The sequence below is a fragment of the Xiphophorus maculatus genome, chromosome 11, assembly GCF_002775205.1.
Source record: "Xiphophorus maculatus strain JP 163 A chromosome 11, X_maculatus-5.0-male, whole genome shotgun sequence".
In the NCBI taxonomy this organism is placed as follows: domain Eukaryota; kingdom Metazoa; phylum Chordata; class Actinopteri; order Cyprinodontiformes; family Poeciliidae; genus Xiphophorus; species Xiphophorus maculatus.
Genome location: NC_036453.1, coordinates 6,689,434 through 6,826,532, shown reverse-complemented (window position 1 = coordinate 6,826,532; position 137,099 = coordinate 6,689,434). Strand labels below are relative to the sequence as shown.

The 137,099-nt window shown below is 36.3% G+C and overlaps 8 protein-coding genes and 2 long non-coding RNA genes across 14 annotated transcripts; 4 read left to right on the top strand and 6 right to left on the bottom strand.

Annotated features, from left to right (window-relative positions):
• Positions 1-33,691: 33,691 nt before the first annotated feature.
• LOC102222898 (solute carrier family 22 member 4-like) lies at positions 33,692-43,139 on the bottom strand. 4 transcript variants are annotated; one of them, XM_023342745.1, is made up of 10 exons: positions 43,061-43,139; positions 38,957-39,389; positions 37,664-37,767; positions 37,419-37,573; positions 37,039-37,210; positions 36,211-36,337; positions 35,675-36,059; positions 34,472-34,654; positions 34,139-34,274; positions 33,692-33,956 (listed from the first exon to the last, which is right to left on the bottom strand). In XM_023342745.1, exons 2-10 carry the CDS (start codon positions 39,362-39,364, stop codon positions 33,902-33,904), a joined length of 1,725 nt encoding a protein of 574 aa, XP_023198513.1. In that variant the 5' UTR covers positions 39,365-39,389; positions 43,061-43,139; the 3' UTR covers positions 33,692-33,901. The 4 variants fall into 4 exon arrangements, with proteins under 4 accessions (XP_023198513.1, XP_005808833.2, XP_023198514.1 ...); XM_005808776.2 differs by lacking the exon at positions 43,061-43,139 and having other exon boundaries at positions 35,675-35,889; positions 35,959-36,059; positions 38,957-40,445; XM_023342746.1 differs by lacking the exon at positions 43,061-43,139 and adding an exon at positions 40,260-40,445.
• LOC102219842 (solute carrier family 22 member 4-like) lies at positions 42,261-50,162 on the bottom strand. The gene is made up of 10 exons (XM_023342748.1): positions 49,583-50,162; positions 48,809-48,912; positions 48,556-48,710; positions 47,901-48,072; positions 46,992-47,118; positions 46,711-46,811; positions 46,372-46,586; positions 45,954-46,136; positions 44,778-44,913; positions 42,261-44,553 (listed from the first exon to the last, which is right to left on the bottom strand). The coding sequence occupies exons 1-10, from the start codon at positions 50,009-50,011 to the stop codon at positions 44,481-44,483; spliced, it is 1,695 nt and encodes a 564-aa protein (XP_023198516.1). The 5' UTR covers positions 50,012-50,162; the 3' UTR covers positions 42,261-44,480.
• A 1,433-nt stretch (positions 50,163-51,595) lies between these two features.
• Positions 51,596-58,763, bottom strand: LOC102223152 (solute carrier family 22 member 5-like). Its single transcript, XM_014472418.2, has 10 exons — positions 58,374-58,763; positions 58,185-58,288; positions 55,662-55,816; positions 55,419-55,590; positions 55,216-55,342; positions 54,320-54,414; positions 53,956-54,170; positions 52,998-53,180; positions 52,746-52,881; positions 51,596-51,901 (listed from the first exon to the last, which is right to left on the bottom strand). The coding sequence occupies exons 1-10, from the start codon at positions 58,761-58,763 to the stop codon at positions 51,799-51,801; spliced, it is 1,680 nt and encodes a 559-aa protein (XP_014327904.1). The 3' UTR covers positions 51,596-51,798.
• A 5,735-nt stretch (positions 58,764-64,498) lies between these two features.
• LOC102223412 (solute carrier family 22 member 4-like) lies at positions 64,499-75,104 on the top strand. The gene is made up of 10 exons (XM_023342711.1): positions 64,499-65,087; positions 65,431-65,534; positions 66,963-67,117; positions 67,213-67,384; positions 69,356-69,482; positions 70,506-70,603; positions 71,282-71,496; positions 71,574-71,756; positions 73,669-73,804; positions 74,616-75,104. Exons 1-10 carry the CDS (start codon positions 64,659-64,661, stop codon positions 74,713-74,715), a joined length of 1,719 nt encoding a protein of 572 aa, XP_023198479.1. The 5' UTR covers positions 64,499-64,658; the 3' UTR covers positions 74,716-75,104.
• Positions 75,105-77,951: 2,847 nt separating this feature from the next.
• On the top strand, positions 77,952-88,532 carry LOC102223663 (solute carrier family 22 member 5-like). Of its 2 annotated transcripts, none has more exons than XR_002753430.1 (10): positions 77,952-78,712; positions 79,288-79,391; positions 79,880-80,034; positions 80,109-80,280; positions 81,480-81,606; positions 82,737-82,834; positions 84,632-84,846; positions 84,939-85,125; positions 86,549-86,684; positions 87,651-87,739. XR_002753430.1 is itself a non-coding variant. In XM_014472415.2 (10 exons), the coding sequence occupies exons 1-10, from the start codon at positions 78,281-78,283 to the stop codon at positions 87,736-87,738; spliced, it is 1,710 nt and encodes a 569-aa protein (XP_014327901.1). In that variant the 5' UTR covers positions 77,953-78,280; the 3' UTR covers positions 87,739-88,532. The 2 variants fall into 2 exon arrangements, 1 of the variants encoding a protein (XP_014327901.1); XM_014472415.2 differs by having other exon boundaries at positions 77,953-78,712; positions 84,939-85,121; positions 87,651-88,532.
• LOC102223927 (solute carrier family 22 member 5-like) lies at positions 88,141-96,849 on the bottom strand. Its single transcript, XM_014472420.2, has 11 exons — positions 96,643-96,849; positions 94,997-95,179; positions 93,376-93,479; positions 92,046-92,200; positions 91,795-91,966; positions 91,545-91,671; positions 90,665-90,762; positions 89,623-89,837; positions 89,291-89,473; positions 89,070-89,205; positions 88,141-88,214 (listed from the first exon to the last, which is right to left on the bottom strand). The coding sequence occupies exons 1-11, from the start codon at positions 96,847-96,849 to the stop codon at positions 88,145-88,147; spliced, it is 1,650 nt and encodes a 549-aa protein (XP_014327906.1). The 3' UTR covers positions 88,141-88,144.
• A 2,661-nt stretch (positions 96,850-99,510) lies between these two features.
• LOC102224186 (sodium-dependent phosphate transport protein 2A-like) lies at positions 99,511-105,010 on the top strand. The gene is made up of 13 exons (XM_023341904.1): positions 99,511-99,522; positions 100,241-100,394; positions 100,496-100,639; positions 100,768-100,879; positions 101,932-102,127; positions 102,552-102,647; positions 102,824-102,875; positions 103,062-103,229; positions 103,394-103,510; positions 103,683-103,807; positions 104,152-104,264; positions 104,366-104,649; positions 104,731-105,010. The coding sequence occupies exons 2-13, from the start codon at positions 100,259-100,261 to the stop codon at positions 104,973-104,975; spliced, it is 1,788 nt and encodes a 595-aa protein (XP_023197672.1). The 5' UTR covers positions 99,511-99,522; positions 100,241-100,258; the 3' UTR covers positions 104,976-105,010.
• Positions 105,011-110,610: 5,600 nt separating this feature from the next.
• LOC111610143 lies at positions 110,611-113,627 on the top strand. Its single transcript, XM_023342824.1, has 6 exons — positions 110,611-110,685; positions 110,943-111,002; positions 111,627-111,950; positions 112,560-112,838; positions 113,132-113,248; positions 113,342-113,627. Exons 2-6 carry the CDS (start codon positions 110,948-110,950, stop codon positions 113,428-113,430), a joined length of 864 nt encoding a protein of 287 aa, XP_023198592.1. The 5' UTR covers positions 110,611-110,685; positions 110,943-110,947; the 3' UTR covers positions 113,431-113,627.
• A 2,411-nt stretch (positions 113,628-116,038) lies between these two features.
• LOC111610131 lies at positions 116,039-117,383 on the bottom strand. Its single transcript, XR_002753507.1, has 3 exons — positions 117,193-117,383; positions 116,521-117,070; positions 116,039-116,125 (listed from the first exon to the last, which is right to left on the bottom strand). It is a non-coding gene; the product is annotated as an uncharacterized LOC111610131 (long non-coding RNA).
• Positions 117,384-121,065: 3,682 nt separating this feature from the next.
• On the bottom strand, positions 121,066-122,326 carry LOC111609982. The gene is made up of 3 exons (XR_002753432.1): positions 122,241-122,326; positions 121,808-122,065; positions 121,066-121,124 (listed from the first exon to the last, which is right to left on the bottom strand). It is a non-coding gene; the product is annotated as an uncharacterized LOC111609982 (long non-coding RNA).
• Positions 122,327-137,099: the final 14,773 nt, after the last annotated feature.

Here is a 137,099-nt window from a genome sequence, read left to right as displayed (position 1 = left end):
GCTAGCAGTAAATCTGAGGTTCTTCTGCAAAACGCTGCCTGTCCTGAGACCTACAGCCATGACTGGTCTGTAGAATAGTTGATTACACTGAAATTCATGTTTACCTATGATCTAAAATGCAGATACAACCTCAAGGTAAGAAACTACAACATAGAAAGAAAGGAAGGAAGAAAAGAAAGAAAGATTTTCTTTTTGTTTTTTAACATCACATTTATTTTCAAAAATACATGTTGACAGCATTTAGTTCATTATTTCACACAAACATTGAATTGAAAACTAGCTTTCTATCAACCACAGAACATATGACATTATTAAAACACCACAAAGAGAAAAAATCCATTAAGTTATTCATCAATGAAAAGAACATAAATTCTGCTTTTACTCTATGTTTTACCATCAGAATAAACATCCTGTCGACATTTTCCCCCGAAACCCCATTTATTTTATTTCTTCTACTAATATAAATGCAAAATTTCGCCTGTCCAATAAGAAAATTTAATTAATTCCACTTACTAGATTCCTTTTTTGTATAACCTGCACCGAATATAAACGCTACTTCAGACCAATAGACACCACATTTTTTAAAATCAACTTCCAACAAGAAAAACAATGGTGAAAGTCTTTTACACTCAAGAAACATGTGAAAAATAGTTTCTACTTCTTCACAAAAAGGACATAATTCATTTAAATCTTTTCTAAATTTAACTATAAAACTGTTAACACTTACAGCACCGTGCAAAATCCTCCACTGAAGGTCACTTACCCTCTTACTCAAAGGGGGCTTATAAAAAACTCTCCATATTGGTTTCTGATTATCCCCGACTTTAAACCCGTCTCTCCAAACAGTATCAGTTCTTCCACTTAATTGTTTCTTATTCAATCCTTGAACAACCAGTTTATACAAACATTTTCCAATCAACATACAAAAAATAAAATCTTTTTGAGCGATCAAGAGATGGCCCGTCAATTCTGAGAAATCAATGTTCAGTCCCATTTCTGGAAACGGATCCGTAGAATCAGGGAGTTCTTCTCCATTACAAAAGTCCACCAGCATCTGCTTTTCATCCAAAGTCAATTTTCCAAGCCAGAGATCTAAAATAGTCCTCATGACTTGAATTGATTTCAATCCAAGCAAAGAAGCCGTCGCTTCTGTGTTTTGAAGTCCTGATCCAGCCGTCTCCACAATGTGTCTTAATTTCAGAACTTTTTTCCGCAGCAGTCTTCTGGACAATCCGACTCTATCTTCTAATACCAAACGTGCTTCAAAAATTAAAGGTTCCTCTAGAAGCCAAAACAAAGATACAGTTGGTTCCAGTCTTTTCCACTCAAAAATCGTCCATGCTCTAAACAAACTTTTATAAAACATTGGCATTTCATACAACAATAACATTTTACAGTTTAACAAAAACAAAGAAACATCTAAACCAAGACCTCCTACTCTTTTCAAAATAATACTTGTTACTGGCTTCCACAAAATATCCTCCTCCCTCCCCATGAGATATTTCTGAATAAACTGTAACCTGAACGCAGCAGTTCTGCTCTCTAGATGGACCAATCCTTGTCCACCCTCCTCTTTAGGTAAGAAAAGCACAGCCTGGGAGACCCAATGTCTGTCATCCCAAAAAAACTTCATCATACAAGATTCAATTCTAGTTAGTAAACCAACAGTTGGCCACAATAAAGAAGCAATTAAATTATTTATAATGAGCACTCTCCCTCTATAAGACATCTGCGGTAGCAACCAACTCCATTTCGCTAATCTTCCCTCCACCTTCTCCATCACTCCCTCCCAGTTCTTTTTTTCTGTGTCCTCATCTCCCAAATATACCGCAAGATATTTCAAACCCCCTCTTTTCCATTTTAAACCTCCTGGAAGTTGAGGAAGCCCACTAAACCAGCTTCCTATTGCCAGAGCTTCACTTTTAGCCCAGTTGACACGAGCAGCTGACAATTTACAAAACAACTCAACAATTCTACCTAAATTATTCACTTCTTCTTGATTTTTAACAATAATAATGACATCATCAGCATACGCTGATAAAGTAAAAGACACATTACAACTTGGAAAAACCAGTCCCTCAATATTTGACCTGATTTTCTTTAACAGTGGTTCAATAGACAGAGCATATAACATTCCAGACAAAGAACAACCTTGTCGAACATCTCTTGTGACTTTAAAAGGTTTACATAAACAGCCATTAATTTTCAGTACACTCTCAATGTTCTCATATAGAACCATAATCTTGGCAATAAAACTAGAGTCGAGACCAAACCTTTCCAACACTCTCCACAGGTACCGGTGCTAGACTCTGTCAAAAGCCTTTTCCTGGTCCAAAGAAACTAAACCAGCGTTACATCCCAATGATCTGGAGACGTCCAAAATATCTCTAATAAGAGAAATATTATCAATCATCGACCTGCCAGGGACACAGTAGGTTTGCGTTTGATGAACAACCTGCTCCATCACCTTTTTCAGTCTGTTTGCCAGCACCTTTGACAACAGTTTATAGTCTGTACACAACAGTGAAACAGGTCGCCAGTTCTTAATCTCCTGGAGATCACCTTTCTTTGGTAGCAATGTGAGAACTGCTCTCCTGCAGCTCTGTGGTAGAAATCCTTCAGCAAAACTCTCCTCAAAAACCTCCAAGAGGTCAACGCAGAGGTCAGACCAGAACGCCCTGTAAAATTCACTGGGAAGTCCATCAATGCCAGGAGCTTTCCTACCTTCCATACTTTGCAGAGCAGCATGAATCTCCTCCAGAGTCATGGGCTCTCCCAACTCCTTGGCAAAATCCAGAGAGACTCTTGGAAGATCACTGCAGAAGTCGTTGAAACTGTCTTCATCCTCGCTGCATTCAGAGCTGTATAGATCTGCATAGAAATCCGCTGCTCTCCGCCTGATGTCACTGTCTGCAGTCAAAAGAACATCTGCATTTGATTTCAAACCATGCATAAACTTGCTCTGTCCTTGCTTCTTTTCCAAAGAGAAGAAAAACTTTGTCGGCGCATCCATAAAAGCAACTTTCTGAAATCGGCATCGAACCAGCGCTCCCTGTGTTCTTGAGCCCAGCAAATCAGCTAAAGCAGCTTTTTTCGACTTGAGGTTCTCAAACTGACCTCAATCTCCTGTGGATTGTGCAGAAATCTGCAACTCCACTATTTCAACCTCCAGATCTCTAATAGACTTGGTTAAACTAGATGAAACATTGACAGTATACTGTTGACAAAGTTCTTTAATTTCAATTTTCCCCCGATCCCACCACTGCCCTACAGATGCAAAATCCTCTTTTCTAGTTTTGTGCATCCTCCAGAATGCAATAAACGTTTCTTTAAAATTAGTATCCAATAACAAAGCAGTGTTAAAATGCCAATAAGCAGATTTATGTTTGATATTTGCAATAAACGCACTACAAGAAACCAAAGCATGATCTGAAAAACTTACAGGATGGATACTACAGTTTTGAAAAATTCCAAAATTATGTCTAAAACTATATATTCTATCCAACCTAGCCGCAGAAAAAGAATTATCTGTGTTTCTAGCCCATGTATATTGTATTTTATGAGTGTGCATTTCTCTCCCTATATCAACCAATGAAAATAAATCAATCAAATGTTTGTCGAAGCTGGATGAGGTTCAAAATGATTCCTATCTAACTGATCATTTTCTGTACAATTAAAATCTCCCCCCAAAAAAAGAAAATCATCCGTGTCACACTTACACAAAACATCTTCAAGTTCATGTAACAAACCAATCCTCCCTACTCTTGTATTGGGAGCATAAATATTTACAAACACGATATTAAAACTCTCATATTTTGCTTTCGCCACCATTAATCTACCCTTGATTACTTCCTCAAACTGATAAGATACAAGTAGAAAATTTTTCAAAAACAGAATTGCAACTCCCCCACTGGCCTGGTTTAAATGACTCAAAATAATTTCTCCTCCCCATCCCCTCCTCCAATCTATCTCATTTAAACAATCACTGTGTGTTTCTTGTACCATTAACACATTTATATGTTTTAAATTCATTCATTCAAACTCACTGAGTCTCTTCTTCGCATCTCTGGCTCCATTCAGATTTAAAGTAGAAACTCTGAAGTGGCTCATTATCAAAGATGGGAGAAAAAAACACTAAAAGAAAAAACAGACATTTAAACTTCAAACTCATCGTTGTTGTTGAATTCTTGCTTAAGCTTTCCGATCAATTTTTTTAACCGGTAAACTTCTTTATCATTGTTTCCCCCTTTTCTTTTATTGTTCAACTGAGATCTCACATGCATAAAAAAAAGTTTCTTGTCAGGAAAAAAATCTTCCACTTTTACATTTTTCATATTCTGAGTAACTTTTAGAAAATGTTTTACATTTATCACACCATAACCTTTCCTCTGTTGACTCTGAACAAGGGATTTACAAGATGAGGCCAAACTATCTTCAGTCCAACCTTCATCTTCACCTTCCTCTTCCTCATCTATATTACTTTCAGACTCTAGAACTTTTCCAGAACATTCTAATTCCGTTTCTCTTTCATCATTTTCCGTTTGAGAACCAATAATACTTTCAGACAATTTCCTTTTTTGAGAAAATTCCAAGGCATCTTCCTCTGGTGTCTGACTGCAGCCCTCATCCTCCATTTCCTCAGGATCTGTTTCCCCCTGAAGAGACTTTAGTAAACTCGGACTCTGTCCCTCCTCACTGGTACCTTCCTGCCTTTCCTGTGAATCGTCCACCGTTTGACTTTTCAGGATTTGTTCTCCGTCCTCTAACGCACACATCTCTTGTACTTCTCTTTCCCTGTGATTATTTTTTTCAGACGTTTGCCCTTCCGTTTCTACAGTCACTGCGCTCCTTGAGTCTGAAACCTCAACTTGATCTGTCAATTTTTCACTTTCTTTATTTCGAGTTTGCGCTGAATTATCAGGAGGGAGATTTTTTCCAGGACACACCCGAACCAAGTGGCCAACTTCCCCGCAACCAAAACACACCAAAGTGCCCGAGTTTAAATAAATGGCATAATCAAACTTTAAGAACTAAGTTAAGTTCTTCATTCTTTTTATTCAGGATCATGAGGACCTGTCTTCTGTGTGAAACAACGTGCTTCAACTGCGGTGATTTACAACCCGACGGCATTTTCCTAATCGCGGAAACAATTTTCCCACCAACAATTCATCACTGATAAACGGCGGTATGTTCGCAATCGTGACTTCTTTAGCTGGAGTACTAATGGGGAAACGGACAAAAACACATCGTTCACAACAATGCCTTTTTAATGACTTTGTTTACCTTCTCCACGCTGTCAACAAAAATGACCACCATTTAATGCTGCTACAGCCTACAACTTCTCCCACCGCCAAACTACATTCCTCCACCGTCAGAGTAGGACTACTGGGTATGATCTTCAAACCATGTTGCCAAGTAAGTTTTGTCAAGTCCATTTCTGGCATTTTGCGCCAAAAGGCCAAAATGCCGATATGACACACAGAAATGTAACCAAAAACACGTAAACTAACTCCACAACCACAATATTTAAAGAACAATATCCAAACCCCCCCCCAATAAAGATAGGGAAAACAAAGTTAGAAAATCCTCAATCTCTCAGCCCACTCACCACACGCTCCTCCACCAACCCCCAGCATGCAGTGCGAAAGAAAGAAGCATTTTTAGCTCATTTTGAAGACTTAAACTGCCAAGTCTTACCAAATATTTTTTTGGTTTAGTTTGTTGTGCAAATATCTTAGTACACTTGAAAGCTAACTTAAAAACAACTTTTCAGCTAGATATAGAGGCTTGTTTTAAGTAAATAATTCCTTAATATTGATGAAAATGTACTAGATTCATTGGCAGATAAATTAACTTAAAACATGTTGAGCATATTTGCACTAGAAACCAGACCAAAAATACTTAAATAAGGTTTTGTGTTTTTGCAGTGTAATTGAATGCATGGCGTGAAATATAACCTTCCCAAAGTGGATCCATAAAATGCTGATATCACAAAAAACTGACATTACAACAACTAAAAGACAAAAACAAAAATTGAAAGAAGTGCCAGATGAAATACAAGTGAAAAGCTAATTTCAATGAATTGTTAGCGCAGATCCAAAGTGCATTAAACAATCTGGTCAGCAGAGAGGATCATCAGGCATAACATTCCCTCTATCCATTTGCCCAAGGCTGGGGTCAGAAAAAGGGTAGATAACATCTCTGCAGACGCCACACATTCTAGACACAAACCATACAGACTTTTCCTTTCAGATCAACGCTATCTATAACAATTTTTGAGACAATTTCTCCCCCCAGGCTGAATCTCTGAAGGACACCATGAGCCTCATATGCACACTGTCACAACCTGCCTTCCTGTTTTCCTTTATATGAAGTGGCTGCATTCAGGCATACATGAACACACTGTTCCTGTTAGTCTATATTTTATTTCCTCTGAAGTTTAGTTAAATATAGCACAATACAGGAGAAGGCCTGAGAAATGAATACCTTATTCTTTCAGTAAATCTAAGTTAGACCCTCTTTCAGCATGGACCATGGAATGACCTTTGACCTTCCGAGAGGCAGTGAATTATGGATCTCCCAAGCAGACTCTCTTGGTCATAAAGCCACAAATCCAAAATATTCACACTTCTAAGGAAGCTGAAGAATAAAACACCTTTGTATCTCAGATTTGAAGCTGTGCAGGTCCAGAGTGTGAAATCAGAACGACTCTCCCGGGTCGTAACTCACAGCAAGGTGGAAGAAATGGAGATAAGAGTCCCACATGGAAGAACCGCTGATGAACTCTACCTGATCCTGGCTGTCATGGACTAAAACTGTGTAGATTTCTAGTTTCTGAACTAATTGTGTGAACTAAGCCATGCTCAAATATGTAGAACTAGTATTAATTTTGAGTTAATAAATCATATTCAATCTTTTCACATATTTTGAAGCCAAACAAAAACAAAAAAAACAAAAACATTTTAATTCAGAGACCCTAAAAAATTTCAGTTTATATGAACGGATACCAAAGTGTTATTGCACCCGCAGACGTTTGTTTGATACATAAACTTCTGTTTTGGACCTGCATTGCTTTCATTTTGCAAATAATTCCTTTTTTATCAGCGTGCTCACCTGATTGTGGTTCAAAGTCATAAAACTTAACCAATGCAAAGTAGATTTTACACCACTGTTCAGGATGACTTTGATTCAAAATTAGGACACCCAGTAAAAGTCGCTGTTTTTTCAACATATTTGGAGATAAGATTGTTTAATTTCAGTTTAAACAGTAAAATTCAACCATTCAGAAATATTGAGCATGTTAAATGTTTTACAAAACTGCAGGTAATGAATAGAATGGGGCAAGCCCCATTTTTATTATATTTTTAAAATCATACAAAGGTGTCTCACATTGAGTATTCATAATAAGAACGTTCCCATTTGGCATTTTAAATCAGAATCAACATTTTGTCACTGTAAAATGTTATTTATACAGTGAATTAAAAAAGCAGGTTTTAAGATGTCACATATTGGCACCACTGTGTGAAAAAGCAGTTTTTTAGTTTATTTTTGTTTTTAATTCTGTTCCCTGATGTGAGCAGTTCAAACACTGTAAAACATTTAAAACTGTTTTAACTTGAAAATGAAAGTCCGCCTGCTGCCACAGGAATGTAATTTTAGTCGACAAGAAAATGTTATTGTTTTTAACTCAGAAATTAAAGCTCATGAAGTTGATTTAACAAGAGATAAAAAAATGTTTAAACAATCTAAGTTTGTTAATCTTGAATTGTGAGTTTTAACTTAATGCTGCAATTTAAACCAAATAATTATTTCATGATACATTTCACTATTATTTTCACTCATAATATCAAATTAAAATAATTATTTTATTTAGAATAATTTAAATTCTTGTTTCAAATTGCATGAACAAAACTTCTGATATGATAATAATTTTATTAAACATCTCAATGAATTCTGCTCAGAAACATTCAGTGTTAACAGAACATTATGCATTAAAATAAACATTTTCCTTAATAACACAGAAGACTCAGATCAATGAAATGTACTTCCGTCTGAGGATATACAAACACGCCGCTAAGCATTCTGGGAAAGATTTCCCACTCCTGTTTTTTCTTGTTTTCAGTTTTTTAAGTGCTAACCTAAAAAACTAGTTGAATAAAAACTAGTTTATTCAACTCTTGGAGGTTTGACAAAATTAATAAAAAGTTAACACAACTTACTACTGTAAGTTTATCTTTCACAAACTCATATTTAGGTTCAAAATCTAAAACTTGCTAAATTTATTTGACTTAAAGAGTAAAAGATAGTAGAGACAACTCAAAGCGGTTTTACAGTGAAGAGTTGGAAATGTCCTTTATGATTGGTTCCACCGTCTACAACATGTGTCAAACTCAAGGCCCGGGGGCCAAATCTGGCCCACCGTAGCTTTTTATGTGGCCCCCTAGACTCCGAATGACATCAACAAGTCCCTCCATTTTTTCACAAATCTGCAAAATTCACACAGAATCAACAGATTTCCTCTTGTTTTCTGATTTTACTGCAAAATGTTTCTCAAAATGGGTGAAAAACATTGGGTTTAATTGACTGCTGCCTCAGCCTTACTTGATGTCAAGTTATAGTCCGTGATCAATACGGCTAGTAATAAAAAGTCACATTTAACATCATACATTAGCTTATCATAAAAATTTCTTACAAATTTTTCTAAATTAGCATCACAAAATCTACAAAAAACACAAAAACAATCACAAAATCCAATCACAGCAATTTATTAATATTTTAACAGTTAAATGGGTTTTATCAACCGGCCCTTTAAGTACATTCAGATTTTTAATAATGAAAATGAGTTTGACATCCCTACAGGAAGAGCCACCATTGTCCTTCTGTGCAGTTTCCTCTGGCTGTCGTTGAGCTGCTGTGTCACTCAGGTCAGACGCTCTGAATGCAGCGCCGATCAAAAGACACCGTCTCACTCCAGGAGACGTTTTTCCTCAGAAGCCACAGAAAGCGGACGATCCAGAGGCTTTGGTGCAACACACACCTCGTTCTCCAGATGAGTTCCCAGGAAGGGGAAGCCTAACACACTCCACACCATTCCCACTGATGTGTAAGGAAATGATATCATTTCATTAGGATAAGACAAAAGAAAAGCATACAAGCCTCAGACTAACCGAAAGAAAAACATCATACAGGGCACTGCAAAAACACAAAATCTCACTAAGTATTTTTGTCTATTATTTAGCACAAATATCTTAATACACTTAAAATAAGACAAAATTAACTTAAAAGGAGTTTTTCAGTAAGATATAAAAGCTTTTTTATTGGCCCAGTTTTCTAGAATTGTGTTTTTATTAAATGGATTATAATAAACAGAAATAAAATTAAAACAAACACATTAATAGTGCAACATTTTCAGCAGAAATTCTCATTTTGACAAAGCAAATGTTTTAACATCTTTTATTTGCTATACATATTTTAAGATAAAGAAAAACTTTATCTTAAATGTGTTGCTGTGACAGCTTGACAAACATTTAATGAAAAATTATTAACTGCTGCAGTAGCCATTGTGTAAGAAATAAATGGCGGTACGTGACGTAGATCACACTTTGAATTTTGCACCTTCATAAAAGTCAGAAGCATTTTATTTGTAGTAGAGTAAATGAGTAATCAGTTCAATCATTTACCAATTAAAGAGCAAGGGTGAAGCTTGACATGAATCAGTTCCAATGAGGGTGAAGTCCTTTATTAAAATACCAGGTCAACTTACATAACATAGAATTAGATCTATTGATAGATACAGAACTGTGAACGGAACGGAAAGCAGGACACAAAGGAACAAAAGCTGGCCACACCTGGCTGAGAACAGAATGGGCTATTTGAACATAAATCAAATTGTTGGCATTTAATTGAGGCCTGATACTGTCACCTTTCTGTTCTGATCTTTTATCTTTGGTTTACTTATTACTCTTATTTTATTTATTTTTTCTCTCTTTTCATTAACTTATTCTATTGTGTTATTGTTTTTGTACAGCACTTTGGTGCAGTTTTAAACCTGTTTCTAAAAATGCAATAAATAAATAACTAAATAAATTTGACACTGACATTTAAGTGAGAACAACAACAACAAAAAATCAAAACAATGAACTATATTCCTTCCCTTTCACAATTATGAGGCATTTTATGCTACAATCTGTGCAGAGACACAATGTGGAAAAAGTTTAAAATACATGAATACTTGGGCTAAATAATCGTGACACAAAAATCCACAATGAACAACAAGAACCACAAAAAAACATGTGAAACTTTCTATATGTCTAAAAGATCTGTTATTTCTGCTGATTGTGCATAATTCCAGATACAAGATGCCCACAATCCGTCTCCGTCTCCTCTTCTTCCTTTTTTCTCCCAGCGATCTGATGCTTTACAGACGGCCGTCCTTTGAAAAGAGAAGAAAATAAGTCATGACTAAAGATGTGGATTTCATTCCTGCCTAGTCACCCTGTGGGCCAAATGAATTTCACAACAAGAAACAACAAGTATGCATTCCTTCCCTCCTCCTTCACTTCTATACGATGTTATAGTAAACAATATGTTATATAAAAGCACCCTGTTATCTGACAAAAACAAAACTGGTTTAGAATCGTAATTGATGTATATCAGGATAATAAAGAGAAATCAAACTTAAGTTAATATGATATAAAATTATTTTCAGTTTGTTGCAGGTATCAAATAGTGTCATCTGATCAACCACAATGCAACTTTCTTTGTCTCACAACAAGCAGATTATAAAAGCAGTTGCTTGAAATGTGAAAAAACTTGATTACTTTACATGTACAGATACAGATCTTACACGTTTTGTTTTTCAGTATGAAACATTATTGGTGTAAATATCACTGGTTTCTGTGTAAAAAGTAAAAATTCTGTAAATGTTTATAAGAATAAATTGAATAACTTGTTGAAATTTTGAGTTGAAGAGATTCTATAATTAATGTATTTTTCTGAAACCAAACTAAGGTGGACAAAAGGTCATATATTCAGTTATAACACTCACTACTTAGAAACTAGGAGTGCTACTGTTAGCTTTATGCCATTATTTCTAAAAGTAAATTGGCTAAATACATGACCTCGTATGACTGAGCTGCAAAAACTGTCAACTGACATGTCAATTTAAAAACAACTGAAAAAATGACTTTATGAGCTTTATATAAAGAAAACAAATATTTCAGTAGGAAGTATTTTTTTAAATTCTGCTTGTCTTGGTTTTCTTTTTTATTTTGTTTAAAGTGCGTCTGCCATAGTAACACGCTCTGTTACATGATGGGAGATGGAGACAGGAGAAACTGAAGCTCTTAGGAGGTTTTGTAACTGCCACGGCTCATTTTCCTATCAACAAGTTGATGCATATCTCAGCACATTAGAGACGGAGAACAGCAGTTAATGCAAGTGAATGTTTGTAGCTGCACAGCTTCCCGTTCTCTCTACTCATGAGTTTATACTTTGATAACCATGTGGAGTTGATTCTGGAGCACAACATTAATCACTGAGAAGTTTATAAAAGTTATTCATGGTGTTTAATAAGAATAAAACAAGTTAGAGTAAGATAGCTCAGCAATTTAAAACAGGAAACCACCTGGTGTGAAATCTCCTGGTGAGCTGCTGATGTGACATCCTCTAAACTTTAATACACATCACTAAAAGTTTCACTGCTTGGGCAGGAACAGTTTTTCACTAAAGAGGAAATTAATGAAAGCCAAATATTCCACCATTTGTTTGAGTTGTATAAATATGGTTTTGGTGAAGGTTTAATAATAAATAAAACTAAACAAAGTGTTGTCAGAAGAAGCCTTAAAATAATATCCAAATCACATGAAAGATAAAACAGTTGTTAAGAAGTGCAGTTGATGCATTTTACATTTATGAAAAATATGCATCTAAAAAGGACGAAGTTACACTCGTTCAACTCCTGTCAGACAGAAAGCAGTGTATGTGTGAACACTACAGGAAAGGTTGCAAAACTCGTGTGAAAAGACAAGATCTGGTGGCAGAAAGTAACAGCTCCACTTGTAACAACCTAAAGAGAAAACAGTTAAAGGAGACGGAAAATTAAATGGGTTTTGTTGGTAGCATGTTTGAGGACAAAAATGCAAATGAAGGCAGAACAATCTGGTGCTTTCCAATTCACAAACGTAAACCTTTTTCACAATCTGTTCTAGTTTTAATAAAGCTTCTCTGAATTACTTTAGAGTGCAGCAAAGTTTTGTGTTCAGTGGCATGAAAGAAAAGCACATGCAACGTTATTTCCCTTTCAGCCTCAAAGATGCACAATAAAGCCATTAACCAACAGGGTAAAATTAACGTGGGTTGGTATTTCCCCAGGTTTTTCACTCGTGACTCTGAAACTGTATCACCCATTGCTTACTAATTAGGTAAAAGTTCAGATTTTTGGAAATTGTTATGAGCAGTAAACTATGTCATATCAGTTTTCTTAATATTCTGAAGCATGCTTTTTGAAAATTAGAGTGAAAACAGATTTGCAGCAATCCGTTTTATTCAAGCGACAGGTTTAAGTTAGACATCAATAAACGAATAAAAAAAATAAACAGCGTCGCATGAAAATCTTGTCAGGGTCAAAAATAAGGTCAGCTAAATGAGGGTGCAAACCATAAACAATCAGAGGGACAATGTGCTGTTTATGGCACATTATCTGTTATATCAGCAATGCCAGTCAGAGTGTTTGTGTTTCCGAGCGTTTCTGTTGCATTCATCTGTTTACAAAGCTTACGAAATGCTGGATTGAACTTTTTCCAAAATTCTGGAAAAAGTCCAATCCAGAAAAGGATTGAACCTTTTCAAAGTTTTAAATGTAAAGAAAAGGCAGTGTAACTTTGAAATCTTACATTTTTTATTTCCAGCTGAGTATTTGTGGCCCTAACCTATGTGATGGAGCATGTAAAAAAAAATAAAATCTACATACTTTAGTGCCTTTTGTCTTCTACAATCAAACCATGAAAAGGCATTTTGCGGTCCTCAATAATGAGGAATTACACATAATAAACGACTTTATGCTAAATAACTGCAGTTCCTCTGTATGTTTGTCTTTGTCCTTCCAGTTTGGGAGCTTCTTTTTGCTGCACATGATGCATGTCTATTTATCAGCTGTCAGCATCTTTAGAAACGTTCCTGAGTTTGTTTAATTTGGCACAACGGTCTGGTAGAGGAAACCTGAGGAGCAGAACATAATCCCAACGAGTCTGCGTTTTCAGATGCTTTTTTATGCTCTTTCATTTGACTCAGAAACAAAATTGACTTGGGAATTAACAGACTGTAAGTAAAATATTGGCACTGTAACACAACACCTGGCCTTTCCCCCCATTCCTTGATTACAACCTCAGCCCTTCACAATAAGTTTACCTAAACTGGAGAACTCATTTTGCTTCCTGACAAACACCTTTTATATTAAACAAATGAAGCCCCTCCCTGCTGCCGTTTTCAGTCGGGGCGACAGGAAGGGGGGGCAGGGGCAAAAACAGGGGTAAATACAGCTTCTGACTGTAGACGTTATAAATTACAGCCATGTGATAACTGTTCACTGGTTTCAAAGCTACAACTATGACTGAGCTTTTTATGATTAGGAAGAGCTTTAAAAATGTGACGGCATTAAATTCTGAGTTACTTTATTACCTTTCTTTGTTCACTTCACATTTTTGGTTTAATTGAAGTAAACATTTACAGAATGTCAGGAAATCGTCTGTATCTGCAGCAAGCGACGGCATCAGAGCGTCTCAAACTCAAAAACCGTTTAATCTGAAGTAAGGAACGGCGCTTTTATTTAAAATCTATATGAAGCAACTTATTTCTACATTTTATACAATAATTACATTAAATTTTCCAATTTTTAATGTGCATTTTGACAAAGATACATAGATATGTTGTGTAAACTGTATAGCTATGAATTAGCTAAAAGAAGAACACATTAATAGAAAGTGTGGAAAACTTACGTTTTGTAAAGAAAAAAGCTAAATATTAAAAAAAAATTTATCTGTATGTTTTTATCTTAAATTAGATTAAATAAGCACAATTTAAAAGTAGGGTTTTGTTTCCTGTAGGGCATACGAGTGCAAAGGTGACAACATATATTTTTCCAGACCATTGGTTTTAGAAACATGAATAAAATAGTTTGTGTCACAAACGTCCCTGTTCTTCTTAAAGACGTTCCAAGTAAAGCTGAACTCCTGCAGCAAATGGAGGCAAATGTGAGGAAATTCTATGCAAATTAAAAAGGCAAATTTTGGTGTCATAGTAGAGCTTGGCCTACATTGCAGAGGAATAGTCTATACCAGTTGGGCCCAAAGCCGGTCCTGGAGGGCCGGGATCCTGCATGTTTTAGTTCTGTTCCTGGTTTAACGCAGCTGGATCACATAACGGCTCATTAAGAGGCTCTAATAAGATCAATGAGCTGCTGAAAAAGTTCTTCTCACCAGCAGGGAGAGAAAAACTAAAACATGCAGGATGCCCTGGAGGACCAACTTTGGCCACACTGTATTTCACCCAACTTAAAGTTTTTTATTAAATTACACAGATTAAAATACAATTTTGATAAAAAAAACTTTACACTTAATTCACAACAAAATTTTTGCAGTCAATTAAAAAAAAAGTATTGCAATAGAAAAACTTTGTCTTGTCAAGTGTTATTTGATTAAAAGTTATTTTAGTTGTGATTGATTACAAAACCTGATTTTAATTCCATTTTTAATCACAATCATGTCACTATAGTCGAGCGCCTGCCAGGTTTTAGACTTTTAGTGAAATAAAAAGATTTGGCACGTCTGCAAAAAAGCTTTTATTGGGCTTCCTGAAAGTCATGTCAATAATTCAAATACTTAACGGTTACTGATGTTTTCTTTTAAGGTTTGCATTCGTTCAACGAACGCACTGTAAAATTTGTTTGTCTGAATGAAGTTATGTTGTTAAATCAATTTACGTTTTTTTTAAAATGACTTTTTTTTACATTTTTACTAATAGATCTGAAATAAAGATTCTCTCAAAAGGATCAATTTGCTTAATCCCTCAATCTCAAGATTTAGGCTCTAATTTGTAATAATTGGGGATGTCTGGCTTTTATTAGCTTTCTGGTTGTATCTGAGGTCTAAAGTCCCAATTCTCTCTCATTAAATGAAATTAACTTTTCACCTGATTGAGAAAAATGGACAATTTCGATCACCGACAAAAACTGTACAGAAACTAGGATGCAATATTACACTGTACATGTTGGGTTAATTAACGACAACCAAGCTAAAATAATCCTTTTTTTTGAGATGGAAATAATGAATGAAAACTTTTTACCAGGCACTTGGCAGAAAACTAAATATCTAAGGTTGATGTTTGCTTTAAACTCATGCAGAAAAAAACACGTCGGTATTTATTTATTACAGATCAAACCGCTATCGATCATTCATCAATATCACCGCATATTTTCATAATCAGTGCAGCCCTAAAACAGTCACAATCTTACTCACTGACGAAAACAAATTGATAAGTTATGCTCTAAAAAGATATAATACATGTGACTCATCAGGTAGTATGTGAGGTTGCACTTGTTAAGTATTTTGTAAAAATGCAATAGAAATTGCAAGAAATATTGTAATTTATTTTGCTTGCAACAAATGTATCTACTGATATATTTTCATTTTGACATTTTTTAACCCATAATGTCCCATAACCATGATTAGTTTATGGAAATCTTTGAAAATTTTCCCTCACAGCAATAAATAGCATTAATTATTATTATTATTTTTAATTTAGTTTGCATTACATCCTTGCTTGGAAACTAAATTGCTCATTTGAAATTCTGTGGTGATTATTTTCTACATCAGATTTTGTTTTGTGCATATAATAGTTTTGTATTTATTCAGCACTTTGAAAATATGTCATCAGGTTTAATGTAAACTAATGTTTTTACAGCTGATTTAATATTTCAGTAATAGTCTCCTAGGACTCTAAACAGAGGGTTTTTATTTATGTTAGCCCTTTGGAGTCTTGGGTCTAAATGGCCGTTTTGGTCTAATTTTGAATATACCCTTATATTTTCACCATAAAAACTATTTACCTTACCTTGTTTGGTATCATTATTTTCAGAACATCCTAAACTTTGTGATTTTACAGTGTTTGTTTCATTTTGACAAAATTTATTATCACATTGGAGCAAAAAACACACACAGAAACATGACCTCATGCCCGCCACAGGGCGGGCGTCGACCTTAAAAGGTTAAATATTAAGAAAACAATTATAGTTTTAGCAATGCTTGTAGAAAATAGAACAAAATCCACAAAATCATCACTTGTCAATTATCAGATACTGTATATGAATTATATTTTAACTTTCAATAGTTTCAATCGTAATGAATCTTCAGCAATCCAACCAGTTATTTAGACTTCCTATATCTCTTGTGAAAGTGTTTTTTTTATTTTGCCACAAATAAATAGAGATTATATGCCTATAAAAACTTTTTTTCAAGAAGGTTTAAGTTGTTTCTTATGCTGCTGCCCACATAAATAAATGTAAAAAAGTTAGAACTGAATGAGAATGTCCTGATCCGGAACAGACTGCTTAAACAATTCCTGTTTGCAGAATAAAACTCCATCCATTCGTGTTTTAGGTTGCAGTCAACCGAGCATAAAACTGACACATTTAATCTGGTTTAACTTTCATTGACACACAAGCTTTAGTCTGCTTACTAAAATCTAATTTACAGCTTATTCCTGTAGTATTAAACAGACAGTAGAACTAAAAACCAGTCATGCATGCTTATCACTCTTGTAAAATATTGAATAGTAAGCCAACGCAAACATGGGTGTAGACGACGTTAGTCTGTGCCACAAGTACATCAAGAGTACGTTTGGATTAAACGGTAGAAGTTCAGGTGAGCAGAAGAGCCAGAGGAAAAAAAACAAAGAAAGATGAGTGATGGGTAGAGTTTCAGGTTTGAAATGTCAGCTTGTGATTTAAAGTATCTTCACCTGTCATAGTTATTACTTAGCACATACCAACCTTTCATGCTCACGAAAGACATGTATGGGTGGTGGCGGACGGTTGTGTGGCTCGGCTCCTTGGCAACACAGGCGGTTATGAGTGATGTTTTACTGAGTGGGTAATTAAAACATCAATGCCAAGGAATCCAAGGACGTTTTCAATATGTTCACAGTTCAGTTCATTCCTGAACTGAGCCATCGACGGCTGAGGAAATTTAAAACAGATTCTCAAACTTTTTAATCTCAGGGCATAAATAATCACACTGCACAGCTTGACCTGCTGATTTAAATGTTAATGATAACTACTCTATATGTGCTTTTTTAAAGAGAAGCACAAAAAAGTGAAGGGAAACAATACACAATTTTTAATAATAAAAATCTGAAAAGTGTGGCGTACATTTCTATTTAGTCTGCCTAAGCCGGTTCTTTATAGAACCACCTATTGGAGTTTGTGATTTGGGGAAAGGCTTGTAGCATCTAGAGTCAGATTTATATGGTCTTATTTGCAAAAAGCCAATGTTCAGTCAGCATGGAGAGTTTCATCAGTATTATTTTTAACTTCTACATATTCTCAGTCTGATCTGGACTGTTAGATATTCAAGCACATCTGAACTTTAATTTTCCTGCTGGAAGGTGAACCTGTATATTTTTATGTCCAACATGTTTTCTACAGTATTGAACATCATCTATTAACATTTTTCCCAACATGAATGTTGAGTTCAGTCACATTTCTCAGCCAGGATGCAGAAAGAATTCCTCGTTTGTCGTTTACCCAACACTTCTTACACCTTTCATTCAAAGACTTTCTTTTTTAAACACTTCTATAAATGTCAGATTTATAGAGAGCCTGATCAAGTTTTCCAACAGATCTCTGCAGCTCCTCCAAAGTCACAAATCGCCTCTTCACTGCTTCTCACATTTAACCTGTCCTCATCCTGCCTGACAGATGAAGTGAACTGTTCATTCTTGGTGTGCCATACTTCTAGATTCAGAAGATGACTGAACTTTTAACCAATCCACAGCTTCATCTCTGACCTGTCTGGTTCTAGTTTGGTCTTTATGTTGCTGTTTGGTCAGCAATTATAAGACTTTAATTGCTGCAATATCAATAAAGATCTTTATTGATTGATATTTATCATGAAGGGTATAAGTCGTGTGACATACCAATTCTAACAAATTAATTTGCAAACAAAAATGAATTACTCCGTATGCTTTTATATTTCTTTCATTTAAGAAATGCATTTCTCATTTTTACCAGAAAAAAGCTTCTTGGTTTGATGAGAAACATTTTAAATCTTAATCTGGGTATGAATAAACAACTTTATATTACTTTGAGAAACTAATATTCATAGATCTTATTGCAGACATAAAACTCCACTTTTATGAAGCAGATATGGGTCAGAAAACAGGAAAAAAAACCTTCAAGAGCTGCAGAGCAAATGTTTTAACACCTCTAACCACACTGACTATGCAGCTGAATTCTGCTTTGCTTCACCTGCAAAAAACTGAGAGTTGTGTACAGGAGCCTTAACAGTGAAAATGTTTAAATTCTTCTTATTGTGCTACTTTTCCTTATAAAACAATATTCCAGAGAAGATGGTTGCAAGGGGAAGACTCTCTGTGACAACATGCAGTTATTTTAACAATGGATGGTAGAGCTAAAAACCGTTTATTTAAAAAAAAAAAACCCTGGTAGGGAAGGAAGTCCCAGTTAAACCAGCTTTCAATTAATCTGGTTAGTTTCGCTAGGGAGACGCTGAACCTTCTGCCAGAAACTCTACAAGTTCTGACTCAACCGATTATGACTGGAGGGTCCAAACAAACCACTGAAAACACATCAACTGTCAGACACATTATGCCCAAGTTTCATAGTGACTCATTAAAACACATGCACGGATTCCTGCAGCAATTAGAATCACATCCTGAAAGTCCAAACAGTTTGCCTGAGTCATTCCTGAGACAAAAATAGGTCAGGATCATTTTAAGCCAACATATCAAAGATAAACTGCAAAATTTCAGAACTTTTTGGATGCATTTTTTTATTCCTCTCAAAGCATGCGTGACTATAACATGTTGCAAACGGTAATCTGGAGGAACCACAGCCTCACGTTCACTGAAGTTTTATGTCTGTAAGCTGGTTTGGCAGAAGTTGTAACTTTCATTACAAGATAGCTGAAAACAATAGCAGGAAGCAGAACAGAGCAGCTGGCCAACTGGGAACCTTATCTCTGCACCTCAGAAAATGAATGCAACCTCCACTTTAAAAAAAGGCTTTTTAAGGAGTTGTTGACAATGTTTAATATCTTTTCACTAGTAAGTGACAAAGCTGTACCAGTTTGTCACGATCAACTTCTGCAAACTGATGTTGCTTCGGAGACTCTGTGCCAATGCAAACCAAGCAGCAGCTGCTGCAGCAGGAGGCCTGTTGTCATGTCTCAAATAAGAAACACAACTGCCAAGTAGGACGAATGACTTCCACTCCCTCCCCACATGGCAAAGCACTTCCTGACCCTCAGACCACTGATCTCATATCATTCATACAATCCAGTCGTTTCGCCGTGTTACTCCATAAGTAACATGCAGTGTTCAGTGTTCGCTGTAACCTGTGCAGCGTACAGATGTAGACCAATTTGTACAAAATTTCCACCATCAAGGTAACTTTTTAACCGAATCTTCCCATACAGACTCATCTTTGATAAAAACTTTGTCAAACTTGTTCTCCAGACACTATAAGCATGAGTGCCTCCCTGGGCAATACCCTCATTGTGTAAACAAGATATTCAGTCTTTTTTTTTTAGGAGGAAACTAAATTTCACCAACACAAATGGTTGCCAATAAAAGACTAAATATTTACTGAATCTCTTTGCAGTGAAAGAGTAAACTGTATATGATCAAATTTAGTCCAGAGTCTTTAGCTAAAGCCTCTCTAATTTACACTTAAATGTCTTTCACTTTTCAACCACATTTACATGAGGTGAAGGAGAAAGGGTTTAGTGTGTGGTCAAACTTTAGGTTAGTTTAAAAGAAAGAAAACCAACTTGGTAAAAATCTTATTTATAGTCAGGCAAAAAAAATAAATTTTACATAAGTCTGGGTACATTTATTTTTAGAAGTCTGTGAACGCATTCATTAATCTCTAAATCATCAGGGATTTCAAAGTGTTAGTACAGGCTCCTCAGATGTCACAAGAATAAGACAAAGTAGTCACAAGCACACCCCCACACACGCCCACGCGTACACACACACGCCCACGCGTACACACACACACACACACACACACACACACACACACACACACACACACACACGCACACACGCACACACACACACACACACACACACGCATCTTGTTGGTAATGTGGTTCATAACATTTTTCTTGTGGTTAAAACTTAAATTTGAGAAAAGGTGCAGAAACATTTAAATGCAGGAAGTTTCTTAAAAACGTCGCTTACTGTGTAACGTTTGGGGAAACGAGGGCAGCGACAGTTTCATCCAAATAAAAGGACGACCATGAGCAGCCAACGTCGTCAGTGATGATCACAATGAGATGGATTACTTTTTAAACGTGCTGAATAGGCAGACCCAATGACTGATGGGGTGTAAACAACCGAGCAGTGCAGAACTCACACCGGAGTGATAGATGGTTGTTGATGATCAAGCAGCCAACAGCAGAGGTGGAGACACGAGTCACATGACTTGGACTCTAGCCATTAATATTAAAACTTTAGACTTTACTTGAAAAAATGTTCAGAGACTCAAACTTTTACACTTTTACACCAATAACTTGGGACTTGAATCAACCCGTTTACTTGAAAAGACTTGATATTTTACCCAAAATCTGAAGTTTAAAACATATTTATACGGTGGGTCCCGTTAATTCACTTCACTCATTCTGTACTAACAGGCGCAGACCGTCCGCCTGGTTTCCCACACTTGGTAAGTATGTGTGCGTAAGCGGCAGCTCAACCAATCAAATTAACAAGATATATATACATATAAAAAAAGAGACAAAAAACAACAGCAGATGTGCTCCCACTAGTAATTTCTTTTGAGTACATCAATTATGAAGTATCCAACAAAAAGCTGAGTGCAACATGCAAAACCTGCAGCAGAGGATCTCAGATGGAGATGCAACAACTTCCAACTTTGTTCGACATTTGAAGTTGCACAAAGGGCAACTTGTGCAACTTTTGCTGCGGGATAGCTAACTTTAGCTAACTTTGTGTTATTAGCAGGTGTCCTCCAGGCTACGCTGATGATACCACTTAGCTTTCATTTGTATGCTATGTTTAGTTATGCTGTATAGATCTGGCCCTCCAAACGCCTCCACACACAATGTGCAGTGTCTTTGCACAGGATTGCTGGTGGATAGTGAGCAGAGGTCCAGATCAGAAAGCCGGTTCTGGACCTGAACTCAGGGGAAAGAACTTCTCGCTGTCCCATCATAAAGCTGAACCGGGTCCAGTTCCATCGGAGGACGGTTGGTGTATTTGAAGACATTTACATCCTTTATACTAACAACAAGATTGTTTACTGCAGTCAGTGCATTAGATATGCTGTTTTTTATACTTTGTGTTCAGTTACACATGTTTTATCACGAGATAAATTGAATTAAAAAACAACACAAGGTCTATTATTTACATTTAACATATAATTGCAATGTTGTTAAAAAAATAAAAACTCAAAATGACTTGAAATTCCAAGTGTCAGACTTGGGACTTGACTTGACTTTTGCCTATCTTGACTTTAGACTCGACTTGGGACTTGAGGATAAAGACTTGAGACTTATAAAACACTGACTTGGTTCCACCTCTGGCCAACAGTCTGCACAATGTTTCAGGATTTTCATCCAAAGGTTCCCTATAGCAGTGTAACTGCTTTATATTTCACCGGCTGTCACCCATACGACAGACGTTTTGTGATGTTTTTACAGGGATCTTGATGTTGCACTTCAACACTAAAGGCAACATCAATATGAAGTAATGTGAAATCCAAAGAGTTTACATAAAATGCCTCTGGAGTCGGGAACTCCAGCCGTCACAACCACTTCCACATCTCTGGTTTCTATGAAACTCCACTGACCACGGCACATGCAAGGTCTTCATAAACAAAATCACCACAGCAAAGTTTGGTTTTCAATGCAACGGCTGAACACAGACTCAGGAATATTTAAGACTGGCTTACATGAAAAGGTGTGTCTCTTTAATGAATTCAAAGGAATTTATTCTGCATACACTAAAGAATTTGACAGGTTGCCAAAGCCTACAGTGATGAAAACAAACAAGTACACAAGGTTGAAAACTAATGAAAAAACAACTTCTTGAACTCAGAAATTACATTTACCAAATGCCCTTCCAATGTACGACAAATCTCTTTATCCTCATGTCCGCTTGATTGTTTATACTAGAGACCAGAGATGGTAGTGTTTTTAAGTCCAGGCGTCAGGGCTTGTTCAAGTCTTTGTGAGGTTGTGTGAAGTAGACATATTTGGTGTTGAGTGCATATCACAGATAGAGGGAGAGTAGAAGACATTAGTATGAGTCTGCTGACTTCCAGGAAACACCAGAGTGGACTGGAGGAGTTCACATCAAAACGAGATGATGTAATGTTACAGTGGACCACATCCTGCATCCCCTCTGTGTGTTTCCTCCAAACCAAATCTAACTTATGGATAAAAATGAAGTTTCTCTCGTACCCTGTTACGTCCTTAAACACTACATTTTATGTAGCCCCTGGCATTTACTGGATTTTAAAAAATAAAACATATAGGGCTTTGTACTTTGTTTTTTTTTGTATATGTCTCATCAATATCCAGGTAAAAATAGTTCCAGATACCAAATAAAACATTTGCCTGAGTCACCCTGCAGGTTACAGCCACACCTGTGAAACCGTTTTACACCGTTTTCTAGATAGTTTTATTTCTTCAACAATACTTCTTTTAGTAAGTGGATGCAACTGTATGACTTTCCTTTGAATGCTAAACTTCATTTTAGGAATATCAAGCAAGAACAAGCCTACACATTGTGTGCAATAAGTTTGCTTTTAATTATAGCAGGATTCCGTTTTATCACCAACACTCCCACCTGAACATATCTTAACCCATCTGTGACAACATAAGCCACACAATCTTAAATCCTGCTGCTGCTTGTTCTGAGGCTGGAAGTTCAGAGTCTATAAGATTGTTTTTCTCTTGTGCTGCTGCTGCAGTAGAAATAACTTAGTGCCACTTCTTTTTAAAAACAAACTCTTCTTTAAAGTTTTTCGCAATAAAAACGATTTAAATATGGTTCATGTTTCTCGCTAATGAAGAATAGTAAAGCAGGTGAGCCCATTAATTTAAAACAATCAGTAGTTTTTGGTTATTTGCTAAGATGTATTTGTAAACAAACCAAAGATTAAACTTATAGCATCATCAGATTACAACTATGAAGATTATTCTTTGAAACACTTTTAGAAAGTAAACTTTCAAACATCATCAAAAATGTAAATGTTAAAATAAAATATTTTAATCTAGATCTATATCCCAAGCATTTATCCAGGCGGCCCTGAAGGTCTGGGAGCCTAAGTCGCTGCTTAGTTCACTTATATCTTGGGCCGGCTATTTCTTTGGGTCCCCAATATGCGAAGTAATAACTTGCTGTTTGGACGAGCGTTTTAAACCTGGAAGCATCTGATTGTGTTGCAGAGAAATAGTGAGATTTGGAGTGAATGGGAGGAAAGAAAATAAATAGAGCCGCCTTGGAATCGGAAGATTTTAGGTTCGATTTCTTTCTTCCTCATGCTTTGCATGTAAAGAAAAAGAAACCAAACAATTAAGAAAGTTCATTTAATAGAAAGATCTGAACTTTGCCGTTTTGTTTCTGGGATTATAAAACCAGCATCCTAAATCCTCCCATAGCACATCTCCAGTTAGAACATTTTCCGAAATCTTTTATCTTGGCTTTGAAAAACAATTAGAAGGTCAGAGTTATATTTGTGTTTTCTGATTTGAAGGTTTTTGCAAATAAAAAACAAACAAAAAAAAACTGATGAGTTTATCTCTGCAGGTCGGTCTAATTAGATCCACTGGAGACCAGTCGTGATTTTGCAGCTGTATTATTCTCTAAGTGGCTTTTGTTTTGCCAGTTAACATTCGTGATCCTGCATTATGTTTTGAGTTGTTACCATCAGATATCTGTGATTCCATCGTTTCCTTGACAAACATGGACAACCTGTTTGTGTGAATATATTCACTTGTGCATGCTGATGAGGGATAATGCAGTGCATGCTGGAGGTTACAGAAAGGTGTGTGAGGAGAAAGGGGCCGATAAGGAGAGGCAATAAATTAAATTGCTGTAATGAAACGATTCTGAATGCCTTCAGAGAACCAAGATGCAAATCAGCAAAGAGGCTTTGCTTGTGATTTCTCCGTCTATTTTCTGATTTGTTTTTTACTTAAACAATGGTTGGTCATCCAGCCAGTACCATCAGACACAATGGAAATCAGCCTCCATAGAATTGGCTGCATTTACATGAGCTGTGGAGGTTCCTCCATCGTTTCCCCAGTGTTGGTATTTATTTAAATGTTTTCACACATTATATTTATAATTTCACTCTTTTGGTGTTTATTGCATTAGGTTGTTTACTGTTATGGGTGCACACATTTAGTAAAAACCTTTTGTTTATTTGAATCATTTACTACTTTGTTTTGCTGAGTTTGAAGGCCTGGCTGGGGGACTTGATGTTAAATAATCTGTCTCTCTCTCTACTAATAGCATAACTGCTAAAATATATTTGGTGTTGGGTTGTTTTTACAGTTGTGTTGTAGTCAAAATGTTTCGGTTTGAATTAATTATTTATGTTTATGCATTGTGTGTCTGTTTTCTCTCCCGCCCCTCCTGGTTGGTGCAGGCCAGCCTTTCTGTATGAATTCCCCTGTGTTCATTGCGTGAGGTCAGTTTTTGTTTGTTATCCTGAGTTAGGTACGTCTTAGTTGATATCTTTGGGGCCCATTTTGCTATATTTTTGAGATTTGTTGTTGAAAGTCTTTTGTTAAGATTTTTTTGAACAATAAGTAGGTGATTTTATATAAATACACCTTTGTCCTTGTGCCTTACTGGTCAGACCGTAACATGTGTATTGTTCTAAATGTTAATTAAACAAGAGAAACTGTGGCTCAGTAGAGCCGTTTTACAATCAGGAGGTTTTAGGTTCTATTTCCTCCGTCTCCTGTCACACGTTGTTTTGTCTCCGGGCAAGAAACACCGAGGTCTATGCATCGGTGTAAAAATATGAGTCAACATGGTTCAAGTGCAAAGTGCTTTGACCGCTATATAAGTTCAGTCCATTAAACAAAGAAATGAAATGTGTGTTATGCTTCGTTTTCTTCTTGTTCATGTGCAAACAAATAAGAAAGCTCATTTAGAGGAGAGATCTGAACTTTGCCGTTTTGTTTCTAGGATTATAAAACCGGCATGTATAAAGCAGGGCGGATCTGCATGGGTCAGAGAATGTCTATAGAGTAAATGTAGGTCAAATCAGCTATTATCTAACCAGGCAACTTCAGGTACAAGTGATCCGTAAAGGTAAATAAAAGCATGTACTCCTCTTACAAATGATGCATTGAAAATAACAGTTTAGTAAGGTCATAAGTCAAACAGATGATTACGAATGTCTTCTTTCTAGAATTTCCTTTGGATGAAAACAAGAGCATGTCAGTTTTAACATGTTTCAAACTTTTTTTAAGAGCAACTCTCAGGTGATTTTTATCGCCTAGTTTTCTGTAGCAGTAGCTTGGTGCTGCATGGGCATGCCGTTATCAACAATGCAGCGTGTCGTCAGTCTCACCTGAGGTATAATTTCAATGTTGTGTGAACCAGGTAAAAATGTCGGCTCATTTCCAGAGAACTTCTTTGAATACACCCGTCACATTTACAGGAACGTGAGGCATTATTTTCGTTGCCATGTAATGTAGTGAACAGACTACACAAAGAAAAACAAGTTAGAGTCAACGTGGATGTTATAAAGACATTCCTGAATATGTTTAAAATAGATGTAGTAGGTGTAAATTAGCACATGGTTAATTCACATCATCTACATGGTTATCTAACAACCCTGATAAGGACTGCAAATGTCACTCAAAATGCTTACAGTCTCTCTCCTGCCCTGAGACCGTATCACTTTCGCCTTACAGCGGACACTGTCCTTGTCCTCCAAGACAGGAAACATTAACTCCCACTCCATGCTCTGCCCCCAAATACTTATTTTCAACTGTTAATGTTCTAAGTATGTCATGTAGTGCAGCCAGGCTTTGCAACTCTATTTACAGGAAGTACAGTGGCTTGATAAAGAATTCACAATTTGTCTCTTTGTATCCCAAAAATAACTTTTTTAATAGGCTGTGATAGGTCAAAATAAAGCAGTTAATAAATGTTAGGTGGATGCACAGATTGAAAGTGATGTTTTGACCAGTCAGTTGTAGTTCTGGCTGAATGTTTAGTGTCTTTACCCAGCTGGAAAACAACTTCCACTCCAGTCTAAAATCTACTGGAGTCTCTCCCCCCCAGCTGCCTCTTTCTTTGGCCTCATCCATCTTTCCACTAATTCTGACTAATTTCTGCAAATGAAAAGCTTTTCCACAGCATGATGCTACCACCACCATGTACTACAGGTGGCATTACAATGGGTATTTCTGTTGGTAAAAAAGGTACTTTTTGTTTTTAAATAACCAAACTTATTTCCATGTGGTTGTGTCCCTTATTTGAATTGTGATAACCTTTAAGCAAGATTTATTTAGATTTTCTTTCAAACAATAGCTTTCTTCCTGCCACTTTAGTAGATTAGTGGAATGCATTCCTGATAACCATCCTATCAAAACCTGAGCTGTAAATATCTGCAGCTCCTCCAGGGTTGGCAAAGGCCTCTTGGCTGCTTTTTTAATCTGTCAGTTAAGATTAGCATTCATGTGTTGGTCAGGCCTGTTGAAATAAGCAATAAATAAAAAACAGAATGACAAAAGTCTTCAGTCTGGAGTCAAGTTGCAGTTTGAAGATGCAGATTATATTGGTAATAAAAATTCAGTTTTAAAAAGGCAGAAACTGCCCTGTATGCGTGAGAGCCTTTGTATGAGCCGAAAGGCCCCATTTACATGAAATCACCCTTCAGTGAGAGCATGTTTGCTCTGATACTGCCATCTGCAGAGGGTGTGGCCACAGGTGAGGTGGATTGAGGTCATAGCAACAGCAGCAGGAAGTAAACACGGAGCTGGAGGCTATACGGGCCGCCAACCACAAAGCTCTAAACACAGAGTAATCTGAAATTAAAGCAAACGGCACAAACTTGGAGCAACTGCAGTTTATTCAAATTATTAGTCATTAATGCATACAAATTTAAAAATATATTGGTCAAAGTCTGCGTTCTGCCAAGAGTGTCTCTTATTATATTTTATGTGATCCACAAAAATTCAACAAAAGCAGCTGACAAGATATTTCCCTTATGTGTTAACACTCTGAATGATGCTGCAGTCACATGATGCTTTACCCAAAAGCACCAGCTTGAAACTTAAACTGACGGAGCAGCTCATCTGTTACACCTGCCACATTTTACTATAAAGACATGTAAACTAAAACAAACACCTGAAGCAAACCTTTCTATAAAAATAAAAACAATGAACAAAAGAAACGGCTGAATCTGAAAAGTCTCACTGTCTGTACAACCTGACATGCTCTAAGCTGAAGCCTCGATTTCCTTTAAATCACGTGACTTGAAAGAATCAACTAATGCAGTATTATTGTGTAGCCAAAAGGTGGTGCTGTTGCTGCCAGGTGCGTGCTGAGCCATTTATAGGAAATGCCTTTGGAGTTGAGAAATACAACACTTTCATAAAGCAGGATGTTTTTTTGAAGTACCTGCTGTCTATGAAACTACAAAGACAAAAACCGATTTAACTTAAATTGCACAAGCACATTTTATTCCTCCAACATGTTGGACTTCTGGGAACCCCATCATAAAGTCCTTTACTTTGCAAAGGACTCCAAAATAAAACATTGACACTACAAGGTTAAAATACAGATAGTTGCCAAATTATGAAGATTTAAGAGTCTTGGACAACGAGGCCTGATTTACTGGATTATGCATACCTTTCCATCTATATTTTAGTTTATTTAACAGGATGAGAGAACAATGTACAATCCAAATCCATTGATGAGATTGTGACATTTTCTTATTGGTAGCCACTTAAAATGGTCATTTTGTTTCAGTTAATAGATACTTTGCACTTTCTTGTTACTGCAAAGCTTAGAAGTCATAGTTAACATAAGTATGGATCAGACGAAAGCGGTCATCTTTGTAGTTCATCTTATCCAGACTCTAACTGGGTAATGTCCACTTCTAACAGCCGGTAATTTCTTCTTGAAGGGTTTGAAGTGCACTTGAGGCGTGCCTCAGAGATAATGTGTAATGAATACTACTCAACCACATGCACTCTACAAACTTAAATTAGCTGCAAAGCAACTTAAACAAAAGCAGTTTGTGGTTTCTGTAATTGAAGTAGAATGACATTGCTGGTTTTTTTCTGTTGTTTTTCTTTCCCCAGATTTGTGGAGGTATCCGTGGCAGCCTGTTATCTACCCTTCGCCTCAACATCTCTAGATGTCAACCTCTCTGATGACCGATAAAGGAAGTATTCAGCTGCAAAGTAGATTCTGAGGAAGCCAGACACAGACATACCGCGGCTTCATGTGTTCACTCACTGTAACATAAACACTACATTCATGGCCTTTGGAGGATACGGGTTTGAAGTCTTCAGTTTGTTTTTGTTCCTGAAAGTCTCCAAAGGTTTGGTTTGAGCAGGTGGTGATACAAAGCTCGTCATCTTTCGTGTTAACATTTCTACAAAGCAGTTATGTAAAAATCAAGTCAGGCTTGTTGGGCATGAAGTAGTCACAGACTCTAGCTTCGGTCCACTTCCTGGTTCAATGGCACGCCTCCTATTTGTTCTGCAGGCTCCTTGTCATGTCAAAGGTTAACATGTTTTGGTGGTTTATTTTTATATTTCAAAACAATAAAATGGTAAGAAACCAACAAACCTGTCTGCTATTAACTCTATAAAGTATATTACTGTATTTTTCTCACGACATGAGTATAAGGCAACCGGTAGTGATTTAAAGTAATTTGGTGCCATCTAGTGGTAAATTTTAGTTTTCCATTGCAGGTGGCTAGTTAAGCAGTAAAGTGTTGGCAAGCAAAGTAAAGCAAATGCTGCAAAAAACAAATTTAACCTTATATTTAGCTGGTGCAAAATGTTACCAGCATACTTAGATTTTTTATTCATTTGTTAGTATTGAAGACATGACCAGTGTTTCAAAATATCTTCCAGTAGAGTAATGAATTTCAACTCTGCTGATGCGATATAGAATTAGTAACATTTTCCTGTCACTTTATGACTTTATTGCTGCTGCTGGTAAACCTGGATTACGACACATCTGGTAAACTGTAAATTTTACTTCAGGAATCTGTAAAGTCTTATCTCACTGGAGATAAAGCTGTTTATGGTAACAGTTACTGGTTGCCAACTTGTTATATTTTGAAATGTATTATGGTTTCTAGGATGTGAAAAGTCATTTAATGTTACGTCATTAAACTATATTTTCCCATGACCCACAAAAACATATTTATGTGAATTTATTTTGTTTATTTTTTAGAAATAAATAAATAAAATTTTAAAAAAATCACATTAATTTCCAAAAATGTAACAGAAAGCTTAATGTCCAAGTGGTTACTTGTCAAAATGAAGGCAAGGCTTGCAGATGTTATTGTCAGTGTTTAAATGCATTTTAGTGTAATCGGTCTATTACGGTCTTCAGTAACAATAGTTCCTTATATAAATAAAGTATATATGTATTTTCTGTAAGAAAATATTTACTTTAATTACTACCTATACTACTATAAACATGCACTTAAACATTTATCCATTTAGTCTTAAAGCTCTGCATCAATATATTCAGTTGTTCTAAATAGCAATAGCTTAAAATGACTTATGCATCAAAATTAGATAAACTATGTTCAATACAAAAACATGTGGTGCAGTTCACCACTGCACCACTGGGATTGTAGATTTAGAATCAGATTCCAGCATCCATTTAAATTATATCATTTGCATCAATCAGGGTAGAAGTGAAAAATATATCACAGTCCTTCACATTAAGTTAAATTCAAGCACGCAAGACCAAACAGCTCAAGACCAGTGGTGATCACAGATTGAAATTAGTATAATAATATTAAACATTTTTAATCACATAAATTTTTTTTAGTCCTAAGGCAGAAATATGTTTAAGACTTTAATGAGACTGTATAGTACAGAGTGTCAACATGATGCAGCTGCAGGAACTGACAGTCATACAGGGGAAGACGAGGCAGCTGGCATAATTCTGATTAAATTGAAAGATCAGAATGGTTCCTTTAAACAGAAATTGTGCTGGAAACCTAAATACTGTCCCTTAGAAGGACTGCACAGGTGGATTATTGTTACAAACAAGACAAAACACAGACCACCCAAAATCACAAAGGACTCCAAAGTGAAGTACAGGAGATTTCTTCAGATCTGTGAAGAGTTTGCTCAGAAACTGCAGCAGGTAGGTGTGAGGGTTTCTGGACTCAGTGAGGCCAGGACTTCTGGACATGTGCGAAGGGTCAAGAAGAGCAGCAACATGGCTGCAGTAAGGTTATTTTCTCACACCAAGCTCACTGCAGGCTGCTTAGGACAGCTGGAAAGAGCAGAATTCAATAGTATGACTAATGTCATGATGACAGAATAACATCCTGAAGCTTTTTATGAGTCGGGTTGAGTCCAGGGGAGTGGGATCACTTACAGCGCATCTACTATTAATATCAACTGAGATCAAAAATAATCCAACAGCCGCGATCCAACGCACCGTCGTAATAAACAGTTTTATGAGGAAAGGCGATAGTCACTCAGTGATCAGCCAGAAAACTCCCCCGATCGTAATCCTGTTAGCAGTTTGTTAGAGCTTGATCTATTCTTAAAAGGTTTCAAAGTTTTTGGACTGTCAAATTTCAGTATACCACCAAAACACCCAACGGAAAGAAAACAAGAGTAAAAAAAAATCAAAAGCAGTAAAGTTAGAAATTTTTTTGTGAAATAGATGCAATACAAGATCTTGTACTGGCTTATTAGGTTTGGATTGGGCAACTTTTCTGGGACAAAGTTGAGACGAAAACCAAAACACACGTTCATAATGTAAAATTATTAAAATTATGAATATTTGTCAATAATTCATGTTTTTTTATTCCAGCTTCAACCCAAGCTGCTGAATATGATTATTTATTGCTTATGCCTCACACCAGCTCAATTTAAAAAGTAAAAAATAAATCAATATCAGAAATTCACGTCACCAACAAAGTAGTTTGTCGCCATCAAGTGGTCATTTATGATATTATGCTTATAAAAGCCTTTCCTTATATGAACTAAAAATTGTTTTTAAATCCATCAAAATGAGGAATATTTATGTATTTTAAGTTTCTTACGTATTAAACTAATATTATTTTTTTACTATCCGTCATCAGAGCGATTTCGCAAAATGCAATCAGAGAACTAAACGATAAAAATGAGGATGGGTAAAAACACTGAACAGCAATGCACGTACATTATTAATCCGAAACTACATTTATGTGTAATAAAAAGAAGATGGCTTTATATATTATAAGATATCATCAAGGATGAAGCTATAACAATTTTTAAAAGCATCAGGACAGCTGAAGAAAAACTAATGATATCATCATCATCATCATCATCATCATCATCATCATCATCATCATCATCATCATCATCATCGTCGAGAGTAGCTGTAGCCAAAACAAATTCTATTAAAAACATCAAACTTACCTTAAATCCATCACATTCTTCGGTTTTAGTGAATTAAAATCCATCCAAGCCACAGAGCCTCGGCGAAACGAACAAAGATTCAGACCGTTGAAGAATCCGGATGGTTTCACTTTTACTTTGGCCCCAATTTCATCTGCAGTTGCTTTAAATTTCCAGCAGCTGTTTCGTGTCGATCAGCCCGGAGGATCCAAGCTAATTATAATCCAACACAACGAAATGACAACATCTACAGCTTAGTAGTGATGATTTTAAAAAGAAAAATAACATCCAAGGAGAGAGTATTTAAAAAGATCTTTCCACAGCCGATGTTGTGCATCGTGTTGGAGCTGAAGTGAAAGTGAAATGACGGAGGTCTTTCCACGGTAACAGGTGACGCCTTCACGGCTTCCACTGAAATACCCTGATAAATGTCACAAAGAAAATCTCTGCAAGGTTCACAGCTGAACATTGTCCCATTTTTACAGAAAAAAAGCAAAACTAAACAAAAAACACCTAAAATGTGGAATATTTCTCATCTAAAGGGGAAATATCAGACTTTTTAAATCTGTGGGGCAAAGGACAAAATATAATAGTTTATTATAAATGTAAATGTGATTTATTCATATTAAATGTATTTTTTTAATTAAATGGATAGGTAGCACAATAAAAAAATCTTTATTAAAAACCCAGTCACTTTTATATCACATCTTTATACAAAATTGATTCTGCCTGGAGTTTATGTGATAAACCAACCTATATGTGTTAAATTAACACATAGTATTGAGCCTGTTTTAAAAGATAATCCACTGGAAGTGTGGTGTTAATTTATTTTCTGTCGGTGAAAAACATCTCCATTTTTTTTGCTAAACAGATCAAGCTTGGTCACATTTAAAGGTGAACATCAGTTTTCAAGTTTTGGACGATTCGAACGTATACATCTGCTTTAATCTAATCTGTTTCAGTGTAGTTCTGATCATTAACACTGATATTCTGCTTTAAGGTGAACCTTCACCCCACTTTAAAGTCAAATGAAGCTCCTAACAGATTTTCTCCATCAAACTTCCCATCAACTCAAATTAACTTCTGGTGAGGAAAATCATCAGGATGCTGCGGCTGCTAACCTTGTGGATTCGGTTTGTTCACTTGTTGTGTTCATTTTACAGCTCCAGCTTTTGGATTAAGGTCCAAAAGTTCAGTTAAATTCAAAATTGTCCAAAGGACTTTCTCCATCTTTTCTGTGTTTTTTATTTATTCAAAGAAATGAGAATAAATGTCCAATGAGTCCCGTTTGTCAGACTAAAAATACCTTTTGAAAATAATCTTCATGCAGGTAATAAAAATACTTTTCTATTAAGCCCACATTTCATTGGTCTGATGTAATATTCAAATTTTGAATGTTGTGTTTTTATTAGCTGTTAGAAATAAAGCTGTTAAAAATCAACCTTTGTCTAAATATTCCATATAATGTGTTTCACTTGATTAGTGAAATAAATGGACTTTTCAGTAATAGTCTAAAATGATCGAATTGATCTGAACATGCTTGTTTCAAACTTTAAACTGGACTTCTTAAAGTTTTTTGTTTTTCATTCTTTCATAAAGGCCAAATGAGGAAAATGAAAAACTAATTATTGTTGCTGTCCTGGATTCTCTCAGCTCAGCTGTTGATCTTTGAGAAAACAAACAAAATTTACTTTAAACTTATATTTCATTGACTAATTAGATGACTGCTGAGGGCAATTGGTTGCACTGAATTTCATTTAGGGGCATCAAAGTAAAGATGGTGAATACAAATACACGACTAGTTGTCAGATTTTTATTTGTTAGACAATTTGTATCATTTTACTGCTTATTTCCAATGAAGTGTTGGTCTGTTCATAAAATCATAAAGAAATGGCATTAAAAAAATAAAATACCTTCTGAAAATTTAAATCAGTTATTTTCAGTCAGTCTTTAAGACAAGCCCAACAAATAGATAAAATCTTCGGCAGAAGCAGCAGATTTGTAACATTTACCCATTATATATGTGTGTTCTCTTCATTTTCTGCTTCCTTTTTCTTATTCACACAGTTCCTGTTTGAACAAAGGAACAAAATATCAGGAAAAACAATTCTGCACAAATGCTCATTGATAAAGTTAACTATAATCCTAAATAAACAGAATCAGAAAAAGCCAATCAAAGATGATTAAACAGAATGAAGAAAACCTTTTACCAAAAATAAGTATAACTTCTTAAGTAATTGCAAACAACTCACCCATATAGCTGTTGCATGTCTGATAGCGCCTCTGGTAAAGCTTTTCCATGAGTTTCTGGCAGCATGAAGCAGAAACCAGAACCACAGACGGCCATAACACCCATCACTACGTATGGAAGAGCCCTGAAGTAAAACCCTGCGACATAACCGAGCCAGCTAATTTAATATCTACTGAGAGAAACATCAAGTACTTTCTAAACCAAACAAAATGCTTGTTTGTTTAAGATAAAACATGACACTACAGTAACTCTCACTGACGTCAAATACATTTTTTTTTAAGTATTTGTATCTTAAAAGGTTGTCACAGATTTCACCAATATGTTCCACACTCACCTAGATAAATGATGAATGGGGAGATGATGGTTCCAATCCGTGCGGCTGTGGAGCAACATCCCATGGCTGTATTCCTGATTACGGTCGGGAAGAGCTCCGCCGTGAAGGCGTACAAAACACAGAAAGCTGACGTGATGCCAAATTTTCCCACCATCTCCAGCAGCAGAGACACGCCAGGAAAATCTGAGGCCACAAAATCAGACAAAAGAATCAGATCAACTGATCCAATTCAAAAATAACTGCCTGCAAACTGAAACCACCTTAATGTGCTCACTTTACAAAAATAAGTTATTTTCATCAATTTTGATTAAAAAAAAAACTGTACATAGATTGTCACGTAATGTTTAATTACAGATCAAAATAATGATTATGATAAGCTTAATGTTTAGGCACACACATTTAGATACAACTTCTGTTGCTCCAATCTTACAAAAACATCCAAAATGCAAAAGTTTTATTCAAGTAAGATTCTGATTTAAAGCAAAGTGTTGGTAACATGTGTGTCACTGCAGGAGTTTGCTTATTTAATGCATGTTTACTAAACTCATTGTTGAATTTTATGAAATGTCTGGACGATGCAGACATTGCATCAATAATCCCACCAGGAGTTATTCCCTAGATGGATGGATCTTATCCAGACACACAGTTTAAAACTGCTTGAATAAGTGAAATTCTTTCAGATTGTCCACATTTTATTTAGAATCAGCAACTTTTCTCATCTTTGTTCTTTGCTTTGCAAAATACTTTTTCTTTACAAGGAAAAAGAAAATAGCCTTAAAATAGAACAAAAATGTCCAAATGTTCAATTTGTAGCTAAAGTTAATAATAGAATAGTTTGTACTTAAAACTATTAGGTTTGTGAATATTGCATTTTTAAAATTAAAAATCGCAGACAAAAGACAATCCTCAAAATTTCACATTTATGCAAGCATAATTTAAAGCATGCATAATTTCCACTGCTTATGTTTGCATCATATTTCATACAAACTGTAACTACAAATAAATGTAAAATATTTTACTGCTTTTTGTGGTTGCTAAGTATAGTAAATTAAATTTGGCTCCTACCGCCCAACAAATGCGTATACCTGAGTCTGTTTTGAAAAAGTTTTATAATTAGGAACAATAAAACTTGACGTGTGAAAAACCCAACATGACTGTTCTGGCGGTGAACGTGGTGAATAGAGCCGACTGTCTGGATCTTACCTGTCGGAATGAGGTTTACACAAATGATCATAATGCCTCCAAGTAAGAGTGTGGCAGACTGACAGAGGCGTCTGGAGGAGTAGCGCAGCAGCAACAAGACAACGATGTAGGCTGGAACCTCTGTAGCAGCAGACAGGAAGCAGTTCAGGTACGGGTCGCCGTGCAGGTTCGAGGTGTTGAGGATTAAAGCAAAGTAGTTCATGGCGACGATCATCCTGCCAAACAATTCAGGACAAATCTTCAGTACAGGTGAGACTAATAATACAATTCTACTGCACACATACCACAAGCTTGAAGAAAGCAACGCTGTGGAGAAAATGTTGCAGCTTTTCAGAAGGACCAAAATGTTGAATTTCTTGTCTTGCATCATCAATATTTTTTCAATCTTTGACAAAAGAAATACCAAAACAAAGGCAGGTCAAACATAGAAAGAAAAAACAGTTTCCCATAAAAAAATGTTGTGGGAACTTTTGCAACTACACAAAAGATATGAAACGATATTAATACAATATTAAAGGACAGACTATCAAACGTACCTCTGGTTGTGTAAAAATGGCGTCTGGAGCTTCGACTTTATTCAGCTTCGCTGCATCTTTAAGAATGGCTTCTGCTTCGGCTGCTCTCCCCTGAGTCAGCAGCCAGCGAGGAGACTCTGGGACAAACCTGCTCGTATAAAAACATTTCAACTGCATAGTGTTTAAACTACTTTAAAAATTAACTAACTCGGCTATTACCTCATTTATGTATTCTAAACAAACACATGAACATTTTTAAACAGATACAAGCAGGTTCTAAACTTTAAGATATATATATCTTACCTTGCATGCTTAAGTAAAAGAATGGCAGTGTTATGCAGGTCAAAATGTGAGGACAGTAAACGAATCTAGTGGGACATCATGTTGACGTACGTATGTCCGTTACCGTTGGGATGTTGGGCAGTATTATATTTAATCAGAATCAGGTACATTATTTATTTTTTGCCATATTTTAGAACCGAGTGAGGATGAAAGTTCAGCATTTAATACACAATGTCCCCAAGTCATCAAATACTTATTTCTCCAAACTGAAGGTATTAATGCTCCTGTCCATAGCAGATAAATGCCGACTTAAAATTTAACATAATTAAGTTTCTAAAAATCTGTTTCTCTACCACTTGGAGCACAGCAGGTACCAGAAGTCACAATCCAGTTAATATGCAATTTCTCTTTTAAACTTGGCTAATTAATTACCTTTTAGTAGTGACAAAGAAAAAACTGTTATGACAACCTTCTGCACAAAGGTAGCCTGATTTAAGTATGAAAAATATATTTTAAATCAACATTAAAAAGCCATTGCGAACTAAAAGCATATATAAATTTTCTTACCACCACAGAGGGATGTAGATGAGGCCAGAGGCAGCCATGGCGATCAGCAGCATCCGCCATTCACGGAGAAAGAAGGCTACGACAGGCATGGCCAGGTATCCCAAAGCTGAGCTCATGAATACGCCGAGTGAGCAGAAAACCACTCTGGTTTTAGGGCTCAGAACTTCAGCTCCTGTTGGTGAATGCCATATTTTTATATGTGTTTATGGAGAATTGTTGACATTTAATAATGTCACATTCTGAAAAACTTGGGAACTTTAGTTTTACCCAATACGGCCTTGACTTAGGATGTCAGATAGGATAAAAATAATAAAAATAAACACATAATAACTATATATGTAATTAACCAATATTATCAAGTTTACTTTAAAAATGCATACCCAGAACAAATGCAATGACATAGTTGGAGTATCCCCCAGCACCAACAATAAAGAAAATTAGGAGAAAGACCTCCCAGCCTGGAGAGAAGATCTGTGCTGTTAGCCCCACAGTTTGAACAGCCATCATGACAAACAGGATGGGCTTCCTTCCAAATCTGTGGAAGAAATACATTTGATTTGACTCCATGTATTCCTTACTGAGAAATTAAACTGATTGGGAAAGTATATTGATATGCAGCTCATACCTGTCAGACAGCTGGCCTGAGAACAGAACTCCGAACAGAACTCCGATGTAATGAATGGAGGTAGTCAGTGGGTTTTTGTATTGGTTCTCACATACTAAGTTCCACTGCAAAATCAGACATCTTCTTAAAGCTCAAGTATGTAACTTTGAGAAAAAAAGTATTTATATATTAGATATTTGTTAAAATTGTCACCGTGTCGTGACAGTTTGCTATGAGGCAGATAATATGTGAAAATATTAATCTCCTGCCTGAGCTGCTATTGCAGTCTGTAGAAATGCACCAAAAACAATCAACCAGAGCCAGGAGGCGGATCTTAGCGCTGTTAATCATGCTCATGTACTCACTGCTAAATGTGCCAATGGCAAAGAAACAACTCACCATTACAGGAAATCTGCTTATCTGTCATCAATGGTGGACATGCTAACTAGCCTAGCATTGACAACAGGCTATGCTAGCTCCAGCGTAGCACAAAGCAAAGGGGAGAGGGAGGATGAGCTGCACCACACAAGATTGTGATTGACAGCACTAAGACCCGCCTCCCTGACTCTGGTTGTTCACAGATTATCTGTCTCATACCACACTATCACAACATAGTGACCGCTTCAACAAATATGTAAAAAAATATTTTTTATGAAAGTTATGCTGCAGCTTTAATAATTTATCAGTCATTTGTAACAGGCATAGCAATTCCTAAAAAAAATAGTATTTCATCATTTTCATACTTGTAGTTTACAGTCAGAACCAACAGTCACTTGGTTCTGACTATAAACTACAGTCAGAACCAACAGTCACTTGGTTCTGACTATAAACTACAGTCAGAACCAACAGTCACTTGGTTCTGACTATAAACTACAGTCAGAACCAACAGTCACTTGGCTCTGAGCCTTCACACTCTCACATAACTGTTTGCATTGCACATATTCTGTAGAAAAAAATACCGTCTGCTGTTTGGGCCTTGATAAAAATGAGAATATTTCACCTTCTTATCATTCATGATGAGACTATAAAACCAGAAACCACAATTTTGTTTTACATTATAGCCAGCTTATGTCTATGAACATTTTATTTAATAAGTTTGTAACACGGTAGAAGTTTAAATGGAATGACCTTGTTATCAAGGGCTCAGAAATAGAAATACAAAAACCTTTTTGCCCATTTCTCACTGTCGTCTGAAATGCTTGATAATCTTAAAACAAATATAGAAATATTACAAAAAACTAAAACTTTTACATTAAAGTAATCTGCTAAGATCTTTATTGCCCCTTTTGAAATAAAGATAAGCTTTTTACACACCTCTGTAACGATGGTTGACTGGTAGATTTCTTTGCTGTATGTCCATCCATCCAAACACGTCTCCAGGGGAATTTCACTGACATTCACATCCACATTTGGGATGAAGTTCTTTTGAGAGTAGTTCCTGACTGTTTCCAGGTTAAGCCTCCAGCAGGAGCTGCGCTTTGTGACGCCATGGACTGTTTCCAGTGGGACTGACACATTCCTCCACATCTCACTGATGCTGATATTCTCAGGGATGCGGCATTCATGAGGCGGGGTGGCGCCTACAAAAACAATGTAGACGCCAACAAATCCATTTGGAATTATGCTGATGGAGAGCGCTAAAAAAATCCTCATCTGAAAGCGTCCCCAGGATCCCAGGAAAGAGGTGATGGTGTCATAGTCCCTGACCTCTTGGATATCCATTCTCTCACATAAAAAACCTAACAGACTGCACAAAAACACAAGCAGATGTTTGGTTCATTCAGCTCTTAGCTTCTTAATATTTGTGAAAAATGTAAAGTGTGGGTCAAATTTAAATGTCAACTTTAGCTATTGGGAGAATCCAGCAGCATATTGATAATAATTGATATCATGGCAACGGTTGGAGGTTTGTCAGCAACTGACCAATGGTGGTCGCGATTTGGCTCGAAGTAAGCAATGTTGAACCAGCAATGTTGAACCAGTAATGTTGAACCTCCGTCAACATTGACGGTGTTTTGTAGAAAGCTACTGCGTAAGCAACCTGTGACGTAACATCAGTGTGCGCATGCGCATTGCCACATGGTAGGATGGATTGTTAGGTAGCACAGATAGTCAGAACACCAGAGTTCCTCAGTTCTAGCACACTGCAGTCAGAGGTTTCCAGGAAAATAGGAAGTCATGGTCAAGGTTTGTCAGTGGGGAACATGGCAGCCGTTACCCAGAGGGTTTAAAGGGCGAATTACAATTCATTACAAAACCTAAACGGAGTCTGGAATAATGCAAGAAATGGATCAAGGCCTGCAGCCTTCCTGTCCTGTTGGATGAAACTGATCGACGGAAACTACCACACGTCTGTCTGCACAAAGGTACCTGATAGAAAACATCTAATTTTTTCTCATAAAGACACTTATTGATAGTCAAATCAAAGATAAAAAAGTGAAGGTACTTCTGCTTGATTTTATGTGTGTAAATTTCAATGGTAGCTCTACGGCAGCATGAAAACATATGCTGCACTAACTACTGTATTTACATTTAAGCACATTTCATGCTAGTTTTTATTTTTAAGCATTTCCTGAGGACAGATTTTCAAAGCTGGTATTATTAAGTCATTACTCACAGCGTTCACACCTTGTGCTCCTCAGCCTTCCTTGGCTCAGAAAGACTTGGGCTTTAACATCGACTCTCCGTTGTTTCCTGTAAATAACCTTACAGACATGATGCAGGACCGGTTGGACATTTTTATGATGCAGGACCGGTTGGACATTTTTATGATGTAGGACCGGTTGGACATTTTTATGATGCAGGACCGGTTGGACATTTTTATGATGCAGGACCGGTTGGACATTTTTATGATGCAGGACCGGTTGGACATTTTTATGATGTAGGACCGGTTGGACATTTTTATGATGCAGGACCGGTTGGACATTTTTATGATGTAGGACCGGTTGGACATTTTTATGATGCAGGACCGGTTGGACATTTTTATGTTGCAGGACCGGTTGGACATTTTTATGATGTAGGACCGGTTGGACATTTTTATGATGCAGGACCGGTTGGACATTTTTATGATGCAGGACCGGTTGGACATTTTTATGATGTAGGACCGGTTGGACATTTTTATGATGCAGGACCGGTTGGACATTTTTATGATGCAGGACCGGTTGGACATTTTTATGATGCAGGACCGGTTGGACATTTTTATGATGCAGGACCGGTTGGACATTTTTATGTTGCAGGACCGGTTGGACATTTTTATGATGTAGGACCGGTTGGACATTTTTATGTTGCAGGACCGGTTGGACATTTTTATGATGTAGGACCGGTTGGACATTTTTATGTTGCAGGACCGGTTGGACATTTTTATGTTGCAGGACCGGTTGGACATTTTTATGATGTAGGACCGGTTGGACATTTTTATGATGTAGGACCGGTTGGACATTTTTATGATGTAGGACCGGTTGGACATTTTTATGATGCAGGACCGGTTGGACATTTTTATGATGCAGGACCGGTTGGACATTTTTATGATGCAGGACCGGTTGGACATTTTTATGATGCAGGACCGGTTGGACATTTTTATGATGCAGGACCGGTTGGACATTTTTATGATGCAGGACCGGTTGGGCATTTTTATTATGTAGGACCGGTTGGACATTTTTATTATGTAGGACCGGTTGGACATTTTTATGATGTAGGACCGGTTGGACATTTTTATGATGCAGGACCGGTTGGACATTTTTATGATGCAGGACCGGTTGGACATTTTTATGATGCAGGACCGGTTGGACATTTTTATGATGTAGGACCGGTTGGACATTTTTATGATGTAGGACCGGTTGGACATTTTTATGATGTAGGACCGGTTGGACATTTTTATGATGCAGGACCGGTTGGACATTTTTATGATGCAGGACCGGTAGGACATTTTTATGATGTAGGACCGGTTGGACATTTTTATGATGCAGGACCGGTTGGACATTTTTATGATGTAGGACCGGTTGGACATTTTTATGATGTAGGACCGGTTGGACATTTTTATGATGTAGGACCGGTTGGACATTTTTATGATGCAGGACCGGTTGGACATTTTTATGATGTAGGACCGGTTGGACATTTTTATGATGCAGGACCGGTTGGACATTTTTATGATGTAGGACCGGTTGGACATTTTTATGATGCAGGACCGGTTGGGCATTTTTATGATGCAGGACCGGTTGGACATTTTTATGATGTAGGACCGGTTGGACATTTTTATGATGTAGGACCGGTTGGACATTTTTATGATGTAGGACCGGTTGGACATGTTTATGATGCAGGACCGGTTGGACATTTTTATGATGTAGGACCGGTTGGACATGTTTATGATGTAGGACCGGTTGGACATTTTTATGATGCAGGACCGGTTGGACATTTTTATGATGCAGGACCGGTTGGACATTTTTATGATGCAGGACCGGTTGGACATTTTTATGATGTAGGACCGGTTGGACATTTTTATGATGCAGGACCGGTTGGACATTTTTCTCGCCTGCCTCAGTTTTGGCTGATAAGGCAAAAATGACTCAAAACATGTTTGAACTCACGCTTCGAGTTCTTCTTCTTCTTCTTCTTCTTCTTCTTTTTTATGGCAGTTGGCAAGAAACGTTTAGATGTGCATTACCGCCATCTACTGGAATGGAGTTTGGGTCGGGATGCTAAAGGTACATTACACAGATTAACGCATCGAGTTCCACTACCTCTGCCATTATTACACCGTTTGTTTGTCGGAGGTTTGCTCCACTTCTGCCGGCGTCCTGTCAAATAAATGCCTACACTTTTGACATGAAGTTCATGTTTAAGGAATGAATGTTAGTCTACTAGAAAATATATGTGTATATTTTAAAAGAAGAAAATCTAAGTAGATTAGTTTATCTTTTTTATTTTTTGCAAGTGTCATGAAATTAGATTGTAATATATTTAGGAAAAACCCAGTGAGATCATAAAAGTTTGTCATGCTTGTAATAAAGTCATTGGATTAGAGATAGAAATGTTGAAATGTCTATCCACAAGAATTTTCTTGGGTTCAAATGGCTGACATATAAGCCCCCAAAATAACACTTGTGTGTGTCTGTGCAGAAATGTGAGCTGCTGCAGTCAGTCATGTCACAGCAAGGATGCAAACTTCACATCAGCTCTTCAGAGGAACCAACCGCCTGTGTTTAACAGGCTCCCACAAAGCAATGCAAAAAGCAGACATTTATTCTGAATTATTTTTCACTGTTAGATAATTTACTGAATGTTTACTGACTGCATAGCATAGAGATCGGTTTAGCTGCGTCAGCCCACCTCTTTTCATTCAAACCATTTCTTAGACCGAAGGGGCTTGACTGACCAAACATGTGGTATGTAGTAAAGAAGAAAAAAAAAAACATAACTTACCAAGTTTGAGTTGCAGTGGGGCGATGTCCTGTGGATTATGTATTAGTGGAGGTAACTTTTCCGCAGTGCAGGAGAATCCTCAGGTGATATAACTGCTCAGGTGGAAAGTTGTCGGTTCTGTCCGTAACCATAAACACCGAGGCAGAACCAACGCTCTCCGTCTACAGCTGCCAGAATCATGGAGCATTTAAAGCTAAATTTACACACGTCGCTTTCCCCCAATGACCAGACCTGATGGGATGTAAATCGTCTCAGCACATCATGTTATCCGTACTTATAAACTATAAAAATACTTATAAAAATAATTAACCAGAATTTAGATTTGTTGATGTCAGTATTTTTAAAATTGATTGAATTAATGAGCCATGACTTCCATGAGGCATAAATAAGATGAGACACAAAGATTTATTTCTCTGTCACTGTTTATAATAGCACTGAGCTGTAAGGCGGCAGATCTCCATAGTTCAGGAAATGGCTTCTAAAAATTAACTACTAACCTAAACGTGTCCATATTACTGTCAAATTAAATAAATAAAAACAAGTCTAGAGGAACTTAGAACATCTGGTAGGTTTTACTAAATCTAGTGTTCAGGTTTTAGTGCTTGCCACTGTTAGCATCAAAAGCTAAGATTGGTGTTTCATTTTGCACTTCAATACCGCAGCAATAAAGCTTAAGCAAAAACATTAAAGTAATCACATTACCCTTGCAATTCAAAAGTCTGACTTCTTTTTGTAAATTATATGGAAACTTTTTTTTTTTTTTAGAAATCTGGTTTCTAGAGTACAATTATTGAAGAGTGTTTTCTTTATGCTATCTTGCCAGTGAAGTATTTCCTAGTCCATCCTTTTTACTGATGAGAAATAGACTTAGATGTTATAATATTTTCCTTGCAGATTTTAACTCTTGTAATTTTGTAGCATTAAAAAGCATGAAAATGCCAAGTATGAATCATTTTTATGTCACAGAACAAACGACTTAACGAAGAAGTTTGTGCTTTTCTTCAAGTATTAAGGCGTATAATGTTGTAAGGGGACAGGAAGATTGCAGTTTGACAGGCTTTAAATAATTTTAATGTTCAAAAGTTAGTCTTTGGATGTCCTCTGCTTCATAATTCAGACACAAACCCAACTTTCCAACCCAAAACTCGACTTTGACCTTTGAACCCTGTCACAATAGCTGGATGTGCACTCTTCATCAGGAAAATCAGGAAAATAACATTTTCCTGTCAATATGAAGCAAAACATGTTTGACATTTAAGTTACAAGGAAATAAGTAAATAAATGAATCAGCAGTTGTGAGGACAAACTTTTACTCCCCTCCTCAACTGTCATAATGATATTGCATATTAAAAATCTATAATACAACTAAGGAAGTGCAACTATGTCAAGAGAAAGACCAACGCAGTATATATATGTATAACTATAACTTGGTTTCTTTAGATTGGGGAATGTTCTCTTTCTCCATAGTTTCATCTTCCATTTCTTTTCTTCTCCTGTTTGAATAAAAACAGTAAGAGCAAATTGGAAAACATTAGCTTTCAACTTCAATAAAATCATTACGTTTTTAGCAATAAAAGTAGCAGTTTAATACATTTGGTCCCATGTTAATAGTGGAGGTAGCTCCACTATTAACATGGTGGAGTTACCACCATGTTAAAAAGCTGCTTTAACACTAAAACAGCTTTTTTTTAGACATTGTAAACAGTTGTAGACTCACCTGCAGATCTGCTGTATTTGAGGTAAAGTCTCTGGCAGCGTTTTCCCAAACGTCTCTGGCAGCATGAAGCAGATAATCCCACCACAAATGGCTAAGACACCCATCACAATGTAAGGGAGCGCCTTGTAGTATTTCCCTGTTAATTAAGATAAACATGCTGTGAGAGGGAAAGGAAAACTTTTAGTACAAATTTTATGCCGACAGTTTTTTAAAAATCTTATGGTAACTGCCCCAATTCATTCGTGATAACTGCCATGGAAACTTTTTGCTTTATGTTATTGAGTCAAAAGTTATTATTTCATAAAAAGTCATAATATATTGCAAATAACACGTTCTAAATTGGATTTTACCAGTTACTTATATAATATCTGAAATAAATATTTGAACAAGCAGAGCATGTTGAAGCTTATTGTCATTACCACAGATAACCACTAGATGGAGAAGTTTGACATAAAATTTTAGATCAATGCTGTTTTTGTGAATCTTTTTATCTGGCTATACATTTTATTTTTGTAACAATTTTTTACAGGGACTATTTTTTGGCTTCAAAAATTTATCAACATTTCTTTCAAGCATCTAAATTGTAATTATTTCCTTACAAAACATAAGTAGCCTAAAAGAAATCAAATTAAAAAATAGATTTCTTTGTTGTTAGTAATGTTGCTGTTTTGTAGCAAACTTTATCAAAACTTACATTCTGTATTAAGGATAATCTAAAAAGCAATGCACATCACACAAAATCCTCACACCTAATTGATTCTTACTTTTTTAAAATTTAGTTTTGTTTCTACACTTTGCCTTAAAGTATTGACACTTATTTGCCATATTACAACCCCAAAATTCAGTCTTTTTATTATAATATTACATATTAAACAAATGCAAAGTAGCATATAGATTAAATATAAAAATTTGTTTTAAAATAAAAGTCAAATCTAAAATGTGTTATGTGCATACATTAAGTAATTTTGCAAACTATATTCAACATACAATATTATTTATCTGCTGTGGTCTGGTCTCCATTTTATGTAATATACCTTAGACAACATATGGCAGTATGTATTTAAAACAGAGTGATTTTTGAAACCACAGAAATTACATCTATGCATTACATTTTTAAATGTTTTCCAGAAAATGGGAGATTGGCACAATGCTTTTTAGTTGATTTTGATTGTTTACCTAGATAGATGATGAAAGGAGAGATGATGGTGGCGATTCGGGCGGCCATGGAGCAGCAACCCATCGCTGTGTTTCTGATGACGGTGGGGAAGAGCTCTGTTGTGACTGAATACACCACACAGAACGCTGCAGTCACTCCAAACTTTCCTAACATCTCGAGCAGCACAGCCACAGTGGGCAGATCTGGACAATCAAAGAAGAAAAATTAAGTTTCACATTTAATGTTTAATAAAAACATGGACTTTTTTATTGCATCATTTCCTATATTTGTCCTGGTTATGCTAAATTCATTGTAGGCACACAGAATAGCAGATTAGCCTTAAAAATGCACTGATAATCTTGTTAGAGTTGCGTTGATATTCATTATTTTTTCCAGTTTTGTTAATTAACAGTGTTCCAAAAAGGCTTAGAGCATTACCTTTGGGAATGAGTTGGACACAGAGGATCATGACGCCTCCCAGGAGCAGAGTGGAGGACAGACACAGGTGCCTGGAGCAGAACCGTAGCAGCAACAAGGCTATTATATACGCTGGGACTTCTGTCACAGCAGACAGGAAGCAGTTCAAGTAGGGGTCACCATTAAGATTTGAAGTGTTGAGCAACAAAGCATAGTAGCTAAGGGTGATGATTATCCTGCAAAGAGATTCACAAAACTCCCTTTAATGGAAGACTACAAGAGCAGAAAAGCTAGACAGTTAATTAGTGCAACTGGTATAAAAGTTCAAAACTTTGTCATTTAAGGAAGTTGAATACATACCACAGACTGGCACACAACAATGTAATAGATGCTATATTGCAACTTTTCAGGATGACAAACACATTTGTTTTCTCATCCCTTTTAGACAAAGCATCTTCAATCTATGTAAAGTAAGAGGAAATAGTCACTGAAATTAACATCGACTCCAATATATCAACTGTTAAAGATGCACTAAAAGAAAACGTGGTCATATGTCTGACTTCAAGCTCAACGCAAAACCGATAAAAAGCTTTGGTGGCATCTTTGTGTCTTCATAGTGATGTAGCTCAGGGTAAACTTACCTCAGCTGGTCTAAAAATATCCTGAGGGATTTCGACTTTATTCATTTTTGCAGCATTTATAATAATTTCTTCAGCTTCTTTTATTCTCCCCTGAGAAAGCAGCCAGCGAGGAGACTCTGTGAGCAACCTGAACACAACATCATCTGCACATCAGTTTATGACAACAGTTTATGAAATTCTTATAAATGTTCCCAAATGCATCGTTGATTGTTTATGGTGTTGGTATTGGGATAAGAGATGCCAAAACTATTAAAGGTTGTTTTTGCAACTAACATAAACATATTTTTTTCTGTGGACAATAATAAAAAGATAAACTAAGATTTGACACAGAAAATTTATACTTTAAAAACCCAGTTTAACAGAAAAATTCACTCAACTTAGAGAAAACCAATGTGATGCTGAAACAAAACTTTTAAACCTGCTGAAAAAAATTCTAAGAAGCCACAAAAGAAAAATAACTTTAAAAGAAGATTTTACATTTATCATGTACAAATAATAAATAAACTAAAGTATTTTAGTTCAGCCTGAGATACTGGACAATGATTCACTTCATATCACGTAACGGTTTTACCACATGAACTGCATTCCTTTCAGGTCTTAAATTTTTAGAAATGCGTTTTCACACAAATGTTTTATCCTCCAAATATGATCAAAACATCAAATTGTAACAGCTTTTTATTTTTATTTACTTTACTTAATCCAAATATGATAAAAAAAAAACTAATTTAAAAACACATTAGCATCCAACATTCTGAGGCTATTTTTTTTAACACAAAGGCCCATATAGTCTAATTGACACAAGCAAATGTTGAAGTGCAGAGAGTGAAGACAGGAGTACAAGAAAGTTAAACAAAATATTATATAAAACAATGTAATTATTATATTTCGCTCTTCGTGTCCTTCTCTTACCACCACAGAGGGATGTAGATGAGTCCAGATGCAGCCATTGCGATCAGCAGCATTCTCCAGTCACGGATGAAGTAGGCCACAGCAGGCATTAGCATGTAGCCAACAGCTGAGCCCATAAAAACGCCCAGGGAGCAAAAAACAACCCGAGTTTTTGGGCTGAGAATTTCAGATCCTGCAGGTTTCATACAGAGAATATTTAAAAATCAGAACATTTTCTGTAAACATCCTAAAAATCTAATTTAATGTTTTACAAAGTTAAATAGCTGTGTACAAAAGTTACCAAACACATTTTACAAACTAGTTTCTTATCCCAACAGTTGATAGGACTGTATGTTTAATAAATCATTTTCCGTTATATGTTTGTATGACAGACAAGTTTGCAAAACTATCTTTGTTATAATCTTCTGGCAACGTGTTACTGGCTTCCTGTCACAAAAAGAGACTTTTCTTCTTTTCATTTTACATAAATCTATCAAACAAACCAATAACAGACAGATTTTCTTCTTACTTAGTCAAGTCTAATTGAAAACTTTGATAGCAGAAAATACTAAACTGAATCTTTTCTGTTCCAGGTCGTTGTAAATACATTTTAGTTGACTCTTAATCTAACATTGAACAATATTATTAGCTGACTTGTTTTTCTTAAACAACATACCCAGAACAAATGCTATAGTGTAGTTGGAGTATCCTCCAGCTCCCACCAGACAAAATATGAAGGTGAAGATCTCCCAGCTGGGTGAAAAGATCTGTGCTGTCGTTGCTAAAGTTTGAAGAGCCATCATGACAAAAAGAATCGGTTTCCTTCCAAACCTGTGGAACACGACTGTTTGGATCAGCAAGATGGTATTTTAGTTTCCTCTGATGGGAAAATTAGTTTGCTTAAAGAGAAATCCTGAAAAGATACATACCTGTCAGACATCTGGCCTGATGCCATGGTTCCCACAAGCACCCCAACATAATGAATAGAGGTGGTCAGTGGAGATTTATATGCATTATCACACACCAAGTCCCACTGTAAACACAGATTTTTGAAAAGGATTTTTACAAGTTTCTTTATTAATAAGTATGTAAGAGAAAACATTTATGTTTCAGTTTGGTTATTAAAACCTCCAACCAAACCAGCCAGGCACAAACAGGACATCGTTCCTGCAAGAAGCACTGGGCTTAACGTTTAAATCACTAAAATATTACAGGAACACTTGAAAACAGGAGTGCCCAATCCATTCCTCAGCAGCTTCTGTTTTTTAACTTTAAGATGCATAATTTCCCCAAAACACCAAAATAAGATGAATAGCTCATTATCAAGCCTCTGCAGAGCTGAATAACAAGCTGATTTCAACCATTTCATTTAGATCGCCTCTGAAAGCTGCAGGACAAGACTTTGCCAAAACTATTTAAAAAGATTTAATTGAAAAAAAACTTTTGGCAATTTGAATCTTAATAACATTTGAAACTTAAAGACTTCAGTGAAATTAAAGTAGTTTTGCAATATGCATGCAAGAAGTAATTTCTGCTTAAGTTTGTGTGTCAATCTAACTAACGTACAATACTCATTAACATTTAAAACTTTTAAACCAAGCTTTGTTTTTCCCGTCTCATTGATCAGATCATATAGAAAAAACCCTCAAGGAAAAAGACTGTACAATCCACTCTTTGAATATTTCAGAATAAAATAATCTTACATCTGTAACGATGGTTGACTGGTAGATTTCTTTGCTGTATGTCCATCCATCCAAACACGTCTCCAGGGGAATTTCACTGACATTCACATCCACATTTGGGATGAAGTTCTTTTGAGAGTAGTTCCTGACTGTTTCCAGGTTAAGCCTCCAGCAGGAGCTGCGCTTTGTGACGCCATGGACTGTTTCCAGTGGGACTGACACATTCCTCCACATCTCACTGATGCTGATATTCTCGGGAATCTGGCATTCATGAGGCGGGGTGGCGCCTACAAAAACGATGTAGATCCCAGTAAATCCGTTTGGGAGGATGCTGATGCCCAACGCTAAAAAAATCCTCATCTGAAAGCGTCCCCACGATCCCAGGAAAGAGGTGATGGTGTCATAGTTCCGGATTTTTTGGTCGTCTTTTTCCCGACTGATTTCCTTCATTTTTATGAAAAAAAAAATATATATATATAGTTCTTTAGGCTGATATGCACAACACGGTTTTCTGCTCAGCTCTGTGTCATGCAGAGACTTGGTTTGGACCTTAAAGCTGGGTTCACATTTTTAGATTCCTCCATCAAAATGTGGGAGGTCACACTGGGACATACAGACTATAAAACAGGATTATCTCTGGTTTATCTTAGGTTCAAATTACTTTTTATGACTAAACGCATTGTGTATTCATTATTTACACTTATCCTTTAAATAATTCCTTAAAGGATGCGAATCATTCTCATATAAATGTAAAACAGTAATAAAAACTATCTGTTTCCATGGATACTTGTTTTTTCATTGCAGCAAGTTAAACAATGATGAGATCAAGACGTTTGCACAAGGCTTTGTTGTGGTTGTTCATAAACTGGTTTAAGGTCCAAAGTCCTAAAGGATAGTAAGCCATAAAGAAGAAAGCGTGCTTCTCCGATTAAACACAACGAACCTGATGCCTTTTACTTAAGGCACAGATTTATCGTGAAAAGTATTCTGAGTTATAGCTTTGATAAATAGGATAATTTGTAATAATAATCTGGAGAATATTAGTGGAGCAAAGTCCAGGTTATTTATTGTGCTGAAATAATAATCCACATTGTACTTGAGTTCCAGGAAAACCTGGGATGCAAAAGAAGGCACCGAATTGTTTCCAATGCATAGAAGCACATATTATTCCTCATGTCTAAATGCGATTCTTTTCATCTTAATTCTCCTTCATGCTGGTTTACTGTAATGTTGGGAACGTGCCAACCCAAAAATAAATGTAACAATGTTGCTTCAATGCAGGATTTGTGCATAAACTACCATAAATTACCCTGGTGATTTATGGTAGTATATGCCATAAATCACATATGGCTTTGCACAATCTACGGCTTGTGCAAAGCCATATGTTGCCATATATATTCATTGTTGTCATTTGGTAAGACAGTTTGTTTTAGAAAGAATGTCGGTTATCAGAACTTATAATTTCCTGCAAAAATCCTGGAGAGTTTTGAGAAGTCGTGGAATTCTGTCCAAAGACTCAGTATGTATTTAAAAGGCTGAAATGTTGGGCAAAGTGTGTAATTAACAAATATATTTAAATCATTGCATCATCTGCAGAAAAGAGCAGAAAGCAAAGGAGAAATATTAAACCAAACAGGCAGGCGGCCGCTGGAATGGCTTTAAAGAAGTTAATTGGTAAATCCACTATAAAACAAAGTTAGGTTAAATATTCCTATGCTATTTAGTTATATTTGACTTGGATATAAATATCCAAGTCAAATATAACTAGTTTATATTTAGATCTATTACATGATCTAAATATAATAGATCACAATACATATTTCTAAATAAACAACATTTGAACTTAGAGGACTAAAGAAACCTCTTAGTAAAAGAAACAAAATTAACAACATTGTTCTCATAATATTCAGTCAATTTATCAGGTTGTGAGTTGAGAAAATTCATTTGTACAATATGGAAACTATACCTGAAAGACAACAATTGAGACAAAAAATGTTGACCAATCACACCTGGTGCAAGTGGATACAAAAAAATTTATTCATTTATTGTTTTGTAACATTTCTAGAAAATGTTTTCAATTCCTAAACATCAGCTAAGTGAAAATAAAACCAAACACACTACAGTATTTGCCTTTTTGATGGCTTTTTGAATCCACAGCGGACATTTTATAAGATTCATTTACAAATCTCTGTTGAGAGAACAAGGCAAATTTTATTTCCTTAAGACAAAAAATAAATCTAAAGGCTTAATGTTTGCACTTCAGGTTTTTCTTGTAGAATTGGTCGATTGCGTGAGGCTCCATTTTGAAAATATTTCTTCTTTTCAGATCGTCCACAGAACCTAAAATAAAAAATTAATAACAGTTCAACATCAAACTGAAGACTAAATACGTCCTATTTCTGATTTCTTGCCATTTGACAGAACTAAACTAAAGGTCAGTGATCTCATACAAACATTTCACATCATATTCTTATACTGGACACTGTGTACTTCCTGCATGGAATATATTTTTTAAATGTGTTTGAAAAAATGTACATCAATTTTTAGAGCTTAAAAATTGATGGGAAAATGTCTTCCAAGGTTCTGGATTTAGATAAACAAAAAAGATCATTCTAACTTATGTAAAATGACAAACTTTAAAACAATTTTATTGTCAGTGAGGAAAAAACCCTAAATTTTGGTCTTTTTATACATTTTACATGTTGCTACGGCGATATGCTGTTTTTATTTCTAAGTCTAGGTAATCAAAATGACGTGTTCTTATCACACAGCAAAACTGTTTGAAATATAATCTGAAAGTGTCTGTTTTCTATGCACACCAGCTTCAAGGTCAAGTTTTAACATAACTCATAACTTCAATCATCTTATCTAGACGTTACATAAGCTCCGAACAGAAACTTTAAAAATGAAGGTGATTTTCAAGTAAAGTGTTTTTTACAATTAAATTAACAGCTACTGATCATTTTCTATTCACTTAAGTATTCCATTTATTTCTTCTGCTTCATGTCATGTTTAATTTTCATATTATTTGTATTTAACATACTGTAGCTATATGTAATAGAAAGGCATATTTCTGCAAAGAAATTAAAAAATCCCATAAAGTATGAAACTGGTTGCAGTTTCTATTCAAACTCCAGTGAACAAATGAATGAATGAATGAATGAATGAATGAATGAATGAATACCCGTGGCATTCTTGCATCTGCTCCACTGTTTCTGGTAGATCTTTGTTGAAAGTCTCCGGAAGGAAGAAGTTAACCACAGAAGAGGCGATGGTGAGGCTTCCCATTAGAATGTAAGGTAGAACCTTGTTATATGTACCTGTAAATATGAGGATATAAGTTAGACATTGAAGAATGGCATACAGTACTTTCACTCGGTATTTTGTTTTGTGCAGATGCTTTTTGCTTTGTGAAATCAACAGAGGCAGGAAGAACCTAAGTAGATGACATAAGGAGCGGTGATGCTGCCGATGCGAGCTGCAGAGGAGCACATTCCCATGCCAACGTTCCTGAGCACAGTGGGGTAGATCTCAGCAGTGTAGATGTAAACTATGGTGAAGGCCATGGTGAAGCCAAATTTCCCAGTCATTTCCAGTGCCAGAGCAACATAATGTAGAGCTTAGGAGGGATAAGACAGTTTATAAATAGTTTAGTTTAAGGTGATGTAGTTCATGTAGCATCACAAATAATGACAGAATGAATCCAAAACATTTATAGCAGCTGAGAAAACTTTTGTGTTTTACAGTTGAAACCATGATTTACAGTTTTCACTTTTATTTTAAGTTTAGAGGCTAAATGTGTTTCTTTGCTGCCACTTTTACTTCAGCTGAAATCACCTTAAACAAAGAACGTGAGCTGCTTACATAATCAACACGGTTCTGGTCTTCTGGTAAACTTTGAGTTGCACAGTCAGCAGTCAGGTATCAGTTCTAACACAATGTCTGACTGTTTTACCTGACACAGCTGTTTACCGTGCACAGCCAGCACAACTTTATAGGTCTTCATCTTGAAACCAGTCAGCTATAATGAGCTAAACATTTCCCAGTTTAAACATGAATAAATAATCTGAAGTACATGATTGCTGCACTGATGGAAGAAAGTCATTTTTACATACTTTCTGCGTCTGACATCTTAGAGAATATGCAGTTTTCATAAAATAGTGAATAAATGTTTTTCTTTTTAATTAAAATAATAGATTTCAGAATTAAAATTGAAGATTAAATAGCTTATAAAACCAGATTATTTTCTTTTTACAAATTTAAAATTACTTTTAGACAACATTAGAACGATATCTTAGACGTTGAAAGGAAAGTTTTTTGTAACTTTACCGTCTAGCCAAAGTGTTCCTATTCCTAAAATGTGCTATAATGTAATCAGATTAAAGAAGTCTTACTGTCAGGGATGAACTGGATGAGCAGAAGAACGCCGCCTCCGATAACCAGGAACGTTGACAGAATTACTCTTCTTGGACATTTCCTCAGCAAACAAGTAGAAACTATATAGGCGGGTACTTCAGTAATCGCTGATAAAAAACAATTTAAAAAAGGGTTGCCACTCAGGTTAGAAGTGTTCAGGGATAAACCAAAATACCCAATGTTTATCGCCATCCTGAAAAGACAAAGAGAATATTACAGACAGATAGCTATTTTTATGTATATTTTTCTCATTACGTACAATTGTTCAGTCATTTATCCATAAATGATCATTTTCTGATCCCCAGAGAATCAAATGTTTAAATTAAAAACTTTTATTCTCACCACAAAAGGAGACACATCAGTGTGATGCATCTGAGTTTACTGGACTTCAGGACATCAAGCATGGTGTATTTCTTCCCAGGTGGAATTTCCTCAACCTAAAATTAAATGCATGTGCAAAGAAATATCTCCAATTTATCATGCATGTTTTTGTTTGTCCCACAGTTGAGGCAAAGATTACATCGTTTAGTTTTGAAATAATACTCTCAAAAATTAAATTAACAACAAACACAAGAGTTTTGGATATTATATTTATATATGTTTTTTAAATTAATGTAGAAAATGGTGCATATTTTTCACCCTAAATCTATATTCCCTTGCACTGCAGTTCTTTGTCTCTATATGTTTTGCTCATATTTTGTCCGATGTTCTGCAGTGACTCACACTCAGTCAGGATGTACAAAATCTGTGAAAATACATTTTCAAGTCCTGATACAAATAAATGCATCAATTGACTCTACAGTAGGAATAATAGATAAATAAACCTTAAATCACAGTCTACATGTACTGAAGTATCCAGCAATGTCATAAAAATCCTAAAACGTGACTTTAAAAATAACTTTGAAATCCATGAAAATCCTTCTTAGAGCTGGTGGACAATTGTTGAACCATTTTAATTTAGATTAACAGACAACAACACAATAAAGAAATTAATTCTATTAATTCAGCCAGACTTATCGCTCATTCAGTGATTCATATGTTTAAGTGGAATTTGCAGTAACACTTTCCTCTGTGTTTAAATCTCTTTCTGTGAAAAGCACACCAGTGATGAGATTTCATGTGAGAGCCCTTTGACCCCCAGCTAGCAGATATCGATCCTAAACATGGAAGTGAGTAAAACGCACTGCAGTTTCACAGCATCTGTAAAGAAAAAGACGCAGCGTGGAGCCGAATCCCACCTCAGATTCTCTGAAGATGACTGACGGTGCCTGCACTTTGTTTTTCCTTGCTGCGTCTCTCACTATGACCTCCGCCTCCATCACTCTTCCCTGAGTAATCAGCCACCGAGGCGACTCTGGGATGAACCTGAACAAGTAGTTTAAAACATTCAGCACATTTTGAGCATTGTTCTGGAAATCAGTGAGTTCTATGACAAACCTACCACCACAAAGGGATGTAAACCACAGAGGTTGCTGACAGAACTGCTAGCAGAGTTCTCCAGTCTCTGATGCCGAATGCAATCCAAGGAAGAGTCATGTAGCCGATGCAGTAAAAGAGGAAGGCTCCGAGAGTTGTAAAGAGAACTCGCATGGTTTTACTCAACAACTCCGTACCTATCAGAGGATTAAAGAAGAAACATAAACTGCACTTATAAATAAATAGGTTTAGGTTTATATTTACTTACCCAGTACGAATGCAGAGATATAGATGGATATCTGAGAGGCTCCAACAAACAGGAACATGACACAGAAAATTCTCCATGACTGGGAGAATGACTGAAGCAGAACAGAGAGAGACTGAGCCCCAAGAGATATGAAGACAACCTTCTTCCTTCCAAACCTGGAGAACAAAAACAGGTTCATCTCATTACCTTAGAATTAAAAACACATTTAGATTAACTACAATAGTTCAAAATAAAGAAGCTAAGTTTGCACTAAAATGGGTTTTTTGAAGTAATGTCAGCATGATGCATATTGGATTATCCTGGTGTGCCTTAGTGTACCATTAGATGGATGGGGGGTGCGGGGGAACGGACGGACGGATGGGGCGGATGGGGCGGACGGACGGATGGGGCGGACGGACGGATGGGGCAGACGGACAGACAGCGTATTGCAAGAAGGGGAAGGAGGTCTGAGTGTACGCTAAGACTGAACTCTTCAATCTTAAAAAGCATGAACCCATTAGACCAGGGGCGCCCAAACTTTTTGAGACCAAGATCTACTTTTTCTCTCACCAGCCGGCTGAGATCTACCTGATGACACGAAGACATAAAAATTGTAAATTAAACTTTATTGACTTATTTTATATGCGAATATACATGAGTTATAGCAGAAATATTAAAGTGATAGAAAAACTAATGCAATTTCTTCCTCAGTGAGATTCTGACACTGGGAGGAGGTTACTGGTTTCTCAGTCACAAGCTGGTTGTAAACCTGAGGCCAGCAGGTGTCAGTCAGTTATGGTAGATCTGAACTTTGACCTCAATATGAGAAGCTACAGGAACCAAAGAGCTCTGTAAAGGTAAAGGCAAATCTTCTGACGTTGGGATATAATTAATTTAATTTCACATGATTATCGCGGTAGAAGCCATTTGTTTGTTAAAATTTTATTTGTTCTACTTGATGTTTGTTGTGAATGACGTAAACTCACAAACGAACGAGGTAATTAGTCCAAGTTTGTCGTTTATTGAACGTTTAGAAATTATAGCGGCTGTAAAATGTAAACAATGGTAAAATAAAGACTTGTACCTTTTTACTCTCTCTCTTCATCTCTCTCTCTCTCTCTTCATCTCTCTCTCTCTCTCTCTTCATCTCTCTCTCTCTCTCTCTTCATCTCTCTCTCTCTCTCTCTTCATCTCTCTCTCTCTCTCTTCATCTCTCTCTGTCTGTAGTTTAAGCACACCCGTTGCCGTGGCAACCGCCTGCGCCCCGCAAGCCGAGCAAAGATTACGTTAAAAACATTCAGTCCGTTACGATATCAGGTTTCCAGGCTTGATATTTATTTCTGGATTATTAATCTGCCTCCCCTGAACACCGCGGCGGCTGATTGGCTCATTTAAACTCCTGCTCTGCTGGTCAGTCGCTCTTTGAGTCGCCCCCCCCCTTTTTTTTTTGTTAACGGAACTGAAAGGCACTGAATTGCGCAACACCTTGTTGAAACAATAATTACTGAGAATATTAATTTTAACACGTTTTGTCGATTTAAAAAAAATATTATTCTTTAATGAAGCTGCAAACGTTTAGGATCTTAGTGGATATTTTGATGATCTGTCAGAAGGAAGTTCTGCTCTCATCGTCACCTGCTGCTGAGATCAACTCAGAACGTATTGAGCCCCCTTCATTAGACAATGTGTGTGTTTCTGATTCTAACTGTGATGTCAACACTGGGACTTGTTATCTGGTAAATTGTCTGGAACCCTGAACCATTTTATTGCTCATAATCTACTTTTTGTATTTGCAATAGAAAGGGCATGGGTTGCTGACCTCTTGACCCTTGTAACCAGATCTCAGAGGGTTAGATAAGGTCAACCCTCTGAGACACAAATCCAAAATGAGACACAAATCCAAAACTTCAACTTTTGAAACAATCGGGGCTTCTTGGTACCTCAGCAGAGCTACAGGCTGATTATATCCAGGCCACACCAAACAGATCATTTATCAAAAAAAGGCTGATGTTTCTGGGTTGAAACATTTTAATCAGTTTTATGAAGTATTGTCTGTGAAACAGTTTCAGTTTTCATTACCTGTAAAAATTATGAAAATGAACAAAATAAAATCTCAAAATAGTATATCACTATGTGCATAGTAATAAATAAAAATGTACAAGTTTCTCAGTTATTGAAATAAATTAACTCTGCTACTTTATAGGGAGGCAGCGTATTAAAAATGAATGCCCTGTGAATATAATACCACCACATTTCATATGTTGAAAGAAAAATAGTTATCGGTCACTTATGAAGAAAACAATTGATCCAAATAACCTGACTAATAATGCATTTACTGCAACAGAAGATGGCGCTGTTGTCTTTGTTAGAAATCTTCAGCAGACTTCACTAGCTGGTTTAATCAGAACTTATTTTTTTTAAACAGCCATTAACACGTTTTTGTTGCCACAGTTCCTGGGACAAATTTATACAAATGGTACTGGACAGAAAATCATGCTCTGCAGGATTAAAAGTTGTACTGATTTCTTGAATTGGATGACATACCTGTCAGAAAGTTGTCCTGAGATTAGAGAGCCAAACAGATATCCCACAAACAGGGTGGAAGATGCAAAAGGAACTTTCCATTGGTTGTCACAAACAAGGTTCCACTGGAGAGACATAAAGATTAAAAACAAAACTAAAAAAACCAGCAGAACATGAAAAAAACAACATTAAATTGACCTTCATACTGACCTCAGTGACTATTGTGGACTGGTAGACTTCTTTGCTGTAGTTCCATCCATCTAAACATCCTTCTAGTGGCAGATTAGTGAGATTAAAATCCCTCCCAGGAATATAACCCTGGTCAGAGAGATTTTTAACCGCAGCCAGATTATATCTGCTGCACTGGCTCTGAACTGCTTCATCACCCACTGTTGTGAAGGGAATGATGGCATTTCTCCATTCCTCTGTCAGGTTGACATCTGGAACGAGACAGCTGTGTTTTGGAGCTGCTCCTGCAAAGATGATGTAAAGTCCGTTGAATCCGGTTGATACAAAAACTGTGTTCAGGAGGAAGAAAGTGAGCCAGAAGAAAGGACCGATTTGTCCAAGAAATGCAGTTTCCTCATCGTAGTCTCCCATTTCCCCCCCTTCCTTCTTCACAGTGAAGTGTGGTGTCCCTCTTCAGCTCCTCAGCTCAGTGCCAGAGTTATAGAGTTGAGCTCTCTGTGGGGTAGAGTGGACTGGGTCCCTCGGTGGGCCGGAGTCAGAATTGAAAAATTTCCATTTCCAAGTCCTGTGAGTATTAAACCAGCTGTGTGGAGCGCAAGTTTCTATCCAAAATCAAAATCTTCTGAAATGCCAGTTGACCGACTCAGAGCCTTCACTAAGTGATTTGATTGAAGTAAATTAAATCTCCACAGAAGTTATTCTACTGTATGTATCCTGCAACCCACACTACCATGGGGTATTTTCTCTAAACAGCATTCCTCACTTTTAAATACTCCAAGTAGTCCACATGACTGTACTCTAAATGTTGCTAAGTAGCACTAAGACTCTTGTTGGACTGTGTTAAAACAGACTATTGAGGCAAACCTGCCTTTATGGAAAGTCCTACTGAAACTGTATCAATTGGATGTTTGCTTTGCTATCTTAAAGATAAACTCTCAACTCACAGGGTCCCTGAGAAACCACACATATTTTGCAGACCAGCATTTGTGGAACGACACATGAATCTGTTGGGCCAGAATGTGCATTGATGTTTTTATAACTGTGTCTTTGGAAAACACAAAAAGTAGACCTACTGTATGTGCAAGTCTTCATTTCTTCAGTTAAAGATTGTAGCTCTAGAGGGAGACATTAAATTCTGTCTGGCAGAGCAGCCACTGCTAACGGATTACATAATCAGTTTTTACTGAATAAAGCTTTCTGTGTTGGTGGTTTACTCACAAAATTAGGGAACAGATGTTCCCAATGAAGTCAGGTTTTTGCTGCATGTCGTGTTTAAGATGTCCAACTGCAGGTTTTTCTGTTTTCCTCAGAAATAATTCGATCGACTTCACAGAGAAAACTTCTGTGCGTTCTGCTGGAGGACTGGACTGATAGCTGCACCGCTTCATGGACTTTAGTATTCTAGACACAAACATTTAGAAAAGAGCAAACAGATGTGAAAAACAACCTCTGAATTAAAAAAATTAATGTGTCAACATGATTTTAAGGAATTTCTACATTCCTTTAAAAATCAATTAGTTTAATCAGTGCATTGATTATTAATCATCAGGACTGTATTGTAACAATAGAGTTCAGAGTCTCCAGATTGTTTGCATTATTTCCACTTCCACTCTGATTACTAAATGTCAGATGCAGTAATGTGACATTTTGTGCTCTACAGTTTCAGGCTCTTTGTTCCTTAATAAGATTAGAGCATGCTTATTTGAGTCTTTTATTCTACATAGACAGCTAATCAAACTTTTGAATCTGATCTCAGTTGTCAGCTTGCTTTGGGTTGATGACTTCAAAACATAAAATGTTAACACTTCAGTCACAATTGGAAAGTTTAGAAATGATTTAGTTGTGAAAACATAACTCCTCTTCAGTTTTCTGGTCTTTTGAAATTATTTTTTAGATATTATGCATTCTGACTATTTAAACTACAGGGGGGAAAGTTTCTCCTGTAAAATTATAATATAAATGATATAAAACAAATATGTAGCCAAGGAAAAAGTTAGGACATCTTCTCCTATTATTGGTTAAAAATACTTCTATAAAATGCTTCTTGTAGGCATCTCCAGGTCTCCTACATTCCTCTAGAAAGCACCGATATAGAACCATTATGGGCAATAACCGATACCTAACAGTATCGTCTAGGTTATATTTTCCTACACTTTGATATTGTAAAAGGAAACACACCACCTATGTTGCTTCTTTGCTTTAGTTGAACACTTGTACAATCTTGTACCACCATCACATGAACCTACAAATACCTCATGCTAACAGTTTCCTGAAACAACAACCAAATGAAGTAAACATCGGTTTGCAATAATCGGCCCAGTTTTACATACCAGATCCATGCAGGTATGTTAAAACATGATAAATGTGATGTATTGTGCATTCTTAATAGATACAAAGAGCTTTTTGTTTATACCAAAACCTGCTTTTCCATTTTTTAGTTCTCAGCCCGTTTTTGTTAGATTTACTGGTTTGTTTTTGGTCATTGTCATGTTGTTCTTTCCAACTCTGCAAAAACAAATTTTTTTTCCTCAAACTCCCATGATGCAAAGTGGAGTTTATGGTAAAGTCCATGATGTTGCTCTGGCTGGGTTCAGCTGCAGCAAACTGACTTCCACCTCTATGCTTCACAGTTTCTCTCCTGGTATGCTGGATTAGGATTAGGTTAAAGACGACGCTTCCTCCGTTTTGATGTCCAGATGATTTGAGTTTGGTTTAATCTGTCCAGATAATATTTTAACAGGACTGCTGGACTTTATCAGACTTCTCTCTGGTAAACTTCTGGTTGCAGAAGTATGTAGTTCCACATCATCATTTGCAATAGTCTAGTTTAGGTCTCATTTTAGGGGTTTTGGGAATGTTGGGATGTGATTTTATTGTGAACTTACTTGGACAGCTAGATCTGGGAATGTTTGTTAAATTTTACTAAGAGTTTTTTTTCCTTCAGTTTTTTAGATTTCTTATGTGTATTTTGGGAAATTCTCGAGATTTATATTAAATATCCATCTGTCCAATTGCATAAAACTAAAACAAAAAATATTTTAAAAGTCTGCTATTTTGTTTTACATCTGGATGCAGAAATGCAGGCTGGCAACAAAATGTTTTTTGGATCACCCTCAAGTTTCACTTCAGATTTTAATTTGCTGACATGTTTAGGTACTTACATTTTGCCTTTAAATTCATTTCCCTCCAGTGAATTATGCATTTTTTGCCCACTGGAAAATGGGATTTTTGGTGGTAAAATTTTTCTCACTATAAAATATTTTATACAATTGATAGAGTCTGTGAGGAGCAGCATCAGTTCCTGCTGAGTTTATTTTGTGTGTGATGAAGTCTGTTGCGGTCTGTGTAATCATTAACATGTGCTTTAATACCAGATGTTACTAGTCTGATACTGAGGATCATAGTGCACACAGTCAGAGGCATGACTGCGTACACGTGACAAAACATACAAGCCAAACCAATAAGAGTCTGGTTTATTTTAGAGCTTATTTTAGCTTTAATTTCCTGCACATATGTTGCAGAAGCAAAATGTTGGTAAAATTAAACCGTTACTTTAATTATCAGACAGCTTGAGATGGGCACCAGCTGACCCTGCAAGGTTAAGCATGTTAAATAATGGATGGACTTTAATGATCAATATGATGATAATTTGGGGATAAACTGTGTATGTTTGTGTTTTAATGGACTTGGAAAAAGTATTCCAAAAATGAGGTCCTGCATAGCCAGATTGACTTCTTTGGCACTTTTTGAACTGCCTTGATGCTGAAAATGTGCTATATACATAAATTAGCTTACCTTACCTTTTAGTAACTGTATTACATCATGTGTAACATCAAATGAAAACAAAGCATATTTAAAAACTTGCCAAGTTTTATTTTTTAATTTATAACTGATTAGTTGTATTGGTTTCTTTGTGTCTACAGCACCCCCTTGTGGACGACTGGAGCCCTGCCTCCTACTGCCTTGGTAGCATGTGTTGCCCACAAATATTTTCTTTATTTAAATACAGCATCCATCTTTGAAAACTAAATGTTGTTCACCCAAGTAAAGTAAAACACAAGCAACAAAAAGCCATAAGAACATTTGTCCATATTTGTCCTGACAGCTTTAAGGTGTTTGGTGTTTTTGGAGTTTGGTTGCAAAAGGGAGTGGGAACTTGTGTATAATAATCCTACATGCAGAAAATTTCTCTTACCAAAAAGGGGATCACTTTAATATGGATTATATTACATATAAAGCTCTGGAACCACCTGAGTCACATATTGTTCAGAGGCATCAGGTTTGTGTTTGATGACTCAGACGCTGCAGGCTGAAAGCATCCGTTTTGTGCCTGAGGTTAAGAGTCACTTCGAGTTGCAGTAGGTGAAGTTATGACTTGTGTTTGCATTTTACTGCACAGTTTAAATTTAACAGATTTTTCTAGTCATTGAAAGATTGAATCAATACCTTTAAGATGCTAAGTTGTAGTTTTCCAAAGATAACTTAGCGTCCACTTACAAGAATGAGGCTCCTGGTTGGTTTTATTTAGGACAAATGACTATTTTTCTGTTTGACATTACCTCCAAACTTCACTTACTCAAACATTTAAAGAGTACGATACCTGACACAGCAGTTTTTAATGATAGTGGATTAATTGAAAACTGGAATATCGGATCTGAGTAGAGTATTGAGAATCAGTTTCCGTTGGACTCAGGGAGAAAACGCTCAGCAATCCAAAAGCAGAGAAAAAGGGCCTGTTTCAGCTTGTGCTCGACAGCTGATGACTCCAAATCTACACATAGTTTAAGACCAAACAGCAGCAGATTCTCCCTCGGGGTCGGGGATGGAGACGGGTTCTTCCCTTCGGTTGTTGTGTTTGAGGTTAGTTGTGTTTTATATCTTCAAGTGAGAGATTGTCTTCAGTGAAGAGGAGTAACCCACAAGTCTGGGATGGTGAAGAATAAACAGAATAAATAAAAGCTCATCTGATCAACTATGAAACAAGCTGTGACAAGAAAGCTGTGTTTTCTTCACAACGGTATCTGGGTTAACCTTCAGGATAAAGTGAGGAGCTGAAACAGGAGAGTGAGAATAGAAATGTTCCTATAATTTATAAAATATCTTATTTTTACTTATTTTGACATAAATATGTATTGTTCATACCCATCTTAAATATAGCTGTGCTAATTTTATAGTGGGCATTTATTACTCAGGTTTTCCTGGAATCTTGGGTTCAATAACCTTTTGCCCCTTTTGTGAACCAACAGGAGGTCACTGTTTTTATTTGTGTAACGATTACAAAATGCAAGCCTTTAAAATATCAATTTGCTGTTATTATTGACTGAATGTTAAAGTTTCTCTTAGTTGTGTCCAGTAACCTCCGAGTTAAAGACTCTGGTTCCTAGAGTCTCTGAAAAACACAACATGCTATAAAACATTTAATGTTCTTTCTGTTTTACTCTCTTTTTACATGATCTGTTTAAACCAAGTGAAGTTCAGGGGTTTCATCTGTGCTGGCTGAGCAGGCAATGTGGTTTCTTTTTTATTATAAATTTGGCAATGTTGCTAAATTTATTAGAGGGGGAGAGGAATAAACATTTTTATTTTTAAGCTATGACACGTCATCGGAATGCCACAAAAGTGAAACTGGACTTTGATGCTGATCATTAAATTCCAAACAAAAATACCAAAAAGTGTAATAATTTAGGTTTATACTGTATGAAAGCTCAGAAGAGTCGACACTTTGAGTGAATATAATTGTGCGCATTTACACTGGAGTGTTGGTGTAAGATTAGTCAATGTTATTGACAAACTTAATGGGATTTTCTGACTTTTAGAAGCAATTCCCACTGGACAGCAACTGGACATAGATAGGGGATGTTCTGCTTTCCCTTCCTGAAATTCATTTTTGGATATCTCTGAATCCTCCATCTACAATTGTCAAAAATGCAAACGTTACTTAGAAATTTTGTTTGAATTTGGTTTTTGGGACAGAATGTACATTTCTACCTTGAAAAGCACCTGCAACACAACAGCACGATGTAATATAACATGGTAGCTTTTTTTTCTACTTAAATGTTAATGAGCAAAAAACTAAAGTAAATGACTGAACAAATAACACACATTTTCTCTCCTTAAGCCTGTGAGAGATCTATATTTGTGAGGTCAGTTAATTATTGCAGGATTTACAGATTTACAGCCTACAAACAGGTTTCTTCAGAATGATAAAAAAACAAACCCTCCTGAAACCTAAGAGGGCGGGATGAGGGTCCAGAATTGAAACCCAGCAGCTTCAGTTCATTCATTCCGCCGTTTCCCGTCTCTAACATGCCACCGGATTCTTCCGCCGCCAACAAAGTCACTGATTACGAGGCGGCGACCTCCTTCCTGGGAGAATGGGGAGCTTTCCAGCGGCGGGTCTTTTTCCTCCTCAGCCTGAGCGTCGTCCCTAATGGACTCACCGCCTTCTCCATCGTGTTTCTGGCCGACACGCCGGATCACCGCTGCGCGCTGCCCGCGCACCTGAACCTCAGCGCGGCGTGGAGGAACAGCAGCATCCCGCTGGAGGAGGATGCGAGCCGCAACGGCGCTTTGGTGCCCAGCAAGTGCTCCAGATACAAAATGGAGAATTTGTTGAAATACTCGGAGAGAGGTTTGCTACCATTAGACGTTAATCTGTCTAATGTGCCCAAAGAAAGCTGCCTGGACGGATGGGAGTTTGACCACAGCGTGTATACATCTACTATTGTCTCTGAGGTGGGTTCAGCTTCTGACTCATCGGATGATGCTGCTGATGCCAGTGAAGATAACAGTCTAATAGAAAATTACCAAATTACTTAACCTTATAATGAGGTTACATATGGAAATCCAATTTTATTAGTATGGTTAAAAAATGATGATAGTTTTGTAAATAATATTCCCCAAAGTTAAAACTTTTTAGCTACATTTGACAAATATTTGTGTGTGATGCATTTTAAAACTATAATTTTTATGAAACCTACTTTTTTTTTCCTTAATGTGTATTTTATCTGTGCACGATTTCCTGATCTAATCTATGCTGCTTGTTTCCACATTTTGTGTATTTTCCTGTCCTATGCAGTGGAACCTAGTGTGTGATGAAAGTTGGAAGAGCCCACTGACGTCTTCCATCTTCTTCTGTGGTGTTTTCACTGGCTCTTTAATTTCTGGACAACTCTCTGACAGGTGGTGGACCTGTTTGTAGTTTTAGAGAAAGATGGCAGCATGAATCATTTTGTATCCTACAAGTTCTCCATGAATGCAGAAGGAATCTGATGCACTCACATAAATAATAACTAAAAAAACAATAACTCAAAACAGACAATATTTCTTTGACTGGCTCTGGTCAGTCCTGTTTGTTAAATGCACGAAATCTTAATGCCCATATTTGGTCTATAAATGCATTAACTCACTACACACAGTAAGATTTTTTTGACTTTATTAAATTACCTACAGCTTATTTTTCCCCTCTTATGTTTTAGAAAATTGTAGAAATTGTCAAAATTGGACCCATCAGGTTAGATTGTAAGGAAAAGTCCTCAGTACTCAGGAAAACCTGATCATTAGGTTTAACCTTTGACTAAGATAATCATTGTTCACAAGTTTACCCAAGACTCAAGACAATGCTGTTCTGTCAATCAGTCACAAACTTTCAACAATAAAACACCCGGGTCAAATCTTAGCCCAACATGACTAAGATCGTCTGAGTGAAGTGTTCAGGTTTCAGAACGACGTGGAAAAGACGGTTAAGCATACCTGTAGAGGTGCTTCCCTGATCATGAACAGATCAGATAAATCAAATAAGATTTCACCAAGAGCAGAGTGAACCTCCACAAGTCCAGATCTTTTGATATAAACAGCAGAAATCATTCAGTTCAGGAAATACAACAGATTAGAAATATTCCTTATTCAGAAAACAATGGGTTCCGTGTCCCAGATATGAGCATGATGGGTGTTGAAGATAAATCCCCAAACAGCAGGATTGTGAAGTAGGTGCCTGAAACTGTTAGAGTATTTTTCACAGTAAAACGAGTAACAATTTAAAGTAACTAACTCGTTTCAGAAAGCATATATCCGTCCCTGACAAATGTTGAAAGATTTAAGCGAAGTGGGAAGATCCTAGAGACATTTTGCAAATGAGTTTAATATGTGAGCAAGGCGTTGTGTACAAACCTGAGTTACACCAGTTTTGTTTTAATGAATGGAGCAAAATCCAAGCAAACTACTGCAAGAGGCTTATAACAGGATACCTAAAACATTCAACCCATCACAGTTTAAAAGTCAATCTTCTTATTGTGAGGATATTAATGGAAAGTTTATTTAGCTTCACAAAAATACACATTAGAAGAAAATCTGTTTGTGCAGTTAGTACAAATTCTACTTTATTTTCACTTAGTTTTCATGTCTACAGTTGAAAATGTGTTTTGAGAGTCAATTTATTTATGCACTTAATGTCTTCTCACATTTTAAAAATGAGCCAATTCCTCTTAACACTGCTCCAAATAGTAGGAATAATCAAGCTATTATGAACTCGAGTGACTGACTTTTTGTCATGTCCTCACTTTATACAATCCGTTTACTTTCCAATTAATTTATCCTAAATGTTAATTTCAGGTTTGGGAGGAAAATCGTGATGTTTGCCACCATAGCCCTGCAGGCGGTTTCCAGATTCATTCAAGTGTTCTCTCCAAGCTGGATGGTTTTCTGTGCTTTGTATTTTATCGTGGGGATGGGCCAAGTTTCAAATTATATTGTTGCATTTGTTTTAGGTAAATCAGCTCAAATATTTTCACATTATTCATTATTACTTAAAACCAGTTTAACGAACGTGACTTAAATTTGTCTGTTATGACTTTGCTTTAAGGAATGGAGGTTCTGGGCCCTCGTATCCGGACAGTTTTCTCCACGGCTGCGGTCAGTCTGTTCTTTGGTGTGGGCTACATGCTTCTGCCGCTGTTTGCGTTCTTCATCACTGACTGGAGGATGCTGCTGCTGGCCCTGATGCTACCCAGCGGCCTGTGTATGCCTCTCTGGTGGTAGGAGGGTGTATGTTGCCATGTCTGTGTCCAATTCTTTCCATAGTTTGAGTTTGATAATTTAATTACAATGCCTTTATTTTTTTCTGAAATGATGCTTTACTAGCACAATTAAAGATGCTTTACATAAAATCTGTAATTTCCATTCATGCGTTGATAATGATAAGCTACTGGATCAGTCCTATCTGGAGCAACAATCAATTATCTTTATTAGTTTTTTTACAATGTCTTATGTTCAACAGATTTTCCTTTTGAAATAAATTATGTAGTTAGTAAAAGAACTAATTGTGAATACTTAAACTAAAAAAATAGATTAGATTTGAACCTTTTATTCATTTACAGTGCCACACAATTGTATTTATATCTTTAATTTTTTTTCATCAAGTGTCAGTTTATTCTTTTGGGATTTTCTTTAAAAATAAAATCTGAAAATGTGGTGTGTACATGTACTCAGCCCCACTAAGAGAAAACCTTGTAGAACCAGTTTCTGCAGCTACGAGTCTCTTTGTTTTGCCTCTACTAGGTTTGAATGTCTAGTAACTGACGTCCTTCTGCATTATTCTTTGTAAAAAAGTCACTCCATTAGTCGAGCATTTGTGAATATTAGTTTTCAACTTTTGCCACATATCTTCAAATGTATTTAGGTCAGGACTTTGGGTTACTTTAACTCATAAAAATGTTTTGTTGCTCAGTTAATGCTATGTGAATATCTGCTCCAGTTTCAAGTCTTTTGCAATCCATCTTTCAATCAACTGACCAGCCTCCCCGCAGCATGACACGGCTTCCACCATGTTTCCTGATAGTGATGCTCTTTTAGTCATGTGGATTGCTGGTTTTTTTTTTTTTGAATGTTTGCCAGAAGAATTCCTTTTGGTATTATCTGACCAAAGCAACGTTTTTCATGCGTTTGCCGTGTCATCTGCATGGTTTGTTGCTGACTGCCAATTTCACTTATTTTAGCTTTCTTTGCACACTTCAAAGACATTTTTGGAAGGCATGACATTTTCTGTCAGAAGATTAATCTGCCTGAGGTACAGATCTCAGCTCAGATAAGAAATTGGTCTTGATGTGTTTGCGGTTGCATCATTCTCCGTTTCAGATCATTAGTGATCCATTTCAGCACATGGTGTTTGAACAGTACACCATATGCTGTTCAAACGTGACAGTAGGTAAGATAAGTACTGAACACATCAACGGTTTTCAGCTGGTTTGCCATTTGTGGAATAAGTAATAAATTCAATATCACTTATACTGAAATTAAATGACACACAGAGGCGCTACATCAGCTAGTTATTTCACTTCTGCACTGGATTTTATTTAGGGGTGTCAGATGAAAAGAGGTTGTATGAAAATGCACTCAACACTTTAGACTTTTACTGGAAGATGGTTTTGGTTTGAGGTTGCATCATCTAAATGCAAAAAGAGATTCTAGGCGTCAGAATACATTTGCAAAGCACTGTAAAAGTAAAGATTTTCAGGATGTTTTACAATGTTGGCTTTGTCCTTTCAAGTGTTTTTACTTGTTGGATTAAGAAAGCAAAGCATCCAATGTTATAGGTTTACAGTCTCATTTCTAAAAACGGTTAGTCTGTATGAGGGTATAAGGGTCATGAAAACATTATTTCAGTGTTTATGGAAACATTTGAGCCACGTTTGCCAAACTGACTTTGGTCAGATGATACTGCAAATATTACTAGAGTCATCTGTTGGAAAAACCTTGAAAAAAGAAAGATCAATGTGATTTGTAATGTAAAACAAACAGAACAAAAATCTCTCCATAACTGAAGTCTATGAACCTGTTTCTGTAGAGCAGTGAGTGTGTTTATGTGATCAGAACCGGTGATCAGAACCGGTCTGCTGCATCAGGCTCTGAAATACATTCTCTTGCATTTCATTATGTGCTCAGATTGATTTAGATTCATCACTATTCTCTAAAATAATTTAGCTTTTTTCTTGTTGACTTTGTTGCAGGTTCATTCCAGAGTCTCCTCGATGGTTGCTCTCTCAAGGAAGAACAGAAGAAGCCGAGGCCATACTGAGAAATGCAGCTGAAATGAACAACATTGAGCCTCCAACAGTCATCTTTAGCTCTTTACAGGTGAGAACATCCTTCATTAGAGAAATTTAAACATTTACTGCAGTTTCCTACAGCCTAAATATTTTGTAAAGACAAATTTGTCAATTTTTCAAAATGTTTTAATCAAATAATTGCTATAATTAAACTGTAAAGAAACAGCCTCTGGAGTATCATAAATGAAACTACTTAGATTAGTTGTGAGTGGATGTAAATATAGATATATTTTTCAATTTTCAGTTTTTGTGTGTTCTTGGAAGCAAAATATATTCAGGAATTAGCTTCTTATTGTTAAAGGAATATTATTATTTTGATACATATTACAACTTATTTTGCAGTTTAATTGTTCCAAGATAGGAAATAATAAAGGGATACAACTCCTTGCAGTTTTTCCCTCTACATTTGGATTCCTCTCTTGCAAATATACAGTACATGCACCATAACATTTTCAACTTGCCTTGAAAACATTATAACCACAAAAACCAGTGGATAAATGTGAAGAGTAAGAAACCTTAAAGAACACGGCTGAAGAAAACAATCTGGTCAAATGAAGAAAATCTGGAAAGCAAAGTAACGATAACCTGGAAACAAACAAAAAACATCCCCACTGGAAACATGGTAATGGCAACATCATCCTGTGGGGTTGCTTTTTTAAAATGGGTCAGATTTTATGCTTGGACAGATGAAGCTGAATAGGAGACAATTTTCCAATCCAACAAAGAAGTTTAGAGTTCTGACAATTATAGGTAGACCAACAATGTAAAGATGCTGATCACTGCATTATTTAGTAGTAAAAGGGCCCAGTCAAAGCCCAGATTAAAATGAATTGGAGAATCAGTGGCAAGGATGAAAGCATGCTTTTCACAACTGACTGCAGAAAAAAAAGGTTTCCATCTCTGGATGTACAAAGTTGGTAGAAACTACAAGTTCCCTCAGCAAGTGGGAGCAAACTCAAAAGCCTCAGTGTCATTACGGTACCTCTTGGCTGATGTCTCAGCTTGTTAATTAGACGTCTGTTGTTGTTCTTCATGCTCCGCTGCTCCGCAGAACAGAGTGAAGACTGAGGAGAGGAGGCCCTGCAACATCTGTGACCTGCTCCGTTCTCCAAACATCTGCTGGATCTCGATCACGCTGTGGGTGATCTGGTGAGTCCATGCAGTCCCAGTGGGCCTCCACATTCCACACACACACATACACACACACTACAGTTAGATACACACAAGCACACACTTTGATTAGATACAGTTCTGCACATGCAGTACACACACAGTCCTTCCATGTGTCACCTTTTGTTCATGTGTCATGTAAAGTAAATTTCAGAGCTTTTTTGTGAACATCAAAGACACGTCGAGTTCTGTGCAGCGACCGCTATGATGGAAACCAGGATTTATGCAAAAACACAGCAGGATGCACTGTGTGTCCTGAGTGGAACAACAAGTGCAGTTTGATTTTTTTAACTATTACAAGGAACAATGTTTCAAACTACAAGTTTTCTTGGAATAGTTTTTACAAATACAGGACTTTTTTACCTAAAATAAAGCATAACAAAGACTTTTTTATGTTTACGATTTGTAAAAATATGAAATGATTTAAGTAGAACTTTGTAATTATAACATAATAATGTATAAGATGTGGTTGTCTTACAACCACATCATTTGTTGGAATGAATAAATATTTCTAATGTAGAAAATAAAAAAAGCAGCTTGAGGTGGAAACTTTACAGTTAGTTTAAAATGCAATTATGCATTCAACAAATATAAAGTTAATATTCTGACTAAAATATTCTAACACAAAGATTTAATATTTTTGGATTTATGCTTCAGGAACACCATCACCATCGCCTACTTTGCCCTTTCCCTGAACACGGCGAACCTCAACGGAAACTCCTACTTCAACTGCTTCCTGTCCGCCCTGATGGAGATGCCAGCCTACGTTCTGTCCTGGGTTATGTTTCGCTGGTGCTCCAGACGAATGAGTGTTTTCTCATCACTCTCCTCAGGAGGGTTGTTTCTACTCATCATACAGCTCATACCAGCACGTATGAAATTACTGTTTACACAGTTTTATCATATTTTGTTGTATAAACTAATTAAATTCATGTTTTATTTGCTGTAGACTTAGCTGCTCTGTCCATAACGTTTGAGATGTTGGGGAAGTTTGCGGTGTCCACTGCCTTTGCCGTTGTGTACGCCTACACAGCAGAGCTGTACCCCACTGTGCTGAGGAACACGGCTGTCGGCGCCTGCTCCATGGCCTCCAGGATAGGCAGCATTATTGCTCCATTTTTCATCTATTTACGTAAGTCTGTCATCTTCTTTTGCTTCATTAGGTTAATGAGTTAAGAACTGATAAATGTATTAATATAGTGGTCAGTTCAAGTGATTGCACTTTAAGTTTTTATGATTTTTCTCCTGATCTCTCTAGTTGTCTTAGTGTTGGTTTCTTATTTTAAAACACCCGTCCAGTTTTAGGAGTATTTTCAGGTGTCAACATGTTAAAAGGCCTTTGAATAAATATGTTTTTAGCTGTAGTTTTAAGTAGCAACATTCAACTTTGTGTTCCTTGGCCATGACTATGTGGCATAAAGGCACTCTTCAAAATAGGAAAATAAAAACTTGGTATTTACGTAAACCAAATGTGTGTTTATGTTCTTCAGTCATGAAATGAGAGCAAGTGAAAACCTGGGAGTTTGAACTTTCCTACAACTGCAGTCAGAGAAATTGTTAAAACGTTTTGTAGAACAAGTGGAACAGTGATAACAAAGGTTGGATGATAACCCAAGTTTAACTACATGCAAGTCAACAACCAGGAGATAAAGAAAAAGAGTTTTAATTGAAAATACAAAAAACGTACAAAAAACTGGGAGGAGACTGCAGGGATCCAGGGAACAGGAGTGGGTGAGAGAGAGGTGGCCAAGTACTGGGAGGGAGAATGCTGGAACAATAGACCTGAGCTGATTGGCTAAAGGTTGCAGGTGTGAGGGGAGAGAGCACACTTCAAAAAAAATAATCTTACCAAATATTTTGTTCTGATTTTTTACTTCAAATATCTTAGTACATTGAAAAAAGACAAAACGAACTTACAAATAACTTAAGCTAGATTTAGGCACTAGTTTTAAGTGAATAATTCCTTAATATTAACAAAAAAGTTCTAGTTCCATTGGTAGATTATTTCACTTGTAACATAGAAAAAATGAATTTGGTGAAATAATCTGCCAATGGAACTAGAGATATTTCAATCATATTAAGGAAATATTGACTTAAAACAAGCTCTTATAACTTGCTTAAAAAGTTACTTGTAAGTAAGTTTTGTTTTATTGCAAGTGCACTAAGATATTTACACTAGAAACTAGACCAAATTACTTGGTAACGTTTTGTATTTTTGCAGTGCAGAAGGCAGGCTGGGGGGGGGAGAGGAAGGCACAAGGGGCGAGGAAGATAAACAAATGGGAACTAGAAAAACAAATCTAACTGAAACAAAGAATAACTGAGCAGAAGGAATAAATAAACTAAATCTAACTAGAAAAATGAAGACTGAAAGACTGAACTAAAGTAAAACAGACACAAGGAAAATAAAGCAAACAGATAATAATCAAAACTATAAGCCCAAAATCCAAAAACAGCCCAAGGTCCTGACACTCATCACCATTCAGTCAGCAGAAAGTCAGAGAGGTAAAACTAAATCTCCAGACCTCCTGCAGAAAGAAGGACATAAACTCAGATTGTGGTTTGGTTTCTGTGGGGAATTTGCATTTTCTTCACATTTATACTGTGGTTTTTATAGGGTGCTAACGCTTTAGCTCCACAGCCCACAAACATGTTAGGGTAATTTTGGTGTGTAAGATACCCACCCATAGGGGTGAGTGTGTGTGTCTATCCCTGGATATGGCCACCAGCTTTACTGACCCTACAGGGATAAGCAGGTGTAGATAATGGATGGAAATAAATACGGGGTCCTAGAATTGAGGACTTATCTGTGTAACGCCACCTGCTGTGCTTTAAGATCTTTGTAATCGAGGAGGAAACTACATTTTACAACCAAGTAGAGCCCAAGGCAGAAATACACCATCAACCAGTCACTTGGAGACAAAAACTCTCTGTAATTGTCTGACTTTGTTTGTCTTGTGGTTTACAGCAGCTGAGCAGTCCATTGATTGTAGACAAGGTTGTTTTTCACCATCCTTTCTCCTCCGTTTGATGTTGCGACACAGGAACCTATTCGGTCTCCCTGCCTTACATCCTAATGGGAAGCCTGACCGCTGTGGCGGGGTTGCTGAGCCTCCTGCTGCCTGAGAGCTTTGGAATGCCGCTGCCGGACACAATCAGTCACATGCAGCAGTTCCCTGGGTAAGACTGACCCTCCAGGCCTCTGGCCAAATGACATTTCATTCATTTTAAATATTTTACAAGCCTGATCTTGGAATAATATTACAAAGATTTACTTATATTTTTCAGAAAAAGGAAAATACATTTGATGGCTTGTTGAGCTGGCGCAGGATAAATGGGGTTTAATTATTCAAAGTATTTTGTCTGTATTCTAAGGTGAAACACAATGTTCAGTCATCAACCTGACACTCATCATGTTGGAGCTCTAACTGTAAAACTGGACCGAGCAGGAACAGAAACTAACTTTAGCATAATGAATAATCAAGTTGACAATCCTCAGCAAAAAGCATATTTGTGATTTTGAAAGTGTTTTTGTGCTGTAAAGTATGTTTTTCTTTCATTATTTTTGTCAATATACATATAAATTGAGCATAGCATTAGCTGGCAACATGAAGGATAGGAAGAGAACTGCAGCTGTTTAAAATGTGACATCTACAGTTAAAACCAGACATTTACACACTCTGAACATAAATGTTTGTTTTTCTCTTTTATGGAACTTGAACCTTTTCAGTTTTAGGTCAGTTAGGATCATTAAAAAACTGCTTTACCTTGGTAAACACCAGATTACTTGGTGCAGTATTTTTTTTTATTTTCTTTGATTTCGGAAATGTACAAAAGCTAATAGAATTATGCCTTCAAAAAAAGCTCAGGTAATGGAGTCGCTCCTTCAAATGCTTCATGTAGATAAATTGGCAACATGTGTATGACGGATGCAGATGTGCTGAAACTGGTCATGGGCGAGATGACCACTTACGTTTTTATGTTTCTCCAGATGTTGTCAAAAGACACCAAACACTAAAGATGAGGAAAAAGCTGCAGAAGAAACGTCTCTGGTCAGAAGGAGCAGCCATCAAATCAATCAGCAGCCATGAAGTCCAGGAGTGCAGAATGAAAAAATCCATCTGATGTGGGAAACCAAACAGAAAAACATTTTAAATGATTCTTTGTCCAACATTTCCATGAACACTATTAACATACCGTACCAATACCTGCACCGTTCTCTACTGTGCATCACTGTTACCATTTCTCTCCATTAATACTTCAGCCACAGTCGATAGTGCTGATAAACTGAAAATGATGTAGCAGAATAAACAGTTTATAAAGTAAAGTTACTCAAATACAGGTTAGTCTTTACCTTAAACTTTGGTTTTACATCCAACACTGTGAAATTGTCAGATTGTCTATATAATTTATGATTTGATAACAGAGTCTCATGAACCTGTACTTTTTAGCAGTTCTCTAATAAATCATGTTTTTCAAACTGTGATAAAATTTCATTTTTACTGCATATTTTACTGACTTGTAATGACTTTTCTTATTTTTGATGTTCGTTTGATTATGACTGTGTTTTAAAGTTGCATATTGAGCTGTTCGTATGGGTGGGAAACCATTTTGACCACTGACAGGTCAAAATGGTTAGCTGTTTGTCATTTTTTTTAAGTTAACAGGTCATCATCTTGGTCTTAAGTCCTTGTGAAAAAATGTGAAAATGTGAGAATTTGATGAGTCAAACAGTGATGACTAGGTGACTGGGTCGGCGCGTTGTTGTGGAGCATCAGAAACGGTCCAAAGAAGAAACATTGAATTGACCAGGGAGACTGAAGGCGATCCAATATCCAAGCTGCTGGATTTATGTTGAGCACTAAAATTACTCCAATAAAATTTGCATTACTCATTTTAAAACCTTTGAGTCTGCTGTTCACCAGATTTTAAAGGCAGAGGATTATTTTAAGACCGAAAGGCTTTAATCTACGTTACCGCCAGAGGGCGATGTAGGCAAGCAAATATATGTGGATGAAATGATGAAAACCAGATTTCTACTCCCTAGAGCAGGAGTGTCAAACTCATATCAAAACAGGACAGACTTTCCAAATAGCAAAACTTCCCTTTAACAGGAAGATTTTCCAAAGCAGTTCAACACTGGGCCAATTATTTTAATCGGTTTAAAGTAAAGTAAGCTTAAGCAATATATCATAGAGGATCCATGCAGTGACATTGAAAGGCAGCTCATTTTTCTTCAGCGTTAGTTTCTATGTTTAAATTTATATTCTTGTTTAACGCAAATAGTTTGAATTTCTGAATTATTAAAACATGCACATTGTTTTTGAAATATTTCGATAAAATTTCAAGTATTGAGTAGATGCAAAAATGCATGTTGAAATGTAAAAGACCCAAACATATTGATAGAAAAGATAATTATCTTAATGCCATCACTAATCCCTACTTGCAGCCTCTAAGCTACATTTGCAGACATTTTTTCTTCATAACTGACTTTCAACCATGAGCTTCAGATTCCAACAGACTTGTTACACATTTCCTAGTTACACCTCTTTAAATTGTAGTTAAAATAAGAATATCTCAGTTGTGCTGCTGGACAGTTCATTTTATTCAGAAGGATAGATGGAAATATAGAGTTGGAATTAGAAGCTAAGTCATTGTGAGCTAAGTAAATAAGAGAAACATTAGCATTACAAACTACAGTAGTTTATAACACTTTTACAGCATCAGAGTCTCCAGTTTTTTAATCTCGTCGTTCACCAGATTAGAAACATTTCCTCTAGTTTCCACCAGAGGGTGCTAAAAGCTCAAGAAACTCAAGGACAGAAATGTGCCATAGTCTGCCAACTTGTTGCTCTTGTGGCATTCAGCAACTCTTCCCACACGCTGCTACATGCTGGCCTTCAACTCGAACATCAGAAAAATCTACAAGGAGCAGAGAGGGAGACAAATAAAGTTTAAATATGTGTCTAACTATGATAAACCTTTTGGGGGTAAAATTACAGACATTTTTAAACATGAAAAAAATAAAGCAGACTTTTACTTCAGACCTATTTTGGCAGCCTGACAGTATTTCTCTCAGACTGAAAGCCTACTGTATCTTCTCTTCAGGGTCACAACATGTAACCCACGGCTCCTTGGTCTTCTTGTTTAGATCCAACTAAAAGACACTCCTCTTTGTGCAAAGGCATTAAACCCTTTACTAAATAACATTTCTATCCCATTGGCCCATTGTGTGATTGGAGGTGCAATTGAACTTTAACTTGCATGATGATGGCTGAGGTCTGTTAGGTTTAAGTTGACCTGGTAGTTGTGATGAATGTTTCTTTTCTCCTTCAGATAATTATCATGACATTAGAACAGTTGACCTTTAAGCCAGTGGCTGGTTGCTGAAACTAAATGTAATAAGAGTAACATTACTCCCACCACTAATGAAGCTCCAGTAGTGGATTTCTAGCAGAATGTCATGCTGACATTTCTTTCTGAAATAAAAGTACATGTTTATCTGTGTTTTTATTTCACTTAAAGATATTGTGAAGATTGCACTGTACAACCTGTCTGTTTGTGAATTCACTGATGTTGGGTGTGTTTCTTTTATCAGTTGCAAGTTAAAACTTGCTTGAAATAGAACAGAAATTAAATGGACAGAAATGTAACTTGAATAGAGAAAAGAAAGTGATTAAAATAGGAGCCGAGTTAAATAATTGTATTTCCAAACCTGATGGTTCTCAGATGAACCACCTCCACTTATATACTCTAAAGCAAAACATTAAGAAAAGAGAAAAGTAGCAGCACGAAGACACATTGGGACTTCGTTTAGGTCTGTTTACACAAAAATATTTATTTTGTAACCAAATCCTAAGTAAATCTTACAAACCAGGTGATCAAGACGTCACGGTCTACCGGCAGCAGTAGTTCTGTGGATGCTTCATTTTTCTAGATTATCCTAATTTAAAACAACATTGCCATGGAAGTCTCACACTGTTTTAAAGATACTATGATTAGAGAAGAAAAGCTCATTTTTGAATCGTTTGTTTTAGATTTGCTGTTGAGATATGTTGAGGAATAAACAGCCACTGCCCAGAGTAGAAACACCTGATCTGAAACAGCCTGCATTACTGGATAACCAGATTAACCCAGCCAGTTCCATAAACCATAAAATCTAATTTAATGGAATCTTCTATAGTGGAAAAAAAAACAAAAAACTCTTCCACTCAGTAGGAAGAGTTTAAAAAAAGGTCATGTTGCACCAAGGAGGAGTTATTAAAGTCACAAATTCTTTAAAAGCCATGTGGGCTGAGTCAGTGAATGATCTCTGATTAAAAGGAGATAATTTGATTTTCTGTCTCCGAAGATGAATTCTAAAAAAACTTTAGTTAGGTTAAATTTGGATGTTGATTAAAAAGCAAAACTCTAAAACTCAACAAATGAAATGCTTTTTTTGTTGTCTTCATTGGGAATTGTAGTTTATGGATCCACAGTAATCAAGGACAAATGACTCCTATCAGAATCTTAGATGTTTTCGGAGGAAAAAGAAGCACAAAACAAAAAACACTCCAAATCTTGTCACAGCGAGTTGTGGGTTGGACAGATTCACAGCAGGAAATAAACTAGAGAAATCCTCAACCTGCGCGCAGTCATCCATGCGCCGGACTCGAAATGCCCGCTGCAACTTCTGACACCAGCAAAATCACTGACTATGAGGCGGCGACATCTTTCCTCGGAGAATGGGGACCTTTCCAGCAGCGGACGTTTTTCCTCCTCTGCCTGAGCTTCATCCCTAACGGACTCACTGCGCTGTCTGTGGTGTTTCTGGCCGGCACGCCGGATCACCGCTGCGCGCTGCCCGCGCACCTGAACCTCAGCGCCGCCTGGAGGAACAGCAGCATCCCGCTGGAGGAGGATGCGACCCGGGACGGCGCTTTGGTGCCCAGCAAGTGCTCCAGATACAAAGTGGAATATTTATTAAATTACTCGGAGAGAGGCTTTTTGCCCGGATTGGACGTTAATCTGTCCAACGTGCCGAAAGAAAGCTGCCTGGACGGATGGGAGTTTGACCACAGCGTGTATACATCTACTATTGTCTCCGAGGTGTGTGGATTTAATGGATGCTGTGGGGATTTTGTCCAGGTTCACATCCAGGAAGACTTTCAGATTTTGTTTATAAAGATCCCCTGCAAAACACAACCAAATCCATTATGCAATGCTGAAAGTTTTGAGTTATTTTTATAATTTACTCAAATATACTCAAAGTTTTGAGTATATTTATAATTAAAATCAATAAATTATTATAATTTACTTTGTTTGAGAATGACTCTGTAGCATGGACACCCAAAAGTCCCATTCTGTGAAGGATAAAAATGACCAAACACGCAAAATAGAAATTGTTAATGAACATATCTGCACTCAGCTGTGACAACAAGTCAAGTTCTAAAAAATAATAAAAAGGTAAATATCCCTGATATCAAATCCAGAACCAAAAATTCCAACATTTTTGGTCCATAAATGGATAAACCAAAAGTACTTTAGGGAACTTAAAGTTGTCATAAAAATTGGGTGAAGGTTCCCGTTACCTCCATTAACTGATTTGGTGATGCTACTGTTTCTTCCTTTTTGTAAATTATTGACCAACCTGAATGTAACTTATTTGTGTTTATTTTTGACAGTGGAACCTGGTTTGTGATGAAAGCTGGAAGAAGCCTCTCACTTCTTCTTTGTTTTTTGGTGGCATTCTTGCTGGCTCCTTCGTTTCAGGACAGCTCTCCGACAGGTTGCAGACTAAATATTTTCTTACAAGAACTGAACTTAGCCCGAGGCAATCACTGTTCCAGTTTTATACATTTTAAAAAATGCAGTTTTTTAAAATGCGTAATCTAGAAGATATTTAGGTAAACTTCATGCAAGTCAGCAGTGGAGAAAGTAATTGAAGCCATTCAGTCTGGAATGTTTAAAACATTTTATGGTGAGAAAGATGTTGTTTGCCTCGGTACTACTGTGGTGTTGTCCCATTTCCAGTAAGCTTCAGATCTCCCGTCAAGCTGGCGCATTACAAATGTCACGGCTAAATGTTAGCCATCAAATAAAATCAGATCTAATCATTTAAAACTTCAACAGACTCCATTCCTACAGTAAGTGATCATTTCTCAGTAGTTAAGTGTCCAGAACAAAACGTAGAAAAGGGTTTGGCTTTCACTACATTAATGCTACAGAATGTAACTAAATCTTCACTAACTTCTCTCTGCTTTGTGTTCATTTCAGATTTGGGAGGAAAATGGTGATGTTTGGTACCATAGGACTACAAGTAGTCACAACACTGATTCAGGTTTTTTCTTCAAGCTGGATCATGTTTGTCGTCTTGTATTTTCTACTTGGAGTGGAACAAATTTCCAATTACTTGGTTGCATTTGTTCTAGGTATGTCAATTCCTGTGTGCCCAACCAATCCCCCAAACACATTTAAATTTAATGTGATATATTTTTGTGTTCAGGAGCAGAAATTTTAGGTCCGCAGGTCCGAACATTTTTCTCCACTGCTGGAGTGTGTCTTTTCTTCGCGGTGGGCTACACACTCCTACCCTTGCTCGCGTTCTTTGTGAGAGACTGGCGGATGCTTCAGGTGGGCTTCATGTTGGCAGGCTGCGTTTGTTTGCCCCTCTTCTGGTACGTATCATGTTTGCATGCCGTTTTTGAGTCGATTTTCTTTCCATGGAAGATTTGTTTCAGATTTCTTTCCATCTTGGATGTTATTTGGCAGTTGCAGCTCAGAAAAAGCAAATGAGAGGTTTTCCTAAAATGTGATTTCTAGGTTGCCTTCAGGGATTTCCCTCCAATCCAGCTCTACTGGTGGTGCAGCTGCTTGTTTAACAAAAGCTTTTTTCTGTTGTAACCTCTGAATGACAGGCCATTAAAAACCAGGTTGGCAACTTTTTTACCAAACTTTTATGGTAGAAACTATACAAGAACCTTTTTGTAGGATTTGGAGGCACAGGACAGCAACTAAAGCTAGATGTGTCATGTTTAAAAAATGTAGCAGACGGTTGGAGGAAAAGTTGGTAAAATAGATTTTTCATTAATTTGTTGTAGTGATGCCACACAATGAAGTCTAAATGGGAAGCTTCCCGTTTTCTAGTCCATCTCTGTTCATATTCATTACAAGGCTGAATTATGAATATCTTTCATGTAACTGTTTACATCCGTCTCTGCCACGATATTTAATGACTTATCACATGAACAGTCTTATTCTTCTGTGATTTTCATTTCATTTATTGATTAAATTAAACATGTTTAAACCATCAGTGATGAGCAAAAGTGCAGCATAAACATCAAATACTTTTACTGTGATGTGGAACTTCATCATTCATAAAAACCTAACAGATTAGCTCAGTCACCTCAACAAATGCAAATACAAAGGTGCAGTAATTTGAAAAATATTAAATGTATTTTCTATTATTCAAAGGTTAAAATAGCTGCTTGGAACAGAAACATGACTGGTTGTTTTCTGCTAGTGTTTGTAGATGATGCTTCATATTATAAATTCAAATGACTTTTCTGATAACTTATATGACTCGTATGCACAGAAAAAAAATGCAGAAATAATGTCATGGATTTACATTAGTATAGGTACAGAAAATGTGAAACAAAACTTTATCAGGTTTGATTCCTTTTGTAATATTTCTTCCTGATTCACAAACTTCTAATTTCCTTGTTTTGATTCTGTTTTGATAAAAATGCTTTTAATAAGAGTGTGCATTTATGACTGTGCAAAACTCAATCAGATCACCTACCATAACAGCTTTGCATCATTACTGAAGTCTTCATTTTCTCTCTCCTTCTGTCCACAACGTTGCAAAACGAGTCAGGTTCATCCCAGAGTCTCCTCGCTGGTTGCTTTCCCAGGGTAGAGTCGAGGAAGCCGAGGTCATCATCCGGAACGCTGCCAAGATGAACAGGATTGAATCTCCACCCGTCATCTTTAGACCTCTAAAGGTCAGAGCATTAAACACCCACCATCATCTTCATTATGTGAACTTCACAACCAAATAGCTTTAGAGTTGAATCCCTCTGGACCTTGCCAAATCCTGCTACATTTTGCAGGTAAGCTGTAATATTTGGCTTCTGTGCCACTTCCTTTGCATTCCCATATATACAGTGCTGCAAACATTTTGTCCAGTTACAGCCACATGTTACTTTATTCACTCAAAGTGAATAAATTGTAACCCAGGCTGGACTGGGTTACAATCTACTTCCACCTCACCAACCATCACTCTTTATCTCTCCAACTCATCAGCTCAGACTGGATATGGGTTATAATCTGTCTTAATGAAGAAGGAAGGAAAGCAAATTCAAGCTCAACTTTTCAGATAATTTATGAAAAATATATATTTAAAATTAGTTAACCAGGCCTCCTTTTTCTTCTAATTCACACATGATACTTTGTGTTTGTCTACTACATAAAATCCAATTAAAACATATGAATGTTTTGGTCGTAAAGTGAGGAAATTGGAAAAAATGAAATGTCAGATATAGGTTGCAATTTGGAATATTGCAATATTTCTATATATTTTTAAAATGTTTGCAGGTGAACCCACAGCAACAACAGTTATTTACATGTTTTAAAGCAAACCCATAGTGTGTTAGTCACTGTATGTTAAGAAGAAAATTATTTTTGTAACTGAGAAATTTTGCCTTTAGAGAATATTTCCTGTTGGGTTTCAGCATTGTGCCTAAACTTGAAAAAGGAATAATTAATGAATAATAGTTTCCTCTGTGCAGACACTGGCCCTTCATTTTCCTTCTTATAAAAATACTGCAGACCCTCAGCAGGGTTCCAAGAGTTTGTTTGATAAAAATTAGTTAATTTATATTCTAAGTACTTTTTGTTCTTAAGAAAGATGCAAAAACAAGATATTGCAGAATCACTTCTCTGGTTCTTCAAGCTGTGAGAAAAACGTTGCCACTTTCGGCAGACTTGTAAAAACTCCAACCTGCAACTACTGCAGGTGTGCCGAAAGTGGAGGTATGAAAGTTGCCCAGACTGCTAATCAGTCACGATAAGTACTTTAATTAATGTTGTCATTGATACTTTCTAAACATTTGTTGTTCCTGTTTTCTGACAGAATGAAGGCAGGACTGAAGAGACGAGGGTGCACAACATCTGTGACCTTCTTCGCTCTCCAAACATCCGATGGCTCTCTGTCACGCTGTGGCTGGTCTGGTTAGTCTGACATTTTCTCAGCTGACATGTTGCTTAGCAACTACGCACGCAGAGCTAGTACACTTTACAGCCGTCATCTCAAACTGTATTCCTTGAAGGCAGAAGTCCTGCGACTTTTATTTGTGTCCGTTGTTCTACACACTTGAATTAAATGTTTAAATGGCTTCACTAACATGCCGTCAGCCTCTGCAGAGCTGCTGATGAGCTAATAATGGAGCCAAGTGCTGAAACAGAGAAACATCTAAAAGTTGCAGGACACGGCCCTTGACTGGCGTTTGAGATGATTCCTTTAAACAGACAAAAATTAAAATGAAATTCAGTCTTGCATGCACAGAACCAGTTTGTCTCTTAAAGTGTCAAACACCTCAGTCAGTTGAACGTAAACACATTTAATTGTCTTGATGCCTGTGGCGAAGATAAAAATCTGGTTTTGACTAATAACACATTATCACACATCTGATCCTGGAATGACTCATTGTTTCATACTTTTAATAAACCGACAGTAGACTCAGTGGTGTGTTCTTCTTTCACAATATTACCTCACCATCCTGTTATCAGGTAATTCAGTCCTGCAACTTTTAGATGTTTCTCTGCTTCAGTCTAAATAAGTACAGTATACTCAAACTTTTAGAAGTTACACAACTTTCAATAGACATTAGAAAGTCCCTTAGCTTTTTTTCTGGCTGTATTAAATAAATGAACACAGTGGCGTACTTCTGGACGTTCTGCACCCATCCACCGACTCGCTGTAGGAAAGCTGCTATAGTTTTCCTTCAGTTACAGGTCAGACTAATTTGGTTGAATTATCTTTTGGTCGCAGTAAACAAAGTCATTTGTGCGATGCAACCTAAATGACCAGAACTTTCACTCTTATGAAGATAAATGTGTTCTTATCTACATTTAGTTATCGGAATGCATTTGATTGCCCGACTAATGTAGAAGGTTGTTAAAGTGTTACTTAAAAAGCAGATTGTCAAAAAGGTACGATATCCTGCACAATAACTGGAGGAAACAGCTAGACTCCCATCACCATATTGTTTCGAAACCATTTCCTCTTTCCAACCTTGAGCATAAATAACCATCAAACCTGTTGGTCTACATTTAGTCTCATGTGCACAGTTTCCCTTTTACTCTTAAAATGTGAGAATCATAAGGAAAATACATGTAGAACTTTGCTTTTGTAAGTTAATTCTTCATTTATTCATAAACTCTAGTTCTCAACACTCAGTCACTTTGTTACCCAAAGTATTGTCTCCTACAAAGACAATAAAAGTATTTAAACTAAGCTATGCGTTGCAAGTTAAAAGGAAATAAGAAAATCAGGTGCAAAAAGCAAGAAATTTATCCATATTTACAGCATAATTCACATAGTTATTACCAATTATCATCAGCTGGTTCCAATTGATTTAATGACAACTAATCCATACATGCAAAGAAATAACAAATCCCTGCAATACTAACACTTTTTAAAGACCCCAGGCCCCAAAGGGCCACAACTTTGAGATCCATTCAGAACCCAACCTTTCTTTTAAAAACAATAACTAAAATCTCACATTTCTGCAGTGTTCTTGATAATTCTTGCTAAAACACAAATCCTCATCCTCAACCATCATCTTTGATTTTTTCCAACCTTTTTTAATACTTTACTTTCCTAAACATTTTCATCCTTTGTGTCCTTCTTCACTAAATTCTTAGTTCCTGCCACATCTCACAATACTTCAAATCCCAATGTAGAGACATTTTTCATTGTTACTTTATTTTGTAGTTAAAAACCTAAATCATTTGTGGTTCCAACAGGAACACCCTCACCATCGCCTACTACGCTCTTTCCCTGAACACGGCGAACCTCCATGGAAATCCGTTCATCAACTGTTTCCTGTCTGCTGTGATCGAGATCCCAGCCTACGCTTTGTCGTGGGTTATGTTCCGCTGGTGCTCCAGACGACTCAGCCATTTCTCAGCACTTTTTGCAGGAGGATTCTTTATATTCATCATACAGTTCATACCACGACGTACGACATCACAGCTTGTACATCTACATTAAGCCTTCTGCGTCAGGATTACATATCTAACCCTGATCAGTTTCATATTTAATCTCCTGCAGACCTGGTTGCTCTGTCCATAACGTTTGAGATGTTGGGGAAGTTTGCGGTGTCCACTGCCTTTGCCGTTGTCTACGCCTACACAGCAGAGCTGTACCCCACTGTGCTGAGGAACACGGCTGTCGGCACCTGCTCCACGGCCTCCAGAATTGGCAGCATTGTTGCTCCATACTTCATTTACTTACGCAAGTACAATCATATTCCCTGAGCCTTTGAGCAAAACAAAATAACTAATCTTTGAGTTAAGATGCCTTGAACTTTGCCTTATTATGGAAGGTCAAAACTATGGGGCTTAAAAATATTTGATCACGTTTTTAAGCCTACTTCAGCCTACTTTGATCTTAAATCCTGAATAAAATCTAATAATTTACTTGATTGGAAACAGAGTTCACCTATTTATACCTCAGTATATTTCCAGCTGTCCTGTGAAGGTGTCAGAGTTTTTTTAAAGATAATATTAATGAACAAACATCATAAAGAACAAGGAACAAGCCAGAAGCAGAATTAGATTTTAGAACAGCAGCTCACTGGTTTTACTGGTTCAACCAGACTGTACCCTCCAGCAGTGACTGGAGCGGTTCCAGTTAGACTCCAGTCCTCAAGCCTCCTCATACTAATAAATCTGTTTGTTCTTGATGTCTGCAGATTTATTCCGACTGGGAATCAAAGATAAAAATATTCGGCAAAAGACCCTAAACATGCAGCCAGAACTACAACAGGATGGAATAAATCAAGGGTCAACATTTTAGATGTTTTTCAGCTTAAATGCACCAAATCAAATAGTTTGGTCCTAAAAGTTGGACAACATCACAGTTGTTTGTTTGTCCATGCTTTAGATCAGAAAATATTTGTGTTATCCCAAAAGAGTACATTGAGGTTTTTGGTTAAAATAACATGTATCAATACAATCAGAAGCAAAGATATGTGGCTCAAATATTTAGCATTAATTTAAATAAGATTGTAGAGAAAGTGACAAACAGGAAAAGAAGAGCAGAATACTCAAAGCTCCATTGGTTCTTTTGTTCAAAGACACGTTCACATGTCTGACTCACCTGCTGGTTCACTGAAAGGAAGACGTCTCTCATCTCAGTCCTCCAACAGATTCATGCAGCGGTTTATTGGGTGGAAAACTAAATCTGCTGTTTTAATAACATGGTTTCATTCAGAAGGCTGTGTTTGTTCAGTGACTTTCTTCTTCTGCAGTTTTCCTCTGAATTTTTACAAACTTATCAGGCTCACAGCTGTAACTAATCAGACAAATGATGAGGCTCGCACCAGCAGAAGGTGTCTGAGGCTGAGCTGCTTCAACTTAAACATTAAAGCTGGAGTTCAGCTTCATCCCTTCATAACACAGTTACTTTTAATCAGATATGTAACTGTTTCATTCAAACCTCCAGGCTGGCTGGGTTTGTAAATAAAATCTGACACATTTTTGGTCTGTTTTGTCTGAGTTTCTTTGCAACCAGTCAGAAAAAATGACACATTTAGTTTAAAAAAAGGCCCTGCCAGAAATAAACACATACCTGAACTGACACAGATTATATTTGTAGAGATATGCTGTTTTACATTAGTTTTAAAATATTCAAATATTCTCTCTGATGTTACAAAACAGGAACCTACTCTGTGTCCCTGCCGTACATCGTAGTGGGAAGCCTCACAGCTTTGACTGGTCTGCTGAGTCTGCTTCTCCCTGAGAGCTTTGGGATGCCTCTCCCTGACACCATCAGCCAAATGCAAAGCTTTCCGGGGTAAAAAACAAATTCCTGCACATCTATGACTCTACATTGATTTAGATGCTAAATCAATTTTAAAAAGCAGATTTTTCTTGACTATAATAATTCATTTATTTGATCAAATAATGTCTTTTTGTGTATAAATGTATGAGCTTTAAATTCACATGCACAAAACCTTTAGGTGTTGGGATGTGTAGCAGAAACTAAAAAGAAAACTGCTTCTACTTGCTTAACAAGCACTCAGTTCCTCCTGCATATAACTTGAAACATTCTTAAACAAATACACCCATCCATGCCTCAGGATGTGGTGCTCTCAGTGTGGTGTAGTAATGCAAAACAACAAAAAGCTCAAATGAGTTTGGAAGAATCCAGTCACATTTTTGACATGCTTTGCAGTTTCTTGTCGTTTTTAATTGATGTGTTTTTTCTGCAGGCCAAAAATAAAAACACCAAAATATTTATTACAGAAAGAAATGCAAAAAGATCAGTTCTCTGTGTTGCTCTGTATAAAACATCCTAAAACTATGCATGAAGAAAGTAAATCATTTATTCAAACTACTAACAACTTGAGTCAGTCTGGATAGACTGCAGAAAGTTTCATAATGTAGAAAAGGAACTTAAAAACTGACAATGTTAGAGGTGTCACTTTTACACCTCTTTGGCAGATCAGCCACAAAAAATCTTTGCTATGAAAAAGCAGCTTGTCCAGAAAGTTAAGTGGAAGGAAGAGGTGTGATAGCGAAACATGCAGAAGCACCAGGAATGACTTAAGGCTTGAGAGGTTTGTGAAGCAAAGCCAAACTCAAAAAGTTACATTGTCCACCATTTTATTGCAATTCAAGCTTCATAGACAAGTTTCACAAAATGCTAATTTAACTTCCCAGCAGGTCTTTTGTAACTTATTATTATTAACTATATTATTATTTAAATATCAGTGTCAGTAATCTGACTGAACAAATGTGCATTTATTTTATCTTCCAGATGTTGCCAGAAAAGACGTTACGTCCTCACCAGCACTAAAGAAGAGGAAAACGCTGCTGAAGAAAAGTCTCTAGCCAGACAGCTGTAAATTCTGTGGAGTAGAAACTGCACAGAAAAGATGCAAAAGAACAAAGATTCAGGATATGGAAATCTGCTGTTCTATACATAAACAATGGGTTTACTTAAAGAGTCTCTAATTCTGAGGTTGCACTGGACACTTTTGTTAAAAAAGACAAAAGAACAGTCCTTTCTAAATCCTTTTTCCTCTCTTTCGTTATATATAGAGAACCCAACTGTCTATGTTGTAGTGATGAACTCAGGGAGAACTAAGGATGATGTTTCCTTAACTTCACAAATTTTAAGACACAGAAACGTTTAACATAAACAGCAATAAAACTATTGAGGAAGGTGGGACGTCAAATGTAATTCAGAAAAAATTACTAGTGGAAGTGTTAAAAAAAACCTGATTTTAAAGCTGAACCAGCAACACTCAGTCACAGAGGGCTGCCTGGTAACACAACTGGTTCTGAGGCTTCAGTTTTTTGGATGCAGGGACATTTGGTCCTGTGGTGAAAAAAAAGACAAGTGAGCAAAAGCAAGATGAATTCATCAAATGACACACACACACCCACACACGCACACACACACATCCACACACACCTACACACACACACACACACACACACACACACACACACACGCCCATATTTCTGTGAAGGTTGCAGCCAACATTTAGAGGTGGAGCAGCATGCTAATAGTTTTTTACATCACACCTTGTGCTCCAGCGCCATCCACTGGTTGATTGTCATCATTACATATTATCGACCGTGTGATGCAAATTTGTTAAGTTACAAATGTCTAAATAAAAAAGCAATTTTGTTATTTTTTTCAGTGTGTGTCTTTATGCCTCTGCTTGCCTGTCAGTCTGGTTTGAGGATTATAAACCCTGTCATGGTGAAAATTTAAGTTACAGTATGCTGCACTGTATTGCTGTAGAAGAACTGACTGAAATCCAGTTGAAACCAGATATTTGCATATTTTTCTTCTTTTTGACATTAAGTAACTACGTTTAAGGCAGTTAGTCTGGTTTGCTTTGAATCAGTTTATTAAAGCTGAGATGAAGTCACAGCTTTTTATAAGTCCAAAAGATAAATACACAACACTGTTTACTGTTGGAAATAAACAAAAGTCATGCAGTTTAAAGGCAGATCTACAAATAATAAGGTAATGTCAACTTTTGAATCTAAAGAAATGAAAATGTTGCCTTTGTGTTTTGTATTATTTTGGTTTAAAAATCAATATTTCAATAAAAAGAACCTTTCAGAGTAACATGCAAAACTGATAGAGTTACATCGCTTCTTAAATACTTACTAAATAATTTAGAAACAGTTTAAATTAGGTAAAACCCTGACTACATACCTTTGTCTTTCAGGCATTTGTTGAAGGGTTTCAGGCAGCGGTTGCTTAAAAGTCTCTGGAAGCAAAAGAGCAACAAAGGCAGTAACAGCTCCCAGAGACCCAATAGTTACATAAGGCAAGAAGCTGAAGTATCCACCTGAAAAGAACAAGAGAGAAGAGTTAGCACTCATAGATTCTTTCAATTCAGGTATTTCTAAGGGTTCAAACTCTCATTTCCTCACCAAGACTTAACAGAAAAGGACTGATGCAACTTCCAGTCCTGGAAACTGTGGTGGTTGTCCCTGTCGCGGTGTTCCTCAGGGATGTTGGGTAAAGCTCTGTGGTGTAGGCGAACATCAGGGAGGCCCCAGTAGTAAAAGCATATTTACCCACCATCTCCAGAGCAAGGGAAACACCAAACAGATCTAACACAGGTAAATAGGTTTGTGGAATAAAACACATTTTAGGCATGAATGTTTCTACAAAATATGAAACTACTAATTCTAACTTTTACAAAACATTTCTTAAACACTGCTCTAGACAACCATAACCTCAAAAACAACTTTTTGCTTACCTTCTGGCACCAGTAGTAATATGAACAGCGGCAGAGATCCAAGGATCAACGTCCCAGAGACAGAAAGTCGTCGGGGAAGGAATCTGAGTGCGATCCAGCTGGATACGTATGCAGGGATCTCCACTACTGCAGCGATGAAGCAGCTCATGTAGGGGTCAGCATGGAGCTGAGCCGAGTTAAACGACAGGCTGAAGTAGCCAGTCGTCATGGCGAAGCTGTGAAAAAGCTAATCTTGATTTATTTTTATATTACATTTATGCAGCAAAGCAGTTCAAAGTGCTTTACATCATACACACATTGTACAGTAATGGATTATGAAATAATCAATAAAATGTTCCATTTACTGATAATCAATGACAGCTTTAAACAGATGGTTTTTAGTCTTGATTTAAAGGCTATAAAATGACACTATGTGTCTGGAAAGAACATAATACCTCCTTTAAATATTTTACATGGAAAATTCACCTAAAGGTTCCAATTTATTATTATTATTATTATTATTATTATTATTATTATTATTATTATTATTATTATTATTATTATTATTATTCAAACATAGTGATCAAGTCAAGTAGTTTACCTGCATTGCACATTTCAGCAACAAGACAAAATGTCTGTAAAGGACCGTTTATTTATTATTTTCCATAACATAAAGATGTCTATTGTAACACTATAAGCTCCACTGGATTATGACGCGGACTGTCCATGAATTGCCTGTTTTCGATTTTTTTTTCATTTATAAAACGCACCAGACTATAAGGCGCATTAAGCGAAACAAAACTGATAACTCAGTCAGTCAAAGCACAGCATTACTCCGCTCCTGACACTGTAGCCGTAATGTAATGTAACTAAAACATTTCGACTGAGCGCAGTGAAAAACACAAAACCACTTCAAGGCCAGTTAGCACAACCAGAAGTAATCCATAATATTTCACTAGAGGGCGCTGTTTTGCCCCAGAACAATATAAAGGCGCACTGTCGTTTGTTGACCAAATTAAAGGCTTTAAAGTGCGCCTTATAGTCCGAGAGTTATGGTACTCACTACACCAAGCAGAGGATGACAGTTATGATTCTGATGCTGCTGTTCCTGAAAAGGTCCAACACGCTGCTTGGTTTCTTGTCAGATTTTGTCTCGTTAACCTGCGGAGACAGAAAACATAAGTTATGGAAGAGATTTTAAATTCAGCTTCTGTAAACATTCTCAGAAACTGATGATGTTTACACATCTTGGCAAGATTTCATCCTGAACGTTCGATTTCTGAAAGCTTTATAATTGTTGAAAATCAGAAATTGTTCATTTTAAACTCTCAGCTCAAAATTTAGAAGTAATTGTCAACAGAATTAGAATTAAAATCAAGCACTTTATTTGTCAGTGTAGATTTCTTGACTTTGTTACAAGATTTAGTTTTAGAAGTTTCAAACTTCAGAAAGTGTCAAAGAAAAAAAAAAGATATTTTTGCCCCGTCACTACTTCACATAACTCATCCATTTAGATGCTACACAACTTGATAATTATTGCAAAATACCAATAATGGGGCTACAAACTGGAAAAGAGGAAAACAAAACTCCAACTATTTTCATTCAAATTTTAAATAAAGAAACAATTTTTTTTTCTATTCCTGTTTCACCTCCAGTCAAGGTTTGTAGGTTTTATTTTTTGTTTGCTGCATCTTTGTTGAATAGCAGTTTTTTTTTTTTTGGCCTGGGAAATCTTCATTTCACATCATGTAAAGTTAAACACTGAACTCTTAGAATGTTTTTAGTTTTCAGTAAACCTCTTTATTAGATGTAACATCTGCATTCAATATACCAATGTTCCCTCCTTTTCTTACGTGTTTTGTGTTTCAAGTTTGACTGTTGAAAGAAAGGATTTCTGATTTGAACCACACAGGCTGTGTTTTAGAGTTTGAAGGGCAACTTACACTGTCAGTTTCAAAGATGACCGTTGGAGTTTGAACTTTGTTCCATCGAGCAGCTTTTCTGATTACAGCCTCGGCTTCCTTTACTCTGCCTCGAGAGAGAAGCCATCGAGGAGACTCTGGGAGAAGCCTGCTCAAAATGCAACAATCCACAGACAGGATTGGACAAAATAATTTAATTAAAATACAGTATGGTTTTCAAGATTTTCAAGTAACTTGTTATGCAATTTTATGGAGTTTTCTTGTAACCTACCACCAGAGGGGGATGTAGACCAGACAGGGGAGAGAGAGAGCCATGAGGAGAGATTTCCAGTCCCTCAAAAAGTAAGCGACAACAGGAAGCAGTATGTATCCAACAGAAAAACCTAAGCATGTGCCCATAGATGAATAAAGGATACGTACGTTACCAGTCAAAACCTCAGCACCTACAAGCCAATCACAAGAAAACTATTTGGAACATGATAGAATATATAGAGAATTGTTTGTTAAAATTATATTCTGTACCAAGAACTAAAGCTGCAACAAAGTTGGATATTTGTCCCAGTCCATTGAAGAAGAGGAGAATGACAAACATGGTCCATGAGGTAGAAAAGACTTGAGCAAAGGTAAATATTGCTTGTGCAGCCATTGTTGCAAATAGAATAGGTTTCCGTCCATACCTAGAGAAAGAAGGAAGGAAATATTTTATCTTAGGTCCTAATGCAAGCCAAAATTAAGGCAGAATAAACACTTTTCAAATACTTTTGTCAGCATAAAACATCTTAACCTAACGCAGTGAGTGATTTCTACATCTGTTAGAACAGAATACTTCTGTGATAATTGTGTTTACTGAATGTTTTTCACCTTCAATTGTCTCAACAGACAAAAATTAACATCCAAAAATGAAACTTGTGAACAAACAAGAATAAAATGCACCTGAGTGTCTTTATTTGTTACATCTTTGGTTTAAATATTTTTATTCTAGTAAATTGTGCCGATTTTATTTTGTTAAATAAGAGTAGTGCCACTTCAGAGTTATATTACTCAAGTAAAACTAAGAAATACCGTACAGCAAAACTATTCTTGGAAGTAAGCTTGTTCGACCAAAGTCTAAATGTAACTGAATAAAAGTACTTAGTTACCACACATCTCTGCATTTAGTCTCATATCTACTAACTCTCATTGCTTAACAAAAATGCCATTATTTCACGTTTTCTTACTTGCTACTTTTTATTTACAAATAGCATTTAACATTTCAGCCAAAACATAAAATTTAGGTCTCATCCAACCAGAATCTCTCCTGCTTTGTACTACATTGTGTTTTTTGGTCTTTGTGATTCTTTTTTATTCCATTGACCTCTAACAAAGTTGTATTATACGTGGCATTTTACATTATTAAATACTGTACTTTTAAATACAGTATTTACCAAATACTGTATTTAATACTGTATTTAAATAAATACTGTATTCAATAGTAAATACAGTATTTAGGTGGCAATAGAAGGCAGGTTTTTACATTGGATGTTTTAGGAGTAAAGTAGATACAGACCACACTTTTTTTAAAATATATTTTTTACTTTTGTTGTGAAATATGTATGCACAATTTATGTATTAGTCTAACCACATATCATCCCAAAAAAACAAACTGATGTGTTTATGGGTTTCATCTGACAAAATGTGAAAAGGAAGTATGAATATTTTTGACAGATACTGTAATTAAACCCACTGAACTGTTTTAGTTGTCAGAGTCAGAAACCGTGAAGGTTAAAACAAGCTTTTTAAAACATATTTCAGAAACAATCACTAAACTGAATATGCAAATCTGCTTTTAAGTATAAAACAAAAGTTGCTCTACCTGTCTGACAGCTGTCCCGAGAAGAAGGACCCAACAAGAACTCCAATAAAGAAAACTGAAGTGGTAAACGGCTGCGCCCATTGGTCACTGCACACCAAGTCAAACTGAAAGATGTAATTTATTTAAATCCCAACATTGAACAAATAATATAATCTCTGCTCAGCAAAGCTTCACATATTTTGTCCCATTTCTTTGGCTCTATTGGATAATATGAAGTGGTGATAGTTGCCCATGATATTCACGTTTGTTTTCCCTGCTGCTCATTTCCTGACGAGGTTCTAGTGAAGCATTAAAGTTCACTCAGATTTACAAACAATGTTTCACAAAAAGACTGATGTAGTTTATATCTTAAAATGTATTTTAGAAATCCTAAGAAACATCATTACTATCATTATGCTACGTACTATGAAACATTCAAACTAAGAAAGAATAAACTTTGTAAAACCATCAGTGTGTCGCTAACCCTTCGCGTTTGCACAACTTCCCAGTAGTCATCATAAATAGATGAACACAACCAGGGATTAACAAGAACAAAATGAAGGACAGATGATATAAACCTTGGACCATGCAAATAAAAGCATTTGGTAAATAGCTAAGACGTTGTTACGGTTAATGTTTTACATAATGTGCTTCAAACTGTAGGTGATAAAGTTAGAAACTGTCTAAATCAGAAACTTGTCATTTTGAAACTGTCACCTTAAGTGATTTAAATGTTTTTTTATTTATTTATTTTCAGTGGTGGATCATAATCTACCATCATGTCCTTGTGAAAACATTTACATTCATATTTTCCTCTTAAGAAGGTGCTACATTTTTTAATTTTTTATTAGAGCGAGAGAGGTTATCTCCTCAATCTGCTGTACAAAAGCTGCTTTGCTAAGATCAATTTTGAAGGTTTTCCTTCATATTTAAGCAAATATCTGATTGGTCAACACCAGTTAAACTCTTGTCTGTAATTATGAAAAAGAACTTAGTTATGTAGTTTTCCTTTTAATTCTCAAGAAGGGAATAAATGAAATGACATAGCGTTTTATTTTGACACTCAAAAATGTTTGACATGAAATCAGTCATTTCCTGTCATGTACAATCGACAGACTGATGAAGCTACTGGACTGTAGCCACAGCTGCCCCAGAGCAGCCTGGCAGTAAGGGAATGGAATAACGTTGGAGATTTATTAAGTTTTCTTACATTTCAGATTATTACAAGCAGCATTTGCCTGCAGCTGTCCTTTCAGTGAGAGACAAATAATTTCAGCAATCCAGTAAGGAGCTCAGTATTCCTGTGAAATATTCCTGCTGCTTGCTTTTCTATTTATGCAATCTCTGCTTGAGCACACAATAAGGAAGGCAAGGCATGAACAATATTTTGTATCTCCTTTAGTTTGGAAGTAGATTTTGAGGTTGAATATTATCTTTCCATAAATACTGAGATTAATATGCTTGTGATAACAGATAGCTGATCTCAAACTGAGAGAACTGAAAGGGCCCAGTACGGTCGGATACTTAAGCTTGTTCATGTTACAGAACACAGCATGACAAACAAGAAAGATAGGATCCCAAGGTAAGCTCTGTCTGAAGTTCAGATTCACAAGACAAAAAACAGAAAACAAATTGCATTCACCTCTGTCACTACAGTGGACAGGTAAATGTCTGTGCTGTAGCTCCAGCCGTCCACACATCGCTCCTCCTCCAGGTCAGTGAGGTTGATGTCTCTGCCAGGAATCAATCCTCGATCGGAGAGATTCTGGACGACATCCAGTCTGTATCTGCTGCATCTGTTTAGTTCCTGTTTTCCATTTAGCACCTTAGAAACACAGAGGTAAAAGGTAAAGGTAATTTTATTTATATAGCACATTTTCAGCAACAAGGCAATACAGAGTGCTTCAGAGGATAACAACATCTTATCGGACTTCAGCTGGGAGGCTGAGCAACGTGGTTTCATGGCCCCATGATGTCACCACCTTCACCCATGTCTTTGTTTTGCCCTTTGTTTTGTCTGAATTTTGCATTTGCCCTAATGTGTCCTTTCCTCTTTTTTATCTTATTTTGTTAGAAACTGCGGAGTACTCATTTTTAACCCAGAAAAGGAATTAGAACAAACTTGGAATCCAGAGACTCTAGTTTATTAGTCACTTGCTAGTTTATATTTTAGAAACTGTAGAGTACTCACTATTTAGATGCAGAGACTCCTATTATTTCAACCCAGCAAAGGAATTAGAACAAACTTAGAATCCAGAAAAAATTCTTCCAGGACAAGAACATTTAGTTTTTATTATTACTTAGAAACTGTGGAGTACTCATTACTTTTACAAAATTAGAGCACACTTAGAAAGTCCAGAAGATATTTATACTTATAGAGTATCCCAGAAGTCCAGAAGACACTTAAGTACTTACACAGATTTAGCAACCCAGAACAGGGATTAGAACTTAAAATCCAGAAAAAGACTTTTAGACTCCTGTTCTTCCAAATCAGAAAAGGAATTAGACCAGAGGATACTTACTTATACTTACCTGAATAGGAGTATCTAGTTTATTTACTTAAATACTGGGGAGGTTGATTACTTAACAAAAGATCTGGGCTGATAAGCTAACGCTGAGCTAACGGGTTGCAGGTGTGAGTGAAGGCACAGGGGACGAAGGAGAGCGCACAGGTGAACAGGAAATAAACCTAACACTAAAAAATAACTAAAGAAACATAATTAAACTAGAGTAACTAAGAATGACTAGAAGCAAGAAATAAACATAACTAAAAACACTAAGAAACACTGAACTAAAGGAAAACAGGAACACGACACATCTTATCAAAATAAAAACAAAATACCAAACTAAAACAAAAATAATAACAAAACTAGAATCAAATCAAACTACAAAACAACCTAACAACCCAGGATCCTTACAATAATTTGTTAAGATAATTTAGTCTACTTCATGTAGCCAAACAGATTGTAGGAGTAATAAGGGCTGGTGAGGTTAAACATAGGAGATTTATATTTTAATAAGTGGAACAAATACTTTTTCACATAGGGTGAAGTTGGTTTGGTGCCGTTTATCCCTTTTTGAATAAAATCATTACCTGAAAACTGCTCCTTGTACCTATCGATCAATTTTCTTTCATACGATTCATCTAAAACATTTATTCTTTAAAACAACACAAACACATGAAACTTGTAAAGGAACAAGCAACTTTTTGTTACAGCAACTGTACAGTAAATTAGTACACTGAAATTAAATACTGTATATTCTAGGAACCTGGATGAGGTGACTTACTGTTTTTGGTATGATGCTTTTCCTCCACTCCTCTGAGAGATTGAGGTCCGGTATGAAGCAGTGGTGATCTGGTACGTCAGTCAGAAAAACAAGATTGAAAGCACCAAATCCATTGGGGATAATGCTCACACAGAGCAACAAAAAGACGGCTTTTTGAAAACATCCCCACTGATCCAAAAAGGCAACAATCTCCTCATAATCTTTCATTCTTAACTGATTCTTTTCCTGATCCGTCTGCCAGTCTGTTCTCACCACAAAGGTTAAATGCTACATAATCAAGCAGGCGACAGGTAAAAATTGTGCATATCACGAATAGTGTGGAAGTTCAATTGAACATGCAAGCTCTTGTAAAATCATGCATAGCTAGATATACCAGTTCAAACAAGGATCCAGTGTAAGGAGCTGCAAGCCTCTGAAGGGAAGGATTAGACCTTTTGTCCCGATTAAAACGAGAAAGACTATTCTGATCTGGCAACACGTGATGCAGACGTGCATAGTGGGCAGTTCCTAAAACATCGATTGGAAAACCTGCAGTTGAGACTGGTGGACAACATCCAGGTAAGAGTCATGTAGAGCAACAGGAAGCAGACAAGAGGAGAAGAGTAGGGGTGGATCTGTTACCAGAACTGGAAACCAAGATTCTAGCAAAAATAAAAAAGTTTGCAGTGGGCATGTAAGCTACGGATTAAAACCCGTTTGAAAAGTCGACTGCCTCATGTTTGACTTTTGACAAATTTTCTGAAAGCTACATTATCACACTGATAGAGCTTTCTAACAGAGGAAACAACTTTAATATGTCTGTAAAGTATTCACACCCTTGCATCTTTTCACACTTCGTTACATAGTTGATATCGACACACATTATAGAATTATAATATTATTATTGGCAAGAGCTTATTAATCCAGGTTCTAGTCGTTCCAATTTATTCTAATTCTGAATAATTGTTACCAGAGTGCCTTTCAGAGTGTTTAAGACAAAACCTTTCTTGTGTCAGTTTCCAGATTGACACCATCCAGTTTTACACGACAACACCTGAAATAATCCCCTTAACTTCACTGCTCAGTTTTTGCTCTGATATGCAACTGGATGTTTAATTACAAATCATATCAAGTCAGTAAAAATGACCACAATTTGCAAAATAATTTCAAGAATAGGTGGTAAAAATTACATGCACTGGAGCATAAACATGAGTATCACAGCAAAGGCTGAAATGCTTACAGTTATTGATACGGATTGTAGAATCCAAAGTGCCGGGATTCATTGGAATGCAGCAGCTCACAAAAATCAGCATTGGCACTACATCTGTAAAAAGAGACAAACATTCCTTTGAGTCATTGAAATGACACAAGCAAGGTACAGGCTGATACTTTTAAAAAACCTTTGATTTTTAATTTGCTGGAGAAGTGTTTCAGAACATTCTGTAATGTTCTGGTATGTCTTATTACGCAAACTGGATTGATTGATTGGTTATTACTCATCACAAAAAATACTCAAATGACAGCAAAACAAGAACTTTGGCAGGGCTTTGGAGGGGAGGAGGCTCAAAGTTAAAAAGATTGTACAGTATTTTAAAACACCATAGCAACAACATAGCAACAACCCATATTAATCAAGAATCTAATATTTAATTGGGTCATACTATATCATTGTCACCATGTGGGGCAATGCAGAGCAAATTTACTCTGTTTTCCCTGATAGGTGTGATGTTGCTGTTTCTGCTGCTGACAGCGTTGAAATGGTTAAATTGTAACAGATCGAAAACTTCAGCAGACATTTATTGAGAATGACAATATTATAAAATTTCATTGAATGTGTTCAGCAGAGATAAAATAAAAAAGTAAATAGTATATTTAAGATTTAATTAGGAAGTTTACTTTATGACTTATCTTGACAGTTTAATTGTGCTACAATGGCTACACTATGGTGCTATCTGTAATCTTTGTGTTTGAGTTGAGTTTGTTCTCAAATGCATCACAGCAAATAATAGCCAATAATCAGTGACTGATTTTAAACTTGGCCAATTAACCTGGGAGAACAAGTGTATGTTGATGAACAGGGGCGGATCTACAGGGGTGGCAACTGAAAGCCCACCCTAACTGAAAGCCTTGCCACCCGTGCTACCTCCAGTGCTAGCTGGCCACTATGAATGGGCAAATCGGACATTAAGAGCACGAACCTCTTTTTTTCCGGTAACATTGAATGCGACTGATGCGACCTGGTGCCTTCTGAGTAGCAGGAAGTATGAGAGAAGCTTGCAGGAGGCAGCATTGATGATATACTGTATATATTAGCGGATTGGACATTACGTTAATTATCGTGCCATGTGCCATTGAGTCGGAAATATCGGTGATCGGAAAAATGCCACAATCACGCAAAAAATCTGAAAAAAGTAGTAGTTGTTGTTTTGCTGTTAATTCAACACTATGACAGCCATAAATAACAAGGTCCAATAGGGTTAGAGTTACCCTACAAGTGAGGAAAAGTTTTATTTTATGAAAATATTGAGAAAATGACCAGTGGGTCAGTTATGTTAGTCTAACTGCTCCTAGTCTGCTATTGACCTCCTTAACAGGTTCTGTGCAGTTCGGTGTGTTTTGGTTCCGTCGTACTAAAATAAGGCGACCCACACAGTAACTCATGAGTAGAGCAGGCGTTTCTAAACAGCTAATCAACCACTGCTGTGTTCAGGCGAAATAATACAAACATTAAGCCTGACAACATAAAGTAACTTGCTGAATGTTCTGTTTCGGTCTTTTCACGTAATTTTTAGTTTGTTTTTTTGGCGGTGATTCCTCCTGATGGACTTGAACGTATCTCTGCTCTGTCAGCTCTTTGAGCTGTTGCCTGACGATCACCATGGCGACGCATCAGCGCCTAGGGTAAGCCGACACACAGAGCGAGAAAAGAGCAAAATACTAGCGGTTTTCTTCTTCACCTGTTTATCAGCGTTATTGTACCTTTATTGCGGCGCACTGCACGTTTCTAAAAGTTAAACAAGCGACAAAAACTGAACCAATTTCCTCTTCTGTTCGTAGAAGGTGACGATATTTGTAACAGTCATCAAACTATGGCCCGACAACAATTTCTGGTGAAAATGGAAGAGTTTGGTTGTGTTTTTACTGTACATTTACATGAAAATAGTAAATAGAGAATGTTTTCTCTGACTACGGCACAGTTTGAGAACGGGTTCTGTGGCTCTTTCAACGGCAATTATGTAAAATAAAATGATTGACCAATATAAGGCCCTGTTTACATGACAATGATCCAACGATGATCCAACGAAAATTCTAATTACAATCTCCAATCAATTTAATTAATGCTGGTCAAACTGTGTACCGTTACTGTGTAACGGTACACATCGAAAAGGTCGCTGATAGGTTCTTTGACGTATTTTAAATATATTTTAAAAAAGTTCTACGTCGATTCGCGCTCCAGGTATGTTAAATATGGCGTCTCTACAAACGGCTCTACGTTCTTCTGGAAGTGAGAGAATGAATCGGTTTTGTTTAAAGTTACTGTATACAAAATGCCACTGACACTATGAACCGAATCTGTGTGGTCTGCTTAAGATTCACTACAAAGTTTGTAATTTTACAGTTCTTGAAGGTTCAGACCATGGAGACCGAGTCACTACTTCCCCGAGTGAAAAAAACAGCACTTACTCTCCTAAAACTCCCCCTCCTCTTTCTGCTGCTCTACATCTTTATTTGCTCACTTGACATTTTGAGCTCTGCCTTTCAACTTGTAGGAGGTAAGTTAAGCACAAGGTTTCATTTACTAAAGGGACAGAAGAGGAATTGATTTTTAAAACTGGAAAGTTTTCTTCTGTTTTCCATTAACGTCTGCTTACAGGAAGGGCAGCTGGGGAAATCTTCCAGAAAAATGCTATCCTGTCTAACCCAGTGGCTGGCATGGTGGTGGGGATTCTGGTGACAGTCTTAGTCCAGAGCTCTTCCACATCGACCTCCATCGCAGTCAGCTTGGTGTCCTCTGGTTGTGAGTAAGAATAGCTATCTACAGAAACAGCAGCACTTAGCAAAACTCTGAAAATAGTCACCACATGTCAGCATTAGTGTTTATATCAGTTTACACCTGACATCTTTCTGGTCTAATTGTCTCTTCAGTGCTGGAAGTGCAGTCAGCCATTCCCATTATCATGGGAGCCAACATCGGAACATCAGTCACCAACACTATTGTTGCTTTAATGCAGGTTGGACACAGGGAAGAGTTTGAAAGGTACCGTGTGTTTTCAATAACATAACAAAATTACCCATAATTCACAGCGGAGGACAAACAAGTTTTCAAACAGTCGTTGAGTGAAGTTAGGAAAACATTTAAACTGACTGCTCAACTAGAACCATAATGGAAGCTTTAGAAACGTAATGTAGTTTGAAGAATGTTTGTTCAGGGAAAAACGTGTCACAGCAGATAACACAAAGAAAAACACTTCTTTTATTACAGCCAAGGTTCATCAGGATAGGAAGTAAACAGGAGGAAAATAACATGAACAATCACCAACAGCTTCACCTTTCCTGATAGCGGATAACACACCAACCAACTGCAGAACTATTTTGGAAAATTTTTATTCTACTGAAACAGTCAAAGCAAATGCCACCCAAAATCAGCAATGATATTAAATAACGTCAAAATAAGTTATCCTGATGGTTTGAAAGTTAAAGTGAACTTTAAAATTTTCCTTGCTGTCTAATTCATTTGGATTATAATCTCACCACTTGGTGGCACTAATAGACTTAGACTTAGACTTAGACTTGTACTTTATTGATCTTTAGATTATAGACATATAATTTCTACATGGTCAGTTTATCTTATGTATATACATTTAATTAATTTAGCTTTAACCAAGGCATTATTTTGAAGCAATAAACATTTTATAAATGGATGATCATCCTGAGTCAATTCTATTTTCCTGCTTTGATAACCTCGTTAATCTCTTCCAGGTGTGTGATAATGAACCCTAAATGATAAAAACTTATCTACTCTCATTGTTTCTGATCTCCTTAGTTTAGAATAGGACAAAAAGCTCGATAGATGGATAAAACATTGTCGCCCTCCTGTAGCAGCTGTTTCTGTATATTCTTGTGTTCTGGATGTTGTCCAGTTCAGTGGACAGGAAGTCAGCTGATGTCCTACTGAAATCACTCAGCAGCTGCATTATGATCCCCCATTCCAGTCCTCAATATTTTGCAGTGTCCTGCATGTCTTATATTATGTTTTTTGATTTATTTATATTTGTTTATGTCAAATGTTGACATTATCCTTATTTGCAGGGCATTTGCTGGAGCAACAGTTCATGACTGCTTTAACTGGTTGTCGGTTGCGGTGCTTCTCCCTCTGGAAGTCATTAGTGGAGTGTTAAGGCACCTGTCACAGGCTATAGTCAACATCCTTCAGCTGAGACGCGGAGATGATGCGCCTGAACTTCTGAAAGTTCTCACTAAGCCGCTGACTAAATTGGTAATCCAGGTAATGTGAAAGTCACATTCCTTTCAGCCACGTTTAATAACGTGACTCACTCTCTTTTATTTCTACATAATCCTGCTGCTCTGCAGCTTCAAATATGTCTTGGCAACAAAATGAAGTCTGAAAAACTTCCTTCTCACATTTTGAAAAAAGTTTGCTTTGAAAACATCACTCATTAAGAGATTTAGCATTTTCCTGGAGAGAAAGGCTTACCTTTCAAACTGATTCTGCACAATCATCCAGCAGCTGTGGGACTTTGGGAGCGGCATTAAGTCTTTGTGCTGCAGTAGATACTTGTCCCAACAATAGAGACATGATATCCATCTGATGCTCCAGACTGAACACAAAGAAACGGGTCAGAGTGGAAACTAATTTCTTCCACTGTTTCTTTTTTCTCTGACACACAATGTTATTTTATCTGATTTAGTTGGACAAATCAGTGCTTACAGCTCTGGCCACAGACGACCAAATTCAGACCAACAGGAGTATGGTGAAGCGTTGGTGTAAATCTGCTGTTACGAAGGTAGACAGCTGACTTTCTGGCCTTCTGTCTTGTTTGGTAAAATCTTTTACAATAAATTACTTTGTTTGTCCATAAATATGTAAAAGCTTATGATAATATTGTTTTAATACTGTGTGAGAACTGAATATTGTATTTTTGTCCCATTACTACTTGCCTAACTCTGTTATTTCTAACAGGAGAACAAAACATTGTGGGGAGCACAGAACCTTTCCAGAAAAACATATAAATGTACGTCTGCACAAATATGAGTTTCAGTATTTTTCATAAAACAATCAAGCATGAACCTGCTCTGCAAAAGAAACAATGAGAGGAGTTTTTTTTTTATTTTTACTTTCACAAAGATTTTTTAGAAAATATCTCTACATCTTGTAACTGTGTACAGCTTTAAAGCCCACGTCTCCGTCTCCCTGTCAGGTAAGCATCTGTTCGCGGACTCCTCCCTGTCAGACTTGGCCATCGGTCTCATCCTGCTGGTCTGCTCCTTGTTAGTCCTCTGTGTCAGCCTCTTACTGCTGGTCAAACTGTTGAACTCCCTGCTAAGGGGCCAACTGGCAAATGTTATAAACAAAATCATTAACACAGGTAAACCACCAAAGTTTGTTCTGCTAATCACTGAGTCATTACACATAAAACTTATTAAAATAGTTTTGTGAAAAGTATGAGAGCTCAAGCAAACATGTTATGACATAGACAAAAGTCAGGATTTCTGATTTCCTTCTCTTATTCTGTGCTGTCTTGTTTTTCAGATTTTCCTCCCCCTTTTACCTGGGTGACAGGTTATCTGGCTCTGTTAGCTGGAGCTGGCCTGACATTCTTGATCCAGAGTAGTTCTGTTTTCACATCTGCCATTACACCACTCATAGGTAAAAAAAAAAAAGAAAACGTCTTTTATCATTCTCATCCATCAAAATATACAATCATTCTTCAATCGTCACAAACTGACTTTGTGGAACTCTGTGTTTGTTATTGATTATATTTTAGTTGGTTAAAGATTTTATGAAATGTGGTGTTAAATATTGCATTGTGGTTTGACAGGGGTTGGTGTGATTAGTATTGAAAGGGCTTACCCTTTGACCCTGGGGTCCAACCTTGGAACCACGGGTACAGCTCTGTTAGCAGCCCTGGCTAGTCGTGCCGATAAGTTAGCTGCTGCCACACAGGTAAAAAAAAAAAATCTGTTTTTGTCTCTATTCAGCCAGGTTTCATCTTTCAGAAAGTTTTCATGTTTTAGAACATGAGTGTTGCTTTTCTGTTTTGTAAACTTTTGTTTTATTCCATCCATTCTTAGTATTATCATGACACCTTATCCATATTTTATGTACAGTTTAAGCTAGTTGGTTAGTCAAATATCATTGTGCTGATTTTGAAGAATCTCAACTATGGACAATAGTTGAAAATTAATAAGTTTAATCTCCACATTGCACAGTTGAATCTTATGTATTGGAACAAAGTCAATCTGAATCATCCTCATTAAAACTCTAATCTATTCTATTCTTTGTTTTAGGTTGCCTTATGCCACTTTTTCTTCAACCTCTTTGGTATCCTCCTTTGGTATCCGATACCAGCCACTCGTTTACCCATACGACTGGCCACTGCACTCGGAAAGTGCACTGCCAGGTATACTTTTAAATATTTTATATTTAATTAAAACAAACCAAAAATCAACACATGGTTTTATTACAATTAAAAGAAATACTAAGCAAATGAAACGTTCGTAGGTACCGCTGGTTTGCTGTCCTCTACCTCGTCCTGTTTTTCCTGCTGTTCCCTTTGGTGGTGTTTGCTCTCTCCATGGCTGGCTGGAAGGTGTTGACTGGAATTGGTGTACCAGTCATGATATTGACTATATCTGTAATAATGATAAACGTCCTCCAAGCACAGAGGCCTGAGTTTTTGCCGCCAATACTGCAGAACTGGAACTTTCTTCCTGTTTGGCTCACTTCACTGCAGCCATGGGATAACCTCATTACCAGGGTGACTCTTTGGTGTGGACAAACCAGAGGTAAATATCCTCTTAATAATACCAGACACAATTACATTTTGGTGCATTTTTGTATTTGCTGATGATAATATGGTATTCTAGGGTGTCTAAGGAGAAATGATGGGCCAGACGCCAGTGGAAGAGGAGAATGGAAGGAGAACGTGGACTCCAAAGAGCCTGATGAGAGCCAAATAAACCAAACAAAACAATATAACCGTAGTAGTTGGGTATTAAAACGCAATGAGGAAAGCAGAACAAAGAAATCAACAAGGAGTTTGACTTCAGAAAACAACATGCCAAACTATGAGAAACACACAGACTTTCAGAATTGGTCCACCAAACTTTAAATCACTCACTTATTGTGTTCCCAAGAGCCAGCTTCTGCAAGTGTGGTTTGTTGCGTGGCCTCCAAATCCGAGGCCATTTTCTTGAGCTGGAAAAGGGTAGAGTGCCTTCTCCGGGTCAGGGGGTTCCTGCCCCATTGGAGGAGTTCAAGTATCTCGAAATCTTGTTCACGAATGGGGAAAGAAGGGATCAGGAGATCGACAGGCGGATTGGCGCAGCGTCTGCCGTGAAGCGGTCGCTGTACAGGTCCGTCCTGGTGAAAAGAGAGCTGAGCCAAAAAGTGAAGCTCTCGATTTACCAGTAGATCTACGTTCCCACCCTCATCTATGGTCATGAGCTTTGGGTCATAACCGAAAGAACGAGATCGCGGATACAAGCGGCCGAAGTGGGTTTTCTCCGTAGGGTGTCTGGGCTCTCCCTTAGAGATAGGGTGAGAAGCTCAGTCATCCGTGAGAGACTCAGAGTAGAGCTGCTGCTCCTTCACATCGAGAGGAGCCAGTTGAGGCTTGGGCATCTGGTCAGGATGCCTCCTGGACGCCTCCCTGGTGAAGTGTTCATGTCCCACTGGGAGGAGGCCCCGGGGAAGACCCAGGACACGCTGGAGGGATTATGTCTCTCGGCTGGCCTGCGAACGCTTTGGGATTCCCCCGGAGGAGCTGGAAGAAGTGGCCGGGGAGAGGGAAGTCTGGGCCTCCCTTCTGAAGCTGCTACCCCCGCGACCCGACCCTGGATAAAGCGGAAGAAAATGGATGGATGGATGGATGGATGGATGGATGGATGGATGGATGGATGGACTTATTGTGTTTTTTATGACCACCAGTTCTAGAACTACAGTGTATGAAGTTCATCAGTTAAATGGTTGCTAAAGAAGAGTTTATGTACTCAGGAAACTTTTGGTTTCAATGTACAAAGCTCATACTATGACTTCAACAAAGTAACACCTTTCTCTAGCTGTTGGTACGTTTGGTGTGGCTCAACTGTCATTTAAATAAATATACACAAAAAGACCAAAAACCCACAAAGATTTCTCAAAAGTTAGATTTAGGACTGAAAAAATTATGGTTGTGGTATGGTATAAAAATATTCCTAATTGTAAAACAGAATTATCTACGAACGGTTCCTTTTTATGCGAGGTATTTTATTTTTGTGGGTTGAGAAGATTCAGATACTTTAAAGTGTGGTTTGATTGAAGTGTGAGCTTTTCTCTTCACACGCTGCAACAAACATAAAGCCAAGGTGACCAAAAGCACCTGCGGTTTTTTTAAACCGTCACTCTCTCGCTCGGTTTAAATTTGTTTCTGTTCCTGTGAGAACATTCAGAGATGCTGTCAGTCAGAGACACAGGAAACATGAAACCTGGTGAAGTTAATCATGTAAAAGTCTCTCATCTCTCTGCACATAGGTTGGAAAACAAATATTTTTTTCATTTATTTAAGAGCACAATTTGCATCACATTAAAAACCTTTAACATTAAAATTGTGTTCCAAAAAATCTATAAATATCTGGTGTTTTGATACATTTTTTAATGAAAACCTTTTTGATGTCAGAGTCGCAGCATCAAAGTCACTGACAAACTGTGACAAACTGAATAAATTGCTGAAGAAGTTTCTGTTGCAGTCTGCACTGGACCTCCTAGAGCTATGAGTGAAAAGATGAAGATGCTTGACAAGTTAAAAAACATCTTTTCATCTTCAATAAAATATACCAAATAACCAGCGGTGTCTTCAGCTCGATGCAGCTGCAGCTCTGCGGTTAAAGCAGCAGAGCAGGTCCTTCCTGCCCGCTGCGCTGCAGCCAGGCACAATAAAAACTCATTTATGTAACAAAGAGTTTTTAGTATTTTGGGAAAGTTTTCTTTACAATGAAGTGGTTCATATTGGAATTATTTTGAATATAAAATATTTTTTCTCTGATGTAAGTCATTATTTCACTTTAATCACAAGCAGGGGTCCAGTTCAGGACTCAGGATGTGCTTAACATAGATCACTCCATAAATACTTTGTATCTACAGTAGAATGACTCACAGATGAACATTTTATTAAATGTGCTTGTAAAAGTAAATTAAAATAGGTTTCTGTGGCTTTCTGCCTAATATTCTCCTGCTTGCCTTATGAACTCTCCTCATTTTTACTCGGAGAAAGATGGATAGCATCATCAGCAACAATACTCAAAAGTGATGGTGTATAAGCAATCCTTTATTCGTACTTAAAACAATCCACACACCATGACATCTCCACTACCAGCATGTACCGCACAAGCAAGGAGTGATCCACGTTTTCAAGATGCTTTTACTAAGTTTTGACCCAACTATGTGAAAGTTGCAGCTGAAATGAGACAAGGACAGACTTGTCTGTTGGCTGTTATTGTGAAATCATCATGTGTCTTGTTACCTTGGCTTCCTGTTAGCTTACATGAGCTGCACCATGTGTGACCACAACCTGGTGATTTTATCAGTTAGATTTTAATAGAACTGCTGCATGTTTCATGAAATGCTATGTTTCAGATCTTTCCCCCCTTAAGCTGTAATGAAACAGTCCAATCCTTTCTCAGGGTATGAAATATTAACCACCACCTCTGCGTTTCAGTCATCTTGTGTGATCTTTAAAAAAAAAAAAAAAAGCTTCAAATGGAAATACAGATCTGATGTTTTCCACCATCTTTGTACTTACATTTTTCTCTGTGGGCTTTCTGTGTCCTGCATGTTTATGAGTGAGCACCTCCAGTACCAAAAACCATTAATGCATGATGAATTTAAGGTTTTGAACTGGGCAGATACATACGCAGCCATTCATTAAAACCTAAACTGATTACCTGAATAAAATGTATTTGAAAAGCCACAAGTTTGCACTCTTGTTGGGAAAAGTCTGCTTACTTTTAGAGCCATTCACTGTCATTGTCAGGAGTGTTTTTGATAGATTAAATGAACTTACATGATTTATAGCAGATAACAGATGACTTATGGTGAAGAGGAAGTTTTTCAGCTAACTGCTGAGGTGGTGAACAGAGTGAGGACTCACAAAATAAGTCTGCTTGGAGAAGGATGAAGGTTTTGAAGCCATTTTCCAGCACAAGTTAGAGCTGACCTGATTGAAACTAGTGCACTAATTCCTGTTCATGTGTCTGACCTGGATAACAGGATGGATTATTTACATTTTAAGGGTAAAATGTAAAACTTCAGGAGAGTCCACTCCTTCAGGAAGACATAATTTTTCAATAGCTAAGAGTCCAGATCTTCTGTATGAAGCAAATAGTGTAGGACATAGGTTTGGATTTTACCAGACCAGGTATGGTATCTCCATATTCTGTGATAAATGTATAAGATTGTACTTTGTAGCAAAAAGCAACCTGCTGCAAAACCCAGTTTTCTGACAGCATGGCACAGATCTGTGCTACACAGCAACATGGATGGAGAAACTTGTTGGCCAAAAATCAGTTTGATCACTTGGGAAAATCTATTTACTGCTTAAATTTTAAGAGATGTTTATTGTACTTGTGACAGTTGAAGGTTATCCTGCAATAGTCAGCCCCGCCCACTCCTCACTACTTCACAGGGCTGCCTACTGACCAGTTCTCTGTCTAACAGGTCCGGAAAATCTCTGAGACCTGGGTATTACCCTAAGAGTACTCTATAAGAGATAATCTATTTAAACTGGTGGCGAAAGTGATTCGTCTAGCTCTAACTACCTCCAATCCAGAAGTTATGACCCTTTACAGTTAAGAAACAATCAGCTGAGTAGCCCTCGCAGCTGCATAATTCCAATAACCACTTCTGTTAACGGTAGCCCACTTTCTAAATCATAACTTGCACTTGGAACCGGCTAGATTATGTTTAGCGACTTAGATGCAAGTCCCAGGGTCATTATTTACTCTCGCCAAAGGAAATGATGAAGCCTCCTGTTTACTGGAATCATGTACATTAGTTTTACCTTAATTAAAAGAACTGGACAAAGATTAAATGACTCTATTAATTCCAATGTCCACCAACCTCTTTAGAATTTTATAGTATAAATTTATTAAGCAAGCTTAAGCAGGGATATGCGACATACAAATCAATAATCAATCGTAAATAATTCAAAAACAGTGTAATAAAATTTACATGTACAATCCTACTACCCTGTCCTCTTTTCCCTGACTAAAGTCGCAAGTTCTGAAATGGAATTTCAATGAGCAGATTCAACTCATACCCAGACGATGGTGGATCTTTGGCAACAGGAATTTCTAGCATCCTTGGTTGAGGTCTTTGCCTTGTGTGGAAAACTCCTCCTTAGAAAGGAAACAAAGCAGAACGGGTCCGAATCCTTTTGCAAAACCCAGTTCCTCATCCCTGAGGGACCTTTGTCCTTCCTCCAAGTCCTGTTGCAGAATTAAAATTGCTGGGTTGAGACGAGACCGACGGTCGAATGAAGAACCAGAGATGGGGCGATGGGACCCAGTCCTTTCTTAGCGATGTGAAGTCCGAGCTTCCCCGTGGTTCTGAAGTGCGGTCCGTAGCTCAATCTGCTCCTCTGTGAGTTGTCTCTCCTTCTGCGCCGCCGGACTGGGAACAACCGGTTCCTCTTTGCAGCCCCTTTTTATACATTTCTCCACCATGTGTGTGTATGGGGAGGTTTGGTCTACGTGACTTGCTTCACATCTGTTGTTTTCTCATGAAAAAAATCCCCACATTGCCCAACCTATTTTTGCTGACCATAGTGGAAAGTCCCGTACTTCCCCTTTCTCCGTTGCTTCAGCCAAACTCAACACACCACCCATCCTGTGCGCTTTGGCCATCTGTTCAGAACTGCTTGCGACATTTCCTGTCTCAGGACTGTGCTGTATTCCTCTCTTTTTCTATAACTCACTATTATTTATTATAACTCATTAAACACATTAAATCTGTTGTTAAACCTGTTTGAATTAATTTCAAACGATTACAACTTCACATTATCACAAGTTTGATCCTCAGTTAACAATCAATCACATCTCTTACTTATTATAATTCATCAACCATAATCCACAGTTAAATCATTACAGAAATCATTACAGATCACATTTCAGATAATACATTTCAGAAAGTTATTATGTGATTACTTGTATTCATTTTACTATTCATTCATGTTCGATTTAATTAGCTTTTAATCAAACTACAAGATTACTTATTTTCTCTCAGGCCTCTATGCACCTTTTCTGCATGCACCCGGAAAGATCTCACCCCCCATGCCAGTTTTCTTGACACAGTGCAATGACAATAAAGTTGAATTCTACAGTATTCTATTCTATTTCCTATATCTGAAGGAAGACGAATCCATATCCTATTGACTTGAAAAATACTATGAACGAATGAAGTGATGTAACAACTTGCAAAGGGCTATTTTGGTCATTCTTCATTAGACATGTTGTTTTATGTTTTTGTCTAATGTGGACATTTTGTGATATAAAATATTTCACCTTTGCTCTGCAGAAGTTAAATACTATTTCTGTGTTGTGTTCCACATTTTTCTGAGAGTGTATATTGAGCAACATAACATAAAGCTATACATGACTTTAGCTTTTAACTCATTCTCTGACTGCAACCAAAAGAAAGCTAAACTGTAACTCAGAGCTGCATGCAACACCAGAAGGTGTTACCTTGATTCAGAACGCTCAACTTAAAGGGAAGGAGAACATAAAGCCGACCATCTGTCTGCAGGTCCATCTCAACCACAACTGTCAGCATCAAATCCCGTGAGGCTGGTAAGCATTTAATAAAAAAATTAGGATCCGTGTAAATGAAACTCAGACAAATTACAGAATTTGAATAGATCTCCCAGAACTTTATTCTGCTCAATATTTAAAATCAATAATCGAATTGCCGGGTTTTCTTTGTCAAATTACAGAAGCCTAATCTTCATTTGACCGTTAGGCTCTGATTAAATTTTATGCTCATATTTAGAGAATTTCTTCAGAATGATGATGTTTGATGACATTCAAATATTTATGTGTTTTCACAGGAACAATGATAACTGTCTTCATTATTTTTGCTGCTTTTGTTGCAACCGCTCTGGCAAAAGGTATTCTTCAGTTCTTAACTATATTGTAAGCTTAAAGAATAGAATAGAATAAAATTAAACTTTATTGTCATTGCACTGTCACAAGTACAAGAAACGAGATGTAGCTTGCATCTATCCAGAAGTGCTCTACGAGACATAAATATTTATTTACAGATGTACAAGACTATGTATGTATGGATCATTTGGTAATTGATTTTTTTTTAGTTTAAATGATTCTTGGATAAAGGATAAAAACGTTTAATGGTGCATGTTCATATGGATTTATGCTCCACAGTTTGTTTCTCTAATTTAACCACTTGTATACTAATATTTTCTATAAATTAGAATTATAATGGAAAGTCTATTTATTTCAGCAACTCGGTAAAATAATTAAAACACTTATGGATTAGTTATTCACAGGATGATATTTTCTGAGTCCTATTTCTATTGATTAAGTTACAGCTAATGAAAATGTAAGATATATGATTAGAAAAATTGGGAAAGACATTTGAAATGAGGGTTAATGAAAAGTATGTTTAGTATTTACTTAAACATAATTATTTTCAAAAGTACTTCAATCTGACTAATGATGTTCAATGACTGAATTTGACTCCTTTACATGAAGCTTTTCTTTGTTTCTTGTAGAATCTATTGAGTGCAAATTTTATGACTCCACTGGAACTCAGCAGTGTCATGGAGCAGAAGGACAGCAACTTCATTTTCACCTTTCAAAGACAAAAATAATTGATTTTAGATTGACAAAAAATGGCGAGTACATATTATTAATAACATACAGTAATGGGAAAGTGGACCTCAAGGGGCAATATGTCAGTCAGTTTGAGGAAATCCGACCTGGAACATTCAGTCTGGGAAACGCCATGAAGGAACATTCTGGAGTTTACCGCCTGGAGGAATACGATGCTGCAGGACAAGAGATGAGAAATGTTCAGGTCCACGTAAAAATACAAAGTAGGTTAATCATGATTATTCTGAAATAAAGAAAGAAATGTTGTGCGTACATCTTGTATTTTGGTGATTAATCTGATGTACAATAACAATTTGCTCAAGAATACAGCTTTTATCCATTTTACCACAAAATATACATTCTAGTTGATTTTAGATTTTTAAAATTAAATTTCTACCATATTAGCCCATTTTATTTTTGCTTAATTTTATTATAACTTCCCTTTTTTGTTCTCAAAAACAAAAAACAACAACCTTGGATACGTATTTTATTAGTGCAGAGTTTTATTTAGAATTAAGAGAGCCTTTAAAACCTGAGCCGTGGTTCCAAGACAGACTGCACTTACACATCTGTTCAATAAACAGAGTCAAAATTTATAAACCTAAAAAAAATACAAGATTAACAAATGAGAACATTGATAATTCAAAAAACAATATGTATTAGGCTAATATTAATTTAGAAAAATTTAATATACAGGTTGTATAATCAAAGAAATTTTATATTATAGAAATAATCTAAATTTCAATGCTACATAGCTAAAGAAAATTATAAAAAAATCATTTCTGAATTATTCAACCTTGTTTGTTCTTCATGACTTTACGTTGCATTTGCAGAGCCAGTGTCGAAGCCAGCAGTGTCTCAAAAATGTTTTTCACCCGATCAGAGGACAGTCACATGTTCTTCTTATGGAGATGAAGTGGAGTTCCTTCTGACTTTAGATGGTCACTCACTTATACAAAGCAGAGGGATCATCAACAACTGCACTGATGAAAAATTTAATGTCACAAATGTTTGCATCAGTATATATGGCCAGCTGACAGGAGGCCTCAGGTGTCAAGTTTGGAACAAGGTCAGCAGAAAGAATTCAGGAATTCACTTAACAGCATGCAAAGGTAAAAAGATGTTCCTTTCCGTGTTTTTATTAATATATTTTAAATCTGTTTAAACTTTCCATTTTCTATCACGTAACATTGAAGATGTTAGCATCAGATTTCACAATTATGTTTTTGTATTATCATCAAACATGCTGTGCTGTCTTGTCTTATTACAAAAAAAAAATCTGTACAAAGAAGAAAATGCAGACAGTACAAAGGGAAAGAAAATCCTTACCAGCTTCTTTAAAACTTGAAAATTGGCATCAGTACATTTACTGTTGATCTAATATTGTTTTTCTTGTCTTGTTCAGGTTCTGGGAGCTTTATTGTACCAGTGTTAGCTGCTGCCACAGCTGTTTTTTTGGTGGTTTTGGGTTTCATTGTAATTAGGTTTTGTAAAAAACGACGACCAATGCCACAAAATAGAGGTAAATAAAATATTTTAAAACGTATATAAAAATTGTTGCTCTACTTAACATCTATTTAATATCAATTACAATTTTTATGTTTACTTTTTTCAGGTCATGCAGAAGAGGAAATTATCTATGCAGATGTTAAAGTGAGAAACGATACAAGAACTGAACCAAACATCCGAGGCAAAGCAAAATGACTGACACAGCACCAACGTCCTGCTAGTCAAAGCTGCATGAACTGTTGCTATAAGCTTAGAACGTGTATTTTGTTTTGGAGTCCTTACACAGTGAACAATTTGATATTATTAGCTTACACATTTTTTGTTTTTTAAAAATTATATATTTTCAGTGTAAACATATTTTTACTTGATTATTTCAAATCCAGATTTGCAACATGGAGCACTGTAAAACAAATGTTATTTGACTTGTATATATTTCTTTATTTGAAATAAGATTCTGAAAAATTTCTTCTTTTTTGAATTGACACTTTGTGATTTTTGCACATAAAAGACAAAATCATGTAATTTCTGGAGATTATTGCTAGATTTTCCTGGCTCAATTCTACTACATACTGTACATTCTTACTGAAAGTAGTTATTGTACTGAGGGTGCTGCAGCTCCCCCTTGTGGATGTCAAATGACGGACATGTTGAAAATATACAAAGAATAATTACAAAATAAAACTTAAATAACTAGTTTCCCAGAAATTTGATCACTCTCTGTAAATAATTTTGCTTGTTCTTATTTTGCATGCATTTTTCAGCTTGCAAGCAAAAAATAAATAAAAATATTACCAGTAGTTGCAAAAATGTATTTCAAACCTCCTGCTCCTCTGAGCTGGTGTACTCTATTCACTCTATGCACCACAGTCTGGTTCAGAAATAGAAGTTCATTCATTAACATGATGTCATCAGTCAGGCAGCCATAGAGAGAAGAGGCCAAATCAACTGCAATTGAATCAGTTTTTTTAAGTGTTATGTTACAGTGCTGCATCTCTCTTGCTCATTGTAAATTTGATTAAAGACAGTTGAAAGTTTTGCATGGCTTTGTAGAGCAGCCTGCATGTAAATCCAAACATATTTGTGTTCCTCATTCTGGGGGTTCCTAAAGCTTCTCCAGGTCAGATGGGATACATACTGTAGTCTCTCCAGCAAGTTCTGGGTCTTCGCTGAGTTCGTCTTCTAGACTTAGACTGACTTTATTGTCATTTTGCATGCACAGGGTGTATACAGAACGAAATTTCATTGCATACGGCTCAGAACAATGTTTGAGGTTCCAATGTTATGAGGTTACTCCAGAATAAAGAAGACATGTGAACATGTCTTCTAGTGAGACATGTTCACAAGAGCTCCAGATGGAGACACTCGGGGTTCATCCTGATCAGATGCCTGAACCACATCAATGGTCCCCTTTCAATGTGGAGAAGCAGAAGCTCTACTGGACTATTCCCTGGATGATGAAGCTCCTCAATGTACCTCTAAGGCTGAGTGCAGCCACTCTCCAGAGGAAACTCTTTTTATCCATTTGTATCTGGGTCTCATTCTTTTGGTTACAATCCATGGCTTATGGCCATAGGTGAAGGTAAAAATGTGGATGAATTAGTAAATCGGGAGGTTTGCTTTTTGGCTCAGCTCTTTCTTTACTGCAATAAACAGGAATAGCACAGACGTTACAGAAGTCCCAATCCATCTGCTCATCTCCCGTTCCATCCTACCATCACTTGTAAACAAGACACAAGTAAACAAGCTTGGATATTGAATATACCAATCAATATTGGTATATTTTGGTATTTAGCCAAAGAAACTTGACTGTTCACACTGCTGACATACAAAGAACAAATGCTTAATTAAAATGTAAAGGTAATTTTAGTTATATAGCACATTTTCAGCAACAAGGCAATACAAAGTGCTTTACAGGAATTAAAAGGAAATACAAACAAAATAACAAACCAAAGGAAAGAGCAAAAGAAGAAAAAGCTAATAATGTTGATCCAAAGTAAATAAACTTGATACTCCTATGCTGGGTTGGTAGGTAAGTAGAAGTTAGTCTCCTCTGGTCTAATTCCTTTTCTGGTTTGGAAGAACAGGAGTCTAAAAAGTAGTTGCCAAGGAAGTTTTTCTGGGTTCCAAGTTATAATCTCTGTTCTGGGTTGCTATACAAGTGTGTGTGTGGGTGTGAGTGAGTGAGTGAGTGAGTGAGTAAGTATCCTCTGGTCTAATGCCTTTTCTGATTTGGAAGTAATAGTCATTGTTCTTTTATAAGGATAACACAAACAATTTCCCAGGGTGTCATTAATATAAGGTTTCACCATCAGATAAAACAATTAATATAAAAGAGAATAAATGCAAAAAAATGCATTTTTTGGCCCCTTGCCCTTTGTGAGAGTGGCACTCTCGCCCACTCTCACAAAGGGCAAGAGTGGGTTTCCTCTCGCTCATTGTGTTCGGGGATGTTAGACTTAAATTAGACTAATTTTGTGGAGGTGTGAGTCTTTAAGTTGGACTACTAAATCTTACCATCATAACATTTTGATTTCATTTTTACAAAAATCTTTATTTTAAAGGAGGTATTGTCCCAGGGAGGCATTCATGCAAGAACCACAACTTGCTTTGCCTCATCTATAATAAGGCTGAAATGTCAAATCTAATCCAGTTAATCTTCATTTTGAGTGGAGTAATATCAAGGCAGGAACAGCTTTATGAAATCGGTGATCAGCTGCTGCAGAGGAGCTGAGATCACTCACCAAGATGTGTAGAGGAAATAACATTAAACTCAAAAAGAAAATAGTAACACAGTAACGTGTGGCCTATGTGGATCTGGTGGCTTCTCTTGGTGCAGAAATGAACGACAAGGAGCTCAATCTGGCATCAGTTGTTTTCTTTAATTCTCCATCTGCATTTCACACATGGGCACCGAGGTAAAGTCAGTCTCTGGCATGAAAGAAACTCCTCGACAGTGATCCTCATGGCTCTGAGGATTACCCATCATACAGTAACCAAAATAAAATCATTGAAAATTACAGTGATCGCATAGTGGATTTGGTTTACATCAAAGGAACAACCAGTGAGTGTCCTTTTTAAAGAAAGTAAAACAATTAATTAAAATGCTCTGAAAAATAAAATAAAATGCTGACATTTTATTTACTAGATGCCATTTTTATATTTTAGCTTGTACAAACTTGCATCTTGGAACAATGCAAAAACATTAATTAACCATATCTATATAAAACTATTAATATAAAACTGCCTTATATTAACCATCTGCTACAGAGATTTAGTAAAACATACCTGCATTTCACACATGGGCACCGAGGTAAAGTCAGTCTCTGGCATGAAAGAAACTCCTGCCAGGAGGAGCCAGAATGTTAACGTGTGGGAAATTCCCGCCACACTTTCTCACAAACATTTCTAAAACGCAACAAAAACGATATAATAGCAAAACTACCATAACCTGGATTAAACATATTTCAATAATATGCAAAAACGAAAACCATAAACATATTTTATAAATAATATTTCTTTTTCACATCGCAGAGACACGTTACCTGGACAGTGATCCTCATGGCTCTGAGGATTACCCATAATACCCCGCTCTTTCTAGGGTGAATGCAATACCCCGTTTTACCAGCAGATGGTGCACTTTAGCGGGATTTAACCTGAACCATTTTAACTACGTTAAACGCAGTGATTTGTGTAAGTAACTTTACTGATTACTGGATTTGACATAGTAAAGCGTCAGATTACTCGTTACTGAAAAAACTGGTCCGATGTCGCGTTAGTAAGTAACGCGTTGCTGACGTCACTGCATCTGAATAAACTATTTCCTCCTCAGCATCACCTGAAGAAGCAAAAATAGACACAAAATAAGGAATGAGGGCCAAGTTTAATATCGATTTAAGATATTAACGTTATTCAATAAAACCGTCAGTCTATGTCCATTACTATTAATGCTCTTGTTACCTCGGTGAGTCCAGAACAGGCTGGTGTCTGTTTCGGCTCGTTTGCTGGTAACAAGCTCATAGGTTCTGCTCTGCTGGCGGCCAAACAAGGAGGAGGCAGATGAAGAACTTGCCGAACTTTATTTCTCTTCTTGGCAAAAACGAGACAACTACAACCACTGCACCGCTGGAGCCTCTAACAGCTAACACACTTACTCTTCTTCTTCTCCGTGCTACTACTGATTGCTCTCTACCGCCCCCCCTAGAGAGAGGCTGGGCCTGTAACACTTTTCGGGATAAAAAAAATTTCAGTGATATTATTTTCTCACCTTCTGTGATATTTGTGGAGCTTCTTCTTATTTTCAATTTAAACAGTTTGATACCAAGAAACAAAACCAAAAGAAGAAGTAGAACGGTTGCACTTGCTAAGACGATCACAGCTAGAAAATGTGCCTCTAGAATAAAAACAGACATCAAGTCATGAGAAATATTTATTTACCATGAAGACTTTTTTATATTAAAATGGAAGAATAAATTATGCAGAGCATTTTATTTGGAAGAATTGCACAATTTGTGAAAAGAATTAAAGGGGAATCATTATATATACATATTCATCAATTTCTTTGACTTTGTTACTCCTTGTAATTGGGCCTCTTTCTCTTTAAGTAACTCCTAATTTTTCTAAATCTCCATCTTCAGGAAGTATTCACAACATGACCCCTCTGTTAACTCTTTCACAAACTTTTTTACCAGTGTTGCTCTGAAAAGTAAAAGAGCTCAGCAGTTCAACTAGGTGTTTGCTAATTGCTGCTGGCTAGTCTGAAGGAGCTGAGTGGGAGAGTCGCAGGAGAGGGCTGGTTATTACAGTGTGCCATGTGCTATTGACTGTTTTTAAATAATGGCCTATTCCATTCTGTCACCATTCCTGCTGAATGTGTGGATTTGTTTTAATGCAGGACTCTGTTCCACTCTCACCTGGACTTCTTCCACTTCTAAACAGTAAAAGCCTGAATGTCAGAGCTGGATAAAAGCTGCAGCTGTGGGAGAAGCAGACTGTCAGACAAAAGTAAATGGAGTCATTCTCCAAATCAAGGCCAGCTCACTGGACTGCTGCAGTTGTAACCCAATTACTCCCAGGCCACATGTTTTCAGAGCTGGGACGTCCTGCAGCAGAGGGAAGCCCTTCTCTCTTCTCTGCAGTCACCCTATAAAACACAGCAGGCAGAGAGAAAGAGAGTGGCAAGGAGAGAACGATGAAAACCTGTAGGCGCTGCTCCTCCTGACTTCAGTCTAAAGATATCTTCAAATATTTTGGTCTAGAGTGAAAGCTGGCACATCCAGCCGTTTGGTGCATATGGAAAAATGATTGACTATTCTAGCAATCATTGTAAATTCAACCACAGCCAGATTCATAAAAGAGGTGTGACTAAATGATTTACTTTAGTTTTTTAAAGAACTTTAAAATGTATATTATTTTTAAAACATATTGAAATGATCTGATGAACAGGATGTAAAACTACTATTTTATAAAGAGGAGAAGAAAGAAGAAAAGCACAGAGTAAAATATATAGCACCAATGAAACTAAAGGAGACTCCACATCTATAAAGCAGGGCAGCTCCAGGGAACTGGAACCATGTGGTTTGCAGTGGAGTTTTTTGTGTGGGGTAATTAATGATGTGAGGATGAGGTCTTGCTCCACGGATGTGTGTGGGTGACTTTACAGTCTTTGCAAATGAAACCACCTCAGTCCATCTTCCACAGTTACTCTCTGAGCTGACAGACAGTATTTATCCCTAAAGGTCAGAGAAAATGTTATTACATAAATGTGGTGAGAAGGCATTCTAGTTTTCATTAACACATTTTATTAAAAGGGCAATCCAAACTGACCAGAAAAATGTTGTTAATTTCCAGTGGTAGGGCCTGCTGTGAGTTTTGTGGATTTTTTGTGTTTTACAAGCCCTCATATAAATAAACAGGATTTATTAAAGTTAAGTTACAGTTTAATCTGTTGTCTCATTTCCAAAAATCTTTAAACATCTTATCTGTTGCTAATTTTGAGTTTTACTTACAGATTCTGTGTAGTTCTCCTTTTCAGAATAATTAGGTCACAGAGGGAATCCAGGAAACCGTATTTTCATTTAAAAAGAAAATCAATAAATGATCAATGTTTGTCAAAATCCAAACAGCTGCTCTTTACAAAGTGAACACAGGAGAGAGTAACTAGGAGTACAGAATGCAGTACAGTACAGATGGCTCACAGAGTCACTACTGCCATCTACTGTTGGCCTTGGGTATGACACAGCAGAGCACAAAAAACTATCAGTTTTTCATTTTTGTGCTTTAGAAAATTTAGATTTATATAATACATGATGCACAAAAGAAAACTATTACGAATAGGTGAATCTTAACAAATCAGAATAAGAATCAATAGTTTTATTTAGTAATTCAGTTCAAAAAGTGATAATGAATCTACATAAAACAAATTTCTCACATAGTGATATATGTTAAGAGTTTATTTCTACTTATTGTGATTATTTCGGATCACAGCTCAAATTAGAGGCATGAAACGTCAACTACTCTGTAATTGTTCATTAGCTACTTTATAAGTAAGAGTAATCATGATCTGACCTAAATTTGTTATAAAAGTATTACTGATTAAACTTTAGATTTAATAACATAAAGCTACATAATTTTTAATCAGTAATACTTTAACAAATTTATGTCAGATCATGAATCTTGGTTAATGTCAAGTTATCATAACAAAGACATTTTGAATAATGTCAACTTTGTATTAAAAGCGTCATGATTTACCGAATGACACTTTATGACAACAGCCATAGATATTCATGAAGACTCACTCATGTTCATGGGTTCAGGTGTTATGTCATGTTTATGATGATGTCATGACAGACTTATTCACAACCCGTCAAATAAAGTGTTACCAAATAAACTATCAAAATCTGCTAAAAGAGAAATAAATTATTGTTCCTAAATGTTATTTTGATAAATAGATTCAGTCGCTTACAGAAGTCCTGGTTGCTACTGATCTTTATTCAGTATTTATTCAATGTCATTTCCAATTTATTGCTCTTCTATTTATTCAACTTTTTTCTCATCATTTGAAATTTTTTCATGTCATCTTTAATCTCTGAACAGTTACCAAATACATATTAGGCCCACATTTGTTTCCCTCTGTGTGATGCTAATACTGACATAGGCAGCAGTTTGACTCTAATCACACAACTTCCTGTTGTTCAACAAATGAAACTTATTTTATAGTCAATTTTATTGACTTGAAAATGTTTTACAACATTCTTGCAGGGTTTCAGCCCCACCCAAATCTGACATCACTGTTTTGTAACAAAATGCTTAAAATACATGTTCTGTATTACAAAATAATATACAACAATAATGTGTAAATAGTAAAATATAGAGACTAATGCATTAAAAAATAAATGAAATCCTATTTGAAAATCCAAAAAGATGATTACAAAAATTACTTTTAAAATACTGTATTTGTACTGTAAGAGAGAAAGCAAAATATATGTCTAATTATTGATCTATGCACTAATATTTATATTTCATTTCTCTGTAGTTCCATTCATGAACTGCTGAAAATGTTTACATTTGAAATGAAAGGTTTCTTGTTTCACATCCATCCCTTCCTCTTCCTAACCATCCCTCTTTCTGGCAGCATGATTCACTCTGACATCTGAGTAAATTATTTCCTCCTCAGCATCACCTGAAAGAAGCAAAAAAGACACAACATAAAGGATGTTCATTACTATTAATGATTTTAAAAAATGTCAGTGATATTATTTCCTCACCTTCTGTGATAGTTGTGGAGCTTCTTCTTATTTTCACTTTCAATAGTTTGGCACCAAGAAACAAAACCAAAAGAAGAAGTAGAACGGTTGCACTTGCTAAGACGATCACAGCTTGACAATGTGACTCTAGAATAAAATTAGACATCAAGTCATGAGAAATATTTATTTACCATGAAGACTTTTTTATATGGAAATGGAAGAAAAAATTATGCAGAACATTTTATTTGGAAAATTTGCACAGTTTGGGAAAATAATTAAAGGGGAAGTATTATGTTTTCCAACTACATAGTGCCGTTTTATAGCACAATACAGTAACTTAATTTCAATATTATAAAAAATTTTCTATGAAATATAACTTAAAAGAAATTTGACATTGTAATTTAACTCCTTGTAATTAGGCCTCTATCTCTTTAAGAAACTGCTGGTGTTTGTAAAGCACGGCCTTCAGGATGTCATCACAACATGGCTCCTCTATTAACCCTTTCACAACATTTTTACCAGCATTGCACTGAGAAGTAGCTCCTATAATGAGCTCAGCAAAAGCACAATTTCTCCAGGTGTTTGCTAATTGCTGCTGGCTAGTCTGAAGGAGCTGAGTGGAGGAGGAAGCTCTGACTCTTGGAAACTGCAACTCTGCAAAGTAGCTGCACCTTGAAAACATGTTGAAGCTGAATGGTTGCCATGGAGATTAAAGGACTTTTCAAACATGCATGAAATAATTTGTTGATTTTACATAACACTGCCCCTTTAAAGAAAATAGAAACAAAATGGAAAATAATCAAACTAAATATAAGAATAAAACACATTACCTTCACAACGTGAGAGACGGACAATGATCTGTTTACTGCTGATTTTGTTCTGAACTTTACACTCCAGGTTTCCTTCCAGTTGACCATTTAAACTGATGGTGACATTTCCATTATATCCACTAGCAGGTTAAGTGTGTAGTAACAGATTATTGTCCAGAGAAAAAGAGAACTGTGTGTCGTCTCCCTCTGCTGAGCAGCTGACTGTCCTCTGCTCTGGTGACAAACATTTCTGAAATATGGCAGGTTGTGAAACTGGAGCTGAAAGACAAACACAGTTAAAAGTTTGTTTTTCTGTACATCATTTCAGAAAAATAACTGTTCTCTCACATTATTTAACAAATACAATTATGATTTTTACAAAATGCAGTTAAATTTATCTTTAAAGACAAAATAAGTTAAATACACAGCATAAAACTATGAATAATGTTCCCACCTGTAATCTGGAGACTGATGTTGATTTTCTTGATGCTTTTACCATCATTATCATATAGATCCATCTGATAAACTGCAGATTCATTTATCATGATGTGATCACACTTCACTGCTCCATTTATGAGGAATTCGCAGGGTTTAATGTACTTGAAAGTTGTTTCCGTACATGTGTTGTTTCTACATTTGAAAAGTACGTCTTTATTTTTCATCAACTTAATTGTTGCAGTTTGAATAGGAAGGTAAAATATCAGAGGTTCTCCAGGTGCTACATAACATTGACATTCTTTATCACATTGAGTTATGTTGCATCCTGATATCCCTAAGAGAAATTAAAAACAAGCAAATCATAAGTTTACAAGATGATAGAAAAACATTGAAATGTCTTTATTGTTTATTTGAAATGCAAAACATCCATAACAATGGCAAATAACGGGCAACATTTTTAAATATATGATATATAAATGTAGCTTTTGCTAAGTTTTATTAAATGACAATATCAGTAGGATTACAAAATATGAAAACTGAAGTAAATTTCATTTAAAATCTTGGATTTATCAATTACAAATGATCTGATTTGATTAACTTAAAATTGTATTAATTGAGTTAAATGTACCTGCTGCCAAGATCACTGGGACCAGAAATGGCATAATCATGTAGATGAAAATCATTGTCTGTGAAGGCAATAAAAATCATGATCAAATAGTTATACATAACAGATTTTGTTATCCAAACACAAAACACTGACATTTAAACAGATTAGTTTGTCACCATATGTAAGAATAGACACAGCATAGAAGAATAATATCCCTACACGTTTTGATAAAACCAAGGTGATGTTATAACTTTAGAAGCTTTTCGATAAACATTTTGGATCAATGGATGTATTTATATTTCTAACATGTCATCCTTGAGTGATTTCATGGAGAAATCTCGTGAAATTAGATACGAGGTAAATCATCCTGCAGCTTCTGATGAAACATTCTAACATTTACACAATACCTAACAAATGCTTCTTATTGGGGAAAAACAATATTAGGAATTATGAGTTTATTCTGCACAAATTTAGTATTTTTGCAATGATGTGATTTATTTCTTCAAGTTTTTGTTTTTAATTCTTACACCTGAACATAATTTCATATTTTGTTTGTATGATTACATCATGTCCACAAATTAAATCTGATCAAAATGTTCTACTCAAGTTTTCTGTTCTTAAGTTGCTTTTTAATATTTACTGTTGCTTGAATAACTTTGTGAATGACTACATTTTGTTTCTTTTTATATCAACATATATTGAATTATTACTCTTTCAACTTCAGCAGTTTTCAGCAAATTGACCCACATCTGGTTTGAGTGAAGATGAACTAAAACTTTAATTTCTTTTTAATCAATCTTTTACAGTGTAATCTCTAACAAAAGGCTCATATCATGTTAATAGTTTGTGCATGATTTGAATTAAATGTTTTCTAGACAGAAACAAGTTGCTTTGTGTACTGATTTTAATTCCTATGTCATTAAAAAGCTTTTAAAACATAAACCTGTTAATGCCATCATCTCAGACAAAGAGGTTTTGTATATTGATAATTAACTCTGCAGAGTGTAAAATATGATAGTGTGTCATATATTAACTCAAATCTCACAATACTTAACTTGTTTTTCATTCTAAATCCTCAGTGGCTTTTCTGCCATCGGCCATCTCACCAAAGATCTCACTCTTTCCAAACCTGCTTTACTTTATGAGACAGGAGCTGAATATTAAGAAGTCTAATAAAAAATGCATTCAAATTAAATGTGTCATCTTTAAAATTTTATATGCATTGTACATTGTATTTTATTTATTTAATATCAGATCAACTAATTACTGTGAGGAGCTAGACAATACAAATTAAAAATTGTTTTATTCTTGCTGAAATAATTTGAATGTTTATGAAAATACACTCGCCTCTTTTGTTTGACTTTAAAAATGTGATGTTAAAATATGGAAATCAAATGAATTAAATGTTAAATATGATTTACACTAAAAATGATTATATATAAGACAAGTAAAAAATTTAAAATTTTTTAAACAAAAATATATTGGCTGGAGAAATTGAGAGAGAAACTCTAAACAACATTTAAAACGGCGCTGTAAAACACTGCCTCCAAAACAAAAGCCAAAATATTTAAGTGTCGTTTGGTTTGACGTTTTCATTCAACTTGGTCACATCTGGATAACCAAAATAATAGTAAATAGTTTAATCAATGTTTCAACCAGGCTGCTTATAAAATATATGCCCTTTGGAAAATAAAAGTAATGCCCTCAACAAGATATGTGGTTGGTTTACAACAGTTACATTGCCTGTAGATTTTAATAAAATGTGAAATTCACCAGAGTAGAAATAATTTTTTTTAGACTTACATGCAATAGAAGATCGTCGTCTGTGAAGAGGTTGGTTAGTTTTCCACTCACTGCAGGGAGGTTTAGCAGAAACCTTTATCTGTGATCTGCAGGGAAGTAAAAAAGCTGCTCAGTAAACGACTGAGTGGCTACATCTTCTCTCATTGGACAGAGCCGAACAATTGTCAGTTTCTCGTTTAATATTTATATCAAAATATTGTGCATTTTGTTAACTTTTTGTTATTGTGTGAGGATTACAGCAACATTTGTTTGAAAAATAAATGTAATGCTTTTCTGTTATGGACATTTAGTGAAAGGTAATCACAATACATAGCCATTAACCCACTTTACATAAAAACGCTCTACACTGAGACTGTGTACTTCAGAGAATGTTCCAGAAACAGCTGTCATGAATTGGAGGTTTGGTGTTGAGGACAAGATGCAGTCAGATGCACTTCACCCAGGGTGGAGTGCAGAAGTAGTTCAATGTTATAAAAGTTCACAAAGACCAGGAAGAACCAGTAACATGACAGACTGGACAAAGGCAGGGAGGCCAAAACCACAGCAAGGATCCCATAGGGAACAGGTGACACAGGTGGGGTATAATCAGGGCAACGAGACACAGCTGGGAACAATCAAGGGGTAGCCATGACAACAGAGACTCAATTAACACTAAAATACACACAAGAAATCAAATCCTCACAACAATTTTTCAGAAAGAGTTACCTGACCAGGTAAAACTCTGAAGTTAGTCTTTCATCGTATTTGAAATACGTTAAAAAAACATGAACATGTTGAAATTTAAACTAAATTTAAACTTACTGAACTAAGCTCAGTTATCTATAAATAAATGCATTTTATTTCTTTATATAAAGTCGCCCCTTTAATAAATGCATTAAAGGGGCGACTATGACTGTATGGTAGAGTAGTCGTGTTGCGATCGGAAGGTTGTAGGTTCGATTCCAGCTTCCTTCTGCCAGATGTCGATGTGCCTCTGGGCAAGGCACTTAACCCCAAATTGCCTACCGATCTGCGTATCGATGTATAAATGTGTGTGTGTTTGTGAATGTGACTCTAGTGTAAAGCGCTTTGAGTGGTCAAAATGACTGGAAAAGCGCTATATAAGTTCAGTCCATTTACCATTTAACTACATCAACATAGTTTTTAATGTTCCCCATCAAAGTGTAAATAAATTAGAAACGTAACGTTATTTATCTGTCATTTTATATGGAATTACATCAGGCTTGAAGTTTTTATCTACTTCTAGTGTTTGGTTTAATATCTTAATACCATTTTGACTGAAAGCATCTGCAGCCATTTTACAAAAACTTTATAATCTGCTATAAACAGATTATAAAGTTTATCAAAATATTGATGTGCATTCACCTGCAACAAAAGCTCACCTCTATACCAACTCGTGACTCTTCCTCCTACAGCAGTTACAGGATGTACATCAAACTTCTTTTTCTGTCTTGGTGACAGAAGTGAGAATACAGTTCAACTAAAAATAATAATAAAAAAGTTGCTATGGGTTTGTTTGTCTGTTTCCTTTTTTTACCCTCATTGCTATGACACCAAATTGCTCTGAAAGTTTGAAGAACTAAAGACTAAAGGCAAATGTTTTTGTTTTTTTTTCACACCTCTAAATATGTATTTGATGGAATCCAACTGTATGTATCTGGAGTGATTATGTTGATCTACATAATAATCACAGTCCTGGAAACATCAGCTTTGAAAAAAGGTGCATTTAATACTTTAAGAAGTTATTCAAGTAATAAAATACAATACAATTACATATCATGAAGTTGAACTTAGTATATTATATATTTTCAATAAAAAAATGAATAAATGTAAGATGATTTCAAATTATTTTCTGTGGTTGTGACTTGGTTTTTATTGTTAACTTGTCAGGACCACTTAGATGTAATTTAACAAACCAAACTGGTGTTTTGCACTTGGAGAGTCTCTGATGTTTTATTTGTCCATCGGACCTGAAGAGAGAACAACTCTTAAAAGAAATGAAGTTGGACTTTTAAGTTGATCAATGATGAAAAAACTTCAAAATACTTAAAAAATGGGACTTTGAAGAACAAAGTCAAAACAACAAATAATGACTCATATTCATCCACCTCTGGCAAACACCAGATGAAAATATGCTCAATCTTCACAGTCTTGGTAAGAAAAAATATCAATTTTTGCATATAAAGTAGTGGTGTTGTGTTCAGATGTTGTATTGAAATGTACATTTATTGTCAACTTTATTAACTAAATGTGACTTCCACCACAGAAAATGTCAGTGAGCTGCTCAGCGAAGGGCGACGACGTGAAGTTCTCATTGCTTTTAGACAACAACTTATTAATACGGATCAAAGTTGAGACTGGGAAAAATGAAAGTGTTTAAATGTTAATATCAGCTTACATGGTCAGTTGGAAGAAAACTGTTGTGTGACGTTCAGAAAAGGTCAGCAGTGAAAAGAGAGTTAACAAGCTGTGCAGGTAGTTAGTTTTTTATTTACAAAGTTCCATTGTTCCTTCTCTCTACAGAGCTGTTTGCTGAATAAATCTGTCTGGACAATGATTTTGACTATTTTAATGACAAATTAATTTCCTCTTTAGACCCAAATCCTGTAACTGATTGTGGTTATGATATCAAGTGTGTCCTCTGTTCTGCTGTTTCTTCCGGTCTTGTTTCTGGGCTTCAAATGCTTCAATAAGAAAAGACTTTCTGCAGCTCTTAGAGTAGGTAAGAGATCAAATTACTGCATGTATGCCTGTATGTGTGCTTTTATGTGAGCGTGTTTGATAAACTGACGTGTTTCTATTTTTACTTCTGTCAGTCGATGATGAAGTTGTGTACTCGGATGACTCCGCCTGCCTGCAGGGTGGATGGTTTCCGTGTTAACCACAGTGACTGAAAGTTTGACTACCTTGGCCAGTTTGAATGTTGAACTGTTAAACAAATGAAATGAGAAAATAAATGCAACACTTTTTATACAAATGCTTGATTTGGTGTGAAATTCTTCTGTTGCATACTCATACTTCCAGAGAAAACCCTTACAACATGTTTTCTCAGTGTGGAGATCTGACTTCTGTATTTACATCTGTTTCCTTATATACAATATGTAAACTGTTGATGTGACTAATCAGAGGTGTTGATCCTTGTCTTCATAATTATTTCAGTTAAATAATCTAATAGATTACCAATAGATTTAAGAACTCTTTTGTCCCCCATGCCTTCAGACTGTACAATTCCTCATTGGGGGGTGGGGGTGGGGGGGGCACAGGACAGAGGGTAGAAGGGGTAGTGACCCCTTGTATTTTTCTCCATACTTATCAGGTCAAACCACATAGTGCAATACGATATCACTGGTCAATCTATCCGCCAAATTCTTATATTTTTTTTGTGTTGTATTTATATTTACTTATATTCTATATTCTTATTCCTTGTTTCTTGCATAACTTAAGATTTTTCTTGCATAATTTAAGGTTATGGTTACTCACATTTAGTGTGTACCTTAGTATTTAATTTGTATTTTTGTATTCTTTTGCACTTTTGCTTACTGTGTGTTATCTTTGTTTTTTGCCTGGGAGCTGCTGGTAACTTCAATTTCCTGAGGGAGTCTTCCCAAGGGATCAATAAAGTACAAGTCTAAGTCTAAGTCTAGTCTAGTCTAAAGCCACATCGCCATCTAGTGGTGATTGCAGCTGATGCCAGCCTCTCAGAACCTCTCATACCAAACCTGATGTAAACCCTTTAACTCCAATGAGTTGAGATGGATTAATGATGAAGCCTGTTGCCAATGTTGACACAGAAGTGAAGAGTTTGCTAGAGCTAAAATATTTTATCTCTGTCTGAAAAACTCTAATCCAATATTTCTAAACCACGTGTCGTCCTACATGCCGATGTTTTTCAAAGCATTGAGCTAATTTAACTTTTGCTTCCTCTACCTGAGCAACACACTGTGACGCAGCATGCAAGCTGCAGAGCATTAGTAAAACTTTAGATTCTTTAGCACCTCAGCAGTCCTACAGGATGATGACCTCCAGGCTTTGCTGCATTGATGCAGTAAATCATAGAAACAAAGCCCCAGCTAAGTATTGAGTGCATACAGCATAGGGTATGAAAATGCAGTTTCTATTTTATTGGTGATTTCTGCAGATTTTATGAGAAATATATATATTATCATATATTTGTCGTTTCCTTTATAACAATAGTGTTTCATATTTGATGTTCCATGATTGTTTTCTTTTCTCTAAACATAAAGACTGTTTCGGTATGTTTTGATCTACTTTATCTCCGTCTTCACAAGAGGGCCTCCCTGAAGAGAAGCAGTGATAACCGTGCTCACGGGGTTCATTGCTCACCAGGAACTTCTTCTTCCTTTGAACGGTTAGATAGCTGACGAATCGTCGCCTTGAAGATATACGACCTGTTCTGTTTTTACTCTGTGTTCTAATGCAAGATAACATGTGGTTAGTTAGTGATTGTCATTAGCACTGCAACTAAAATGCTTTGACCCCACCCCTTAGAGTTGCAGTGCTCTCTGTGATAGGGACTCTGAAAGTAATAAAAAGAGAGGAGCGGACAAATGTGTTTCAGAGCGGTTGGAGATTTGTAACTGTAAACACATCTCTGTCCGTTCTCCTCGCGAGTACAAAAGAATCTAACTCTCTTGTCTTTTCTGTGTTGTTCAACTTGTCTTTAATAGGTGTCAAACCTGACAAAACCAAATTAAACACATGAGGTTTGTGATTGTAATGTGACAAAATGTGAAAATATTCAGAAGGTATGAACACTTTTGCTGTGGAAATGAAAGTTTGATGTTATCCGTTGTCATTTTATACATTTGTTAACATTAACATCAACAATGCTATTTCTCTCTGGCATAACAATTTTTATTGTTATTGTGCACCAATTCAAATAAAAGCCTTTACTCTTCTTAACACCCAAAAATAAACAGGGTGGTGTGACACATTAACAGTAAGCACACAAACAGAGAATGGAAAATGTCGTGGTTTTAACAAGTATCAAAATAGCTTTTCAGGTTTGACGTTGCACTTCCTTTAAACAAACTAAAACCATTTAATTAAGAGGAAATGAAGCCAAAAAGACAAATGTTAAACTGTTAAAGCCGATTGAAATGAATTAAAGTTTTCTCATGATGTGACACTTTATTGATTGTACAAATGCATGTTAATTTGAATAAAATTGTATTTAATGACTGTGATGTACTTGATTAAGTTTCTGAAAAAATAAATAATCCGACAGTATTACTATAATGAGGCGTTAAAAGTTTTATGAACTGAATTTAATCTTGTCAGTAGGAACCATTTTTATTTCTTTGTTGCATTTCTACAATACAGTAAATCAGAAATAGACAACAAACAATAATGAGAACTCAATATTACTGATAACCAATTTGAACCTTTTCTCTATTATTTCATGAACATAAAACTTTGTCTAAACTCAGCATGTTCATATCTGATGAGACACTATCATCAGAGTTTTACTTGGCCAGGTGATTTTTTGTGAAAAGTTTTTGTTCCTGGAAGATTTTCTGACATTAAACATAATCTTATTGTGGAGCGTTTTTATGTAAAGTGAGTTAGTGGCTATTTACTGTGACTATCTTTCACCTCCATGATAGAAAAGCATTAAAAAATGTTTTCAAACAAATTTTGATGTTGCTGTAATCCTCAAACATTAACAAAAAATAATGAAATGCACAATAATCTTTGATATAAATATTTCATTCTAGGTAATAATTGTTTGGCTGCGTTCGAGGCGTAAATATCAGAGATAAAGTTGTAGCCACTCAGTCGTCGTTTACTGAGCAGCTTTTTCACTTCCCTGCAGACCACAGATAAAGGTTTCTGCTAAACTCACTGCAGTGGAAAACTAACCAACCTCTTCACAGACGACGATCACCTATCACATGTAAGTCTGAAAAAATCTGAAAAAAATACTGAAGTGATTTTTACTTTTTAATCAAAAATCTGCAGACCATGTAACCAATATAGCCCAACCATATATCTTGTTGAAGTCAATACTTTTATTTTCCAAAAGTTAATGCATATTTTATAAGTAGTTTGGTTGAAACATTTTAAAAATAATTACTAACATTAATATACGGCTATGCAGATGAAACACAGCTGAATGAAATTATCCTCTTATCAAACCAACTAGATTTAAATATTATTTATTGTTTCATTTATTAGTTTGGCTTTTGTTTTGCAGGCAATGTTTTACAGTGCTATTTTAAGTGTTATACATTTAGAGTTTCTTTCTTAATTTGTCCAGCCAATATGTTTGTTTAAAAAGATTTAAAGATTTGTATGATTTTATTTGTCTTATATATAATCATTTTTAGTTTCAATCATATTTACTATACTAATATTTAGTCCATGAGAAGAAGTTCATGTTTTGTTTTCTAGAACATTATTTTTTTATGTCACATTTTTAAAGTCAAACAACAGAGGTGAATGTATTTTGATACACTTTCAAATCTTTTCTGCATCAATAAAGGAATTTTTAATTTTTATTATCTGACATTAAAAAATAAAACACAATAAACAATGCATATAAGATTTTAAAGATGACACATTTAATTTGAATGCATTTTTTATTAGACTTCTTAATATTCAGCTCCTGTCTCATAAAGTAAAGCAGGTTTGGAAAGAGTGAGATCTTTGGTGAGATGGCCGATGGCAGAAAAGTCACTGAGGATTTAGATTGAAAAACAAGTTAAGTATTGTGAGATTTGAGTTAATTTATGACACACTATCATATTTTACACTCTGCAGAGTTAATTATCAATATACAAAACCTCTTTGTCTGAGATAGATAGATAGATAGATAGATAGATAGATAGATAGATAGATAGATAGATAGATAGATAGATAGATAGATAGATAGATAGATAGATAGATAGATAGATAGATAGATAGATAGATAGATAGATAGATAGATAGATAGATAGATAGATAGATAGATAGATAGATAGATAGATAGATAGATAGATAGATAGATAGATCTTTATTATCATTGTCACAAGAACAACGAAATTTAAAAAGTGCCATCAGTCAGTGAATATGCTTAAAAACAAAAAATAACTGTCTCACAATTCACACACAATGTAAGAAATAACAAATAACTGGTGAAAAAAAAAAACAGCCACATTCTCACATACATCATTTATGATGATTAATGGTTGTTTTTGGTTGCATTTAGTTTTGTTATTGCTATCGGGTAGAAACTGTCTCTGACACGGTTGGTTCTGGTTCTGGTTGCTCTGTATCTTCTGCCTGAAGGCAGCAGTGTGAACAGAGAATGTCTGGGGTGAGAAGTGTCCTTTGTGATGTGTTGTGCTTTTCTTAGACAGCGGTCGCTGTGCAGGTCCTCCAGTGAGGGGAGAGGGCAGCCAATGATTTTTTGGGCTGTATTCACAACCCTTTGGAGAGCTTTCCTTTGAGCCGCAGTGCTGCTGTTATGGCATTAACAGGTTTATGTTTTAAAAGCTTTTTAATGACATAGGAATTAAAATCAGTACACAAAGCAACTTGTTTCTGTCTAGAAAACATTTAATTCAAATCATGCACAAACTATTAACATGATATGAGCCTTTTGTTAGAGATTACACTGTAAAATGAGAGATTGATTAAAAAGACATTAAAGTTTTAGTTCATCTTCACTCAAACCAGATGTGGGTCAATTTAGGGATATTATTCTTCTATGCTGTGTCTATTCTTACATATGGTAACAAACTAATCTGTTTAAATGTCAGTGTTTTGTGTTTGGATAACAAAATCTGTTATGTATAACTATTTGATCATGATTTTTATTGCCTTCACAGACAATGATTTTCATCTACATGATTATGCCATTTCTGGTCCCAGTGATCTTGGCAGCAGGTACATTTAACTCAATTAATAAAATTTTAAGTTAATCAAATCAGATCATTTGTAACTGATAAATCCAAGATTTTAAATGAAATTTACTTCAGTTTTCATATTTTGTAATCCTACTGATATTGTCATTTAATAAAACTTAGCAAAAGCTACATTTATATATCATATATTTAAAAATGTTGCCCGTTATTTGCCATTGTTATGGATGTTTTGCATTTCAAATAAACAATAAAGACATTTCAATGTTTTTCTATCATCTTGTTTAATTTCTCTTAGGGATATCAGAATGCAACATAACTCAATGTGATAAAGAATGTCAATGTTATGTAGCACCTGGAGAACCTCTGATATTTTACCTTCCAATTCAAACTGCAAGGATTGAGTTGATGAAAAATAATACAGTACTTTTCAGATGTGGAAACAACACAGGTACGAAAACAACTTTCAAGTACATTAAATCCTGCGAATTCGTCATAAATAGAGCAGTGAAGTCTGATCACATAATAAATGAATCTGGAGTTTATCAGATGGATCTATATGGTAATGATGGTACAAACATCAAGAAAATCAACATCAGTCTCCAGATTACAGGTGGGAACATTATTCATAGTTTTATGCTGTGTATTTAACTTATTTTGTCTTTAAAGATACATTTCACTGCATTTTGTAAAAATGATTGTGATTTGCAATTTAACCCGTGACATGGAATGTTAAATAATGTGAGAGAACAGTTATTTTTCTGAAATGATGTACAGAAAAACAAACTTTTAACTGTGTTTGTCTTTCAACTCCAGTTTCACAACCTGCCATATTTCAGAAATGTTTGTCACCAGAGCAGAGGACAGTCAGCTGCTCAGCAGAGGGAGACGACACACAGTTCTCTTTTTCTCTGGACAATAATCTGTTACTACACACTAAACCTGCTAGTGGATATAATGGAAATGTCACCATCAGTTTAAATGGTCAACTGGAAGGAAACCTGGAGTGTAAAGTTCAGAACAAAATCAGCAGTAAACAGATCATTGTCCGTCTCTCACGTTGTGAAGGTAATGTGTTTTATTCTTATATTTAGTTTGATTATTTTCCATTTTGTTTCTATTTTCTTTAAAGGGGCAGTGTTATGTAAAATCAACTAATCCTTTCATGCATGTTTGAAAAGTCCTTTAATCTCCATGGCAACCATTCAGCTTCAACATGTTTTCGAGGTGCAGTTACTTTGCAGAGCTGCAGTTTCCAAGAGTCAGAGCTTCCTCCTCCACTCAGCTCCTTCAGACTAGCCAGCAGCAATTAGCAAACACCTGGAGAAATTGTGCTTTTGCTGAGCTCATTATAGGAGCTACTTCTCAGTGCAATGCTGGTAAAAATGTTGTGAAAGGGTTAATAGAGGAGCCATGTTGTGATGACATCCTGAAGGCCGTGCTTTACAAACACCAGGAGTTTCTTAAAGAGATAGAGGCCTAATTACAAGGAGTTAAATTACAATGTCAAATTTCTTTTAAGCTATATTTCATAGAAAATTTTTATAATATTGAAATTAAGTTACTGTATTGTGCTATAAAACGGCACTATGTAGTTGGAAAACATAATACTTCCCCTTTAATTATTTTCCCAAACTGTGCAAATTTTCCAAATAAAATGTTCTGCATAATTTTTTCTTCCATTTCCATATAAAAAAGTCTTCATGGTAAATAAATATTTCTCATGACTTGATGTCTAATTTTATTCTAGAGTCACATTGTCAAGCTGTGATCGTCTTAGCAAGTGCAACCGTTCTACTTCTTCTTTTGGTTTTGTTTCTTGGTGCTAAACTATTGAAAGTGAAAATAAGAAGAAGCTCCACAACTATCACAGAAGGTGAGGAAATAATATCACTGACATTTTTTAAAATCATTAATAGTAATGAACATCCTTTATGTTGTGTCTATTTTGCTTCTTTCAGGTGATGCTGAGGAGGAAATAATTTACTCAGATGTCAGAGTGAATCATGCTGCCAGAAAGAGGGATGGTTAGGAAGAGGAAGGGATGGATGTGAAACAAGAAACCTTTCATTTCAAATGTAAACATTTTCAGCAGTTCATGAATGGAACTACAGAGAAATGAAACATAAATATTAGTGCATAGATCAATAATTAGACATATATTTTGCTTTCTCTCTTATAGTACAAGTACAGTATTTTAAAAGTAATTTTTGTAATCATCTTTTTGGATTTTCAAATAGGATTTCATTTATTTTTTAATGCATTAGTCTCTATATTTTACTATTTACACATTATTGTTGTATATTAATTTGTAATACAGAACATGTATTTTAAGCATTTTGTTACAAAACAGTGATGTCAGATTTGGGTGGGGCTGAAACCCTGCAAGAATGTTGTAAAACATTTTCAAGTCAATAAAATTGACTATAAAATAAGTTTCATTTGTTGAACAACAGGAAGTTGTGTGATTAGAGTCAAACTGCTGCCTATGTCAGTATTAGCATCACACAGAGGGAAACAAATGTGGGCCTAATATGTATTTGGTAACTGTTCAGAGATTAAAGATGACATGAAAAAATTTCAAATGATGAGAAAAAAGTTGAATAAATAGAAGAGCAATAAATTGGAAATGACATTGAATAAATACTGAATAAAGATCAGTAGCAACCAGGACTTCTGTAAGCGACTGAATCTATTTATCAAAATAACATTTAGGAACAATAATTTATTTCTCTTTTAGCAGATTTTGATAGTTTATTTGGTAACACTTAATTTGACGGGTTGTGAATAAGTCTGTCATGACATCATCATAAACATGACATAACACCTGAACCCATGAACAGGAGTGAGTCTTCATGAATATTTATGGCTGTTGTCATAAAGTGTCATTCGGTAAATCATGACACTTTTAATACAAAGTTGACATTATTCAAAATGTCTTTGTTATGATAACTTGACATTAACCAAGATTCATGATCTGACATAAATTTGTTAAAGTATTACTGATTAAAAATTATGTAGCTTTATGTTATTAAATCTAAAGTTTAATCAGTAATACTTTTATAACAAATTTAGCTCAGATCATGATTACTCTTACTTATAAAGTAGCTAATGAACAATTACAGAGTAGTTGACGTTTCATGCCTCTAATTTGAGCTGTGATCCGAAATAATCACAATAAGTAGAAATAAACTCTTAACATATATCACTATGTGAGAAATTTGTTTTATGTAGATTCATTATCACTTTTTGAACTGAATTACTAAATAAAACTATTGATTCTTATTCTGATTTGTTAAGATTCACCTATTCATAATAGTTTTCTTTTGTGCATCATGTATTGTATAAATCTAAATTTTGTAAAGCACAAAAATGAAAAACTGATAGTTTTTTGTGCTCTGTTGTGTCATACCCAAGGCCAACAGTAGATGGCAGTAGTGACTCTGTGAGCCATCTGTACTGTACTGCATTCTGTACTCCTAGTTACTCTCTCCTGTGTTCACTTTGTAAAGAGCAGCTGTTTGGATTTTGACAAACATTGATCATTTATTGATTTTCTTTTATTGCATTTTCTTTTTAAATGAAAATACGGTTTCCTGGATTCCCTCTGTGACCTAATTATTCTGAAAAGGAGAACTACACAGAATCTGTAAGTAAAACTCAAAATTAGCAACAGATGAGATGTTTAAAGATTTTTGGAAATGAGACAACAGATTAAACTGTAACTTAACTTTAATAAATCCTGTTTATTTATATGAGGGCTTGTAAAACACAAAAAATCCACAAAACTCACAGCAGGCCCTACCACTGGAAATTAACAACATTTTTCTGGCCAGTTTGGATTGCCCTTTTAATAAAATGTGTTAATGAAAACTAGAATGCCTTCTCACCACATTTATGTAATAACATTTTCTCTGACCTTTAGGGATAAATACTGTCTGTCAGCTCAGAGAGTAACTGTGGAAGATGGACTGAGGTGGTTTCATTTGCAAAGACTGTAAAGTCACCCACACACATCCGTGGAGCAAGACCTCATCCTCACATCATTAATTACCCCACACAAAAAACTCCACTGCAAACCACATGGTTCCAGTTCCCTGGAGCTGCCCTGCTTTATAGATGTGGAGTCTCCTTTAGTTTCATTGGTGCTATATATTTTACTCTGTGCTTTTCTTCTTTCTTCTCCTCTTTATAAAATAGTAGTTTTACATCCTGTTCATCAGATCATTTCAATATGTTTTAAAAATAATATACATTTTAAAGTTCTTTAAAAAACTAAAGTAAATCATTTAGTCACACCTCTTTTATGAATCTGGCTGTGGTTGAATTTACAATGATTGCTAGAATAGTCAATCATTTTTCCATATGCACCAAACGGCTGGATGTGCCAGCTTTCACTCTAGACCAAAATATTTGAAGATATCTTTAGACTGAAGTCAGGAGGAGCAGCGCCTACAGGTTTTCATCGTTCTCTCCTTGCCACTCTCTTTCTCTCTGCCTGCTGTGTTTTATAGGGTGACTGCAGAGAAGAGAGAAGGGCTTCCCTCTGCTGCAGGACGTCCCAGCTCTGAAAACATGTGGCCTGGGAGTAATTGGGTTA

What these genes read in the sequence shown, in the direction of transcription:
- LOC102222898 (XM_023342745.1), bottom strand. Translation starts at nt 39,364, where the DNA reads ATGGATATCCAAGAGGTCAGGGACTATGACACCATCACCTCTTTCCTG. An exon ending in TCAGGCCAGCTGTCTGACAG is followed by an intron (nt 37,574 to 37,663) that starts GTATGAGCTGCA and finishes TTTCTTCCACAG; the next exon opens with ATTTGGAAGGAAGCCCATCC. An exon ending in CCCATTCATCATTTATCTAG is followed by an intron (nt 34,275 to 34,471) that starts GTGAGTGTGGAA and finishes GTTATGTCGCAG; the next exon opens with GGTTTTACTTCAGGGCTCTT.
- LOC102219842 (XM_023342748.1), bottom strand. Translation starts at nt 50,011, where the DNA reads ATGAAGGAAATCAGTCGGGAAAAAGACGACCAAAAAATCCGGAACTAT. An exon ending in TCAGGCCAGATGTCTGACAG is followed by an intron (nt 48,711 to 48,808) that starts GTATGTATCTTT and finishes CGTGTTCCACAG; the next exon opens with GTTTGGAAGGAAACCGATTC. An exon ending in ATATTTTTAGACCAGCTGAG is followed by an intron (nt 46,812 to 46,991) that starts GTAAGTTTACCC and finishes TACTTTACATAG; the next exon opens with ATTGAAGATGCTTTGTCTAA.
- LOC102223152 (XM_014472418.2), bottom strand. Translation starts at nt 58,763, where the DNA reads ATGGGAGACTACGATGAGGAAACTGCATTTCTTGGACAAATCGGTCCT. An exon ending in TCAGGACAACTTTCTGACAG is followed by an intron (nt 55,817 to 58,184) that starts GTATGTCATCCA and finishes TTTGTTCTCCAG; the next exon opens with GTTTGGAAGGAAGAAGGTTG. An exon ending in TCATCTTCAGAGAATCTGAG is followed by an intron (nt 54,415 to 55,215) that starts GTGGGATTCGGC and finishes ATTTAATTTTAG; the next exon opens with GTTGAGGAAATTCCACCTGG.
- LOC102223412 (XM_023342711.1), top strand. Translation starts at nt 64,659, where the DNA reads ATGCCACCGGATTCTTCCGCCGCCAACAAAGTCACTGATTACGAGGCG. An exon ending in TCATCTTTAGCTCTTTACAG is followed by an intron (nt 69,483 to 70,505) that starts GTGAGAACATCC and finishes GCTGCTCCGCAG; the next exon opens with AACAGAGTGAAGACTGAGGA. An exon ending in CACATGCAGCAGTTCCCTGG is followed by an intron (nt 73,805 to 74,615) that starts GTAAGACTGACC and finishes ATGTTTCTCCAG; the next exon opens with ATGTTGTCAAAAGACACCAA.
- LOC102223663 (XM_014472415.2), top strand. Translation starts at nt 78,281, where the DNA reads ATGCCCGCTGCAACTTCTGACACCAGCAAAATCACTGACTATGAGGCG. An exon ending in TCATCTTTAGACCTCTAAAG is followed by an intron (nt 81,607 to 82,736) that starts GTCAGAGCATTA and finishes GTTTTCTGACAG; the next exon opens with AATGAAGGCAGGACTGAAGA. An exon ending in CATACAGTTCATACCACGAC is followed by an intron (nt 84,847 to 84,938) that starts GTACGACATCAC and finishes AATCTCCTGCAG; the next exon opens with ACCTGGTTGCTCTGTCCATA.
- LOC102223927 (XM_014472420.2), bottom strand. Translation starts at nt 96,849, where the DNA reads ATGAAAGATTATGAGGAGATTGTTGCCTTTTTGGATCAGTGGGGATGT. An exon ending in ATTACTACTGGTGCCAGAAG is followed by an intron (nt 89,474 to 89,622) that starts GTAAGCAAAAAG and finishes TACCTGTGTTAG; the next exon opens with ATCTGTTTGGTGTTTCCCTT. An exon ending in CAAATGCCTGAAAGACAAAG is followed by an intron (nt 88,215 to 89,069) that starts GTATGTAGTCAG and finishes TTTTCACCACAG; the next exon opens with GACCAAATGTCCCTGCATCC.
- LOC102224186 (XM_023341904.1), top strand. Translation starts at nt 100,259, where the DNA reads ATGGAGACCGAGTCACTACTTCCCCGAGTGAAAAAAACAGCACTTACT. An exon ending in TGCCATTACACCACTCATAG is followed by an intron (nt 103,511 to 103,682) that starts GTAAAAAAAAAA and finishes GTGGTTTGACAG; the next exon opens with GGGTTGGTGTGATTAGTATT. An exon ending in CTCGGAAAGTGCACTGCCAG is followed by an intron (nt 104,265 to 104,365) that starts GTATACTTTTAA and finishes AAACGTTCGTAG; the next exon opens with GTACCGCTGGTTTGCTGTCC.
- LOC111610143 (XM_023342824.1), top strand. Translation starts at nt 110,948, where the DNA reads ATGATAACTGTCTTCATTATTTTTGCTGCTTTTGTTGCAACCGCTCTG. An exon ending in GGTCCACGTAAAAATACAAA is followed by an intron (nt 111,951 to 112,559) that starts GTAGGTTAATCA and finishes TTGCATTTGCAG; the next exon opens with AGCCAGTGTCGAAGCCAGCA. An exon ending in TCACTTAACAGCATGCAAAG is followed by an intron (nt 112,839 to 113,131) that starts GTAAAAAGATGT and finishes TGTCTTGTTCAG; the next exon opens with GTTCTGGGAGCTTTATTGTA.